Source organism: Nuphar pumila, chromosome 11 (genome assembly GCF_984573655.1).
Source record: "Nuphar pumila chromosome 11, dmNupPumi1.hap1.1, whole genome shotgun sequence".
Classification (NCBI taxonomy): Eukaryota; Viridiplantae; Streptophyta; class Magnoliopsida; order Nymphaeales; family Nymphaeaceae; genus Nuphar; species Nuphar pumila.
The window spans coordinates 16,571,535-16,715,713 of record NC_143259.1 but is presented as its reverse complement, the minus strand read 5'-3'; the positions used below and the strand labels follow the sequence as shown (position 1 = coordinate 16,715,713).

The window sequence follows — 144,179 nt, the reverse complement described above, 5'->3', positions numbered from 1 at the left end:
CTCCAAAGAGACATGTCTCTTGTATTGTGACTCTTGAAACGACCTCCAAGAGTCACTTATGGCCACACGACCTTACATCTTTCACTTGGCCATAAGTGACTTCTAGCGTTTATATGCTTGTTCACAATAGGAACCTTGCATATGCACTTTTCGAGTAATTTTTACTCTCATTGTGTTTATATACTTGTTCTCAACCGAAACCTTGCATACACACTTTATGAGTAATCTTTACTCACCCTGTGTTTATATGCTTATTCTAAATTGGAACCTTGCATACACACTTCCTGAGTAATTTTTACTCTCATTGTGTTTATATGCTTGTTCTCAACCGGAACCTTGCATACATACTTCATGAGTAATCTTTACTCATTTACCACTTAGACATATCTGAGTTTTATCTGACTTACATGTCTAGTGAAAACATCTTCAGTGACTGCCTTGGTTAACGAGTCTGCTACCATGTCACTTGAAGGAATATAGTTCATTGTTATTTCATTTTTCATAAGTATATCATGAATATATTAAAATTTAACTTCAATATGCTTACTTTTAGAGCTATCAACTCCTGTTTGTATTAGTTTTATAGCAATTTTATTGTCATAATATAGTTGAACTAGATCTTTTGAAATATCCAATTTCAACTCATTTAAGAAATGATTTATCCACACACTAAATATGTCTGCCATGTTACATGCAATATACTCAATTTTCTGGGTATGTTGTGCTGCACACTCTTGTTTCTTGCATGGCCATGCAATTGCCCCACCTCCTAACATAAATACATAACCAGAGGTGGGCTTTGTTTCATCTCTATCACCAGCAAAGTTAGCATATGAGTAGCCTACAAGCTTTAAATTATCTGACTGATAGCATAGCTTAAGTTCTTTTGTTTCCTTTAGATATCAAAAAAATCTCTTCACTGCTTCCTTGTAAAAGAGCCAAAGATTACTTTGATATCTACGTACTAGATTTACAACAAAACTTAAATCAAGTCTAGTATAAAGCATTGCATACATCAGGCGTCTAATTGCCCGAGCATAGGGAATGTTCAACTTTTCTTGTCGATCTTTTAGACAATCATTCTTACTTAGCTTTTGATCTTTTACTATAGGAATACCCTTTGTCTTGGTACTTTTCATTCTAAATTTCTTTAGAATGTGATCAAGATACTTTTCTTGACTTAGACATAGCAATCTTGATTTTCTATCTCTGTGAATTATAATTCCAAGGATTTATGAAGCTTCTCACATATCTTTCATTTCAAATCGAGAACTTAACCATGATTTAGTCATATTTATCATGTCTATGTCATTTTCTGTAATTAATATATCATCAACATAGAGGGATAACACAATAAACTTACTACTATTATTTTTGGCATATACACAATGATCCAGACTATTTACCTCATAACCCAATTTGGTTATAGCATTATGAAAAGTTAAATACCATTGTCTTGGTAACTGCTTAAATTCATACAAGGATTTATTTAACTTGTATATTTTATCCTTTTGACCATTAATTTTAAAACCTTCTGGTTGCTGCATGAAAATAATTTTATTTAATTCAGCATTTAATAAAGTTATTTTCACAGTCATTTGATAAAGGTCAAGATCAAAATAAGCTATCAATGCTAAAATAATGCAAATAGATGTCGGTTTGGCTGCAGAAGAGTAAGTTTCTTCATGATCAATTTTTTCTCGTTGAGAATAACCTTTTGCTACTAATCTTGCCTTGAATCTATCAATAGATCTATCAGCTCTGAGTTTTTTTTTGAGAACCCACTTGCTACCAATTGCCCTATATCCATTAGGCAAAGTAGCTAGTTCTCAAACTCTATTTTTTTCTATAGAGTCTAACTCATCTCTTATTGCTTTCTTCTAGAATTCAGACTCATTAGAAGTAATTGCATCTTCAAAACTTAAGTTATCAAAAGTTTCATCCAAATCCATTTAATAACATAATTCCTCACTCAAGAATGTGTAATAATCATTCAAATAGGATGAAAGAGTTCTTGTTATGATATCTAGAAGGACATCATCATCTTCAGGATAAAAAATACTTTCTTGAGTTTTCAAGAATTCTACCTCTCTACTCTTTATATATCTTTTTTCAGGATTATATAGTCGATATCCCTTTGATACCTTTGGGTATCCTATGAAGATAAGTTTGATAGTTTTGTTAACTAACTTATCTCTTATTTGACTAGGAATCAACACATGAGCAAGTGACCCTCACTTTCACAAATGACTCAAGTTTGACTTCCTACCAGTCCATAATTCATGGAGAGTAAGCTCTACAGCCTTAGAAGAAACCTTATTCAGGATATACATGGCAGTGCAAATTGCTTCTCCCTAAATTTTTTGGAGAAGATTTGCATGTGCCAACATGGATCTTGTTATATCCATTAAGGTTCTATTCTTTCATTGTACTACATCATTCTGTAGTAGTGTATAAGGCATTGTTGTATAAGGAGTTATATTTCTATTAATGCAAAAGTTTTTAAACTCATCAGAGTTATATTCACCTCTCCTATCAGATCTCATAATCTGGATTTTTCTTTCTAGTAATCCTTCAACTTCAAATTTGTATGCCTTAAGCTTTTCTGGAGCTTCAGATTTTTCTATAAATTAGGTATATGTATCCATACCTAGAGCAATCATCTATAAATGTGATAAAATATGATTTTTTTTCATGTGTTTCTACAGATAAAGGTTCACAAATATATGTGTGTATCAAAACTAACAAATCACATGACCTACTTCCCTTAGGAAAAGCTTTTCTTGTCATTTTCTCTCACATGCATGGTTCACATTTTTCAAATTCTATATTTTTAAGAGAAGGTAATAATCTCATGTGAATTTTTATTTTATTTTATTGACATTTACATGCCCTAACCTTAAATACCATAAATATGCATCAACATTAAATGCACAATCAATATAACCAGAAATATTCATTGTATTACTTGTAGAAGGAGTTACATTAAGATGAAAAGGACCATGATCAGCATCATAGCGACCCCTGAGCTTAACTTTTTTATTTTTCTCAATAGTGACCTTGTCACCCCGAAAGCGGATTTCGAAGCCCATTTTAGTAAAATCTTTCACTGTTAAAAGGTTTCTTCTCATGAAAGGTATATAAAGTACATTTGTTAGTAGGAGATTGATCTCTTCTACCTGAAGCCTATAGGTCTCTATGCTGACCACATCACTATAGGTGCTATTTTTCATATACACCTTATGATCTTCAGGCTTCAACTCCTTCATTTTCATAAGTCCCGTATTTATCTTAGACACATGTTGCATTGCACCTGAATCAATACACCACCCTAGGAGATCACTATTTGTGATCAATGATTCAGATACAGTGCATACACTATAAGAAACTTGTGGATTAGCGACGACCTAAATCCGTTGCTAATCTGACGTTAATCCGTCGCTAAACTATTTAGCGATGGATTAGCATCGGATTAGCGCCAGATAACTTTCATCGCAAATTTTTCGATGCTAAGTAGTGCCAGAACTTATCCGCTGCTAGTTTCGTCGCTAATTTGCGACGGACATGATCCATCGCGAGTCTTTCGCTATTTTAAATTAGCGATGGATAATATCCGTTGCTAATCCATCATTAAATTTAAAAAAAAATTGCTCACTGTCGACGCGTTCTCCGGTAGGGAGCAATTTTTTTTCACAGAACCGACGTGTTCCGGCGTCGGGACGCTCTTCCGCAGCGAGCCAGTCACGGCGGTAGAAGGGGTCGTAGTGGAGACGGGATCCAACGATGGAGAGGCGGGACAGGTGGTGGAGACTGGCGAGGGGCACCGCCGGGAGGAGCGGTCAAGGCAGGCGGCGTAGCCAGTGTTGACGAGGGAGAACTTGCAGGAGGCGTCGGGATGGATGACGACACGGAGGATGGAGGTGTCGTTGGTGCCCGAGCAGGAGGAGACGGGGACAGAGGGATCGCTGTAGAGAGGCACGCAATCTGAGACAGAGCAGGGCCCACCGGAGTCGGTAAGGATGCTGGCATTAACGGCGATGATGTAGGCCATGGTGAGGAACGTGGTCGTCCCCACTTTGATCTCGATGGTGAAGCTGGACCTGCAATCCTCGAGCTTGAAATAGCGGCCCACCCTGCTCCTGCCCACGTCATGGTTCAGCCGACTCAACGCCCTCTTCCAACTGCCCTCTGTGGTGCGAGAGGCCGTTGCGCGTTGTCAGAGGAAGGGCAAGGCTTCTAGCGTCCTGAGAAGCGCCTCAGGTGGGGACGGTTTAAATCGAACGAGGGGAGGAAAAAATGGAGGGAGGGAAAATTTCGCGCTTCAGGTGAGACGGTTTAAATCGAAAACTAGTGATGAAATTAGTGAGGGAATTTTTTCGTCCCTAATCCGTCGCTAATTAGCGACAGAAAAATTCTCACGCTAATTCTGTCGCTAATTAGCATTTGTTTGTAGTGTTTTGGTGACGAAAAAATGTTGTCGTTAATCTATTGCTAATTAGCGATGGAGATATTTTCACCGCTAATTTTGCAAATATTTCAAATGTTAGTGACAAATAGTTTTCTCTCACTAATCCGTCACAAATTTGCGATGAAAAAAATCCGTCACAAATTTTTGTCGCTAATTAGCATTTTTCTTGTAGTGATACTAACCAGAACTAATACTTTCTGTGAATGTTTGTATGTATATTTCATACTTTTTTTCATTGCATTTATAGACATGAAGGGTTCAAGTTTTGGGACACAACCTTGAGAGAAATCCTTTCACATCCCCAAAGAGACATGTCTCTTATATTGTGACCATTGGAATGCCCTTACAATAATTGATATATATTTAGTTTTATCATATAATACCAAATAGACCCTATTGATTTTCTGACATCCTCCAATGGACATCACATATTGAACTTGTTATCTCCATCACCTGTTTAGTAAAGACATGAATCAGATTATGATATTTTTCATATTTAAGTAGCTCTTCTCATTCACAACGAAAATTCAATATCACCAAAATTGATAATAAAGAATCCATTGGCTAACACACTTCATATAGAAAGTAAGAGTAGCTGCCTGGTCCGATATGTGCCTACCAGGAATTTATTGGACTTATGAAGGGTTTTTTCTTTCATGTTTTTCTAAATCCAGATGTATTCTACAAGCTTGATGCTAAACTTGTTTTCTACTAAATCATGCTTATAGATCATATAATTTTAAAATCTAAGGGCACATTAGAAAGCGAGAAGAAATATGTAGAAAAAAGTGATGCAAAATAAAAAATCCCTACTGATTTTTTATCCCTTCCAAACCAGAGAGACTTTTTTGAAAGATTTTTCTAAAAAGTACACTTTTTGCCAGAAAACATTTCTCTATGAGGGGGGAGGTGGAGGAATATTTCCTACTAAGAGAAAATTTATTTTTACACTCTCCACCACCCCCATCGCACCACATCTCACCATCACCACCACCACCCACCCTCTCACCATCACCACCACCACCACCACCCACCCTCTCACCATCACCACCACCATCCATTTCACCTCAGGCAAATTTTTTCACTTGTTTTTCTCATGCTATACAAACAAGTGATTTTTTTTAGAAAATTTCTCATATGTAAAACTTTTTTTTTTCTATGAGAGTTTTTTTTGGCTTCCAAACATGCTCTAAAGCTTTTATTAGGTGTTTCGGGAGCACCCTATAGGTTAGTCTATCATTAAATCAGTTAGGTTTAATGTTAGACACATTCAACTCATAGAAATCACTAAACAACCTAAAGGTGGTGACATTTTTTGAAAATTAAGTGATGGCTTAATCCTTTCAACAGTTAAAGCACATTTTCAAGCTACTTCTTGGGGCTGAAACTAAATATATTGGTTCATTTGTTGGGGCTTTCCAAAATACATCTTGCCCGTTTCCTTTGGTGTAGAGAGAGAGAGAGGCATTGAAATCAAAACATGAGTTTACATGGTTTGTTAACTAGAACACTTGTTTTTGGTCATAAAATCACAATTTCAAAAAATCAAAAGCTCACAACGTATTGAAATTTTATAATTAAAAAAAATATAGTTTTTGGGTGTGAAAATTTTATTTTAAGGTGCGGATATTATGCTTGCACAATCGAATTGTTCAAGATATATGTACCAGAATCAAATATTCTCTAAAAAATAACTATAAAAATGCAAAAAAAACTAATAAAAAAGTGCATAATTGCACAGTCGAATTGTTCTATTTCTACAACATGTCGTGTCGCGTCCCTTAAACACGGGAACCCCCAATCAATGTCTCCCCGAGATTTTGAACATTAATTTTAATTGATTTGGACCAGCCAACCAACCACCCTACACCCCAGATCAACACCACTAAAAGGGAGGAGGAGGCAGGCGTCAACCACCACCACTCTCATGAACAGTGGAATGTCGAAAAGTCTGCCGGAGGAAGGATTCGACCAGAGGAGGGAAGGGATGTCAAGTGGCGGGACACAACAGAGGAAGGCCCTCAAGGACTCCACCACCATCAGCATCACCAAGGTCAACAACCACTTTGCGGTTTTGGGTCTCTGATGCCATGGACATGAGGATCCCTTTTGAACCCCACACAAATCGGCACCCTAGCACACCTATGAAACTAGAAAACTATGAAAAAGAGAAAAATTAACATAAAATTAAAGAAAAATCACAAAAAACACTCATAATCCATTCATCTCTGTTCTTCTGTACAATAAATATTTATAATAAAAAAGAAAAAACCCTACTCATACTACGGACATGAGTTAGGTCTGAAGATCCAAAATATAATCCTAAACTAAAATTTAAACTAAATAAATACAAAAAAAAATCCAAATAATGAGAGTAGATCCAAATAGACCTTATAGCCCCGATGGCAACTGGTTTTTGCTCCTGCATCAGTCTCTCTCTCTCTGACTACCCAATCCTTCTGGATCACATATGCAAGCTTAATTTCCTTTGAAACAGCCACAGAAAAAAAAAAACACTCAATTGACGTCACCACGACGTCATGCCACGCAAGCCCTACGATGACTCCGTGCCGTGTGCGTGCCACTTATAAATGTCGTCGGGGGGGGGGGGGGGCACTCTGCTGCTATCGTACGGACGAAGACGGGGCGGGAAAATATATGACGATGTGGGGCCCACCACGTGCGGGTCGTGCCTAAAAACTTTCTGCTCACGTGCCCAACGTGTATGCTGCATTCCCGTCTTCCTCCTGGGCCGTGGATCTCGAAAATCCAACCGCGCTCCCTATTCACATCGTTTTCCGTGGGTCCGGATTATGGTACGTGTCTTTACTCCAACGTAGCTACCATTTGCAGTTCCGGGTCCTGGTCATTTTGGAACAGGGGACACGGCCTCCAAAATTCGGCAGGCGACCGAGGAATCTGGTCGACCGGTTCAGAGTGTGATCCAGTTCCTGTGTGACGTTTTTGGATGGATCCAGGGCCGGGACGACTGAATTGGGGCCCATGGTGACAATTTACGGAAACAGATAGAATCAAATGAGTTCAAGTCCTGCACGGGTCCACTGTCCTTCATGTTAATCCGAATCCTTGAAAAGTTTTTTTTTTTAATCTCAATATTTTCAATGTTGACGCGTTTGTAAAAATATCGTGATTTTGTAAACTTTGCTGGATTTTGAAAGTACGCGATAAAATAGTGTTACTCAATTTATTTTGAACAACATGATTCATAGTTTATTTCAAAAAATAAATGTTTGAGTTATTTTGAAAACATAAATATTTGTGAAGATGAATCAAATAAGCTGATTAGCCTTGGTTAGGCTGACCCCTACCAGTTATACAACCAATGAGAATCTAACTTGCAACGTCCCAACACAAGGTGACGTGCACTAACAGCTTCTGCCAGACAAGGGGAGCCCCCTGTTGGTAATTGTTTTTTTAAAGGCAAGCTGGGGTTAGGCGGACCCCTACCAGAACAACAACCGCCCCATGTGACAGAGGGATTCGATCCTGGGCCTTCAGCTTGACATAAGACCCCGCTTACCACATGGGATACCACCTCGGCAGTGCCCCTGTTGATAATTACTCTAAATTGAAACTGCCTAAACTTGACAAGTCAACCAAAGTAAATGGATAGTCCATCTAACTGTTGCTAGCGACATAGACCTAGCCATTTCCCAACTAGTGGTTGGCTGGAAAATAACCGGCTATACCATGAAAATAGCAAATCGTTAAAAAAAATTTTATTGTTCGACCATTTTTCAGCTAGTAGTAGATGAAAAAATGGCCCATTGGTGTTATCCTAGTTGAGTGGCACCAGTCCAGCCATTTTCTTGTCACAAATGGTCAGATGAAAATGTGAGGTTGAGGGTGCATAACATTGAAAGGGAGAAAGGTAACAGGCACCTCCCCTTGGGAACCTTGTTCCTTAAACAATAGTGATTAATCAGATGGAAAATCAGTCTACCTCAACTGGCCCGCCTTTTGCCAAATCATGATTAATTGATTGTATCACTGATAATTCTTCATTTAAACCTAGATCATGATTTTGAAAACTTCAAGAAATAATGTAATGCTCCCAAATTTAACTCAATTTTTTTAGAGAATCTTTTTTATATATAACAGCTGAAATAACCATTTTATTGGGTTAAGCATTCAGGCGCATTACAGGAGTGATCAAGCAACAACATTTAATTTATTCTAAAATCAAATAAATAATAACATCAGATTTTCAATGACATGAACTAATATAAAAATAGGGAATTAATCTATCCCAAGAACCGTAAATCAAATCTCGATCAAAGCCTCATCCTGCAGTCGCTCATAAACTCTATTCTTCACCTGAAAAATGATAAATTTATAGGAATTAGACTACAACTGTTTAAGTAGGAAATATTGTAATTTTTTTTACACTTATATCATGTGTCAAGTATGTGATATGGGTGTCGTGTGTGATTTCCAATATATACAAGAATAAGTAAAGGATCTACACTACGACCGCAACAGTTTATAAAAACTAACTAACAGGTCAAAGCATTAGCAGAATTTAAATATCTCAGAGCCACATATTCTATTGCATGCTAAAAATAAATGACCATATTTCAAAAGTAATTGTTTATGTATAGAATTGCAAACCTGTCACTAATTATTCAAATGTAATACCTAAGATGTTCTAATTTAAATATTTTTCTTTAATTATCCTGTGGGTACACGCGGGCCAAGGCAACCGTAATAGAAAAGAACATTTGAGGGTTTATTATTCATGGGTGTTTTATTAACCCGCACGTTCTAACTGAAACTGTAAATCTTAAGAGAGTGGTCAGTAACCGAGAGAACCTCCTAAAGGCCCAAACAACACAGGATGCATTCCTAACTTTTGTAGAAGAACGTGGAACTACTGCTCAGGATAAATTTGGTAGTCCGGGTCCCCTAACTCCGAGAACTGGGGACCAATGAGTCATTGCCGCTTGAAGCAATAAACATGTCCCCAAAGTTTTGTACCACCTACCCTCTCCAAAGTAAGCCTGAATCTGAGTGGGTTGCTCTCTTATTAATTTATATTTTCTGATGTGTTTGGATTTTTCCTGAACTGCACCCAGTTGTTCAATACACAGAAGTTCCCCAAAAAATTTGATTCCTACTACTGTAGTAGTAGGTCCCTAAAATTTATACTTTATAATGGTGCAATAACCCAAAATTTATTCATTTAATTGTGTACACCCACTCAGAGTGTCCCGGTACCTTTAAACCAATCAGGCACGGTTGCCCCGGTACCTTTAAACCAATCAGACATCACAAAAGTTAAATTTAAGTTTCTCATCATTGTCATTGATATTGCGCATAAGTTTAACACCCCAAGTACCCGCATTGGGTATCCATTTAGTTATACAAACCCAATTGATTCATTTAGGGATCACGCCATATAATCTCAAGAGTGTTATAACCAAATCAATGATTTGTGATTCATTAACCTCGATTATCTAGGTAAAAAAAATCAGAAAGAATGAGCAGAACTCAAGCATGGTCTATACTTTGAAAATTGCATCGAATGAGAATACTGGATTTAAGCATGCCTCTACATTTATCAATCTGTTAACAAAATGTTACAAAGCATGTACAGCTGCCATTATGTCATTTCTATGTTGCCATTAAAATTTAACCAACATTTACCAATACTAGTATGATGCACTTGTCAAGATTGTTCTACAAGTGTTCTATGGATGATTCACATCTTACCCATGGAAATGGATGCAACCATGTCCATGTGTGATGCATACAAACGTTATTGGTATTAGACATTTGGTGTGTGTAATTAACTATCAACTCTTACCAAGACAAGTGAAGTCTCAATTTGTTCATTTAGAGAGCACATAGTGCAGGCTCAGAGATTCAGGATTGCAACAATGTATACACTTTTCTCCAACACATTAGCATTTAACAATTCAGAAAGTATGCAGCTTAATCAACACATATTAACATTGAATTAACCCACTGTATACCCTGTACATGCTTATACCCTAACATGTGCAAACCACAAAAACAAATTTTGTATACGCTATAACCTGAGTATTAACAATTCAGAACACGTGGTAATTTAACCATGGATTCATCCCCTGACCAAGTCATAACTTGAGCATTCCTATACGAGAAATCCATTATAGTTTAACAAAGAAAAATTAATCAGAACATACTTAATGCTTTATATGCAGTCAATCTAAGTATCAAAACTCTGGAACATGCGAACGGGTTTATAGGACAACTGTTCACACATTTTTTTTTGAATCAAATGGTCTTTAAGAAACACCCTACCTGTTAAACCTCATACAAACCATGAGTACCAACATAGCAGGCATTGTTTATATGCGTGAGAAGTAAACAGAATTTGTGAACTAAGTACACAAGTATTACAGACTGTATATTATAAAGAAACTACTAGATGTACATATGCAGTTCGTGGTTAACATAAACAAAAGAAACATTTATTTTGACTAGTACATATTTCATAGTAGCCTGGATTCAACAAATAATTCCAACACACAGACTGATGCAGGTTGAATTGAAATGTATATGCACGTATCTTAAATCACTTAATATCATGGATAAAAAAAATGACATACCAATGAAACACAAGGGAAAAATGAATGGAACCATAATCTGCTCCCAAACTCAAAATGGGGTTTGAGTAAACACGCAGGGTAAATCATAGCAGCTTAACTGGTTAAAACTCATCATACAATGCAACTAGCATGCTAATGAGAGGCTTGTAAAATTTCTATCATCCCACGTTTGGACTGACCACAAGGTGACATGAAATTCTCATGCTAAAATAGGAAAACTTTTGGTTAAACAAACATATCTAAGATTGGTTGAGAAACACACACTGCTCACATGTCAACAAACAAAATTAGAATATATTTGGGGTTTTCGGTAGTATAGGCCCTTTGACAAAAATCTGAAAACTCCCTGTAATCCGAAACCAAAATCCCTTTATTTTTTTCTTGGTTCTTGACAGTCGGAATCCCCAAACCAATCAATTTGGGTTTTTCCGACAACCCTCATACCTCCCCCCCCCTCCCCCCCCCCCCTTCTAAATAAAAACCTGAAACCTCCAAATCAAAGATTTGGGGTTTTCGGTTTAGGGTTAACAGTGATCCCCTACTGTCACAAAACCTCCTGAATTGGGGATTTTCAGCTACCCGCAACTCACACTCGACCCATGGAATACACAATAGAAAAATCACAGGAGAACCCACCTCGATTGAGCTTTTCCCTTGATTTTTTAAGCCTTGCCGAACCACCATCGTTTCCCCTTCATGTCGCACGCGAGAGAGAGAGAGGGATAGAGAGAAAGAGAATGGGAGAGATTTGGGGAAACAAAGAGATAGAGAGAGAACGAGAGTGGGAGGAAGAGGTTCGAGAGAGCCCCTTTTTGTAGGAGGGTGTCCCCTCGAAAGGGAGGAGGTCGTTACCCTCACCTCCCGGCAGTTACGCACCCAAACTCGCACAACGTTATGATTTTGAACCCTAACGCCCTCTCCCATCTCGCTCCTTATCGTGTTCATCCCTATAGCGGCTGAACCCCTAATATTTTTTTTTCAGTAATGCGGGGCGCAGCCCGAGTCCGAGACACGCGAACCTGCCACGATCTAGATCAACGGGTCCTTTGCTTATTAGGGTCCGCGATTTGGGTCTATAGGTCTCCAGCGGTGTGGATCTGCAATAACTTTGCAGAGTAGATCTGAAGGTCGGATCCAAATAGATCCAATTGTGGATCGACGCGTTATGTTTATTTTATTATATATATACATACTATTATACGTGTATATATATGGTTCCTTTGTGGATCCTTACTCGACTTATCTGGATCCGTTCATGGATCCGGATCTCTTTCTTAGGAGTTAAAGTATTATATTCTTAATACATTTGGTTTATTCTTCGATGTGATCTTGTGGGTCTTTCATAGGTTAATATGGATCCCAGATCCAATTTGAATTTTAATTGGATCCTTACCATACTTAAATCTCTAATGTTCAGGATCCATGTGAAGTAATATGGATTCCAAACATCGCATAGGCTGTTACGAATTCCAAATAAAGTGTTATAGATCCGATATAGAAATTTTTTCTTTATTACTATTATGTGAAACTATGGATCCAAATAAATGTACTTTGACCCTTACATTTCCGATTCAAGAATCTACATAAATATTGAAGTTCTGATGTCTAAGATCCAAATAAAGTAATTTGGATCTAGACCTTTCGACCATATGGTTTAGGATTCAATATCAGAGATCCGATCCATTTGCCTAAAGTCCCTTATTGGTTATCCAATTAAAATGTTCATGATCCAATATCTAAGATTCGAATGGAATATTGAAAATTCGAACAAGATACTAAGAATCCAACATTGAAGATCCAAATAGGATATCCGAGATTCAAGTACAAATAAACAATTAAAATAATAAAATAACCTTGTAACAACCTAAGGACGTAAATTTTAAGTTTATTTATCTGATAAAAATCACGGGTATTACAAATAATGTATAAATTCAAATAATTTCTTACACATTTAAGGTGTGTTTGTTTCCCTCGATTCTCTAAAAAAAATGTGGATTGAGTCATGGAACCCAAGCCTTGATCCAACCTCCATCCAAACGGAGGATCGCGAAACTGAGGTTTTGAAATCCTTGTTTTAGGTCAAAACCCAACACCCCTTGAAAAAACAAAGGGAAAGAGGGTGGGGGTGGAGAGGGAGACTATTCACATATAATAATATGAGAGAAAAATTAGGAAAGCAGTGATCACATGAAGACTTTGAGAGAGAGAGAGAGAGAGAGAGAGATTAGGAAGGCTTGGGTAAGGAACTACCTAATGAAAAACTGTTATATTTCTTTTTTCCTTTTTTAACTTTTTTTGTACATCTGACTATCCAAATATGATCTACATGTTTGGTTTAGAAGGAAATGACCTTTAGAACATGTTTTTCTCATGTGTATGTGGGATTTTTGGGGGTTGAAAGATCAATAGCCTACAATGTACCAAGCTTTCAACCCTCCAATAATCATATTTGTATATCAAAAAATCTATGGGTTCATTCGTACTATTTTCAGTTTATTGAACACATCCATGAGGTTAAATTTGTTCAAAACAACATCCTCTTATGAGTTTCAATTAGGGGGTTCGAGAACCGGGTCACTTAATGGGCCTGCCTCCCTGCCAGGTAAAACTCTCTGTTGAGGACACGGCCACCCAACCTTACATGCCCCAATAGTGATAAAATGTGCTAGGAGTATTTGAACCTGGGCCTTCAGCTTGACACAGGACTGCGCTGACCACATGGGTAACCACCGATGTGGTACAAACTACATTATGTTAATTGGCATTTTCAATCTTGCCTTAATATATGAAGTGTTTCTCCATGCAGTAGAACATAGCCAACTTTGAGAAACATGAGTCTTAATTTGCCAAAGATCTGCTAAGTCAGAATAATCAAGACATATTGACCTTGTGAAACTTGTCAGCCGCAAAAAATAAAAGATTTTAGAACAAGATCCATGGCATGGGGTTTCTCCTTTGACATATAAGAGCTGCACGTTGGTTTAGATCCAGGGCAAGCAGTCAAAATCTTGTAGAGGTATCTGCCTAATTCCTAACCCAGATCAGACCAAATGCAGGCAGGGGCTGAGAATGGACTGGGTAGCTAGAACTCGGCTTCTTGATAAACAAGCATCATAAAAAAACATAATCTAGTTTGTGATATATATATATATATATATATATATATATATATATATATATATATATATATATATATATATATATATATATATATATATATATATATATATGAAAAAATATTTGCTACTAATGAAGGTAATTAGGATCTAATAAGCTTGAATCATAGGTGCAAGTTATATCGACTCAATCTAACCACGTGGAAGTGTTCAACATGGTTTGTTTGATAAAGATCACGTCATGAATCATGCTTTTCTGATGTAAAAATGTAATCTTTTGAGTTATGAAATTTTGGCACATTGTGGGCCATTGATTTTTAGATCTCTTTAAAAACCTAATTACTTGTCATAATCATATGATTCAAAATAAGTTTTCTACTAACCAAACCATCACATTTCTAACATTTGATTTACAAAAAATTAGAAATTTTTGAAGAAAAAAGTGATTTCTACTTGTTAGTTTCTTACCTTCATTAGTAGTTAGCTAATATTTACCTTTATATATATATATATATATATACTTGGTGAGAAATGTATTTGTTGCAATCTTTTGTATGTATAATCTAGTTGGGATATGGTGATGTAAGTTGTTTTGGCTAAATTTAAGATCATATATGTGTTCAACATGCTTGATATAGTGAGAATCCATCAATGGTGTTTTTTCGGTGAAAAAATATGTTTAAAATTTAAGGTATTTATATATGGTCATTGATTTTTATTGTTGAAAAAATATGCCCTAGCGTCAAATGTCGATCCCTAAGGGTATGTTTGATGGCTTGTCAAGCGTTAGACGAAATGAACAAAAAAGACAGAACAAAACATTGGTTATGTTTGTTTCAAGTCTAACGTTTGTTTGGACCGTACTCAGATGCTATGTTCCAAATGTCTGTTGTTTGATGACGATGTGCGGACAACTTGGACAGTCATGGATAATGGTCAAATTACTTCGTTTTGGATCGTATGACCCAATCCATCCACCATTTTACATGTTTTAACAAGTTTATTATGGTTTTTTGCCCGGATATAGATCCAATTACAAAATTATGTCTAAAATCATGAATTTTTGTCCTGAATATAGATTTTGAATTAGATTTTTGTCCCAAATATGGATTTTTATCTTGAATATGGATCTCAAATTGGATTTTTGCCTAGAATATGGATCTCAAATTGGATTTTTGCCCCAATTATAAATCTCAAATTGGATTTTTGCCCCGAATATTGATCTCTAATTGGATTTTGCCCCGAATATGGATTCTGCAGCAACTCCAAGTTTTTCACAAGCAGAAAATTATTCATTGAGAATCTTTTTGTCCTTAGCACTAACAAGAAACCATTCTCTTTTTTTTATCTTGCATCAATAAGCTACACATTATGGTGATCCTTGTAAATTCATATTCGCCATCCTCTTATGTTATTTTTTTAATTCATCTATTGCAATTTGTTTATCATTCTAATTTTTCTTATCTTTTATTGCAATTCATCCAATGTAATTTGTTTCACTTCTAAAATGCATGTTAGGATTTGAGGAACAAAATAACCATCAAGTGATGTTGCATTTCTTACCTTTTAGAAAGCAAAGGTTTATTTTACTTGAATAGGTGATTCTAAAATTGCAAGACTGAAATGTGAGTTTAAATTTTGCAGAGAAAATAATATGCATGAAGATATCACTAAATATTCAATTTTTATTGAGATTTCATTTATATGCGAATTTCGTGGCAATTTGAACTTCATATAGTTTTTATCAGATATTTTTTAGGGTGGCTTTATAAGCTGTGAAGGTTTTCAAGGTGGCTTTCCATATGGAGATTTTATGTGTAATTTGTTTTTTTATTAGAAATTGATGGTTATAATTTTGTTTAATAAATACAGTTATCTCACATATAATTAAGAAAATAAATTCCATACAAATAATCATCTTTTGCAAACAAATAATCAATTCACAAGTCTCACATACAAAAGATAAACTGTTGCCTTCTAAATGAAGCACCAACTTCTCATATCTCTTAATTCAATATCTCTGAGTACATGGTGAAGGGTTTTGGTAGTAGGATTCTCACTAGGGATAGCATCCTCAGCAGGTGCAATGGAAACTTGATCAGTAGCACCTTGTGACATTGTAGTGAAATGATTTTGTGGATTAAAGATCTCAGTAAGCCTTTGTCTTCGAATTGCAACAACATTAGGATCTACACCTAGAATCTCATGTACATTTGCAGGTGTTGTGGCGTGAGTTTTGGAAAATGATTTTTAAGAAGATATTTTAAGTAAAAACAAGTGTGAAAGCTAGACACCAAAATATATAAAAATTGGCTCGCACGAGTGGTGGAGTCAGGGTCCATCTCAGAGAACGGAAAAATATTTTGTATTCAAGCAAACAGTTAATTACTCTTTATTGTAAAAAATAAACAAAATTAATTAAATAAATAACTAAGAGAGTGTCGCCCTCTACAGAGGGTTGAAACTAATAAAAGAATAATGCCTTATTACAAACCCAAATTGAATTGAATAAAATAAAATAAAAGCCTAATCTAAAAAATAAGGAAAAGTCTTCAGTGCTTTGAGCTTCTTGTCCCTCTTTCTTGTTTTTTTTAACTTTTGTTTTTCTTATTTCTTGAGGGCTTTTTGAGGGGCTTTTTGAGGGCCTTTTGAGAGGACATTTAGGGACCTTAAAGGGCTCTTAAGGGGTATTTTTGAAGGTTCATCGCATGTTTGAACACTTCCTTGCAAAAATCAAAATACGAAACACAAAAACTCACAAAAATTCAAAGTTAGTTTCAGCCAAAAATCATAAAATCATGAATCTAACTAACTTCATGAGACTACTATAAACTAACTTATAACAAACTAAATTGCTAAAAAACAAAATAGCCAAACTAACTACGACAAACAAGACTAAATTGTAACAAACTAATGATTAACTAATTCAAGAAACACACTAAAATCGTGAATCTAACGGTATATGCAATAAAACAAATCACTTATTCTCATTCAACAGAACGTCAACTTAAAAAAAAAGAAAACACGACTAATTTTTAATGAACTAATGTAATCTAATTATATATAAAATGGCTAAGCTAAAATTTTAATCAACAGCAAACATGAATATAAACGAACTATGTGAACTATAAAACAAAACAAAAAATATGATTCTGAATTAACCTAAGACTAACTTAATTCTTCTAATAAAAAGCTTGAATGACCCATTATGAAATATACTAAACTAACTTTAAAGAAAAGAACACGGTAAGGTAAAATGCAAAACAAGCAATGTTAAGCTAATTAAACTATAACTAAGGTAAACAAATAACTACCGTTGAACTATTGTATGAACCAATTAATTGCTAAAGAAGCATGTGTACTAAAGCCTAACTAAATAACTATGCTGCACTAAACACATTAGGTTAACAACTAAGTACGTATCCCTACTCTACGCTAAAAACTTCTGAAGATGAACTACTCTATACACGTCAATCTATGCCAAAATAAAAAAAAATTACTCAATAACTAAATAACTATAACTCAACTGACTCCATATCGCAGCCACTACTTTGTTTATGCAGTCACAGAAAAACCGTGTCATGGCCTGCACTCAATATCACCCGAACCCAGCTAGAGTGAATGAGAGTTCACGCTGGCTGCTTCCAGACTTCACAAAAAAAAAAAAAACTGATTTAGGGAACTTTAGCCGGCGTGATCTGTGGTTCACGCAGATCACGGTGGTTCAATATTTCCTCGAACCGTATTGCATGGTGATTCAATGACGCAAAAACAAAACATATTGACAGCCTACCCTGCTGCGGTTTAAAAATAATAATTTAAGACCTAAAACTGAACAAAATTTTTTTGTCAAGCAGTCTAATGTAACGAATTAGTAGGAAATAAGAAAAGAAGGAGATTCTATAAAGAAAACTAGATTACTCTATATGCAATATGCTGAAAATGAAATACAGTGAACGTGAATCATGCTATATGCAATGTGGATGAATAAAAATTAAAAACAATGCATGTCATTATCCTAAAACTACGGAAAAAGGGAAAAAGAAGAAGCAAACTCTATGATCCGCTTCTGACAGATGGGTTGAAAAGAAGAAGATGGTCTTTTCCGCTGCAATCAAACGAATTCCGCTCTCTCTCCGACAAAGGGGATGCGAGGAACCGACGACGACAGGGTTTAGAAGAAGGATTGAAAAACATAAGAAGTAAGAAGAAAGAGGTAGGCAGCTAGTCGGTCGAAATAGGAGAAGAAAGAAAGAAAGGGAGGCAGAGAGGGGGGAGAAGGGAAAAAACATGGGCTGCTGTTGGAAAAAATTTATTTATACTAAAAAAATTAGGTTTACATGATTTTTCAGAAAACTCCTTTTAATTTTCACAAATTTCAAAACAATGCTTCTGAAAAAACGTGTTTCAAAAAAATACCTTTCCTAAACCAAATAAGATATTACTTAAACAATTCTAAGCTAATTAGAACACTAATTAAAAATTCTTAAACAAAATCAAGCATTAAAAAATGCAAGAAAGTATTTAAAATATGTAATTTTCTCAAATTTTCTATTTTAAAGCAATTTCTCTAAAGCAATGATAAAAATAGGTTTTTAATGCGATTTTTCTATGAATCATGCATAAAATAAGATGAATAAAATGTAAAATATATGCATAATCATGTTGGTTCTCCTACAACAGTTTTTTCTCTTAAAGTTTCACAAGGCATCCAATATAGCAAAGAAACGGATTGCCCATCACTCAAAATTAGTCTGATACAGGAGAGAAATCATTGCTACATGTCAACCAGTATCCGCACTAGAATGAAGAAACACAGTAAGGAGATCTAGTAAAATGGATGGGGTTAAGATTTAGATTTTCACAAACTACAACAAATGATTCTTTGCAACAATATTTTGTAAATACACTCCATGGTTCTTTGCTCGAAACTCAAATCCCATGAGTCATCTATTTAAAATAATTTTGCACAAAAACTAGGCAACAAGAGTCTTTAGAAACTGAATTTTACAAAATTGATGGTTCAAATTCTGGAATAAACCCATTACACCCAAACAAACCCAAATAACTTAAGAAGAAAATGACACGAGATTAAGACTTCTCCATACGACAAACATGAACAAAGCCACTGTAATCTTCACTATCATTCTAGTTGTCCATCTACACCAAACAAAACATAAAGAAAGTAAACATTCGTTTTCTCTCACTATTGTAAAAAAAAAAACAAATAAAAACCACAATTTAAAACTCGTCGGTTCGCATCCCAAAACCAAAACAGTGGCCACCAACATTTTCAAAAACCATTTTGGTTAAATACCCACTTCAAAAAAATATAAAAAACTCAGCTCTCTCACACAAATCTTCCTTGGACCACAACTGCTCCCCTCTGCTCTGCTACGACCCTTGTTTCTCTTCCCGTCAGACCAAGGGGAACCCCCACATCTATGTCACCATGAGCAATAGTATCGCCATCCCCTTGTGCAACAGAAGCGGTGGTGGCCGACCACCACCACCATAACTTGCACCATCTGATGGTTGAAGACAGATGGAGGAGAAGCTTTCTGGTTCCCTAACACCTGGGAAGGAGCATAACTCGCCGCTCTTCCGATCGCTTGTGGCAGTTGCCCATTGTTGAAATGAATCAGTGGAGAGAGGGATGCATCAACATGTGTGGCGTGCCCGTCGATGTAATTTTTTAATTATTCAAAACGTCGTTCACCACATTCAATGTTTGTCAAAAATTATGTTCTCGATATCTTTTTTGTCCCGTGCAATGCGCGGGATGAACCATCAAACATCGAAGCAGGTTATATGTTCCCCCCCGGAACACGCAAGTGCGTGTTCTCGGGTCTGAATGAGCGCCATGTATGTAAGCACGTGGGGCTCATTTTTCCGTGTGTGTCTGCATCACTTAGCATCGAAGTTCGGTGCATTTACAAAGACTTAAGTATCCTTTCCCTCCATTAGCGCCATGAAACGATGTTTCAAGTAATGTACCAAAATGTCTTCCAGCCAGAAAATAGAGGATAACCTTTTGTTTTTGCCCTAAGCAGTAAACACCTCTGCTTGAAGAGTCTCAACCTCGAAATATCTCACCCTCTTCGTTCTAGATCACCCTTACACCTCCATAGAAGCACCCTTTGTCGTCGTTTGTTGCTAGAGCACCTTTTACCGTCGTCTGCTGTCGGACCACCTTTTACCATCGTCTGTTGTCGGACCACCCTTTGTGGTGCAGCTGAGGATCTATCAGACATTAAATCAACAAGAGCATATTCAAAAATATACTTTGCAGCTGGTAGCTCCATGTTCTTCTGCAAAAGTTTTAACAACTCTGTATCAGGGGTCAGATCTCACATATCCTTTGCAAGCAAACAAGCTCATTCGTAATGGTTGTACATACTCATCGAAGAGAAATAATTGAAGATCTTTACAAAGAATGGGTTGACCCTGCCAAAGGAAAGGTGGTTGGAAGCATGATAAGGTATCACTCGTGAGGAGTGTAATAAATTGGAGTTTATTAACTTAGTATACAAACTTTGTAAACTTTGTAAACTTTGTAAACTCTGTAAACTTTGTTCAACATTCAATGCCATTCAGTTATTTGTAATGATCTTCGAGTTATTATTTACCATGCCAATAAAACTAACGATTTATAGTATTAGCATATTTTGACGTGATTCATACGATAAATATCATAATAATTGACACTAGCAAACACATAATATCTATTTATAACGATTCATACTTCAAATAATATGCAGTGATTTTAATAGAAATCGTTAAATGAGCAACAATTTGAACACACAAATAGATGTACATATCGCATAATATACTACAAATCGATACAACAATTCAACATAATCGCTTATTCATATTACAAATCGATACGATAAACGCAAGCATAATAGCATATAAATCGATATTAACAAACAAAACAATATCTCTTAAATCGCTAGTATATTACTACAACCGCGATTTGTGTTATACTATTCCAATATTTTCTATACAAAGGCAAATCGTTATGGCCGACATAGACGTCATTGCGTAAATCTCATAAATCGTCAACCGGAATACAGGTCTCACAAGGCATATCGATTTTTGACAATGAGCGGGATGTGAAACGATGTTTCTTTTATAAATGAATGACACATATTTTGGTAACAAAGCCAAATCGACACGATTTATGATTTATATATTTAAAGCAGTAACAATTTATATATTTAACGCAGTAGCGATTTATGATATATAAAGTTATCAAGATTTATAAGTTTGTTAAATCGTACAATGATGTTTACTGTTGAAGCCCAAATGTTACAACAATATGTACTTATGAAGGGTGTGATTTCTACATCGATTTGTAAGTTTGAAGCAACGATTTGTACATTTAAAGTAGGAACGATTTATATGTTTGATGCAATAGCGATTTATACTAACCTTAAATGAGCAACGATTTGAACACGCAAATGGCCACCTCATGTCGCTATAATTGTTATTCCTCACGCATAGGTTTCAATTACATAATACAAATATCTAACACTAAACCTAAACCCTATACCCTCACCGTAAACCCTAAACCCTAAACCCTAAACCCTAAACCCTAAACCCTAAACTCTAAACCCTAAACCCTAAACCCTAAATATCTTACTAAACCCTAACGGCAAACACTAAACCCTTAATATATTACTAAACCCTAAGCCTTAAACCCTAAACACTAAACACCAACCCTAAACCATAACCCCTAGACCTGAAACCCTAAACCCTAAACCATAAACCATAAACAATAAACCATAAACCCTAAACCCTAAACCCTAAACCCTAAACCCTAAACCCTAAATCATAAACCCTAAACCCCAATCCCTACAACATAAACTCGAAACCCGAAACCCGAAACCCGAAACCCTAAATCTGAAACTCTGAACCCTAAACCCTAAAACCCTATTCTATGTAAACCCCTAATATAGATCTGTGTAAAACCCTAATCTATTTATCCAACCCTACCCGACCCGACCCGTTGTCCATGTCTAAAACCCTAATCTATTTATCCACTTTTCTGCAGCAACGCAGCTTCTTCTTCTTCTTCTTCTTTCTCCTCTGCCTTCTTCTTCTTCTTCTTCTTCTCCCTTGTATTTTTTTTTCTTCTTTGTTCTTCTGTGTTCCTTCTACCTATGCTTGATAGATGGGTTTTGATGTTGATAACATAGTTGTTTCATGCCATGAGGAAAGATCTATATAATCTTCGATGATGATTATGGTTGTTATCTTCTGTGTATACATCGATATATTCATGACACATACGATTATGGCATATTTGTCATGAAGTATATTGAAGCTTACGTAGAATATAACGACCATAATCATCTTCAATCATTGTTGCCATACCGGAGCAAGCACAACTATTCTACATGATAGACAGGGGGTGATGTTGATGTTCATCTATTTGATCTATTCCTACTGTCGGACCCTTCATTGTTTGCAAACCATAATTCGTAGTTGAAAAAATATTTGCCTACCTTCGATATACTTCATGACAAATATACACATAGAATCGGTTCATTCTATTGGTGAGTGCCTGAGCTGAAGTTTGTGAAGCATATTGTCAAGAGTGTGCTCATTTTTTGCTGCAAAGTGATTCTATGTGTCGATCGAATATATATCTCTCTAGAGTTCTTGCTAGCTGGAATATGAACTATGTGCTAGGAGTGATAACATTGGAGGATCTCTAAAAACAAATAATATGCAGCACTCTGAAAGCAAAGAATGTTCAGCTGAGGATATTTACATGAGAAGCAAAGAATGTGTAACAGTCATATATTTTGTAATGAATGTGGTTGTAATGTATCGTTAAAGTTAACTCGGTTTATAATTTACTATGACTAAACATCATGTCGATTTATTTATTGTATTTTCCTTTCTGCCTTTTATGAATCAGTCATTGTATAAATCGTAGTAGGACATGTTGTTCACATATACAAAACTCATAAAATTAATTCACAAAAGGACAATCGGTATCAAGTAAATAGCTATATCAATTATCGTACAGTGATATCGATTTGCTACTAAGTCAGGATTTGTAGTTTACTAAGTATAAACATCGTATCGATTTATTTATTGTTTTTTTCCTTCTTTTATGAGTCAGTCAGTGTGTAAATTGCAGTAGGACATATCGTTCACATAGACATTGCTCATAAAAGCAAATCACGATTTGTTTAGTTTTCTTTTCACCATTTATAAATCAGTCATTTTGTAAATCGTGATGGAACGTATCGTTCGCTTGGACAAAACTCTTAAAGGCAAATCGTGATAGTTCATAGTCTTTATATGTACAAATAATTTATACATTTAAAGCAGCAATGATTTATATATTTAATGATTTATGATTTATACATTTAAAGCAACAATGATTTATGATTTATATAATGAGGATTGAGAATGATAAAGAAAGGGATTTACAAATTGTGTCATATCTTACTAAACCGTAACACTAAGCTCTAAACCCTAAACCTAAATCCTAAATATTATATTTAAACCCTAAACCCTAAACGAGGTGTAAATTTGAAGGCTAGATGAGACAACGATTTGTCCGTGCAATTGTATCGCGATTTGTACTCATGCCAATAGCGATTTTCATCTAGTTGTGGCAGACATAGACGTCATTGTGTAAGTCACGATATGACAATACATGGTATAACATCTTAAAAATCGATATTAGAAAATACCTAATATCTTACACATCGATATACATATCGCATAATATATTAATTATCGATATGACAATTCAACATAATATTCTTAATATCGATTTAAGATATTGTTTTGATTCGTAATATCGATTTCTATCATGATTCTGTATATCGATTTAAGATATTGTTTTGATTATTAATATCGAATTAAGATATTATTTTGATTCTAAATATCAAAGTTTAAGATATCAATACACATTTTTAAATCGATTTAAGATATTAGTCTGAATCTTAATATCGATTTCTATGTTGATTCTTAATATGGATTTAAGATATTATTTTATTCTTAATATCGATTTATAAGCTATCAACAGTAATTTTCATATCGATTTGTATGATATTTGAATATCCGATTGCGTTATACTATGACAATATTTTTGCAACAAAGGCAGATCTTTGTGGCCGACAACAACGTCATTATAAAATCTTTTATTATAAGACGTGAATCGCCAAAAATGTGAACAGACAAAAAATCTTTGGTGGGTCCCATAATCATTAAACTCCCCAGCTATAAAAGGAGTTCTTCACAATATTTCCCCCTAAACGTTCCACAAAAATTCTAATGCTTCATCTTCTTTCGTCGGAGCACCCTTTGTTGTCTTGGTAAGTTTTTGTGTTGTGCAGGTTTCCAATAGCTTATATTCTTAAGAGAAGAAACGCTTCATCGTCAGCAGATAAAACTCTTGACATAATCGTCCAAGAGTATGCTTTGTATGAGCAAGTAGAAGCGTACTACAAAATAATAAAGATTAAGAATGATAAAGAAAGAGAGCAATTACTGGTAAAGTATAGATCAGAGCCTAATCTGTCAGATATTAAAGATGATAATCCAACGATGAAAAAGAAGAAGAAGGATGACGAAGACAAGCAAAATGAAAGGAAGGAGGAGGATAATGAAAAAAAGCAAAGGAAACCAAGGCAAAGGAAGGAGGAGGTGGAGGATAGGGAAAAGCAAAGGAATAATAAGGAGAAAGAAGAAGAAAAGCGAAGGCAAAAGGAGGAGGAGAAGGAGGAGGAGAGGGAAAAGCAAAGGAAGAACAAGAAGAAGGAGGAGAAGCGAATGCAGAAGGAGGAGGAGGAGGAGAAGAGGGAAAAGCAAAGGAAGGAGAAGGAGGACGAGGAAGAGAAGGAAAGACAAAGGAAGAAGCAGGAGGAGGAGAAGGAGGTGGAGAGGGAAAGGCAGTTGAAGAAGAAGGAGAAGGAAATGAAACTGATGAAGAATTTTTTTTTTGAAAAGCAAAGGAGGATAAGGCAAATGAAGGAGGCGGAGGAGTGGGAAAAGCAAAAAAAGAATAAGGAGAGGGAATGACAATTGAAGAAGAAGGAGGAGGAGAAAGAGAAGGAAAGCCAAATGATGAAGATGGAAGATGAAAGGAAAAGGAAAAAGCATCAGGATGAGGAAGAGAAAGAAAGGCAAAGGAAGGAGAAGGAGAAGGCGGACGAGGAAGAGAAGGAAAGACAAAGAGAAGAGAAGGAGGACAAGGAAGAGAGGGAAATGCAAAGGAAGGAGAATGAGGACGAGGAAGAGAAGGAAAGACAAAGGAAGGAAAAAGAGGATGAAGAAGGGAAAGAAAGACAAATGAAGGAGAAGGAGAATGAGGAAGAGAAGGAAAAAGCATACGATGGTCGCGAAGGACAGAAGGAAGGAAGAAGTATAAAAGCAGAGGAAGGAAGGGGATGAAGAGGAGAAAAGTGTGACCAAGGTACGTTAATCGCTATTGTATGTCACAGTGTACTATTGTAGGTATTATTATGTATAGCGATTACTATCAATAGCGATTACTATGAATAGTGATTACTATGTATAGTGATTATTATGTATAGTGATTACTCTATATAGCGATTACTGCAAGAGCGATTAATACGATAGCGATTTCTTCGTATAGCGATTACTATGTATAGTGATTAACTGTGATTTGATATTTTGTGTTACAGGTAGGTCAGAAGAGAAGCAGAGCAGCAAGTGAAAAGCTGAGAGGGCGGTGTCAGTGGCCTATAGTTCTGTCGTGGTTCAGAAAGCTGAGTGAATATCAGAATGACCGATTATGAAAGATGCACTTTGGCGGCCTTCTGGACCAACATTATTTTAAAAATTGTTGGAACACCATGACCCACCTGGTCAATAAGTGAAACCATAAGATGAACACATTCCAGTTTAAGGTTTTTGAGATGACCATGACTCTAGAAGATATGGCACGAATTACGGGTCTTAAGTGTCATAGAAGTGTTGTCCTAACACGGGATTCAAACTATAACCCAAGGGACAATCGCACGGCCCTTCTAGGAATGTTGATGGAGGAATAGCGTGAGTGTATTTCTGGTGGAGGCAATTCATCATCGATGAAAGTTCATTTTTTCTGTAATAAATGGGAAGGTTGGTCCGCTATATATGCATCTGAAGCAATTAACAAAGAGTTGCACGGCTTCCTTCTTTATTTTTTTGGACTTACTTTATTTTCTAATTGTTCTGGTTCGAGAATAAGTTACTTGTGGCTGTAGTTCCTTGAAGACTTAGATGAAGTCGACAACTGGGCATGGGGTGTTGCTATGCTCGCACACTTGAACAGTCAACTTTACCGTGCGAGTAGGGGTACGAAAACCGTCGAGAGGTTTTGGTCATTTGTTCAGGTATTCGTTTATTACATATTTAGTGCTTGTGGATTAAGCTCGTTGAAGGTTGTAGTCTTACTAATATATTGTTTTTGTAGGCCTGAACTTGGGAGTATATTGTCGCCTTGCGTCCTTAATGTGGCCCTACGGTTTGTGGTTTTCCTATGATCGGCGAGTGGGCTTCAATAAATGTCAAGTGCGAAAATGCTCAATTCATTTTAGATGGGCTGCAATTAAATGAGGTAAATGGTTTAAAATTATTGTAATGTTTAGCATTCTTAAGTAATCATCGCTTTATGATTTTGTCTTCCTTAGTACAAATCGTTATCTTCTTTGCATCTAACTTTCATTAGCATAAAACGTTATATGGTTTAGCATTCTTAAGTAATCACTGCTTTAGGATTTTGTCTTCCTTATTAAAAATCGTTATCGCATTTGCATCTAACTTTCATTAGCGTAAATCGTTGTAATGTTTTCATTACCGTAAATCGTTGTAACGTTTAGCATTCTCAAGTAATTATCGCATTCAGCATTTCATTTTCCTTAGTACAAATCGTCATTGCATTTGTATCTAACTTTCATTACTGTAAATCATTGTAATGTTTAGCATTCTCAAGTAATCATCGCATTCAACATTTCATTTTCTTTAGTACAAATCATTATCGCATTTGCATCTAACTTTCATTACCGTAAATTGTTGTAATGTTTAGCATTCTTAAGTAATCATCGCTTTCTGATTTTGTTTTCCTTAGTACAAATCGTTATCGCCTTTGCATCTAATTTTCATTACCATGAATCATTGTAATGTTTAGCATTCTCAAGTAATCATCGCATTCGGCATTTCATTTTCTTTAGTACAAATCGTTATTGCATTTGCATCTAACTTTCATTACCGTAAATCGTTGTAATATTTTTTATTCTTAAGTAATCATCACTTTAGGATTTTGTCTTCCTTAGTACAAATCGTTATTGTCGTTGCATCTAATTTTCATTATCGTAAATCGTTGTAATGTTTAGCATTCTCAAGTAATCATTGCATTCGATATTTCATTTTTTTTAGTACAAATCGTTATCGCATTTGCATCTAACTTTCATTACCGTAAATCGTTATAATGTTTGGCATTCTTAAGTAATCATCGCATTCGGCATTTCATTTTCTTTAGTATAAATCATTATCGCATTTGCATCTAACTTTCATTACCATAAATTGTTACAATGTTTAGCATTCTCAAGTAATCATCGCATTCTACATTTCATTTTTTTTAGTACAAGTCATTATTGCATTTGCATCTAACTTTCATTACAATAAATCGTTGTAATGTTTAGCATTCTTAAGTAATCATTGCATTCAAAATTTCATTTTCTTTAGTACAAATCATTATCTCATTTGCATCTAACTTTCATTACCATAAATCGTTGTAATGTTTAGCATTCTTAAGTAATCATTGCATTCGGCATTTTATCTTTTTTTGTATAAATCGTTATCGCATTCAGCATTTGGCATGAATAATTATGTCTATATCTAAACCACAATCTTGATTGTACAAGTTGTGTGGAGACTTTAAGGGAATGAGGAGGACGAGGACGATGAGGTTGTTGTTGAGGCTGCGAGACTATCTATATGCGATATTTGGCTCTTTGGCAAACGCACACTCGATAGGAGTCGAACCTGTGACAAAAATGTCAGTACCATCTTAACAGTTCGGCTGCCACTCGAGCATTTCTGGCAATTCCAATGTATATTCACTAAATTTGCCATATAGACTACATCTATAAGGTCATAGTTGATTAAAACCACTTGCATAAATAATATCCCGAGATGGGTATGACTAGGGATGCACAACGACCCAAGATAGCTCAGGCTTGACTCGTTTATCCTCGGCTCAAACTCGTTCGAAAATATAAATAAGCCAAGCTTGAACAAGGGTTCAGTTTCGGTACACATAAACGAGTAGAGTTTGAACACGCAGTTCAGCTCGGTAAGACTGATTAAGCTCGGATCACATAGTCATATAAAGAAATTAAATTTTATATATGTATATATTTTATATATGTAGAAACAGCAAGCTAGCTTTATAATACAAATTTGACAATTAAACAGATATATAGATCTGGATGCGTACTCACGCCATACAAAACAAAATGGTCATTACTTCAGAGTGATGTCAAAGCAGCAAGTTAATAAATCCTTTTAATTAATCATGGACGAAACTTGGTTCAGAATTTAAATTAGAGTGTTGTTTTCTTTTTTTAATATGATAGAGAAAAACCACCAATATGGTTCGAATGTCTCTTTAGGATTGGGATGCAAATGGATTGGACTCAGATAAGCTAAATACATAGAAAAGTCGTTCTGGATTGGGTCGGGACAGCCAAAAATCATAAAATGTTGATACTGGATCCCGTCCGTTTGCATCCCTACTTTACGGGCTGCGCGGTGCCACATTGACTGTTGCCTTGTTATAGTGTTTGCGATGTCAAACTCCATGAGTGGTCTCCTCCTGCACACTCAAGACAGTTTTCCAATGGCTTTTCCAACCTTGGACACCCTAGGTGGGTCCAACTCATGACATCCTTCTACTTGAATGCCTTAAGCCAACTCACTTAGCTAGGTGTATGCGCGTCCTTGTGGGCAATGTAGAGGGGGTTAACACGAGTCCGGATCAGGTGCCATCACATGGCACATTTTTTGTGCATTAGGCACCTGATAGCCCTCCATCAGGTCATGGCCCCCACACCTGACAGGCCCTATCACCAAGATGGATGGAGGGTGATGTGATCAGGTGCGTAAGACAAAAAAAAATTGTGCCATGTGATGGCACCTGATCCTGACTCGGTTGACACCGAGAGATAGAATGAAAGAAATGCATATACACCCTACCCTTGAAAACACCCCTCCCTACCCTTGAAAATCAAGGTTTTCAACCGTTTTATTTTAAAAATCTCGTCTATCGATACCCACATACAGGTTCTTTCTTGTATGAAAAAACTGGATAACATTCCAAATGCTGTTTAAAGCAGTGTTTAGCGCATCATCCAAGCAGCTCCTTAGTGTTGATGAGGTTCCTGGTTAATTACTGTATCTTCTTATCTCAGATGCTGCATAGAAATGTTTGAGAGAGAGAGAGAGTATGTGTGTGTGCTTGATCGAACGCCCAATGCATCAAACAGTGGTCAAGATGTGTGTCGTGCAACGTGCATCTGCCTGATGTAGTTAAAAACAAAAATCTTTACCGACACAAAAAAGCATCAATAAAGGTCCATGACCTTCACTGACAATTTTGTGTGTTGCTAAAGGCCTTTGCTGATGCAGATAACCGCCAGTAAAGGTCTTTTTTTTGCAGGAAACATGCACATGCAAAGGGTGTTCGATGTTACAACCTTCTCTCTCTTTATATATATTATATATATGTACCCAGATCCACAAGGGAATTAGACATGATTTAAATAAGTTATTTAATTATAATTTTATTAAAGAGAAACGGTAACTTGGAGTGTTGGTGACAAGCTCAATATTGGATCTGAAGCTCATGAACCCACCAATAGCAAAAGTGTGGTCTAGGTTAAATTTAAACCAATTTATTGTAAAACCTACTCGATTTCCTATGGTACCTGTGAGTCACTAATGCTTAGCATGGTGCATATTCGAGGCGTTAGGATCCAGTCATCCCTAACATCATACTCTATTGTTGTGCCACCACTGAGATCTCGTTGCGAGTTGTTTTGATCAAATCTGCCTTCGTTGATGCATCCAGCATGGTTGATTTGGTAAATATTGAATTGACCTTGAATCGTGTTTTTGTGACAAAAAATGATCTTTAAATCACATAATTTCGGGTTTTTCCAACCATATATTTTTGAATAACCAACAAAATCCTGCACAAAATTTGAATTCTAGCATTTCAAATGCTGATCTTCAGTAAACGACGGAGTATATCACATCTACATGGTCATATTTGATTAAAAAGACTTAGCAACAATGAGATCCCAAGAGTGGCATGATTTTAGTGATGAAAGAAATAGGAAAGTAATCAAATTCTAAAACCATGGATGAGCATGTGGTCACAGGCACTGCAACCATAGAGCATCAACTATCCTAAATCAACCTTACAATAATATATCATGCAACATCTGTATTAAAGATTTCTAGAGCTTGGTTCACTACAAGCTCTAGCATGTTTGCTATGTAGGGCTGAGAAACCTACCCATGGTTCAGTCAGTTAGGTTCGTCATAAACTCGTTTATGTTCAGTACGTATTGCTTAAATGAGTTGAGCACGAACAGTGCGTATTCGGTCAGCTCTGCTCGGCTTAGTGAGTTCATGTAGATAAACACAAAGTGGTCTTAGTGCAATGCATGTCAATATGTAATATGTAACAACTGGTTAGAGTAGATGCCTCTCAAAATGGAGGTTTCATATTCATCTTTTGAAATATATGCACCATTTTACACAAACTAGCTTGTGATCAGCTCGTCTATCTTGAGGTCAAGCTCCAGCTTGGTTCGGCTCCACTCATCTCGTCTAGACACTGGCATAGTAGAGTCGAACACATTTCAATGGTAAAGATGTCGAGCATGAATACCTTTTGTTTGGTTCTTTTGACTCATTTACCAGCCTTACATAAATTCTAGGTAGAATGATCTGTCAGGTCCAGAGAAATGATGGTATATATTGAAGATGGTCTTAAAACTGGTTGGTGGGTTTCAAAATCTTTGATTTGGGATGCACCCAGTGGTGCAGCCACATACTGGCCAGGGTGGGCAAGTGTCCACCCTGACAGACCTGAATGTTGTGTCTCCCCAAAACACACCTCTTGTTGGAATTATTAGCTAGACTCTTCGTATTCCTCCCTCATTTTTGAGAAACTCATTTTACTTTAAGGCTTGTTGGAATTATAAGCTAGACTCTTCGTATTCCTCCCTCATTTTGGGAACTCGTTTTACATTAAGGCTATTTGCAGCTTTCTATGCAACTATTTGGGTTCCCCTCTCATTTAATTTTTCTCCTTGAAAATGTAATAGTCTTTTAGTTTTCCTATGGTAGAAATTTACTATGTAATTAAATTCTGGTTGAGCTTGAATGCTATATATATAGCAGCCATGTATCATCATTTGGACAAGTCATTGGAATGTATTGAAGCCTTTTGTAGCCTTCTCCTTCTCTTGCACCATTTCTGTGTGTTTTTCATTCTAGAGAACAATCTTCTTCTCTAGTTTATTGTTTTATTTCCAACATAGTGGCATCAGAGCTAGGATGACTTCCAACAATATGGTGCAACCACAAGTTCCTTGCTTTGCTGGGAAAAATTACAACAAGTGGAGTATTCAAATGAAGGCATTCTTTGGTTCTCAAGATCTATGGAACATTGTTGAAAGTGGCTTCGATGAGATGGACAATGTGGAGGGCATCACTCAACGACAACAAATTGAGTTGAAAGAAAACCGGAAGAAGAACAATAAGTCTTTGTTTTATATTTATCAAGTTGTTGATGAAGCCATTTTCGAAAGGATATCCTCGGCAGAGTCGACAAAGGTAGCATGGGATACTCTCTATACAACATACAAAGGAGAAGACAAGGTAAAAATGGTGAGACTACAAACTCTAAGAAGTGAATTTGATTCTTTAAGAATGAAGGAATCTGAAACGATTGAAGCTTTTTTCAATCGAGTTTTCTCCATTGTTAATCAAATGCGAGTAAATGGTGAAAAACTTGAAGATCAAAGAGTTGTTGAAAAAATATTGAGGAGCTTAACTCGCAAGTTTGAACATATTGTTGTTGCTATAGAAGAATCCAAAGACTTATCCACCTTGTCCATTGATAGTTTAATGGGATCACTTCAATCTCATGAACTTCGTATAAAGCAATTTGATTATCCTCCAATCGAACAAGCTTTTCAGACACAACTCTCTATTCGTGGTGGTGCTCGAGGACGAAGAGGAAGAGGATATGGAGGTGGTATAAATCAAGAAACGAAAGAAGATGATTGTGATTGATCTTATTCTGTGCGAGGAAGAGGTCGAGGTCGTGGTCGCTCTCTCACAAGTTCAATGCTTTTATTGTCAGAAGTATGGTCACACCATAAAGTTTTGTAGAAAGCGATTGGCAGAAGAAAACCAAAAGGAGGTAACTTTCATGCATGAGAAAAATGAAATTCTTGATGATGATATTCTCTTTCTTGCTTGTGATACCAAAGAAAAAATACATGATGAAGTATAGTATATTGATAGTGGTTGTAGTAACCACATGACTAGAAACAAAAATTTATTTGTGGACATAAATGAAATGGTCCAAACTGAAGTTAGAACATGTGATGATAATAGGCTTGCCTCAAACACAATCTTTTGAGTGTTGGACAACTTATTCTAAAAGGATATGATCTTCATTTCAAAGGAGAAATATGTGAAATTAAGGACAAGAAGAATGCTCTCATAGCCGAGGTGAAAATGACTCAAAACAAAATGTTTCCATTTATATTTCAAAATGTTGTTCTTCTTTGCTTCAATACTATTATTAAAGATCCATCATGGTTGTGCCATCTTCGATATGGACATTTGAACTTCAGTTCTTTATCTCTTATGTGCAAAAAACATATGGTCAGAGGCATGCCTAACATTCATCAGCAAGACAAAATTTGTGAAGGTTGTGTTCTTGGAAAACATCACAGAGACTCTTTTCCTGGTGGCAAATCTTGGCGAGCATCAAAACCACTTGAGTTGGTTCATTCTGATCTATGTGGCCCTATGCGCACCACATCTATTGAAGGTAATCGTTACTTTTTAACATTCATTGATGACTTCAGTCGGAAGACGGGGGTTTATTTTCTAAAAGAAAAATCTGAGGTGTTTAAATATTTTAAGCAATTTATGACATTTATTGAAAAGCAAAGTGATCTTTCTATTAAAACCTTGCGTACTGATCGTGGGGCTGAATATATGCCCAATGAGTTTGAGGAATTCTTGAAAAAGAAGGGCATTCGTCATCAATTGACTACTCGGTACACACTTCAACAAAACGGCGTTGCGGAAAGGAAGAATCGCACGATCATGGAAATGGCAAGAAGTATGTTGAAATCTAAAGGTATGCCTAACATATTCTGGGCTGAATCAATGGCATGTGCTATCTATCTTCTTAATCGTGCCCCCACTAAAAGTGTTCAAGACCTAACTCCTCATGAAGCTTGGAGTGGGCAAAAACCATGTGTTGCTCATTTGAAAGTATTTGGCGGCATATGTTATTCTCATATTCCCGATGAACGAAGGAGCAAGCTTGAAGATAAATCTGAAAAATGTATCCTTGTTGGGTACAGTGAATGCTCAAAGGCTTATAAGCTTTACAATCCAATCACCAAGAAAATTATCATAAGTAGAGATGTAAAATTCATTGAAGAGGAATGGCGAGAATGAAAATAAAAATTCATATTTCATTAATAAGGAGGAGAGTCATGAACCAAGTGGTGATGGAGATACTTCACTCTCCTCTCCATCTACACATTTATCACCATCTTCCTCATCTTCAAGGAGTTCTGAATCTCCTCCTATGAAGACAAGAAGTCTTCAAGAAATTTATGAAACAGCAAGAAGAAATCTTGAGGAAGACTTGGTGAATTTTGCTTTATTTGCGGACGCCGATCCAATTACTTATGAAGAAGCATCTCAAGAAGAGAAGTGGAGAATTGCTATGAATCAAGAAATGGACTCCATTGAAAGAAATCATACTTGGGAGTTGACTGAGCTCCCAAATGGACACAAATCTATTGGCGTCAAGTGGGTATATAAAACAAAATTCAACTCAAATGGAGAAGTTGAAAAATGCAAAGCTCGGCTGGTGGTAAAAGGTTACAAGCAAAGGTATGGCATTGATTTTAATAAAGTTTTTGCTTCTGTGGCTCGCCTTGAAACAATTCGCATGGTGTTAGCTTTGGCTGCTCAAAGAAAATGGAAGGTCTTTCAAATGGATGTAAAATCGGCATTCTTGAATGGTCTCTTTGAAGAAGTGTATATTGATCAACCTTCGAGTTATGTAAAGAAGGGTGAAGAAAACAAAGTGTGTCGATTAAAGAAGGCTTTATATGGGCTAAAACAAGCGCCAAGGGCTTGGTATAGTCGCATTGATGGATACTTCTTGAGGAATGGATTCAAACGGTGTCCTTTTGAGCATACTCTATTCATCAAAGAAGGCAATCAAGGGGAATTCTTAGTCATATGCTTATATGTTGATGATTTAATAATTATTGGTACTAGTGCAAGCATGTGTGAAAATTTCAAGAAGGATATGATGCACGAATTCGAAATGACTGACATGGGGCTTCTCCATTTTTTTCTGAGCATTAAAGTAAAGCAAGCCGAAGATGGAATATTCATATCTCAAAAAAGGTATGCTGAAAATATATTAAAGAAGTTCAGAATGGAGGGTGTTACACCTCTTAATACTCCTATGGAAGTTAGACTGAAACTTAGCAAAAATGATGGTGAGAGAAAGATCAATGCAACTCTCTATAGAAGCCTTGTTGGTAGTCTTATGTACTTGACTGCTACAAGACCTGATCTTATGTTTGCTGTCAGCATGATTAGCAGATTCATGGAATCTCCTTCTAATACTCATTGGGACATAGGCAAAAGAATTTTGAGATATGTGTGTGGCACTATCAATTATGGAATTCATTATAAATGTGTCGAAGATTCAAAATTGGTGGGTTTTTGTGATAGTGATTGGGGTGAAAATAGAGATGATAGTAAAAGCACTTCAAGTTTCGTTTTTCACATTGGCTCAGGTGCAATCTCGTGGGCATCGAAGAAGCAAGTTGTTGTTGCTCTCTCCACAATCGAAGCTGAGTATATTTCATTGGCTCTTTCTAGTTGTCAAGCTCTTTGGCTAAGGTGGATTCTTCATGAGCTGAAGCATCCTCAATGGGAAAACACTCCTTTGTTTTGTGACAATAGTTCAGCCATAGCACTCACCAAAAATCCAGTTTTTCATGGCAAAAGCAAGCATATTCGAATCAAGTATCATTTCATTAGAGACTTGATCAAAGATGGAGATGTCAATGTCAAGTTTTGCAAGACCCAAGACCAAGTGGCTGATATCTTTACAAAAGCATTGAAGAATGAAACTTTCAATAAATTGAGAGAGAAATTAGGTGTCGTTATAGTCTAGCTTAAGAGGGGTTGTTGGGATTATAAGCTAGACTCTTCGTATTCCTATTTTTGGGAAACTCATTTTACTTTAAGGCTTGTTGGAATTATAAGCTAGACTCTTCGTATTCGTCCCTCATTTTGGGAACTTGTTTTACATTAAGGCTATTTGCAGCTTTCTATGCAACTCTTTGGGTTCCCCTCTCATTTAATTTTTCTCCTTGAAAATGTAATAGTCTTTTAGTTTTCCTATGATAGAAATTTACTATGTAATTAAATTCTGGTTGAGCTTGAATGCTATATATATAGCAGTCATGTATCATCATTTGGACAAGTCATTGGAATGTATTGAAGCTTTTTGTAGTCTTCTTCTTCTCTTGCACCATTTCTGTGTATTTTTCATTCTAGAGAACAATCTTCTTCTCTAGTTTGCTGCTTTATTTCCAACACCTTTCTCTGCGTTCTGGCTTGGCCTCTATGTGCATCTTAGATAGTTTCCACTCCATTTTTGTTGGAAGGAGATTGAGTAGCTTTGCTTTTTTTTTAATCATATTGGGAAAGTTCATCCACAACCTAACTAGTGTTGTCAAGTGAAACCTTTGTAACTTTACTCCACATGGCTTAGTACTTCAGTTCTCTTTTCTACCATCTTTTTCCTATAGGTAAGCATAGTAGATGGAACTTGACGGCCTAATGACGACTTCTGGATATTCCTCAATGTCTTGGCTATTCACAAAACGCGAAAAATCAGATGAACAGAACTTGTGCTTATTGACACAAATCACATGACATTTTCATTTCCGAATAAATGGTATCCATATTCCACAGAATTGAGGAAAGGTAATAACCTTAGGTAATATTTTCCCCAATTTTGTAGAATGTGGATGACAAACTGTGATTGAGACATGGAAAATGGTGGATCCCTTTGCATATCATCACAAACCTTCACCACCCTTCCCACTACTGCTCAATTAAGACTGCACACAAGCTGAATTCTAGCTAGTTCAGGTTTGTTAAGTTTAAACATGGCTCGAGCTCGCCAAGCCACGTTTGATCAGCGTTCGGATTCGGTTCCAGCTTGAATAGCCAAGCTCAAGTTTAAGAATTATTTTTACAATAATGAAAAAAGATAAAATTGAGATATGAAATACTAAAACAACCCTGTGCTTGAGGAGTAGTGATCCTTTTCATATGCTTATAATCCTATTCACACAACATAGAAGCATGGTATCAAGTTCTATGATTCAGCGCTGCCAGTTGTAGGAAGAAGGGGTGCTTGCCGGTTATTTGGGGAGAAAATGACTTTGTAGGTGGCAGCAAAGGATTAAAGGGCTTATTTTTCAAACTCACTTCGCATTAAGATATCATTTTCCTCGTGAAAACATGATCGTTCAATAAGCTGTTTCCCTATTGTCAGCAACGGCCGCTGCTAAGCTTGGAGGGAGAAAACTCCACGTTTGGGATGATTAGTTTGGAAAGGAATTCTGAGTCATGCCTCAAAGAGGTAAGAAATTGCATTGGGGCATGTTTGGATTTATTTATGGATCACGTGGAGGTTTTTTATCCTGCGGATCCATTCCGCATGGTTGATTTACGTTCTTCTATACGTAAAATTTAGATCCTGCAAGTGTAGGAGACCAAATTGGACTCGATGGTTGTTAGCCCTCACCCAAGTCCGGTTCTTGCTAGATCCAATCAGGCAAGATCTCGGATATTTCCCAGATCCTATCCATACCGGTGTCTGCCCTGGAACCGCTTCCGTCTGCCTCCTACAAATTTTGGTAACCTTTTCCCCTTCACTTGTGAAGACCAACTGATAAAACCCGGCGATATTTTCAAAATATCAGGAATTGTCTTGAAATTTCACAAACAACAAAATCTTAAAAAAATGGTGATATTCTAAAAATCTCAATCCTGCTTGAATATACATTTTGGATCTTATTTAAATATCCACATCGAAAATAAAGTGTCTGATCAAATCCGATCCAGTTGGACGCCTAAATGAATAGGACAGCCCATCTTAATTAATTTTGGCATTCTTTTCTTTTTTTATGACACAGCTAGGGCTGTCAACGGGCCTGGTTTACCTTGACCTGACCCGAACCAAACCCTATAGGGTCTGGGTATGGTGATTAATAAGAATACCTGATTAAGACCTGGTCCGGACCCGAAGGTCCAATTAATACATGGATCCGGGTATAGTTTGTGAAATTTTATACCAGACCCAGATCCGACCCGAGATCTGATTAAGACCCACAATTTTTCAATGTAAAAATGATAAAAAATATGGTTTTACAGTGTATGGTCCAGGTTTGGTTCATGTAGTTCTTATCAGGTCCGGGTATAGTTTTTCTTATAGTGGACCTGATTAGACAGGGGTCTGGACCCAATACCATACCCGAAAGTCTAGTTCTACCTGGGTCCGAACCAAACCCGACCCATTGACACCCCAAGACACAGCCCATCTTAATTACCAGCCAAAGTTATACCAATGTGCAATGGTTGATGGGGTTTTCTCTTGGCCTTGACCAAAAAAAAAAGCTATTCAGACCTAGATTGTCATTACTCAGGGCCGGGCCTTTTCTTGTGGAAAAAAGTTTATTTTCCTATGAGATGTGAAACAAAACCTAGGAAAGTGGTTGGTCGTTGGCTCACTTAACCTGTGGTGGGATGGGATCCATGTGGGCGACCCACGTTTTCTTGGGAGCTGGTATCTTTTTGTGTGAAAAAGCTTCCCAGGCCCCTCCTAAAGAAGTATTTTCCCGCGGGGAAACATAATCCCCATGGAACGAGATGGTTTCTGTATGGGAAGTGTCTCTCCCCATCCTGTGAAATGAACACGGGCAAAACCGCCCTGAAGTTCACTGCACCTACAGGGATAGTTACGAAAGTTCACAATGTTGTTTAAAATATCTGGGTCTTATCGCGTTGTTTTTCAAAACAATAAAGTCTTGATAAAATAGGTATATATTTTCAAAGCATCTCCCTATTTGAAAATATCTTTATTTTATTGCGAACTAACAGGTTTCTTTTTTACTTTTTTTTTTCACATAGGAACGGAAAAACCACCCTATAGGGGTGTAAACCCAGCGCGACCCTCCGGTTTTGGCTCACTCAAGGAGAATAACGCCCACAGGAATCGAACCCTGACTACCCGTCTAACAGTCGGGCCCGTTCCAACTACGCTACCCCTCGGCCTAGGTTTCTTTTTTACTTACAAAAAACATCTTCATACGATCTTCGTATGTTTTCGCGAACTTTTCTAAATCTCATATGACCCCACATTTCACGCGAAAAAACGTTAAAAAACGTGGAAATTTCAGATTTATCGTGGCCTTGCCCTTTCCGAGAAATTCACGATAACGATATCTGTGACATTTCAACAAAAAGAGGGGTAGTTACATAATTTCGTTGAGAAACCGAGATCTTCTGCATCTATTAAGATCCCGTTTCTGAACCAAGCGAGTTCTGCTCATTTCTCGAACCAAAGAAAGGAAAAGGAAGGAACTCCAAACTCTCTCTCTCTCTCTCTCTCTCTCCTGCCGTGATCTTGCTCGTTCTCCGCCGATCATGGCAACGACGGAGAACTACAACGACAAGAACGCCGTCTTCCGCAAACTCAAATCCAGATTGGAGAACAAGGTACCTCTCTCTCTCTCTCTCTCTCTCTCTCCTTTTTTCCCCTTTCTTTCGGTTAAATTCGTAGATCTAGATGAAAACCCTATTTGGGTCGGTGTGAAAATATGGCGATTTTTTTTGTGGTGTAGATGTGCTTCGATTGCAACACGAAGAACCCGACTTGGGCGTCGGTAACGTACGGGGTCTTCCTCTGCATCGATTGCTCGGCTGTTCATCGGAGCCTCGGCGTGCACATCAGCTTCGTCAGGTACCTTGTGTTGTGTTCCGGTGGCAGATCGATGAATGTGAAGAGAGTTTCGATCGTTTCACCGTCCGTTCCTTGCGAATTCTCCGATTTTTTAGTTTCTTTGATGTATTCTTTTCTTTTTTCGGATTAATGATAAGTGAATTTAGTCTCATGTTGTTTGTGGATTTGTTGGGATTTTTGGTGCGTTTTCTTGATCCGTTTGAATTGATTGTGGATGAATTGATGCATGTGGAGTGTAAGAAACGAGCCTTTTGAATTTCTGGATTTGTTGAATCGAGGGGCTTTGAAGAATTAGATGGAGAGATTTTGTGTTATTGGCCTATTTGAATTTTGTGTCGTATCTGAAATTCTTTTATTTAGGATCTTGAATTGTTTTAAATGTGTCGTTGGAGCTAGCTCTCCCTCTCTCTTATGTGCATAAATAGGGGTAACTCCCCTCTCATTGTAATAATGTTTTTTAAGCATTTTTATGTGAATGAAATAAATTTATTATTTTTCTTCTTGAGTTCTCTCATTTGTGCCCTTTTGTGGGTTATGATTAAGGTGTCTTTAATAGACGCTTGTTGTGAGCATTTGTGCTTTTGTGAAAGATGTACATTTCATTACATGGTATCAGAGCTTAGAAGCTTCTAGATCTTGAAAAGTTGCTATCTCATTTTTAGTACCATTTTTACAAGAAGTTGATTTGTCCCCTTGTTCGTGATTCAATAATTTTTTGTGCTTACATAGTTGAAGAAAGAAGTGGTTCTAAAGATCGTTGAATCGTGATTGTGTTTTTGCTTTCTCTTTTCTCTCATATTTTTCTCTTCTTTCTTTTTCTCTTTCATCTCCTTGCTCTCTCTTTCACCCTTGTAAGAATGGATGACAATGATAAAGTTACCATCATGTCCGTAAAACTAAATAATACCTATTATGTGTGGGCTTCAATTATGAAGCACCACATTTGGGGGAAGGGGTTGTGGGGGTTAGTAGATGGTTCTAATTCAAAACCAAAACTAATTCTCACAAATATTGAAAATGAGAAAGTGATACCTCTCATGGAAGAGAGAAAACCAAGCTAGTAGCTACATATGGGAAAAAATGGAAAGAATGAAGGATTGGGCATGCCAAAATCATGTTTTGGCTAATTAATAGCGTTGATATCAAGAAATGCTCTAGTCTTGTAAACTTTCAGCATGCTAATAAAGCTTGGGAATACCTTAGAAATATGTATTCTCTTAAAGATGGTGCATATGTGTGCAATTTACAAGACAATGTGCGAATTATGACCCAAAGGGACAAAAGTATTACACAATACTATAATTAATTGTTCGAACTTTGGAAAGAGTTGACTCTTCTTGAGCCAAAGTGGCATTGTCCCGAAGATATCGAACTTCGCCAAAAACAACTCAATATGAAACATTTTTACCAATTTATAAATAGTTTAAGGCCAAAATTTGAAACCACCAAATCAGCCACTCTACTGTATGGATTTTTTTGAAATTACCCAAGAATATTTTTTTTATAATGTTCAGAAATTGGACTTGGATGACTTGGTCATCCTCGGATATCCAAAATCCAATATTTCCCAAGTTTAGGAAATTTTTATAATTTAAAAAATTTTGCTTGTAAAAATTGTATTCTTGGTAAAATGAAGTGATTATCATTTCATGATAGAATTTTTGTTTCATCTAGGCCACTTGAGTTAATATATTCAAATGTTTGGCGTCGCGCATTAGTTATATCAAAAGGTGGATACACATATTATGTTTTTTTTTTACGATTTCTCTAGGCATACTTGGATCTGCTTCCTTAAACATAAATCAGAGGTCTTTTTGCATTTTCAAACATTTCACAAAATGGTTAAAAATAAATTTTAAAATGATATTTCCATTTTCTGCACCGACTCAAAGGGAGAATTTTTGTCAAAAGAATTTAAGAATTATTTACCTGGCATCACATATCAAAGATTTTGCCCTCACACACCACAACAAAATGGTTTGGCCGAATGAAAACACAGACACATTATAGAAACTATTAGGATCTTATTGATAGTAAACTAAATACCAAAAGAATTTTGGGCTAAAGCAGCCCTAACCGTTGCCTATCTCATTAACCGAATGCCATCTTCTTCTTTGAAAAATATAACTTCAATTGAAATTTTTGTTAAATTGACTTTTGATTTGTAAAACCCATGTTTTTCAAAAAAAAAATTTTATTTTATCGGACCCGGGCCGGGTTGGGTCCGGACCCGACCCGGGCCCGCCTGCGATAGGGTTTTAATAACTCGACTCAGGAAGAGGATTTTAAATCCTCTTCCCGAGCGCCGCCCCCCTTCCACCTTCGTTTTCGGAAGATTAGGGAAACCCATCGGGGTTTCCCCATTCGTCGCCCCCCTGAGGCTTTTAAAAGCACTGCAGGGGGCGGGGGAAGGCACACAGCCCTTCGGCCCCCCTGTGCGTCTCCTCCTTCCCTGCGCACGCCGTCGATCGCCAGCCACTTCGCCTCCCAGGTACGCCCTCTATCTCAGTCTCCTCCTCCCTCTTCTCCCCCTCCCATCTCCCTCTCTGACACCTCGTCGGGATGTCGGCAGGTGGCGCACGGCCCCTGCCGCGCCCTCCCACCTTCCTCCTTGCCTTTGGAGACCCGACAGGGGGCCTACAGGGCCCCTGTCGTCCCCTTCCCTCTTTTGGGGGTTCGCCGGAGTGCCGGCAGGGGGCCAAGGGCCCCTGCAACACCCCTTCGCCCCGATCTCTCTCTCTCTCTCTCTTCGGCAGGGGTTTGTTCCCCTGCCATTGTCCTTTCGCCGGACGGCAGGGGCTCGGCCCCTACCGATTCGCTGTCGTCGGCAGGGGTGCGACCCCTTGCCGTCTCTGTGTTGTCGGCACGGGAGCGACCCCTGCCGATTCGTGGTTGTCGGCAGGGGCTAGCCCCCTGCCGATTCGTAGTGGTCGGCAGGGGTGCGACCCCCTGCCGTTTCAGTGTGGTCGGCAGGGGAGCGACCCCTGCCGATTCATTTCTGTCAGCAGGGGCTAGCCCCCTGCCGATTCGCAGTCGTCGGCAGGGGTGCGACCCCCTGCCGTCTCTGTGTTGTCGGCAGTGGAGCGACCCCTGCCGATTCGTGGTTGTCGGCAGGGGCTAGCCCCCTGCCGATTCGTAGTCGTCGGCAGGGGTGCGACCCCCTGCCGTTTCAGTGTGGTCGGCAGGGGAGCGACCCCTGCCGATTCATTTCTGTCAGCAGGGGCTAGCCCCCTGCCGATTCGCTGCTGTCGGCAGGGGTGCGACCCCCTGCCGTTTCAGTGTGGTCGGCAGGGGAGCGACCCCTGCCGATTCGTTGCTGTCGGCAGGGGCTAGCCGTTTCAGTGTGGTCGGCAGGGGAGCGACCCCTGCCGATTCGTTGCTGTCGGCAGGGGCTAGCCCCCTGCCTCTTCGCTGCCGTCGGCAGGGGTGCGACCCCTGCCGCTTTAGTATGGTCGGTAGGGGCTAGCCCCCCTGCCGATTCGTTGTTGTCGGCAGTGGCTAGCCCCTGCCACTTCAGTGCTGTCTGCAGGGGCTGACCCCCTGCCGCCTCGCTATTTTTTTGACAGTGGCTCATTCCCTGTCGCTCCGTTGTCGTCGGTGCCGCCATTGCCTAATTCTACCCTTGCCCCGTTGCACCATTAATTATATTAACATAATTGAATATTTAACACTCTTGCCTATTTACGCAACAGGTTTCGATCGTGCTCAACCCTCGTATTATCCTCTCGCGTAGGCGTACGCAGCTGCACGACATCCCAAGGTAGGGTAAAGTCGCACAAGGGGCAATAAGATCTAATTAAGTTGGAATAATTAAAATGTCTATGCTAGTTGTACTTAGATTTATACTGCTGTTGCGTGACTAATTATTCTTGTCTCCATGATTATGAGTCGAGGTACGGTTTTACTCTTCGAGTATTAATTTGTGTATTTGCTTACGTGTTGAAGGTGGTTTCGCACTTTTTGCAATACTTATGCCCTAAATTGCTTGCATGTATACTTGCTCGTACCTTTCTATGGGTGGATGTACAATTTCATTATTCGATTATTATTTTGCGTAGTGTTTATGAATTTGAGGTGTGGTTTCGTATTTCTTGAAATACATATGCCCTTGTTTGCTTGCATCCATTTTTGCCTGCACGTTTCCTTTGAGTGAGGTACGACCTTGTGTCTCGTGTATTACTTATGACCTTATGTGTTTGCCTGTCTAAGTGGTCAATGTATGGTGTTGGTACCTCATGTATTACTTATGTGCTTTTCCCTCGATGTGCGGCATCGCAAGTCGAGAGTTGTTTGTTGACATGTTATAACCTGCATATGCTCACACTCATGGTAAATATGTACTTACATAAATGTAGTCTTGTGCCTATCCTGTTATCACCTGTTTTCAAAACACCAGAAGTTGCACTTGTGCACTATAGTTCTTTTAAAGAGGATCTCCTTCTGCAAACCCAGGGCTCTTCAAAATGCACAACTTTTGCAAAGTATGATTAAGTCTTGCAGGATTACGAAGTCACATTTGGCCCCTCCCAAGTCCACACACTTGGGAGAAATGTTTTATAACCTTGACTCAAGTTGCGGCTCATTTTGAATAACCCTGATCATGGGCATGAGCATATGAATGAGTGGGGTTCTGTTGAAGGACCCATTCCTTATGTATCAATCTAGTGTAACATGTCGATACTAAGATAAATTTTGGATGTAAGATTGATAGTGTTGTGTCTTGTGTGAATGACTTAATGTGGCATTATGGCTTTTAAGGATGAATCGTGCCAAATGAGCACTCCTATATTCTTTGAATTGTTTTGAAGTTGGGTGTTGGGTATTCCTTTTGAGAAGCCCACAGACCTCCCTGGTTCAGTATGGCGTACTTTTAGACATGCACAACATGTTAAGTACTTTGTTGATCGGACGAGAGATCCGAGATGACCTTGCATCATGAAATATGAAAAATGTTGTTGAAGTGAATTCAAGATTTATCTTGCCAGGCTGTGTTGTATTAATTCTTTTGCAGATAACATCTGTTGGGGTTTCTTTTGTGGAACCATATCCCTTTCATCGTAGTCGTACTTATGATATGTACGACCGTACTTTTTGACAAGTACGTCTTCTTACGTTGCGGTGATTGGATGAGTAGGTTGTGGCAACCTCGATGAGCGCAAATAACAAAATGTTGTGATCACTTAAATAAGTGATGTTTTCGCCTTCACCGGCAAGATACTCGAGTGGGTCGAAAGACCAGAGTATGTAGAATGAGTCTTCAGTTAACTACCCCTGATGTACTCATTCGAATCGCTGACTCCTGTCAGGAGAGAGGACAGGAAGGTACAAAACTTCGATGGACAGGCCATTAATGGCAGTTACGAGCAAAAGACTCGGCTTCCCCAGTCATCGGAGTTAGGGGAATGAGACTACCATAATTATCCTAGGTGGTAGCTCTCCATGTTTGGGATGCATCCATTGTTTATGCTGCTTTGGGGATTTCTCTCTTGGTCACCGACCGTCCCCTTAGGTGCGGACTCAGTCAGCTATCCGGGTTATCATAAAATACATAGCATAATAAACCCCCGGATCAGTCTAGGCTGTTTCTAGAGTCGTGCCTTGTGCGTACCCGCTTGGCCAGTTAATATCGAAACATAAGTTAAATCTGATCGCAATGTGTTCAGTTATGCACGTATGAAAGTTATAGGGTACAACAGGTTCAATACTTATGGAATTGTGTGTATGGTTGATGAAGCATTGTATTTTGCTAGTTAACTTTCTTGTGCAGTGCTTTGCTTGTAATAGTTAGCCTACTGGTGCCAGTAAAATGCGTGTAATAATTTTAACATTGTGTTCATGATAGTTGCTCTGTGAATCTGTTGAAATTAAATTGCTATATAATTGTCTGTCTACTTGACATATTAAATTATTCTGCTTAATTATGTTCAATATTGTCATGTCTGTGCACCTACCAGTTTTTAGTGAAACTGACCCATTTTATGGGCAGGTTTTGGATAGGTAATACAGTCTGCGATGGCACGATGGCGTGATGAGAGCAAGATAGAGCTTTTTCCCTGACGTTCCGCTCCTGAGGACATGTTGGTAAATTGGGTATGAAGGGTATTCCAAAATTTCTCTTTTTATTAAACCTTGAGTTACTAAAGCTGTTTTAGTAAACTTCTTTTCGGTTTCAACAAACAAATTCTCCATCATTGAAATTGCATTTCAAAACCATTTGATTTCAATAGTTGTGCCAGATTTGACAAAGGAAAGTTTACACTGTAATGCGCTCAAGGTCCATTGACTTGTGGTTTTAAAAATATTATTTTCCGCTGAAGTATTATTTAAACTCTGATAATTGTATGATTTCAAAGCTTTCTAAACTATTCTAAAAGTTACAAGTCCTGGATTTTTGGGGCGTTACAACTTGGTATCAGAGCGACAGGGAAAATAGTGATTCTTGACCATCCGACATCTGCATCGCACAGTAAGTACTATTGATTTTGTTGTTTTGTACTTAATGTGATTAAAATATGTTGCTTTGATTTAGATGTCATATAATGAGATAAGCGAGGCAATAAATGTCTTGACTGGAGCCGTTATGCATCTCCAATCTATGGTTCAGAACTTGAGTCATAGTGTGACTGGCGAAAACACCTTCAAGGGTCAGTGCGATAAACAGATGGATAACCATCAAGTTACCCCTAATCTATTGTACCCCCGAAATTCTATTGTTTGCTCTTTCTGTGGTAACGTGGACCATTCAGGGAAAGAATGCTGCCATAAGCGAAAGTACGATAGGTGGCATTTGGCCACACAAGGCTTGGAGCAACGTAAGTAAGTTAAAGATATTCAGAACAATAAGTCAGTTGGTAGTAAGGAAGTTAGCAAATGCCGACTTGCCAATGATAGAATGCAGGGATCCCCACCTAAGAAACAAAAGCAAGGCAAAGGAATCAAACTACATCGATCGTCTAGTCGTAAATGCTCGAAGTGTAATTATGGTCATCCGGGACAACTATGCCCTCGAGACACTGGAGGCTCTTTCTATTGCGGAAAGATGGGGCATTTCGCCAGAGTTTGTCGCAAGAAGGAAGCAGATCTGAAGAAGCGAACCGCGAAGGAAAGCCAGCAACAACCCAAGCTGCCTCACTAGTAGCAATGAAAGTAGAGAACCATATTTATTTTTGTCATGGGTTAGGTAGAGAATTAGCAAACAGACACTTTAATAAGTTCGAGTAAGACTTTTTATTTTCCAGTACGGATCTTGTAGTAAAAGTTTATTAATGAAATTATGTATGAATTTTTGTCTGGCCTTTACCCTTATGATTATGATGCTTATGCAGGTAAATGACATGTTACGCCTACAACTGATTAGTTTTTGAGTAGTTAACTTGTTACGCCTACAAATGATTAACTTTTAGGTTGTTGACTTATACGCCTACAAATCATTAGTTAGACTATTTAGAGGATTGACACCTCACGACTACAAACACTTAATTTTTATGATATATCACGCCTACGTAGCGGTGTTGCAGGGAGTTGCATTATGATTGTTTGTGAAAATATATCATACCTGTATAGCATGGCTGATGGATATCATATTGGACTAAAATGTCTTGTAGATCTGTGCGTGTGTTTCACACTGATATGGTCGAATGCGGTGTGCTTTGAGGTAAAAATATGTATGTATATGATGGTGCCATGATTTGGATGTCTTAGATGTATATAAAATTTGAATTCTATGTGCATAACTCGAACTACGTAGAAGTTACGTATCTTGAAGTTTAGTGGATCCTTGTTATATACATGATCACATTGTATAGAACTCATGCTTTGAGGTTAGATTTGGATAATGAAATGCTCCTGGTGGCAATGATATAATGCATAGGATAATATGCTTTTGCATGATATGATTGAAATACATGTGATCTAAAATTTTGAAAGTATGCGTTATATGTTTAAGTGAGCTATGGTTCATGGAACCTTATTGGTGAAATGAGTAATTTTATGAATTGAATACCATATGAGATGAAGTGATGATGCATATTGATGATATATATATACTTTTGCCCATTATTGGTGGCTATCGACCCTGAGAGTCATCGTTTGTTTTGATGCATTTATCATTGATTTTGGTACATGTTGAGGACCTTGTCCGCAAAGGATTCTCGGTGAAGGGTATGTATGATCAAGATCAGGTAATCCGACTAGAGTGGTGAATCTCTGTGGGGAAGTACACTGTCCAAGATCGGGTAGCCGCAAAGACGGCGAATTCCTGTGAGGAAGTATATTGTCCAAGACCAAGTAAACCTTCTAGGGCGGTAATTCCTTGTGAGGTCGTACATTTCCCAGACCAGGTGATCCAGCGTGGGACTTGTACATTTTGATTTCGTAGAGAATTATGATGTGTTTCGATGCTCTTCTGAGAGCATTTGTTATAGTCGGTTATGAATCTTTAAATTTGGCTTTATGTTGTAGCATGATTATATACGAGTTTTAGATTAGAGAATCGGATCCTTGTTGATTCTAGATCTTGATGCGAGGTTATGTTTTTGTCTTCTATGAAAGTTAGGGTCATTCTACGAATGATAACTTAAGCGAAGATAGGACAACTGGCCATATAAGGCCTTGGGTTATGGGGATAAGTTGAGGCTATTCCGGACATAGAGTCTGTTAGAAATAGTAAGGGTAACGAACGACAACCGTATTAAGATAAAGTACAGAAACCTCCGTTCAAGGAACGTAAACAAAGTAGTGCAATGTCTTGTTGTGTCTCTTCATTCGTATCGAATCTAGTAGAAGGTGACGAATAAACATTCTTACAGTCTTCTGCCAAACCCTTTTTGTGACTCCGTTTAAACTCTTGCGAAGACATAAATTATTAACAATATTGCTCACATTTTGTTCGATCGAGTTGTTGGCTTCGAACCTTTCTCAAGAATTTATTATGTGCTATCCTGATTACTTTAATAGCATACGTGTTTCAAGATCACTCACACATATAGTGTATCCTCACTAACAACGATTAACTAAGAACCAAATTGTTGCAGATAATCTTTTAATAAATATTTCGCGGACGAAATTCTTTTAAGAGGGGTAGGATGTAAAACCCACGTTTTTCAAAAAAAAAAATTTATTTTATCGGATCCGGGCCGGGTCGGGTCCGGACCCGACCCGGGCCCGCCTACGATAGGGTTTTAATAACCCGAATCAGGAAGAGGATTTTAAATCCTCTTCCCGAGCGCCGCCCCCCTTCCACCTTCGTTTTCGGAAGATTAGGGAAACCCATCGGGGTTTCCCCATTCGTCGCCCCCCTGAGGCTTTTAAAAGCACTGCAGGGGGCGGGGGAAGGCACACAACCCTTCGGCCCCCCTGCGCGTCTCCTCCTTCCCTGCGCACGCCGTCGATCGCCAGCCACCTCGCCTCCCAGGTACGCCCTCTATCTCAGTCTCCTCCTCCCTCTTCTCCCCCTCCCATCTCCCTCTCTGACACCTCGTCGGGATGCCGGCAGGCGGCGCACGGCCCCTGCCGCGCCCTCCCACCTTCCTCCTTGCCTTTGGAGACCCGACAGGGGGCCTAAAGGGCCCCTGTCGTCCCCTTCCCTCTTTTGGGGGTTCGCCGGAGTGCCGGCAGGGGGCCAAGGGCCCCTGCGACACCCCTTCGCCCCGATCTCTCTCTCTCTCTCTCTCTCTCTCTCTTCGGCAGGGGTTTGTTCCCCTGCCATTGTCCTTTCGCCGGACGGCAGAGGCTCGGCCCCTGCCGATTCGCTGTCGTCGGCAGGGGTGCGACCCCCTACCGTCTCTGTGTTGTCGGCAGGGGAGCGACCCCTGCTGATTCGTGGTTGTCGGCAGGGGCTAGCCCCCTGCCGATTCGTAGTCGTCGGCAGGGGTGCGACCCCCTGCCGTTTCAGTGTGGTCGGCAGGGGAGCGACCCCTGCCGATTCATTTCTGTCAGCAGGGGCTAGCCCCCTGCCGATTCGCAGTCGTCGGCAGGGGTGCGACCCCCTGCCGTTTCAGTGTGGTCGGCAGGGGAGCGACCCCTACCGATTCGTTGCTGTCGGCAGGGGCTAGCCGTTTCAGTGTGGTCGGCAGGGGAGCGACCCCTGCCGATTCGTTGCTGTCGGCAGGGGCTAGCCCCCTGCCGCTTCGCTGTCGTCGGCAGGGGTGCGACCCTTGCCGCTTTAGTATGGTCGGTAGGGGCTAGCCCCCCTGCCGATTCGTTGTTGTCGGCAGTGGCTAGCCCCTGCCACTTCAGTGCTGTCTGCAGAGGCTGACCCCCTGCCGCCTCGCTGTTTTTTTGACAGTGGCTCATTCCCTGTCGCTCCGTTGTCGTCGGTGCCGCCATTGCCTAATTCTACCCTTGCCCCGTTGCACCATTAATTATATTAACATAATTGAATATTTAACACTCTTGCCTATTTACGCAACAGGTTCCGATCGTGCTCCACGGCTCAACCCTCGTATTATCCTCTCGCGTAGGCGTACGCAGCTGCACGACATCCCAAGGTAGGGTAAAGTCGCACAAGGGGCAATAAGATCTAATTAAGTTGGAATAATTAAAATGTCTATGCTAGTTGTACTTAGATTTATACTGCTGTTGCGTGACTAATTATTCTTGTCTCCATGATTATGAGTCGAGGTACGGTTTTACTCTTCGAGTATTAATTTGTGTATTTGCTTACGTGTTGAAGGTGGTTTCGCACTTTTTGCAATACTTATGCCCTAAATTGCTTGCATGTATACTTGCTCGTATGTACAATTTCATTATTCGATTATTATTTTGCGTAGTGTTTATGAATTTGAGGTGTGGTTTCGTATTTCTTGAAATACATATGCCCTTGTTTGCTTGCATCCATTTTTGCCTGCACGTTTCCTTTGAGTGAGGTACGACCTTGTGTCTCGTGTATTACTTATGACCTTATGTGTTTGCCTGTCTAAGTGGTCAATGTATGGTGTTGGTACCTCATGTATTACTTATGTGCTTTTCCCTCGATGTGCGGCATCGCAAGTCGAGAGTTGTTTGTTGACATGTTATAACCTGCATATGCTCACACTCATGGTAAATATGTACTTACATAAATGTAGTCTTGTGCCTATCCTGTTATCACCTGTTTTCAAAACACCAGAAGTTGCACTTGTGCACTATAGTTCTTTTAAAGAGGATTTCCTTCTGCAAACCCAGGGCTCTTCAAAATGCACAACTTTTGCAAAGTATGATTAAGTCTTGCAGGATTGCGAAGTCACATTTGGCCCCTCCCAAGTCCACATACTTGGGAGAAATGTTTTATAACCTTGACTCAAGTTGCGGCTCATTTTGAATAACCCTGATCATGGGCATGAGCATATGAATGAGTGGGGTTCTGTTGAAGGACCCATTCCTTATGTATCAATCTAGTGTAACATGTCGATACTAAGATAAATTTTGGATGTAAGATTGATAGTGTTGTGTCTTGTGTGAATGACTTAATGTGGCATTATGGCTTTTAAGGATGAATCGTGCCAAATGAGCACTCCTATATTCTTTGAATTGTTTTGAAGTTGGGTGTTGGGTATTCCTTTTGAGAAGCCCACAGACCTCCCTGGTTCAGTATGGCGTACTTTTAGACATGCACAACATGTTAAGTACTTTGTTGATCGGACGAGAGATCCGAGATGACCTTGCATCATGAAATATGAAAAATGTTGTTGAAGTGAATTCAAGATTTATCTTGCCAGGCTGTGTTGTATTAATTCTTTTGCAGATAACATCTGTTGGGGTTTCTTTTGTGGAACCATATCCCTTTCATCGTAGTCGTACTTATGATATGTACGACCGTACTTTTTGACAAGTACGTCTTCTTACGTTGCGGTGATTGGATGAGTAGGTTGTGGCAACCTCGATGAGCACAAATAACAAAATGTTGTGATCACTTAAATAAGTGATGTTTTCGCCTTCACCGGCAAGATACTCGAGTGGGTCGAAAGACCAGAGTATGTAGAATGAGTCTTCAGTTAACTACCCCTGATGTACTCATTCGAATCGCTGACTCCTGTCAGGAGAGAGGACAGGAAGGTACAAAACTTCGATGGACAGGCCATTAATGGCAGTTACGAGCAAAAGACTCGGCTTCCCCAGTCATCGGAGTTAGGGGAATGAGACTACCATAATTATCCTAGGTGGTAGCTCTCCATGTTTGGGATGCATCCATTGTTTATGCTGCTTTGGGGATTTCTCTCTTGGTCACCGACCGTCCCCTTAGGTGCGGACTCAGTCAGCTATCCGGGTTATCATAAAATACATAGCATAATAAACCCCTGGATCAGTCTAGGCTGTTTCTAGAGTCGTGCCTTGTGCGTACCCGCTTGGCCAGTTAATATCGAAACATAAGTTAAATCTGATCGCAATGTGTTCAGTTATGCACGTATGAAAGTTATAGGGTACAACAGGTTCAATACTTATGGAATTGTGTGTATGGTTGATGAAGCATTGTATTTTGCTAGTTAACTTTCTTGTGCAGTGCTTTGCTTGTAATAGTTAGCCTACTGGTGCCAGTAAAATGCGTGTAATAATTTTAACATTGTGTTCATGATAGTTGCTCTGTGAATCTGTTGAAATTAAATTGCTATATAATTGTCTGTCTACTTGACATATTAAATTATTCTGCTTAATTATGTTCAATATTGTCATGTCTGTGCACCTACCAGTTTTTAGTGAAACTGACCCATTTTATGGGCAGGTTTTGGATAGGTAATACAGTCTGCGATGGCACGATGGCGTGATGAGAGCAAGATAGAGCTTTTTCCCTGACGTTCCGCTCCTGAGGACATGTTGGTAAATTGGGTATGAAGGGTATTCCAAAATTTCTCTTTTTATTAAACCTTGAGTTACTAAAGCTGTTTTAGTAAACTTCTTTTCGGTTTCAACAAACAAATTCTCCATCATTGAAATTGCATTTCAAAACCATTTGATTTCAATAGTTGTGCCAGATTTGACAAAGGAAAGTTTACACTGTAATGCGCTCAAGGTCCATTGACTTGTGGTTTTAAAAATATTATTTTCCGCTGAAGTATTATTTAAACTCTGATAATTGTATGATTTCAAAGCTTTCTAAACTATTCTAAAAGTTACAAGTCCTGGATTTTTGGGGCGTTACATGATTACTCTAGATTAAGAATTTTTCGATGCAAATATTTTGTCTTCAGTAACAAGAATGATAAACTCTCTTCCTGTGTCATTCCTTGTGCTTTTCTAGGTTGTGCAGATAACCAAAAAGGCTATAGGTGTTTTTATATTAAAAATAGAAAATTGTATGTGTTAAGGAATGTATCTTTGGAAAAGAAAAGTTTTTTTATTTTGAAAAGGCCAATGAAGTAACCGAGTATTCCTTTATGATAGATTTGACTTTAAAGTCTGATAGTTGTGACTATGAATGTGACCTTGATGTTGGTCAAGATATTATAAATACCGAACAAAATGTAATTAATGAAGAGCAAACCCATAGGGACACCAATTGTTTGTAATATTCAAGACGTAGGGAATCCAATCTTCCATGTGTACTAGAAAAATATTCAGAAGTACAAAACAGAAGGTCATCTAGAGTCTCTAAACTTCCTGATAAATTTGTGTCCTACGAAGGCATCCATTACATTAATACACTTGTATATAGAACCTTTATCCTATGCTCAAGTCAAAGGATATATTAAATGGGTAGAAGCCGTGAGGGTAGAATTAGAAGCCTTAGAAAAAACTAACACTTGGACTATTCAAGATATTTCACAAGAAAAAAAATCTATAGGTTGTAGGTGAGTTTATAAGATTAAAATCAAGATGGAACTCTTGAAAGATATATGGTCAGATTAGTGGCCAAGGGATATTCCCAAAAGTATAAAATAGATTACGAAGAAAATTTTGTTCCAGTTGCCAAGATGACCACAGTTAGGACCTTGACCTTAATAGCATTGGCTTCTATTAGAAAATGACTTATATTTCAAATGGATGTGAAAAATATTATTCTCAATGGAAACCTAGTTGAAGAAGTATATATGGAGTCACCACAGAGGCGGAGCTGGGGGGGGGGGCAGGACAGGGCTGTAGCCCAGTCCTGCCTCCCGAAACAGTTAAATTTTTTTTTTTTAAAGCCCAGTCTTAGCCCAGCCCTGATTCCATATGAAATATATTTTTATCCATTTTTTTTAGCCCAATCCTGATTCCATATGAAATAGATTTTTATTCATTTTTTTAGCCCAGCCCTGACTGCAGCAAATAGTTTGATTTGTCCATATGAAATAGATTTTTATTAATATTTGTAGCCATTTTTTATCTTATCTCAAAAAAAAAATCGGGGGCACTGCCCCCGAACCCTTGACTATCACACAATTTTTTTTTTCTACACCCCTGTTTGCCCCCCCCCCCCTCCCTCACATGAGTCCTAGCTACACCATTGATCGCCACCCTGTATAAATATTTCTAAGGGTAAAGCTCTTTATGGTCTTAAACAAGCACCAAAAGCCTGGTATGACGGGTTTAGTCATGTTATGCTCGATATTGGATTTAAAATTTCTTTGTTTGTTAAGATTTCTGATGCAGGGATTATTATTCATCTTCTTTATATGGATGACATGATCATCACCGGAGGAGACAAACAAGGAGTTGAAAACATTAAAAAGCTTCTTAAAAATTATTTTGAAATGACTGATTTAAGTTTATTAAGATATTTTTTAGGAATTGAAGTTGCTTATTCTCCTCGAGGTTACTTTAGTATTTCAATCTAAGTTTGCTTTTGATATTATTTCTAGGTTCAGAATCACAGATGATAAGAGAGTTGATACTCCAAAGGTTGTCAACACCAAAATGTGAATTGATGATAGAGAACCTCTTGAAGATCTCACTCTTTACATACCCTATCTCTCAATTACTAGACTTGATATAGCACATGTTGTACATACAACTTGTTAATTTCAGCACGCTCTCACTTTTGTTCACATGAGAGAAATTTTACGTATTATTAGATACATTAAGTCCTTTCTTTTTTAAGGTCTCTTCTTGTCTGCTTCATCTTCATTAGATTTGATTGCTTATATTAATGTTGACTGAGGAGGTGATCTCAATAACTGGAACTCAACCACTGACTTTTGTGTTTTCTTAGGTGAATCATTGATTTTGTGACGGTGCAAGAAGCAGAGTTACCGAAAGCGCTAGGTAACTGGGGAAGCGCGCTTCAGAAGCGCGAAACGTCGCGCTTCCGAAACGCATGGGGAAGCACACCTTTTAAATGGGAAGCATGCTTCCCATCACGCTTCCCCCGCGCTTCCCCCTTTTTTCATTTTTATTTTTATTTGTTTCGCTTCCTAGGTCGCTTCCGGTTCGCTTCCAAGATGATTCCCGACTCGCTCCTAAGTGGTCCCATGCTTCCCACTTCCTAAAATTTTGAAAGTACCTCGCTTCCCGCTCTCGCTTCTCCAACTGGCAACCATGGCAAGAAGCAACAAAAGGTTTATCTTTCATCAACCGAAGTTGAATACCGAACCATGGCCACCACAACGATTGAGGTAGTCTGGCTTAGAAGACTGTTGGGTGACATAGGAGTTGAAGTGACCAAAGTCTCACGCATGTGCTGTATCGACAAGAGTGCAATCTACATTGCCAGCAACTGAACATTTCATGAACGCACCAAACATATTGAAATGGATTGTCATTATGTCAGAGAGGAGTATCTATATGGAACTATTGATCTGCCTTATGTTACATCAGAATATCAATTAGCAAATTTCTTCACCAAACCTCTCGTCGCTCCTAGATTTCATTTTCTCTTAAACTTTTGCTCATTGGACCGTAAGTTTAAGGGGCAGTGTTAAAAAGTGCATATACATAAATGTATAAGTATATATAATTTATATACAATACATATATATTTATATATTATTTATATATTTATATATTTATATATTTATATATTTATATATTTTCAATATTTTTTATTTTTATTTTATTTATTTATTTGTCTTTTTAGGATGTTTAGTTCTTTTTAAACTAGACTCAAACTAGTCAATATTTTCATGTTGACTAGTTTGAAGAGCCGTTGGAGCTAGTCCAACAGCTACAAATAGAGCTGCTGGACTAGCTCCAACGACTCCTTTAGAGCCTCAAAGGTATTTCTCTTCCTCTCTCTTAAATAGGGGTAACTCCCCTCATTGTAACAATGCTTTCTAAGCATTTTATGTGAATGAAATAAATTTATTATTTTTCTTCTTGAGTTCTCTCATTTGTGCCCTTTTGTGGGTTATGATTACTTGTTAGCATTTGTTATTTTGTGGAAGATCTTCATTCATTACAGTTCCCATGTTCAGCAAGTGTATCTGACTGTGTTCTTGGAAGAAGATTGTTCTTTATAAACATCTGGAACTTCGAGATATTGAATGTGTTTCATGCATATGCAGAGTTTGTGTATTTATTAAATCTGACTAGGCATTTGAATCAGATTCTTGAGAACAGGAAGTAAAAGTGGAAAGCATTTCAGGAATCAGAAGCAGAAAGTGCCAATTTTGAGAAGGTTCAAGAAGTGACTAGTGGAAACTGGAAAGAAATCAATATAGTGAATCACGTGGGAAGCAAGGTAGGAAGTGTGCGTGAAGCAAGGGAAGTAAGAAAGCAAAAAGTCTTAACCGATCAAGATCATAATCCCTAAGATAGTATCAATATCGTAATTCATAAGACGTTCCTAAATCGGTTTCTTAAAGAAACATTAAAATATCATGCAATATTGAAATCAATAATTTTATATGCTAATATTTGAGAGAAGAATGCATTTATAAATTGTAAGCTTACTGTTTAAATCAGGGTATTTAAAATAATATGAAAGATTGATTCAATGATGGGTACATATTTTTAATTATCACATTTAATTTAACATGAAGAGATATGGATAATACATTTTATTAAATAAATATCTATGAATTTACCTATCAATATTTTAGAAACTCTGATTCCATAATCATAGAAAAAACAATCTTTGAATACGGAAAATCACCATGTCCAATTACAGGAATTGGGATTCTTGACTACTTCCTACTTGTTTTGGAAGCAAACCACATTCTTCTCTCAAATCAAGCTACTCACCATGCCTAGGTGCCTTTTGTAACCATGATGTGAATCCGTTTGCACCAACGGAAGATTTATTTGAGTGAAAGGCTAGAAGTCAAAATTTGTTCAATTTGTTGCTTGGAGCATCCCTTCATAAGCGACAGCCTTCACTTCCTTTTTTTTGGTTTAAGTTTTTAAGGCTTGATAGAGATGTTCACATCAGTGAGAAGAGTGAAATCTATAAAATCTGGTAGGAAATAATCATTCGACCTTTTGGAATTGAGTGGCATCTTAGGCACACATTCAAACGGAGATGTTACTTATCCCTTGCCAAGTTTTAAGTCTATGTTCTTCCTGGGTTTGTGCTCCACAAGATCATCTTTTGCTATTTTTGTTTTATAGTCGTGAATTGGATCTTATGAGGTGATGATATGATTTCATGGCTTCAAATCCAAAAAACTTCAAGAATCCTTGGAGTTGGTTGCTTCTAGCCATATAATGACCCCCATCAAAATTTTATGGTTTGAGTTCTATATGGATTCCATGTGAATGACAATGAGAACACTTAAATTCTTAAAATAGTAGTGGAAGTTGAAGTGAGGTGATCCTTGTTTTATTACAAATGTTGTTTTCATTATTTTTATTGGTTGGACCTGAAATGACAAATGCTCTTGTTATTTAGGGTGTTCTTGCTTCTAGTCTCAATCCTATAGTTCAGGATTGGATTTCTGGCTTGATGACTACCTAAAGGAGATGAGGCTGTGCTCATGAAAGTCGCTTATATAGGCATTGTGAGATATTCTTCTGCAAGTTATAACACAGTAAGGGTATGGTGTCCAGCTGTAATGTTACTTTTAAAGGCATGGTTCAAAAACTGCAGTAGAAAAAGCCATGTGCACATACAGTTATGTGATTACTCATCAAATTTCACAATGTTTTTGACCATTCCGTAATTGTGATATATCTTCTTGATATATTTATTTCATCCTAGAATTAAAATCCCAGTCCAAACAATTTGTATTTTACCATGAAAACTATTTTTATAATCATGTATGCATGTTTCTATGAAGCATCCTTGTGATTAACTAGGAAAATTGCCAAAACAATGATGGAATAACCTTGCATGTTCCATTAAACAGCCTCAGCCTGGTGTTGGATATTGGTTTTGTCCATGTAGACAGCCATTTTGATGCATGTGCATGAAAATCTTCTATTCAGAAGAGACTGCATGAGCTGTAGTGGTTTACACATTTTCAGACAGTTTGAGAAGTTCTTTTCATCTTTTATGTTCTTCCAGACCAGAGTTACCAGTCGAGGAAGCGGGAGCGGGAAGCGATACGAGAAGCGGGAGCGGGAAGCGGGGAAGCGGGGGACCACTTAGAAGAAAATTCCGAACCGTCTCGGAAACGACCTAGGAAGCGAACCGGAAGCGACCTAGGAAGCGAACCGGAAGCGAGGGGGAAACGAAAAAAATGAAAAAATGGGGAAGCGAGGGAGAAGCGAGGGGGAAGCGTGGGGGAAGCGCGCTTCCCATTTATGGGAAGCGCGTTTCCCATAAAAGGGGGACGCGCTTCCCATAAAAGGGAAGGCGCTTCCCAAAAAAGGGGGACGCTTCCCCTCACGCTTCGGAAGCGCGACGTTTCGCGCTTCCGAAGCGCGCTTCGGGGAAGCGCGCTTCCCCTTTTGCCTAGGCGCTTCCGGTAACTCTGTTCCAGACTTCACTTTATCTAGCATGCTTTGGGTTTTCATATGTCTTGGTTTGAAGCTATTGCTTGCATGCTATGCTTCAATAATTTACCTGTAGTCAGTTCAGATAAGTCTTGGGTCAGGTTAGCTGGGAATTAGCAGTAACTTCAGTTGTACAAGTCAATACCACATGGGCGCGATTTGTGCCTATGCTTGCTTATGAAGTTTGAACCTGGCTAATTAAGTATTTTGTGTTGCTTCTGAGATCAACCTTGCTTCTGCGTTTGCATGTCTTGCTAGCTCTTGATTTCGACTTTGGCTAGGTGAAGTAATCCGAGTCATGTTTCAAACTATTGATTTATCCATTGTATGGAATGAGAACAATGTCTTCAGAACCGTTGAAGCTTATGCCATGTTATTTGACAAACAGGTCGACAAATCTAGATTCATGGACTCCAGAGCAGTTAAAGATGATGAGTTTTGGAGGAAATAATCGTGCTCTTGTTTTCTTTAAACAACATGGATGGACTGATGGCAGTAAAATCGAGGCAAAATACACATCAAGAGCTGCTGAGTTATACAGGCAATTGCTCTCAAAAGAAGTTGCAAAGAGCCTCACGGAGGACAATGCATCAAATTCTCCTCGATCTCCTGTTGCTTCCCAGTCTGCAAATGCCACTAATGAGCTTCCTGATGTGAAGGTTGTGGATACCATAAAAGAAACTTCAGTTGACAAGCATGAGACAGCTGAAAAGCCTGCTTCACCTAAAGCTCTTTCATACCCTGTAAAAAAGCCTCTTGGTGCAAAGAAGACAGGAAGTAGGACAGGAGGGCTCGGTGTTAGGAAACTCACTACAAAGGTATATCCAGTTCAAGAAGTTGAAAAATATACACAAATAAATTATTTTTCTGAATGAAAAATCCCTTTGAAAGTTTCATTGTTGTGAAGATGGAACTCATCAATATAAAAACTTAGCAAATGATTCTTTCGCTTGCAGACCAGTGAAAGTCTGTATGATCAGAAACCCGAAGAACCAGCACCTGTGGTCAGTTCCTCAGCTACTTCCACCACCACACTGGCTTCAGCTTTTCCTTCTCGTTTTGAATATGTGGAGACTATGAGTTCTGATAACAGACACGTTTCACCACCTAAGTCTACAAGCTTCTTTGCGGAGTATGGAATGGATACTGGGGCTCAGAAAAAAAACTCCAGTTACTCTAAAGTGCAGGTATCATTCTCAACTGCCGGACCTTGTCTGCAGGCCCCCAAAATGTGTCTCCTGTCGTGAATTTTGGATTATTCCTAGTCACTGTACGTATCTATATGGTTCCCAAGAGGATAATTTCATTGTTCACTTTGGCTCCTGAAGCCCACGATCTATAAATCTCAGAGAGAGAAATAATTTCCATTATATATTAGACTTTTTGTATTAACTGAACAAGAATTCCTATCTCTGGAGAAATAGATGCCTTTTTGCTCATTCAAAAATAAATGCTGCATCTGGCTTGTCCCTGTTTCTTCCCTGTAGCAGTTAATTATTTATGGTCTAACTGTCTAAGTAATGCCACTAAAAAGAAGAAAATGGTGCTGCTCTTTTCTGTTCTCATTTTTTACAAGGTTAAACTTTCTTTGTTTCCCTTTTTAAGAGAGAGTTGATTTTCTGTTAGTTCTGGTATCCACTAGGGTTCTTCTGGAGTTAGGAAAATGTGTAAGCAATTTAACAAATTTTCTACCTGAACATCCGGTATCCTATGTCACAGGGACTCGGCCAACTAGGTGCCGCACCCGCGTCGGGTGCGGGTGTGTTACCCGGTGTGGTCAACCTGACCCTGGGTGTGGTCAACGCACCCAGGGTCATTTATGTCCAACTTTTGGACTTTATATATATATATATATATATATATATAATTTTTTATATTTTTGCCGCACCCCCGCACCCAAGTTTTTTTAAAGTGCCGCACCCCCGCACCCGCACCCATATGACATAGCCGGTATCTGTTCAGGAATGAGCACCTAGTTCATATTACCATTTCGGTATTTGTAGATGATTCATAATCCTTGTGTACAACCATAAAATCTCATCTTAAGGGTTTCTGTTTCTTAAATTTGAAAACAGCGTTGTTGCTGAAATTAACTCATATTCTGCAACATGCTATCTTATGGACTCATCAACAAATGCACTCATTCTTCATTGATTAGAACTTTTTATAGAAGATGTATCCCAGTGTTAGTGTTGCTGTTACTTTCTTGCTGCTATGTTTATCTACTGCAGATTGAGGAGACAAGCGAAGCTAGGCAGAAGTTCTCTAATGCAAAATCTATTTCTTCAGCTCAGTTTTTTGGTGACCAAAATAAGGCTAGTGATGCAGAGACCCAAATCTCCCTGCAAAAATTCTCGGTATATTTTTCTTGTGCTGAATATTATCCTATTTTTGTGTAGATTGCCTCCTGAAGTTTATGGCTACTGCTATTGTTTTTTGTTCATGGTTGATTGCACTGAGATTCAGCTGGTGCATATATATATATATATATATATATATATATATATATAGAGAGAGAGAGAGAGAGAGAGAGAATGGGGATTGTGCTGCCACCTTTTTCGTTAGGTCACTGTTAGGAACCCTCCAAAAACCATAGTTTTAGGTGTTTTATTCTAGATCTGAACCATTAGATGTGTTTATCATTGTTTATTCAATAATAAACATTTTTTATTAAGCATCTATGTGCTCTGGTGTGTATTTTAAAGAGGTCAAAAAATCAATGGTTGATATTGCACTAAATTTTGATGATAAAATAACCACATTTTTACATCAAATGAATTTGGAACTATGTCACATAGGTGCGGGTGCGGGTGCGGGGGTGTTGGAGGGTATATATAATTTTTAACAGTTAACAGTAACACTAATAAAATAAAAACAATTATCATATCACCAATTTATCATGCATGCAATAAATCAAATTAACAATCTATAATTGTTATTCTTCATCAATAAAAACTAACACCACAATTAAATCAACCTAAATATATTACGACGGCGCTGAGTGAATTAAGAAAACAGAAAACAATCAAACAAGTAGAAAAAAAGTAAATTATACTAATAAAAGAAGCAAACGATGTATAATTACATACCAAAAGTATATTCTACACAATGTATATGACAATGAGGTAATGATCCCAATAATTTTTTGCTTCATCATCAAATTCATCTTAAGAAGGAGAGTAGGAACAGATAAATTCATAAATTCATGTTTATAATGTTGAAATCATGCTCCCCCTCTAAGTCACACTCTTCTAGGTTTACTTCCTAAAATTTGGATGATCATTGACTACATTAGAATTAAAATTTAAAAATGTTAAATGCTTACGTATTTAACTGAAGAAACTAAGAAATAGTAATAACTAAGAGAGCAATTAGTACTTGTATTCTTCATTGGTTCACGAAAGTAATCGATGATTGTAATGAACAAAAACTAAATCCTCATCACGCTTGCTGGTGAGTTTGTTTCTCTTTATGTTGTGGATTTGAGCATATGTGCTTCAATTTCTTTTACAACAAGATGAACTAGTAAGTTGGGATAGAAATCTCAGTGCAAGACGTTGGAGAAGCGGTGTTTTCGATCCATATGTTGACCACCATGTGTTAGAATCTATATCCTCCTCTCTCGCTATTAATGTCCGTTCATATAACCTTGAAGAGAAAAAAATTTCAAACTCTTATGTGACTTGCTTTATAATAAGTGATTCTCGATAAAATCGTGTCATACACATATTTCAATGTCTTGATAACTCTGGGTCTACATTTGAAAGAATACGACCAACACAACCTTCTTGCCTATGTCACATGGGTGTGGGTGCGGGTGCAGCGCAATTTTAAAAATTTTGGACATGGGGTCTCAGCTATATATATATATATCCTGTGTGCATATATGTGGATATTGTCCTCTAAAGTTTGGCACCAGCATTAGTGTTTTTATAAACTTTGCAAATTGTACTTTTGCCCTTGCAGAAAGGGGGGTCCGGGGGCTCCCCCCAGCGCGGGTCCTTAAAAAAAAATTGAGAATTTTTTTTTTCTGGGGCTTATTTTTGAGGCTTCGTTGCAAAAAATGTGCATACTGTCAAGAAAAGGAAAAGATAGAAATGTCAAAATTTCTCAAAAAATTTGTTTGCACATAATTATGATGGTTATTTGTAGTGAACCATCCTTGACATGCATGGGCAGGGATCTCGCACCCAATTTGACAAGACAAGAAATCACATAATGAAGACTTTCATTTCTAGAAATCCCACCATAACAAAATCTTAACACAAAGTCCTTAATTTAACAGAGCTACTAAAAGGACCAACAGAGACTCCAATTATTCTAGCAACATTTAACAAAAAATGAGAGTAGCTTAAGAAAACCCAGTTCAACCAGAATAAGCGGTGACTCAGAAGCCCTAGAAATGATTTTTTTTGTTTTTTACCTTAAAATGGACAATTTTTGGACTCGGTCAACGTTGACCAAGTCCAAAAAAGGACGGACTCAGCCTCGACTCGTTGATCGAGTCTGACTCGGCATTGACCGAGTCCGGGCCGATTTCGTGTCCGCACCCATGTCGGGGTGTGTCGACTAAGGTGCGGTGCCTCCCTAGCTGAGTCCGTGTGACATAGCTTCTTGCCACTTCTTTGCATAATATTTGTGATTAAGAGAATGTGTCATCTTCTAACTAAAATTGAATGTATATGATTAAAAAAAATTGAATCATCCACTATTTGATTTTTTCCTTCGTGCTTAAAAACTACAACTTTAATTTTTTCAATCATATTATCCCACATTTCATAAACTTTGTGAAGCATAGGCTCTTCCTTGTCAACTTCTCTCAGTATTTTCCAAATAGGTTGTGTAAACTCAAGGAAGTACACGACTTTATCTCAAAACTCATCATCAATAATAAATTTCTTAATTTATTGAGCCTTGACAAAATCATCAGCACGATAGAATATCCAATTATCATCAGTCACCATGCTAACCAAAGCATTCTTGGCTTCCTTAATTCTTTTCACCCTCACAATGATGGATGCAAAACGTGTTTCAGCAACCTTCAACAATTTTATATCATAATGTCTCTTAAATATGGGATTAGCATTATGGTGATTGACAACAAAATTCCTAATGTTTTTGACATTTTTTTCTAATTCCTTAATTCATAAACATAGAGCATATGCTGGTGAATTTTCTTCTTCTTTTGGGTTATAGATGCTCTTGAGGGTCAGATTTAAGCTATGTGTTATACAGAGAGTCCAAAAAATGCGAGGATACTCACTCTCCAAACTCAATGTTGCACTTTTACAAACTGGAGTATTGTTTGTGATGATTTGCACCACTATAAACAACCCTTTTAAATACTCAACATTTTTATATTGCCCAAGATACATCAACTACTTTCAAAAATACTGGGCTACTAAGCAAAGAAACAATGAAATTAATTAGTGGACGCCTTTGAATATTTGTTCACCTATCAAAAATAATAAAAACTATATTTTGTTTTCATGAAAATTTCTTAATCTCTAGCAATCTCTCAACATTTGCCCTCTCTTCTACAAGAATTGTCGTTAATAGTTTTTTTAAGCTTTGAGGTATAACTTGTCAGGAAAGTAATTAAATTCTTCCAATAAGGATTTCTAACTGCATTAAATAGAAGTGAACTAGAATAAAAATACTTCCTTACTTTTCTATCAATCTCCTCCCTTCTATATGTATTGAATGATGCCTGTATTGTTCATATTCATTTACCTCCTACATATGCTTTTCTTTTATTTTAGCATCTTCTTGGTGGCTTAAAAAAGGTACATTAATTACATAAGAATCACTCATTGTCTTCTTCTCATATTCACCGCATTGTTTCGTCAACTCTTTTGCATCTTGAAATGCCATGTCCTGATATCTTCAACAAATGAGTCTTGACTCTTGCAAAGCTTGCATCAAAATCTCTTATTTCCACCACCTCCTCCAGCTTTTTTTAAGATTATCCACATGTGCACATAGTGGCCCTCCATCATCACATGATGCAGCCAATGAACGAGAATCAACATTATCATTATCACTACCAGCAACACTTGCAGCAGAACTTATATATGGAGATAAGGATGATGCATTTTTTTTTAGTCATTTTCCTTTATCCGTCATTTTTGTCCTTAAAACAAAAAAAAATATTAAAATAAAATTTATATGAGGTTCTACATAACCAAATAAAATAAAAATCATGAGCACTGGGTTCAGCTTCATCGAACCTAACCCTTCTTGGTTTAACTCTACTAAACCCAGTGGCTCTGCTTTCAGCTCACCAGGGCTCAACCCAACAATTCTAGGTTTGGCTCTGTTGAACCCAGCCCAACCCAGGGGTTCGGCTCTGCTGAGTCCAACCCAGGGGTTCAGCAGAGCCAACCCCAGCAAGCCTGAGTTCGGTAGAGGCGAACCCCTAGGTTCAACATTGCCAAACCTAGTAGGGTTGAGTTCGACCAGCCCTGAGCTACCAAACCCAGCCCAGAAGAAGAAGAAGAAGAAAGAGGAGGAGGAAGAAGAGAGAGAGAGAGAGAGAGAGAGAGAGAGAGAGAGAGAGAGAGAGAGAGAGAGAGACATACCTTGCAGTCGCCGGAGGAAGGGTCGGGGAGTGTTGTCGAGGAAGAGAAGGGGGAGGGAGATTTGCCATAATTCCCCACCCAGCCCCCCTTTCGTTGTTTTTTTCTTTGGTCCAAAATGGACTCAATAAAAATTGACAGAGTCCATTTTGGACAGTTATGACCTTGGGTGCGGTTGACCACACTGGGTACCGCACCCGAGTCACGTCGTGTCGACACGGTGCGGCACCCTGTTGGGAGAATCCCTATGACAGATTTGGAACAAAGCTTGTTTCTTGATAACTAAGCAATGATAAACACATCTAACGGTTCAGATCTGGCATAAAACACCTAAAACTATGATTTTTGGAGGGTTCTAATGGTGACCTAATGAAAAAGAGGGCAGCATTATCCCCATTATATATATATATATATATATATATATATATATATATATATATATATATATATATATATATATATATATATATACGGGTTCATGTTAATTTTATGATATTTTTTGTTGCCATACACTTTTTGCTTTGACTGCCTACTCACAATTCATCTGTTCTGCTATAGGGTTCAACAGCTATATCAAGTGCCGATCTCTTTGGGAATAGCAATAATGATTCTCAACCTGATTTAACAGCAAGTGATCTCATTAACCGTATCTCTTTTCAGGTACTTGTGAATTATTTTTTTCAAAATTTGGCTTTACATTGGCATAGTTGACCGGGCAAACTAGTTAATTATCAGAGCCAGCTTGAATGCTGTCTTTGCATTTCAGATAATCATTCTGATCTTAATTGTAGGCCGCTTGACTTTTAGGTTGGCTTGTTATATAGCACCATTTCAGATTAAGTCACATTTTGGGCATTCAGTGTGTAGAATAAAAATAGCCTATATGATTCATAGAAACTGCTGCTATGATTCCTGGATGTTGTAAGTTCATTCTGTAAGTCTGCTTGAATATGTTGTATTCTTTTGAAAATAGCCTATATGATTCATAAGATCTGTTTGTGCATAACTTATAATGCTCAATAGCCTCTGCTTGGACTTTTCATGGTTCTAGTGGGTGGGATCTGAAGACCCAACATTACTTTGGTTGAATCAATCTTGGTTTTGTTCTCTTGCTTTTTTTTCCCCTTCTCCAAAACCCCCCTCCTGTGAGGACAAAAATTTTCTTCCTATTAACAAAATTGGTGGAACAATTATTTGCCAAAATAAATCCAATATCTTGAACTGAAAAGTAGTTCATTGATCTTGCAAAACATCTGGATGTCTGTAAATCCAACTTTATTTCGAGTTCCCCCCTCCCCCCCCCCCTTCGGATATCTTTCTATTTTGTTAACTCTTCTTTTTTCAGGCATCGCAAGACATTTCTTCATTGAAGAACATTGCAGGGGAGACTGGGAAGAAGCTCACATGTTTGGCTTCCAGCTTTTTAACAGATATGCAGGATAGAATTCTTTGAGTACCAGTTGCCTGTGGCCTTTGTAGACTTATTCGTAGTCTGGCTCGGACTGGATAAGTTCCTAATTTTTCCATATGTTATTTAAAAGGTGCTTGTTTTTCTTTCCCCTGGTGCTTCTTGTAATTCTTTGGGAAATCTTAATTCAAGCATCCCTTATCATAGCATATATGCAGTATCTTTCATTGTATGCAACAGAACTATTTCAAATGGACATGGCAATTCAGAGTCTTGTTCACTTGCTGCTTTTATTCGACATTTGCTTAATGCTTCAGTTAATAGTCCAAGACTTGGTTTATGCTATGTTACAGCTTACATGCTTTTCTTGATTCATGGTCTGTGTGTGTAAGAGAGAGAGAACGTTCTTCCTGCATCACTGGCTAGGTGTTGATTGGTGCTCGAAAGTATTGGTTGTCTGTAGCATCTGCATGCAATGGCAAGTTGGCCTACCACATGTAGTAGTGAAGGTGGTTGCTATCCCTAATCGGCCCAATCTCTCAGGTATAAGGGTGGCCAATTGAAGCAACAAGCCCAAACACATTTACTTGGATTCAAATTAGTTAAATAAACTGTAAGATTCAGTTTTAGGTTTTCTTCCAAATGTCTTTCATGGAAGTGTTTCAAATTTACCCTGGTATGACGATTTTCAATCTGGCATCCAGATCCAATTAAGAAAGCATTTGACCCAAATCCAACATGTTTGAATCCCTGCTAAGGTGCCATAACGTGTGGTCATAACGATACTAAAAAGTAGAAGCGTGTGAAATCTACTGGTTATGCGTGCAAAAAAGGAGTCGGTTAGATCCAATACTGATCTCGACCCAAACCTGTTTATTAGCTTCTTGCCCAAAACTGACTATGCCATATTTATTGAGTCCGATCTGAACTCGAATGTATAATGCCCAAATCCAACAGTATTGGCCTCATCCATTTAAGCTAGTATGAGAACCCTGTCTTAGCATACCTCCAGTGATTCTTACATGCTTCGAGGGGTTAATGTTTGCTACAGTAAAGAAACTGTAATATTTTAAATTGTTTTATGCTTTTTACGCATCTGACCTTCCAGATATGTACACGTTTATGTTGGTAGAAATCAGTGCTTAAATCATGTTATTCCAACGTGCGTAAAAGTTGAAAAATAATGTTTCAAAATCGTATTTTTATGCAAGAGTCGATTCATACTATTTTGACTGTGCTGAACACATCTGAGGTTAGATTTAGTCAAAACAACCTCCCACTACGGGTTTCAATAAGGATTTCCTTAGCCACCAGGTTACCAAATACTGTTTGTTTCAAGTGCTTAGCATTAAACCCTTTCAACCAATAGGTCAAAACACTAGGATGGAAAATTGGATCACCCCGAGTCTCATTCGCTCTCTGCACTTTATATAGGACACATCCAATGCCACATGGTCCAGGATTTTTAAGGGCGCTAGAATCACCAAGTCTGTCTCAATCTTGGTAAAGAACTTTCATTGAAATAAAGCACAAATGTCCAGAAGGCCAAAACTGATCCCCTTAGAAAATCTCGAATCACAGGCATGCCGCAAGGATGAACTAATATCATAAACTTCAGTCGGAACTTTGATTCCAGTGATCCTCAACCTACATTTACTTGAACAGCCGTGAAACAAGAATGACCAGTAATCTCTAAAGATGGCATGAATAGATCCACCTTTATGAGATTCTGGAGCAACAAGTTCATGATCTCTGAAAGACTCGACAATGTGGCCTGGGCAAAAACTATCTCGAGACAATCAGCATTATATTGAATATGTTGCCAGATCCAGACATTGCTGCACATTTAAACAATCCAATGGACACGCTCACCCACATTTCTAATGCTGTTGAGAATGAGAAGATTAACCTCACATGCACCTTATCAGTGACCACTTTCTTCTGTCAAAGTGGAGTCATGTGTACCTCCATATGCTTCCTGCGAGTCCAGTGCTTTAACTCCTGCTAAAATTGATTCAACACAGCCTTGCTGAGGAATATCATCAAAGAAAATGAAATGACTGGTAACACCAAGCGCATTGGCAATGCTAAAGATCGCAGATTGCACACTTTGATTAGCTGGCAGGACAGACTCCAGCAAAGGAGGCACGCACTCAGGGACAAATTCCTTCCGGTTGAATCCTGGGGCATAGAGAGACAAGACCGCTCGGCAAAATATGAACCTGAGAAGGAAAGCCACATCATCAGCATTGCATCATTTGTACCACAAAAATTTGATGAAAAAGTAAAAAGGAACAGATAGCTAGTGTAAGAACATAAGGCTCTCTGTGAGCCAGTGTCGAGAGGAAGATGAGAGGGTGATGGGAGGGGATTTGTCAACAACATAGCGAGGATGCAGCTAGCTTTGCAAGATGGGAGACCAAATCCCCTCACATCTCCCAAATGTGGGGACCCCAAACAGCAGGAGTGTAGGGGATTCAATGAATGCCCATCATCAAAGAGTTTTCACATTCAATTTTTAACTTGTGGCCAAACTCTTCCATCATTAACATCAAGTTTCATATTGAAGCTAAATCGCCATAGAAGGATTCCAGCCTACAACTGTTGCCAATGATCAAGAGAAACATTGAACAAAAGGAACCTTATTCAGTGTTTGAATTCCTGACCACCAATCATCAGATACCATGACTCAGAAAACATCAAAATGGTTGTATTAGTAGTGGCCAACTAGGATGAACATCCACTGGAGGACCTAAATCTCTTGCCCACATATTCACACTTCAGAAAGAAAAGCACTTCCCTCGTAGCAGAGTGACTGTCAAACTGTCACATGGATACTGATGCGGAATGGGACATGATGCGTATGCGCTTCGGACGATACAATAATTTTCAAAAATTAGGATACGGCGACACGGCTGTACACACACAGATGGATATACGCGTATAAAAAAACATTCTTAAATCACTATAGCTAGGAACATCGAACAATGAAACTACGTTGAAGTTGGAATGTGAATTCAAGACAAATTTTAAAAGAAAAAGAACTCAGGCAAATACAAAATAAGTAAATAAGATCATAAAATGAAATAGAGAAAGTGAATGAAACTGTCACAGGCATAGAATTTTTCGCAAACCCGTGATGTGCCAAACTGTCCAGCCTAACGGCCAAAGGCCGTGCGTGCGCCAACACTTTTTCGTGTGCCAAATCATTTCATTGGTCCTGCGCACCACCTCGTGCACAACTACCTAGTGGAAGCTGATCAAACGCATCTCCAAAAGTGTATTCTACCTGGTCCATGCCATTGGCTTCACGTATCATTCCTTAGCGCATCACCATCGTGCTCGATGAATAACCAAAGGGGTCGTCGTCCAAGTTCCAAGGAAGGGGTGACGCTCACACCCAACCGAACAACCAACAAATCCAAACGGCAACGCCGCACCTCTGAGGCTGCAGTGCGACCTCCTGATAGTGTCACCCAAGAAGGCCTTGTGGATCTATAACAGACAGGGGAAGATTAAACCGTCCAGCCTTTCGGGTAGTTGATAGTTATGTCATAGCAAGCAACACTACCCAAATTGCTCACTGACGCCTAGGTATTCACTCGCCTAGCCCGGAGTCACCATACTCGATTGGAACCACTTAAGGTGATCCCCAGGAGAATTAGCCCTAACCCACACTCACCCCCGTGAGTTCAAATGCTACGTGTGGGATACCCATCCAAGTCGAGAGGTCCTTAACCAAATCCCCAAAAGCAACATCTTCTGATCTGCTGGCACGGCTTAACCAAACAACACTTCATATATGTGCCGCCACACACCATCACACCAACGACGATACCGTTGTCTATCGCATATCATGCTACCACCACACGTCACCGATCAAACCAACGCATACCGCATATTCCTCCACGATGCATTTTCCAGTCAATAGAGCTATGCACTGCACATGCCTCATTCTAAAGACTCGGTGCAGGACATTCTCTCACATTTATACCATTGTCATCCCCAACAATGTCAATGTAGGTAAGGACATGTCACTTTCCCTTTGCACTTATATTTGATCTTCTTTTCTTCACCATATTCAACTTGTTCTGGTTTTCATCCGCCATTGCCGCTACCTTTAGCACGTCAAGTCTCATTCCTCAACATGCTTCAAATCACTTAGACAACGATCTTCCGCTTCATTAACATCAAGCATTTTTCGCTCGTGGGACTCAAGTGTAGTCTCATACACAAGCAGGTCATCCTCGCCCACACGACAAACTTGTCTTCACGCTCATCGCTAGGGCGGCTTCCAACCCTAGCAAGGGCACTTCCAAGCCCTTTATGATTCTTTCAGAGAAAAGCGAACACCGTGTATGACAGGGATATCAACTCCCTTAAAGCACCAACTTGTGATTTTCCAATGGTTCAAACTAGTCCTCAAGTGGGGGACGCCTACTTGCATATCACCTCAAAGCGGTCCTTCAAAGTGTCTTCCTGATCACACGTCCACATAAGGGAAAACTCACGGCCTAACGCTATAACTCACATCCAGAACTAGCACGCTACAACTCTCATCTGAAACCAATAAATACATTCCCGCAGGAACCAAACCGATGAGCTACGAATGACTTTTTCGCACATACAATCCACAAAGGAATTGTCAAACTCAAGGGAGCAAAACAACGGGCATTTTGCTCAAGATGGGTACTCTGCTAACCCACAATCTCGATATAGAACATAAACGTACAATTGAGTCTCCCATACTCAAAAGTGTAAATTCATCTAACCGAATCCAACATGCATTCTCTGCATGCACAAAGCAAACACCACGCTCCACCTACGAGCTTAACACATAACTGATAGGAATCTTTGGCTTATCCATGTTTCCTTAGCCAACTGAACAACCGTATACTTCTTTTTACTATCGACAAGATGACTCATACCACTTTGCCAACAACTTGCTTATGCGCTCATTCAACTACACTTCAGCTGTACAAATTCACGTAAACGGGACAAACCATCTCATGTTGGTTTTCAATTTGAACAAACGATCACTGCCCTCTTCAGTGTCGTACTCACCGAACAACAAGATCTTTATGAATCTTTCTGCTCTAATGCCAATTTGTCACGGGCATAGAATTTTTCGCAAACTCGCAACGGGCCAGACTGCCCAGTCTAACCAGCCTAACGGTCAAAGTCGCACCGCCAACACTTTTCATGTGTCAAATCATTTCATTGGCCCTGCCCGCCACCTCGTGCACAACTATCTAGCGGAAGCTGATCAAGCGCATCTTCAAATGTGTATTCAACTTGGTCCATGCCACCGGCTCTGCGCATCATTCCTTAGCGCATTGCCATCGTGCTTGATGAATAATCAAAGGAGTCGTCGTCTAAATTTCAAGGAAGTGGTGACGCTCACATCCAACCGAACAACCAACTAATCCAAACAGTGATATTATACATCTAAGGCTGCATCGCAACCTCCTGATAGCATTACTCAAGAAGGACTTGTGGGTCTGTAACGGACGGGGGAAGATTAATCCCAAGACCGCCCATCATTTCCGTCAGTTGATAGTTGTTACGTCATAGCAAGCAACACTATTCAAATTGTTCACCGACACCTAGGCGTTCACTCGCCTAGCCCCGAGTGACTATACTCGGTTGGAACCACCTAAGGTGATCCCTGTGGGAATTAACCCTAACTCACATGCACTCCCGTGCATCCAAACGCTGCGAGTGAGATACTGTTGCCTATCGCATGACATGCTACCACTGCACGTCATCGATCAAGTCAACACATACCGCACATTCCTACACTGCATTTTCCACTCAGTAGAGCTCCGCACTGCACATGCCCATTCTGAAGGCTCGGTTCGGGACATAAACAATGTTGACTGTATATGAAACTAATTTAACTGTGTTCATGAGGTGCTCGAGACTCGTGTCATGTTGATATAGGATACGCATGGTAAATGAAGTGTCTGTGTGACATAGTTGTCAAATGAGGTCCACAAATGAAATTCCGTGGACTCTTCCCCAATAAACTTTCACTCGAACAAAATCCACCAAAACTCTCGAGTCACTTCCATCCAATCAAAACCCCAAAACTTGTGACATTTGAAGGTCTTGGTAGACATCAATCTCAACTGTATAACCTCAACAAGGAGATACAATTGTTCTTATCTTGGAAGCTCTAATGAAAAGAAAAAGGGCAGATGGTGAATTATGACAGAGCATGGGTGTAGTTCTCTTTTTTCTCCAAAGAAACCTTTCTGGGATATGAATGCACTAAAAGAATTCAGAATATAAAAAAAAAAACATATGAAATGCCTCTTTCTGGAAAATGGATATTCTGTCTCAACTAAGTTGCCTTGTCACTGCATGAAAGCAAGCAGCAGGGGCCACCTAAGATTGAACCACATAGATAAAATTTATGTAGAATCCCAATTTGCAATCTGATTTTATTAGGAATCTAGTAATTAAACAAAATTGGAGGTCAAACTCGTGAATCTAATTGTCCTCTTCAGAAAATAGGGATACAAAGGATCGCAAAGTAGGCCAAGCTTTTGTCTAGACAGGTAACATTAAGAGCCCCTCACATTTTTTTAAGAATGAAATGAAGCACAGGAACTTCAAAGTCATGAAATTGAAAACCTAACCAGAGATGATGGGAATAAACATATTTATTCACATAGGGAATTTCATATGACACACCACCATGAACTACGAAAACAACAAGCTACAAAATTTATTGCAATAACAAGTATCCATATGAAACATCCTAGTCATTTGTAACTTCTGTAAATTGGAGCACAAATAGATAAAAATTACCAAGAGAAATGACAAGTGCATCTGGGAGAAAGATTTTTGAGTTCACAACTGTTGGATGCACCATGTACTGCATCCATGTCATTGGACCCTACAAAGCACTGTGTCCACAATATTTTCCACCCAACAATCATGGACGAAATACATGACTACAGCATGATGTACATCACATACATGCCATCCCTCATTTCCAATATTTCCACATCCTCACATATCAATTACAGGAAACTAAGTTTTGCCCAACTTTGGGCAGCACAAAACGAAGAAGACAGACCATTCCAGCCACCTCTAAGAAGCAAATTGAGCATAAAATAAAGGCGCATTCTACACAGAAAACTACTGATTATTCACAAAAATCAATATTTCTCCTCTTAGAAAGAAAAGAATGCTAACATGAAATGACCTGAGTATAAGCCGCCTCAAAAAAGGATCACCAAAGACCCTCATCCAAACTGGATCAAGTAAACCAGATGTTGCTAAAATACCTCCCCATTCCACTAAATATGCTGAAAGCAACTTGTCAGCCTCATGGTACATATTCTGAATTCAACAAGATAATGTCAACCAAGATGCAGTACATCAAAGGCAAATCCACAGCATTAAGCAGCATACCATATCAACTTTGGAGCCTGATAGACCAACTAAATAGCAGAAGGCCTGTAAAGGAGCTGTGAGGAACATGGTAAACTGGCTACCACTAGAGCAGCGAGCTGTATCTGTGGCAGTAGCAGCAGGAAATGGGGATACCGGGGAAAGGAGTAAAGCAGCTCCCTCGCCCTTTTCTGCACCACTAATGTCCTGCAAGTTTTCAAAACATACAATACTAAATGCATGGCAAATTCTTATGTTACAAAAGCTAGTGACAGTTTTCTTCCAATAAAAGGACAAGTGTGTAGACATAAAAATTCCTGTTCAAGTTTCCATGAGTTCAGCATTTTTTTCTTATAACAATCATGTGAAGTGATCCAAATAAAATCTTCACATAAAAAAATAGATCCAACAAGCCCATTATTCATGTACATTCACAAACACAGCATCCCTGGAACAAGCTCACATGTAAACATTTATGAAATCCCTTAGACATCAAGAGTCAGAGCAATATTCTCACATCAACCAGTTCACAAGAAAAAGTGATAATATAACCCCTCTAGAAACGAAACAACTTTTATCATTGTCCCAATCTTTAGTGCAGAAGGTATGAGATTTTTGAAGTTAACATGATTCTGCAGCCTCACCTAACCACATTCCTACAGGAAGGAAACAAATAATTGATTCCATTGTGCAATTAAAACCTTAACCTATCCATTTTCTCTGGAACCAATTGTGTATCCAGAGCTTCAGCGTCTTAGGAAGTTAGTGTCCTTGGATATTTAACTTGAGTGTTTAACTTCAGTCAACCATCCTTGTGAACCCAAAAGGTCATAATTTTCATCGGTTAACATGTAAACACCAACCAGCCATGCTGCCCTTCCACCTGCCTCAATACTAGACCAGCCTTCCGCAGCCTTCTTTCAAGGCCATATTAGTACATCCATATTTACAAGGCACCCAATGATTTCCATTATGCTTCCATACAGCACAAGGCATAAAACTTATGAAAGCCCTCAACCTGCCTCACAATGCTATTTTTCTTCCAAGTCATTACATACAGGGTCTCCATCAGAACACATAAAGCATAAGCATTTGCTCATCCACACCTCATCACCAGGCCATTATTGGCAGCAGGAGGTAGACTCACTCCTCACTAATCGGTCTACAAAAATCCATTATAGACATCAAAACAGCCAATAAGCTTCCCTCCTGTTCTAGAAATGTGTCCTCTCTCTCTCTCTCATATATATATATATATATATATATATATATATATATATATATATATATATATATATAAATGCACTCACACTCTAGCTCACATATTTCCAGTTAACGTATCTTGGTATCCATATATATATATATATATATATATATATATATATATATATATATATATATATATAGAGAGAGAGAGAGAGAGAGAGAGAGAGAGAGTCACTAGAACATGAGAACTAGAAATACAAGAACTACCGTGTGAAGTAGCCATTTCCAACGCTTTTTTTGCAAATTCAACCATGTAGATGTGTTCGGCATGGTGAATTTGCTAGGAATCGGCTATCAGATCATGTATTTTCGATGAAAAAATACGATATTTAGATGATTGAATATTTATGAAGATTATGAACCGTTGATTTTAAAGTCTTAAAAAATCTTTTATGCATCCTAATAGGATAATTCAAGAGCTAGTCCTCTTATAAAACCAAGCATGTAGATCACCTCCATACAGTTAGATTCAAGAGAAAATAACAAAAAATCCATGAAAATCGCAGTTCACATGGTAGTTCTCATATTCTATATATATAGGAAAGGGGACCATCCAACCAAAGGAAGGTGCAAAATCTACAACCAACAATGACTGGACGGCATTCCTTCTCTAACGATAGAGTTTTTTATCAATTGGACTCTACATAATGGGCTTTTATCATTTATTTAGTAACATGTAGATCAAGAATTTTGATATGTAGATGCATTTTTTGAAGTGCTAAAAATCAACGGCCCACAATACTTTGTATCATAAAATTTTAAATGCATTGTGAGCCGTTGATTTCTTCACATTTTGAAAAACACGCTTAGATGCAAAATCTTTGTGTAAAGCATATTTATTACCAAATAAATTATAAAGAGCAAATATATAGGTCGAATCGATGGAACGCTCAAACATTGAAGGAGTCATTTGATCATCATTGGTTGTAGATTTTGGACTTTCCATTGGTTGGATGGTCCTCCTTCCCTATGTATATAGAGCAGTGTTGTGAAAAGCGTTGAGGTGTAGCGAGGCACTCCACCAAAAACCGAGGCGAGGCACAAGCCACGAGGCATAAAGCGTAAGTCTCAAAAAAAATTTGAAAACTTTAAAAAAATTATTAAAAAATATCTAAAAATATAAATAAATAAAGAAATGCTTTATTGATGAAATAACGACCAATAAGAAATAGAAAATCTCAAATAAGTACTAAAAAATATGAGATTAACATATAAAAGTAACTAAAAACTGATTATATAACTGGAAAATATATGAGATTAACCAAAAAAAATAAAATTTACTAAGAAACTGATTACATAACTGAAATAACTGGAAAATATATGAGATTATTCTAAAAATATGAGATTAACATATAAAAGTAACTAAAAAATGATTACATAACTGGAAAATATATGAGATTAACCAACAGAAGATAAAATATACTAAGAAACCGATTACATAACTGGAAAATATATGAGATTAACCAACAAAAGTTAAAATATATGAGATTATTCTAAAAAATATGAGATTAACATATAAAAGTAACTAAAAAACTGATTACATAACTGGAAAATATATGAGATTAACAAAAAAAAAGTTAAAATATAATAAGAAACTGATTACATAACTGAAATAACTGAAAAATATATAAGATTAACCTACAAAAGTTAAAATATATGAGATTATTCTAAAAAATGTGATATTAACATATAAAAGTAACTAAAAACTGATTACATAACTGGAAAATATATGAGATTAACCAACAAAAGTTAAAATATACTATGAAACTGATTACATAACTGAAATAACTGGAAAATATGAGATTAACCTACAAAAGTTAAAATATATGAGATTATTCTAAAAAATATGAGATTAACATATAAAATTAACTAAAAAACTGATTACATAACTGAAAAATATATGAGATTAACCAACAAAAGTTAAAATATATTAAGAAACTAATTACATGACTGAAATAACTAAAAAATATACGAGATTAACCAACAAAAGTTAAAATATAGTAATATACTAATAAACTTATTACATAACTAAAATAACTGGAAAATATATGAGATTAACCTACAAAAACTTTGTTGATTATGTCTCTGAAATATTTTTGTAAAAAAAAAAAAAAATTTTTGCGCCTTGAGGCGCATTTTTTATAACACTGATATAGAGTAATGAGTGCCTATTCCCACATACTAGAAATCATAGGTGTAGGTTGCATCTTCTCAATCAGACCTTATAGATCTATTCAACATAGTTTATTTGATAGGAATCATGCTTTGGATCATGTTTTTTGGACATAAAAATAGGATTTTTTAAGTCATGAAATTTTGATACATTGTAAGCCATTGATTTTTAAAGGTCTTAAAGAAACCTAGATGTGTGCTATAATCACATGATCTAAAACTTGTTTTCTACGAAATAATGTTTGTAGATCATATCTATAGGGTCTGATCAACAAAAAAAAGATAAAGAAATTTGAAAATCTAAAGCTTCTATTAGGTGGGGATAGGTACTCCGTGAGCACCTTATCATTACTAATATATATAATATTAAAATATGAATGTTTCTTTTTTTTGTGTATTTATACACTAATACATGGACTTATGTATGTGTATATATGTGCCTTATATGTATATACATGTTGTCCATATGTATATACATATTTTTTAAATGTATTTAGGTTTCTTTTATTATTTCTTTTTTTGTATTTTTGGCCCTTAGGAAGGGCATTTTTGTCTTTAGCATCAAGCCGTTGGGAGCTCCCAATGGCTAGTTACGGTCTCTCTCTCATCTATTTAAATGGGCATCTTGCCCATCTATTGAGTTGTTCTTGAACTTATTAATAAAAATTATTATTTAATTTTATTGGTTGTCTCTCTCTATATCTCTCTTATTGTGCCTTAGTGCTTGTATTGCCCTTAGCTCTGTCACATAGACATGCCATATTGGCAGCCGTACCCATGTCGACATGGCTCAACACAGGTGCAGGTACCGGATGCAGCACGGGTACGTGCAGGTTCGGGTCGGGTCCAACCCTGACCCAACTCAACTTTTTCTTTTTCTTTTTTTTGTTTCTCAAGCGAAAGACAGGGAGGAAGAAAAAGAGGAGGAGAAGGGAAGGAAGAAAAAGAAGAAGAAGACAAGGAAGAGGAGGAGGAGGAAGAAGAAGCAAGAGAAGAAAGAAGAAAAATGAGGAAGAAACAGAAAGAGAGGAAGACTCAAAACCCTCTCATTCCCACCCTCAGCAAAGAGAGAGAGAGAGAGAGAACCTACCTCTGCTCCCCGTGGGCAAGAGAGAGAGAGAGAAGGGCTACGCCCTTCTCCTTTTATAAGGTAGGTATGGATATGAATCTTAATATAGATCCATATCCAAACCCTCTCTCTCTTTATATATATAGTTGTGTCCTCGTACCCTCATTTTTTTAAATTGTCGTGTCGTACCCATACCCATACATGTGCCCATACACATACCCATACCCATACCCATGTGACATAGGCCCTTAGTGGTTGTGTATCGCCCTTATTGGCTTGTATATTGGCCTAGTGTCTATTGATCTCCATTGTATTATCCTCTTTTCGCTCTTGATCCTTGGTGACTTGGAGATAATGGTGCTCGTGTATCCGTGATCGTTGACTTCAAGGTTGTGCAGGAACTTTAAGTGACTCTTCCCTCTTCTCACCATGGAAAATGACTCTGTCTTCATCATGACAAGTTGATGGATCAAACTCTTACTTGGGTCCTATGACGGAGAATCATATTTTATCCAAAGGCTTATCAAATACATCATTGCTCGAAGCCTCAACTCATTCACTAAAATGGTAGATGAGAACATCAAATTCCTCAAAGAACAAGAAAAGGTTGCCGCCACTCTTGAGCATAAGAGAAGGCACATGGAATAGCAGATAGACAATGCAAAGATTCTATCAGGGATCGTGAGTAGTGTAGACACATCCATTCTTGATAGAGTGGTAAGATTCAAAATAGCAAAAGAAGCATGGATGTTCTTGAGGGATATGTACACTATGAAGAATATCGCTCATTGATGGAGTATCCACAAAAGAATGATGACTTTGAAGCAAGGCGATAAGACTAAGCAGGATTGCTACAACAAGATGGCTCTCTTATGAAAAGAACTTGTTGTCTTAGAGCTGAAGTGGGAGACTCCTAGAGACCTTTGCCTTAAACAAGAGAAATTCAAAAAGAAACAATTTTTTATGTTCCTTATGGTCTAAGGCCTGAGTTTGAGGGGTGAAGATGATGCTTCTTCATAAATCCTCTATCCCTGCCCTTCATAAAACTCTCACGGAGTCAAGTATGGAGGAAGGTAAATTGAAAGAGTATAAGAAAGACAGTCAACGACACCGTTCTTGCTGCCTCCAAACCTGGTGTCTCTACCAAGGCCTATAGGCCTCCACACTTCAACAAGTATCATAATGGAGGCCCTCATAAAGTCATGTGTCATAATTGTAGGGAAAATGGTCATATTAGACCGGAATGCCCCAAACTTAAAAGAGGAAAATTTATAGCCGGTACGAGCCAAGATCAAAACAAGAAAACCATTGGAGAATGGGGCATGACCAAATTAACTGAAGCTATCCACCAAGTAATGAAGGAATCCTTAAATGTCCTGGGAGCGGTTGCAACATCTCCAACCCTTCTAGATATGGATAAATGGCTTCTTGATTCAGGTGCCTCCTTTCACGTGATATCAAACTCTACTTATCTAAGTGTTAATCAACTTTAAACACTTCTTTTGTTTTCACTGCAAATGAGACCATTCTAAATATTAAAGAAATAAGAAATTTTGAAGAAGATTTTAAAAATACCAAAAAAAAATTATTCTAAATATTAGATTCATTATTTGTATCTCAAATTTGTGATCATGGGTATAATATCTCCTTCTTATCCAAGTTTTATTGTGTGCAAGATCATCAGTCAGGGAAGCTTATTGGGGAAGGGCATAAGAAGAAGGATTATACTATATGGATTTCTTAAACATTCTCTAAAAGGTTACATGTATTTTTGAAAAAAAACTTGTATTTATGACACAAAAGACTTGGCCATCCATCTGTATCCAAAATGGAATACATTCCTCTTTGTGAAAAAATTTGTAATTTGAAAGAATTTTATTGTAATGAATGCACTCTTGGAAAAATGAAATCCTTGCATTTTGATAATAGAACATTTTCCTTCCCAACCTTTTGAATTTATTCACTCAGATGTGTAGGGTCCTTCTTCAATTGTGTCAAAAGGAGGATTTGCATATTATATTATTTATGTTGATGATTTCATTAGATTTACTTGGATATATTTTCTTAAACATAAACATGAAGTGTTTACTACATTTAAAAAATCTCACCCTCTTGTTAGAACTAAGTTTTACTCCAAAATCATGACTCTTATAACCGATTCGAGAGGAGTACATTTCTAATGAGTTTGAATCTTATCTTAAGATGCATACTCATCAAAAAGCATGCCCTTACACTCCTCAATAAAATGGCTTATTTGAAAGAAAATATAGACACAAATTTGAGACTACTAAAGTTCTCCTCATCTCTAGTTCTTTACCCAAAATATTTTGAGCAGAAGTTGCTCTAACTTTCGTACATAGATTACCTTCAAAATCTTTGGAAAATATTTCTCCCGTTGAAAAATTGTTCAAAACTCCTCCAAATTATGCTAGGCTGAGAATTTTTTGTTGCAAATGTTTTGTTCTTTTAAACAAAGGTGACAAACTTTCTCCCAAAACTACTCAATATGTGTTTTAGGGATATGCAAAAAACCAAAAAAAAAATTAAATGTTATGACCCAACTTTAGACAAATTATATATTTCTAGAAATGATAACTTTGTTGAAAAAGAACTATATTTTGAAAAAGATCATCAAATTAAAGAAAATGAAAATTCTTGTTTGATCTTGTTCGTGATGCTAAGCATGATTATGAGATTTTTCAATCTGATGTTCCTACTAATGATGATGATATTTGCAATAACAATGTTTTGGATATCATTGGGGAAAGTGAAGAACCTATTCTCCAATACACTAGAAGAACTAAACCTAACCCTCCTAGTGCTTTAGAAAAATATCAACTTAATAGAACTGTAGAAGATAATGAACCACTCACCCAGTCTCTAGAAAACCAACTTGTTGAAGCTACTAATCAAGAAGTTAAATGATCTAGTAGGGTATCTAGACCACCAGATAGGTTTGTATCCTATGACACTTTTTCCTCCAAAGATAGAGTTTGTCTTTTGTCCATACATCATGAACCCACTTTTAATCCTAAGTATAGAATTTGTTTTTTGTCCAAACATTTATTCCATGAACCCTCTACTTATAAGGAAGCCAAAACCAACCCTAAATGGATTGGTGACATGCAAAAGGAACTAGATGCCCTACATAAAACAAATACTTAAAAACTCCAAACTTTACCTGAAGGAAAGAAGACCACAGGGTGTAGATGGATCTATAAAGTCAAAATAAAAGTGATGGGTACTTGGAAAGATATAAAGTCAAAATAGTTGTTAAAGGATACTCTCAAGAACATAGAATTAACTATGATGAAACCTTTACCCAATTTGCTACTTGCTAGAATAACTCATTTAGAACCCTTATAGCAGTAGCCTCTATCAAGAATGAAAATTTTACCAAATTGATGTAAAAAATATTTTCCTTAATGGTAATTTGATCAAAGAAGTCGATATGGATCCTCCACCTAGATTAGTTGATATTGTAGGAAAGATTCTTCACTTGCGGACAGCCTTATATGGGCTCAAGCAAGCCCCCAAGGCTTAGTATGATAAGTTTAGTAGTGTTATGGTTGATCTTAGATTCACTTCATGCCAATACTAACGCCGCTTTGTTAGAAATTCCTTTGCTGAAAAAATTGTTCGCTTGTTGTATGTTGATGACATGATAATCACAAGAGAAGATAGAGTGGGGATTGAAAAGATTAAAGACATTCTTAAAAGCAAATTTGAAATGTCGGACTTGGGACAATTATGTGACTTTCTAGGTATAGAAGTTGTTTATTCTCCAAGAGGATACTTATCCCAAATTAAATTCGTTGCAGATATTATTAAGAGATCTTACATCACTGATGACAAGAAAGTGGACACTCCGAAAATAATTAATGCAAAGCTGAAAGCAAATGATGGAGTTATGTTGCATGATCCTACACCATATCGTCAACTCATCGGTGGCTTGACATATCTTACCATTACTAGACCGGATATAGCACATATTATGCATGTTATTAGAATAGTCCAATATATAATGTGTATTGTTATGACAATAGTTTGATATATCAAGAGCTCTACTACTAAAGGATTATTCTTATCCTCTACCTCCTCTTTAGATTTAATTGCTTACACTGATTCTAATTGAGGTAGAGATGCTAATGATATACACTCCACAACTGGTTTTTGTATTTTTCTAGAGGATTCTTTAATTTCCTAAAAATGCAAGAAACAACAAAAAGTATATGTTATCCACGAAAGTTGAATACAGGGTTGTGGCTACCACCAATACTGAAGTCATTTGGCTACGAAGACTACTTGAAGACATGGGAATTCACATGAAAGAGCCTTCAAAGCTTTGTTGCCATAACAAAAGTGTCATATACATTGATAGCAATTACATGTTGCACGAGTGCACTAAACACATAGAGATGGATTGTCACTATGTCAGAGAATAATTTTTTAAGAAAACTATCATGCTTCTATATGTCACATCAAAATATCAACGGGCAAACTTCTTTACTAAATCCCTTTCTTTCCCACAAACTTTCCGTAATTACACTGTAAGTTTGAGGGGGCGTGTTAAATTATAAATGTAATTTTTTGTTTATTTATATATATATATATATATATATATATATAACTTGTGTAGGTGTATATATACCTTATATGTATATACATATTGTCTATATGTATATACATATTTTTTAGAATGCATTTAGGTTTGTTTTATTTTTTGTTTTTTTGTGTGTTTATTTTGTTATTGTTTTGGATTTTTTGCACTTTAGAAGGGCATTTTTGTCTTTGGCATCTAGCCATTGGGAACTCCCAACGGCTAATTATGGTCTCTCGTTCTCTTGTCTCTCATCTATTTAAATGGGCATCTAGATTGCCAGACTAGGAAGCGGAAATGGGAAACGATACGAGAAGTGATGCATTTTAAAATGTATAGGAAGCGGGAAGCGAGGAATAAAAAAACGATATAAGAATTGAATGAAAATAAAAATGAAACTCAAATAAAAAATAAAATAAAAGTGAATATTATTAAATTTCATGATTTTTTAGTGTTAGCACTAAATTTTTCACAAAATCAACATCATGGAAGTGAGTGAGAGATGTAAGAGGAAACACGTAAAAAATATGAAAAGTAGAGTGAGAACATTTAAGAAGAATAGATGAACTATGTGAAAAGTATAGGAGAAGCGTGAGAGAATTGAGATTCTCATCAAGTTTCGGAAGCGAGTATCGCGCTTCCAAAGCGAGTTTCCGGGAAGTGGGCTTCCCATCTATCTAAGAAGCTTCCGGTAACTCTTTTTGCCCCATCTATTGAGTTCTCCTTCAACTTATTAATAAAAAATATTGTTTAATTTTATTGGCTGCTCTCTCTCTCTCTCTCATTATGCCTTCGTGCTTGTATTGCCCTTAGTGGTTGTGTATTGCCTATAGTGGCTTGTATATTGGCCTAGTGCCTATTGATCTCCATTGTAATTAGGGGTGGCAATCAGGTCGGGTTGGCGGGTCGTGTCGGCGGGTCAGCATACCTCAACACGAACCCGACCCGTTTATTAAACGGGTCGGTTGTGGCAAACACGAACCCGACCCATTTATTAAACGGGTTGAGTCGACACGACCCGCTTACACGACACGGCGACCCGTTTATTAAACGGGTTGACCCGATAACATAGACACGATAACCGACCCGACACAAAAAAAATACATATTATACATAAAATAAAATAAAAAAACAATAAAATTTCTGATAAATTCTTAACACAAAAATTCAATAAAAAAAACTTATTCGCACAACAATAACCCATAGAATGAAACAATCCGCGAGGAAAACCAGGACTGTGGCTACAAAAATCACTTTTGATCCGAAGAAATTAAAAGAAACATCCAGAAATAAGATCAAATCTTTTGTTGTCAATAATAGGGAAACTACAAAATCTGAGTCATCTGACCCTAACTAAGATAGAAACTGACGATCTTAACGCATTCACAAGGGAAAAATAAAATGAAATCACAAGAAAACCTAATTTCTCGCCGGAAGAACCATCATATCAACGCATTCGGAGACGTAAAAAAAAACATGGAAACCAAAATGGATCGTTTCGTCAACAAAAAGATCGAAAAAATACCATATGAAGCTGATGAGAACGCCCTCTGAGAACCCTCAAACTCGGATTTCAGGAGGAACTCTTAAGAACCACAATCAGCAAGAGAACGAAAAGCGAACGAACGCCAAAGGGGGGAGAGGAAGGGCCTTTTAAAGCTTTTGCCTTTTCTTAAAGGAGAAGAAGATTTTGGAGACGCGGACGCCAAACTACCTTCAAATCCCGTTGATTGTGTTTATGGCGCCGGACCCAAACCCCATTTCGTGTAAACGGGTTGACCCGCCCGCCTAACCCGTTTATTAAACGGGTCATCCGGGTTGGCGGGTTGGCATACCCCTAACACGAACCCGACCCGTTTAATAAACGGGTTAGGCGGGTCGACCCGTTTATTAAACGGGTTAGTTTAAGCCAAACCCGAACCCGCCTAAGAGGCGGGTTGGCGGGTCGTGTCAGGTTTTGCCACCCCTAATTTAATATCCTCTTTTGATTTCATTGCAATATATATAGGGTTAATATTTGGTGTTATTGAAGACATAGATCTATTGAGCTAAAAATCATATGTTGAAGCTCTATCAACTCAATCTGACCACACAGATGTATGGTTTGTTTGCTAAGGATCAAACCTTGGATTGTGTTATTTCAATCTCAAAATATGACTTTTTGCATCATGACATTTTATTGCATTGTAGATAGTTGATTTTTGAAGCCCTTAAAAAACCTATTTACATGTCATAATCACATGATTCAAAACTCATTTTCTATTATACAAACCTTATACATCATATCCATACAGTCTGATCTACAAAAAAAATCCAGAAAATATGAAAGGTGATTTGAACTCAATAGTTTTGTGCCCTCAATAGTTAACCAATATATATATATATATATATATATATATATATATATATATATATATAAGAAAAGTGGTAGCTGCCTACCACTTTTCTGGCCTACCACCAGCCCACCACAAGTGAACAGGTGTTTTCAGATTGTTTTCGGAAATGTGTTCGGCATGGTCGATTTGTTAGGAAACAATACTTGGATTATGTTTTTTCAATAGAAAACATAATTTTTTAAGCCTTGAATATTTATGAAAATTTTATACTATCAAATTTTAAATCTTATAAAAACCTACATGCATGTCGGAATCGGACTATCCAAGAGTCGATTTCTATAAAATCAAGCACGTGGAACAGATCTGTAAGGTCAGATTTAAGGGAAACATGGAAAAACCCATTCAAAAGCTCAATAGGCTGGCAGTAGGCCAGAAAAGTGGTAGGCAACTACCACCTCTCTCTCTCCTTACCCATTCGTTAAGGGTAACCCATTAACCTGTAGTCTGACCCAATCCAACCTGAGATTTTGTCAAGTCAGATTTAAGCCTGCTTCGGGTTAGGCTTTATTCCAAAAACAAGGCCCAAGCCCGACCCATTCGGGTCAGGCCACAAGCCACCCGGCCCATTGTTCAGCCCTAATTACTTGTAGGGAGAGGTTGTTTTGACCATAGTTGGCAAACTCGTGACTCGGGCTCAGATCGGACCCCTACTGGGTCACCGAGTTAGCGGGTTGACTCGGTGACTCGGACGAGTCAAGACTCTAATTTTATAGTGTAAGCACATGAATAAGACATGAAAATAACTAAACTTCAAGCTAACATGTCAATAGATAAGTTACAAAAACATATAATTATACATGATTATTAACTTTTTTCATTGAAAAATATTAGATTCTTCATAAAAAGTGACTTTAATATAAGAATTATGCATTAAAATAATAAAATACATGATAAAAAATATATTTAATGAGTTGGATCGGCACAACTGAATTGTGACACGGTTAGGGTCTGATCCGGGTCGACTCGGGTGATTCCCGAGTTGACTCGCCGGGTTTGCCAACCATGGTTTTGACAAAATCTGACCACATGAATGTGTTTAACATGGTCAAAATATTATGAATCATCCCTTGGATCATAGTTTTTTATGTAAAAATGTTTTTCTGAGGTTTGAAAATCTATTACATTATAGGTTGTTTTTTTACCCTCATAAAATTTGACATACATGTTAGAAAAACATGATCCAAAGGTCAGTTTCTACTAAACTTAATATGTAAATCACATCTAGAGGGTCAAATGTGCAAAAAACTAAAAAAAATAAAAATATTACATTTTTTAGTAGGGGGTTCCTTACCCACTAGGGTAGCAAACATTATATATATATATATATAGAGAGAGAGAGAGAGATAGTGATGAAAACATGCTAAATGGGTTGTTTGGGGTCTTCTGCTATGTCACGGGGATTCGGCTAGCAGGGTGCCGCACCCGTGTCGACGCGGGTGCGGGTGCGGGTGCGGCACCGGGTGCGGTCAACCCGATCCTGGGTGCGTTGACCACACCCAGAGTCATTTCGGTCCATTTTTGTTTGGATTTTTAAAAAAAAAAAACCTTTTTGCCCTGCGAAATGGGCTGCAGAATTTAAAAAAAAACTGAACAGCTACTGCTCTTGTTTTATAAAGGGGCACTTGTGTCCACAACATCTGACGAGCTTTGTTGGCATCCCATGCTATTCCTGCCTCCAAACAATTAATTCACAACGTTGGAAAACATATTGTTAACTTGGAAATGATGATCCATCTTCCTCAAAAATTAAAACCAAAATTCAAGAGCCTTTTGAAGTCTTTATGCTTCAACCAACCAGATCCTTTTACGTCAAGGATTTTCTCTCTCCATAATAAATGATAATGGTGGTGGTAGAGCCTTGGTGGCTATTAGTATTCACTTTTCTCCTGACGAGATGGGTGCTCTAGCCGTAGCCTTGTGTAGACCTCTCTTTTCCACATGTCAAATCCAATAAATTTCTTTTAGCTGTCATTTGTGTGCAACTATATATAAAATGAAATTTGAAGAACCCTAGGCAGTGGCGTCGTAGGCAAACCACGTCAAACCTTTCGCTTATATTTTTTTTCGTGAAGACCAGGGAGTTTCAGACATGATTGAATCATGACAGTCAGCAGAACGCAACAGGCTGGGTCAATCAGATTGTCAATCCTTTCGGTTCATCAATTTTGTCCCGTTGAGCTAAAGTACACAACAAGCAGAACGTGGGTAACAAGTCTTCAAACAAACACACCAGCAAAAAAAACTGAACCCCGACCCGCGTCGGGGGAACCCCCGACCCCCTTCTATATATATATATATATATATATATATATATATATATATATATATATATATATATATATATACATTTTTTCCCCTGCCGCACCCCCGCACCCGGGTTTTTTGGAAGTGCCGAGTCCCCGCACCCGCACCCATGTGACATAGGTCTTCTGTTGTTTTTTAGGCACTTTTAACCCCATAGATGTTTTCAGCATGGTGGATTTACTTGGAATCAACAACCAAATCATGCTTTTTCGATGAAAAAACGATATTTGTGTTAAATTGTACATATATATACATTTATACATATGGTGTATATATATAAAATATGTGTATTTACATATGTACATACGAATGTATGTAAATGTGTTATATACATATGTGTATATATATTATATACGTATATATATGTGTATATTTATTTTTCTTCTTTAGTTTTCCATTTTTATCTAGTTCATTTTGAACTAAATATCCAACTAGTCAACTTTTAGTTGACTAGTTTTGGAGCCATTGGAGCTAGTCCCCAACGGCTACAAATAGAGTTCTTTCCCTCTCCTCGCTTGTATATAAATAAGGGTTATCCCCTCTCCTATGTAACAATGTTGCTTGCATTTTGATGAATAAATTAATTATTTATTTTTAGAGCCTTCTTGTGGATACCCTTGTGTGGGTTTTGGTAGTGTGCCTTTACTGGACACTTGTTGTACGTTTCCACTTGAATCTTCGGTGGACACATTGTCCTTGATTAAAGACTCTTGTTTCCTTACATGGTATCAGAGTCTCGTTATTCTTGAATCTTTGAAGATTGCTTGCCTCGTTTTCCATGCTTGTGGGAGCAAGAAGAAATCTCTTGTTCTTTGGTGATTCAAGTGTTTGTGTGATTGTGCATTTGAAGAGAAGTGTGGTTCATTGGCTCATGTAACTCCACTCAAAGTTCGTGTTGTGGTGCTTGTGCTATTTCTCCTTTTTCTTTTTTCATCTTATCTCTTTTCTCACCCTCTCTTTATCTCTCTCACCCCCTTATAAGAATGGATGACAATGAAAAAGTCACCCTCATGCCCGAGAAACTTAACGATACTAATTTTATAATGTGGTTTTCAATCATGAAGCACCACATTTGGAAAAAGGGATTGTGAGGACTAGTGGATGGTTCCGATTCGGAACCCAAACTAGTTCTCACAAATGTAGAGCACGAAAAAGAAGTAAATCTTACGGATGGTGAAAAGGCTAAGGCATTAACCACTTATGAGAAAAAATGGAAAGGCTTGAGAATGGGGCATGCCAAGATTATGTCTTGGCTAATCAATACCGTGGATATTAAGAAATGCTCTAGTCTCGCAAAATTTGAGTATGCAAATAAGGCTTGGGAATACCTTAAGAATATGTATTCCCTTAAAGATATTGCACATGTGTGCAATTTGCAAAACAAAGTTCGGACTATGACTCAAAAAGACAAAAGTATTAGAGAATACTATAATGAATTGTCCGAACTTTGAGAAAAGTTGTCTCTTCTTGAGCCTAAATGACATTGTCCCAAAGATATAGAGTTTCGCCAAAAACAATTTGATACAGAGCACTTTTATCAATTCATAAATGGTTTGAGGTCGGAGTTTGAAAGTACTAAATTGGCCTTCCTCTATAGAGAGAAAATTCCCTCTATTGTTGACACTATTAAAGAGTTAAGTATGGAGGAGAATAGGCTAAAAGGGCACATTTTGAAGAATGAAGATGATTTTGTTCTAGTCATCTCTAGACCAGGAAACTACATGGACCCTTACAAACCACCTCATTGGAAACAAGTGAATGAGTATGATAACAAGCCTTATTGGAAACAAGGCATCGATTACGACAAGAAAACATTTATTTGCTATAATTGTCATAAACTGGGACACATTAAACCTCAATGTCTAAAGTTTAGAAGAAGGGAAGAAAAGAAGGTGGCTTCGGTTGGCTCTCCACAAGAGTCAAATGACATAAACAAATCTCATGATGTACCTATATCCATATCTCCACTGATGAAAATTCTCCAACCTCTTCTTAGAGGGGCATCTTCTTTAAATTGAGCATCGACTAGAGCCGCAGTTTCATCCTTCTCCGATCCTGATAAAACTCCTTAGCTTCTTAATTCTGGTACTTCTTTTCATGTGACCGCAATAGTAAACTTTTATCTAAATCTTATACCAACTCAAGTGTGTCCAAGGTTGTTTGTACGACATGATACGTATCGTTACGTTTTGGTCTAACAATATGATACCTATATCAGGTGTATTGAGCGATACATCCATGTATCGACCCATATCGTACGATATAATACACCTTATATCGTACGATACAGGTCTGGCGCACTTAAAAAGACCTGAAAGCAGGTCTTTTTCGTTTTAGGTTTAAAATCCCTCTTAAGGGCCGACTTCTATATATGTGTAGAGGCTCTTGGAAGAAAACCCACGCACCCTAGGTTTTGTGAGATCGATTTGAGGGCCGATTCATGCGCAAGGGAGAAGGCTTTTGCGATTTTCTCAAAGACTGCATTTTCACCCATTTTTTCACACAAGTGGATTAAGGTAAAAAATCTCTATTCTTTTTTTGTTATTGAATGTTTTTTGGAGAAGGCATCAGAAAATTCGGCATGGCAATAGTGCACTCAAATAATGAGTGAAAATCGATTAGGAATCAAATGCAACTATTGCCAAAATGGTTTTTCGGGTGGTATCTCTCGGTTTAAGCATCATTTAGCCGAGACGCATCATAATGTTGTCGCATGCACGTCAAGAAAATTATCGGATGCCGTAAAATAGCAATGTCAACAATTACTTGATGATCTGAGATAAAAAAGACAAGAAAGATAGATGAATGAGACATAAATGGGGTATGCAGAGCCCTAGGAGGTTGTGTATTATGAAGATGAGCTTACTACTTTTGATTTTACAACCCATAACATAGAATCATAAGTAGGAGATTCTGCAGCGAAGGGAAAAGATGTGGTCGGTGTCAGTAGTAATGTCGCATGCACAAAAAGAAGAGCAGGAGGGAGTTCTTCGAGAGCAGGACCAGGAGGTAGAGCTAGAGGCTCTATTAGGAGTTTTTTCCCTTCTAGAACTGCCCTTAGGGTGCGGCCTGATATTCGTACTGCTATGACTCCTTAGCATTTAGTTGAGCAGGTGGATGTCATGGTTGGGATATGGTTCTATGATGCATGCATTCCTTTCAATACGAAAAATTCCCTTCATTTTCAGGCCATGGCAAATGTCATAATCAATATCGAGTCTGGATACAAGATGCCTTTATATCATGCTTTAAGAGGAAATATTTTAAATGCTAATGTGAATGAAGTGAAGGCTTATTACAATGAGATAAGGCAGTCATGCAGAGAGACTGGGTGTAGCATCATGGCAGATGGGTGGACAGATAGAAAGTCGACTTTGATAAATTTTCTTGTTTATTGTCCCAAAGGAACCATGTGTTTGAAATCAATTGATTTGTCTGATACGCCCAAGATAACAGATGTATTGTTGAGGGTTTTTGAGTTGTAGAAGAAGTCTAGCCTCAAAACATTGTACAGTTCATTACTGATAATGCAGCAAATTATAGAGCAGCAAGTAAAGAATTCACAAAAAAATTGGGTCATTCTTTTGGACCTCGCATGCTTCATAGAACTCATCCTTGAGAACATTGGCAATATGAATGAGGTACATCAGACAGTTGAATGCTGCCAAGAAATTAGTAAGTTTATTTATAATCATGCATGGGTTTTGAGCCTAATGAAAAAGTACACTAGTAGTATTGAGTTTATTTGTAGTGCAGTTACTAGATTTGCTACGAATTTTTTAACAGTGCAAAATTTGGTAAAGAATAAAGTTGCACTAAGAAATATTTTCATCAAATGAGTGGAATGCATATCCCCATGCACAAAAAAAAGGCCAGAAAATTATAGATAATGCATTCAGAAGTAAATTTTGAATAATTATACCTTTGGTGAAGGTGATTTGATTGGTTGACAGTGAAGACAGACCAGCTATGGATTATTTGTATAAAGTCATGGATAAGGCAAAAGAGGTCATTAGAGATAATCTGAAGAAGAGAAAATTTTACATACCTATATGGAATATCATTGATCATACGTGGACTAGACAACTTTATCAACATCTTCATGCTGCAACATACTATTTAAATCTTGCATTTAGATACTCCCTTTTAAAATAGACAAAGAAGTTAACAAGAGACTTTTGGATTGCATCAAAAGGTTGAACCCTGATTATAGCATTCAAGATCAAATTCATAAGGAAATGGAAACTTATGATAATGCATTGTATGATATAGGGAGACCTACAACACCGTAAAATTGTGTCACAATGTGTTCACGTAATTTATTTTATCTATTTCAATTTTAATTTCAAATTATTATTTAGTTATAATGTTTTGTATGATTGTATATCTGTTATTGTTTTAAAATTGATTTCTCATTTTCTTGTTTTTTTCAGACATACAGTGGGCAGGTTTGGAAGTGATGTTCCAAATCTGAGAGTCTTTGTCATTTGCATTCTAAGCCAAACATGTAGTGCAAGTGGATGCGAGAGAAACAGGAGTGTCTTCGAGCAAATCCATACAAAAAAAAAACAAATTGAAGCATAAAAGGCTCAATGACCTCGTCTACGTTCGCAACACCTTATGACCGAGGCAGAGGTATATAAAATTGTAAAATTTATTTGTCATTTTCATTTAAAACTCAACTAATTTTAATTTTTTCATGTCTAGGCAAATCGAAAAGTTATCAGCAAGAAGGCACAAAGAGCAATTTGATCTCATTAGTTTGGAACATTTTGATGAATCATATGCATCAGTTAAAAAATATAAGCTCTTTTGAATGAAGAGGACATTCAATGGATTAACATAAAAAGAGCACAAGAGGTAGATGATGAAAACCCTACGTATCGTGTGGACGATGTGGATGTCGAAGAAGAAGAAGATAATGAAGATGATTATGATTATTGATGTATTATGTATTCATGTTTTATTAAAAAACTTGTTGTGAGATGTTTTTGTTTATATAATATAAAAGTATGACTCATGTGGTATGTAATAGAGACATAAAAGCTTTATAATGTGATTTTATGTATGTAGTTTGTGCAATTCATTATTATTTCATGTGATATGATTTTTTAGAATTATTATTGAATTTTTATAATTTTTCTTGATTTTTTAGGATTTTTTTGAATTTTTTAATTAAATTTTATGATACATTTACGATACGATACGGTGTTACTATTGGGCCGACCGGTACGGGTAACGATACACTACTTACAACCTTGATCATGTCAAATGTTTTTACGACCGATGGTACATCTCTTGAAAATAAAAGTAGAAAAATTTATAAAAAAAATCAAAACTTCAAAAAGTTTACTATTTCAAAAGTTAGATATTCCTAAGTTAAATTTAAATTTTTTATCTAATTCACAAATATCTGACCATGGATGTAATGTCTCCTCTTCTGATGGTTGTTGGGTGTAGGATCGTCAATCAGGAAAGCTAATTGGGGAAAGCCATAGAAAAGGACACCTCTTCTACATGAATTTTTTTGAAATACCTAAGGATACTTTTTTTTTTAATGTTCAGAAATTGAATTTGGACTTGTGGCACAAATGACTTGGTCATCCTAATGTATCCAAAATCCAACACTTTTCAAGTTTGAAAAAAAATTGTAATTCTAAAAACTTTACATGTAAAGACTATATTCTTGGTAAAATGAAGAATTATCATTCCTTGAAAGAACTTTTGTTTCTTCTAGACCACTTGAGTTAATACATTTGGATATCTGGTGGCTAGCACCAATTATATCAAAGGGTGGATATGCATAGTATGTGATTTTTGTTGATGATTTCTCTGGGCATACTTAATCTACTTTCTTAAACATAAATATGAAGTCTTTTTACATTTTCAAATTTTTCACAACTTAGTCAAAAATAAGTTTGAAAACGATATTTTTATTTTCCGTACCGATTCAATGGGAGAATTTTTATCAAATGAATTTAAAGATTATCTAAATTTATAAGGCATCACACATCAAAGATCTTGTCCTCACGCATCATAACAAAATGGTTTGGCCGAACGAAAACACAAACACATTATGAAAACAATCAAAACCTTACTAATAGCAAACTAAGTACCAAAAGAATTTTGGGCTAAAACGGCTTTAACTACGATATATCTCATTAACAGACTGGCATCTTCTTCTTTGTAAAATATAAAACTAATTGAGAAAGTCTTTAAATTAATTCTTGATTATTCTAAACTAAGAATTTTTGGGTGAAAATGCTTTGTTTTTACTAATAAGAATGATAAACTTTCTCCTCGAGCCATTCCTTGTGCTTTTTTAGGTTATAAATATAACCAAAAAGGCTACAGGTGCTTTGATTTTAAAAATATAAAATTATATGTTTCAAAAAATATTTCTTATAGAAGGAAAGTTCCTTTGATTTTCAAAAAGGTAAGAAAGTAACTAAGTCTTCCTTTTTATTTGATTTAATTTTAATTTATGATAACTATGATTATGAATGTGATATATGATAGATAAATGTAACATTGATAATGGTCATGATAATATGATTAATGAAGAGTAACCCCGTAGGGACAAGAACTATTTGCAGTATTCTAGGTGTAGGGAGCCTAATCACCCATGTCTTGATATGATAGATAAACGTAACATTGATAATGGTCATGATGATATGATTAATGAAGAGTAACCCCATGGGAACAAGAACTATTTGCAGTATTCTAGGTGTAGGGATCCCAATCACCCATGTGCATCGGAAAAATATTCCGAACATGAAGTACAAACCAGAAGGTCGTCTAGGATTTTTAAACCACCTAAGAAATTTGTACCCTATGATTCATTTTCTCCAAAATGCAAGGTATTCATTGCATTAATTCATTTGTATGTAGAACCTTCAACCTATACTCAAGTTGAGTGGTGAAACTCTTGAAAAATATAAAGGTAGATTAATTACAAAGAGATATTCTCAAGAATATGGCATAGATTATGAAGAAACATTTGCATTGTTAGGGCCCTAGTATCCTTAGCCTCTGTTATAAAAATGGCTTATATTCTAAATAGATGTCAAAAATGTCTTTCTTAATGGAACCTTAGTTGAAAAGGTTTATATGGAGGCACCACCTGGTATAAATATTTTAAAGGGTAAAACTCTTTGTCTGGATAAAGCTTTTTATGGTCTTAAAGAAGCACCAAAGTCTTGGTATGACAGGTTTAGTCAAGTTATGCTTGATATTGGTTTCAAAACTTGTTTAGCTGACACTATCTTGTTTGTTAAGGTTTCTAATTCAGGTATTATTATTCTTCTTCTCTACGTGGATGACATGATATCACTAAAAGAGATAAACAGGGAGTTAAAAATATTAAAAAACTTCTCAAAAAATATTTTGACATGACTGACTTAGGTTTATTAAAATATTTCTTAGGAATTAAAGTTGCTTACTCTCCTAGACAGTACTTATTGTCTCAGTCTAAATTTGTCTTTGACATTGTCTCCAGGTCTGGAATCACAAATGATAAGAGAGTTGATACCCCTAAGATTATCAACACCAAGACGAGACTTGATGATGGAGAACCGCTTGAGGATCCTACACTTTACAGACACACTTTACAAACAGCTTATTGGAACACTCTCTTACCTTTCAATTACTAGACTTGATATAGTGCACGATGTATATAGTACACGATGTAAACACAGCTAGCCAATTTCAGCAAGCTTTGACTTTTGTTCACATAGAAGCAGTTTTGTATATTATTAGACATCTTAAGACTTCTCTTTCTCAGGGCCTTTTTTTGTCATATTCATCTTTATTATACTTAATTGCTCATATTGATGTTGAATGTGGAGGTGTTTTCAATAACACTCAACCACGGGTTTTTGCATTTTTAGGTGACTCTGATTTCGTGAGCATGCAAGAAGCACCTTAAGGTCTCACTTTTGTCAATTGAGGTTGAATATCAAGCCATGGAAACAATGATGGAGGTAGTCTGGCTCAGAATATTGTTCATTGATATGCGAGTTCAAGTGACTGGCGAGGCGCATCTATTGTGACAATAAGAGTACAATCTACAATGCCAGCAATCGTACTTTTCATGAACGTACTAAACATATTGACATGGATTATCACTACGTTCGAGAGGAGTATCTTCATGAGACTATTGATCTGCCTTACGTTACATCAAAATATTAGTTAGCAGATTTCTTCACCAAACCTCTCACTGCTCCCATATATCATTTTCTTTTAGACAAACTTTTGGTTATTGTACCGTAAGTTTGAGGGAGAGTGTTAAATTGTACATTTATACATATGGTGCATATTGTCACGAAATGATTCGGATTCCAATGCACTCCATGATAATCTCTAAGACTCAAAACATTATACATTTGAACAACAAACTTGAGAATTAAAGGATACACATCAAAATATAAATAAATAATTTTATTCATAATGGATATAAAAAAAATACAAAATGATATTACATTCAAGCCTCGCTATAATACTTCAAAGAATAATAATAAATAACCCTAATATCACTCTCTCAACCTTAACATACACACACCCTTTATTTATAGAGGAGAAAGGGAGGAAGAAATAAAGGAGAGGAAGAGAGGAAGTCATCTTAATAGCCAAAAAAGGAGAAGCCTCCCAACAGCTAAAATTTTAGCCGTATATATAATATATACATATTGTATGTATATAAATATATATACGTATACATGTGAATATACACACATATACTATACTATATACATAAGTATGTATATATACAAATAACAATATACATATATACATACGTATATACATATATAAACAAAAAAATACATTTAATCTTAACACCCCGCCCCCTTCAAACTTCCAGTGACTCACTATAAGTTTGCAAATTCAGATAAGCAACCCATTATATAAAATATCATTTGTCTTCATCAATTTCTTTCATTCGTTGCTTCCTTCAGGAGGTGCTCTATCATATGCTCCATTACACAGAGGATCTTTAATTATCATCAATCCTTGACATCCTCTAAATAGAGCTAACAAAACACCCAACTATACAAAAATATATTTTAAAAATATTTCAAAGGATAATTATATTAGCTACATATTATGGAGAGAGGATGGCCAAGCACACAATATAAAAACTATTTAATTTAACATCATTTAAAGAGAACAAAACATTAATTTCAAATAAGATAAACTTTTGTCATTTTAATCATACATGAAAACATGCATTATTTAAAGTGAATATACATATATTTATCACATAAAAGACATGATTATTAAAGAAATAATTCACAAAAGAGTTAAAATCACAAGACAGTTTACATAGCAGAAGACATAAAAGACAAGTGTTAAAGAAGCATTAATTTTTCAAAAGATAATACCAAGTGTCAAATACACACAATAGCCACTATAGGCATACACATAAGATATTTCACTAATGAAATGCTTAGAAAAGCATGTAATGAAAGATCAAAAACAAAGCGCAAAAGCACACATAAGTCTAAGTATGGACAACACAAACACACGAAGGCACAATACAAGCACAAAAGTGCATAAGCACAAGTCCACTATGGGACAATACAAAGAGCCAACAAAGCAACACAAGTAAAAAATATATATATTTGTTTATTGCTTGAAAAAACATAACCTTATGTAAATTATGAAAAACAATTAATCATGGAATAACTCATGCAACTACAGCATATACAATGCAAAATGCATGAAAATATTTCAACAACCATTTCTCATAAAAGAGAAAATGAGTTTAGAAAAATTACAAAGAAATTTTAAAAAAATCTCATACATCACAATAAATAAATTTTGTAAATTAAAATATTAGTTTAACCATCACAAGCAATCACCTTCTAGGCCTCCAAACCTCAAACATCAAGTGTATCAGCGACTAGAACAAAGAGCATAATCATCATGCCACTAAAGGGCCAAAGACACACGCGAAGGTGTGTATAAACATCCATTCTTTACGTATAATGACACTTAAAACAAGTGTATCAACGACTAGAACAAGAGCATAATATTAACAAAGGTAAAATCACACGCGAAGGTGTGAATAAACATCTCTCGTCTACATATAATGACACTAAAAAATCAAGAGTATAATGCCAACAATGGGCTAAAATCACACACGGTGTAAATAAATATCTCTTGTCTACATATAATGAAACTAAAAAATTAAGTGTATTAGCGACTAGATCAAGAGTATAATCTCAATGTCAACAAATGACTAAAACATACACGAAAATGTGAAAAAACATCTTTTGTCTACACATAATGACACTTAGATAAAAGGCTTAAAAAGGAGAAGACACTCGAGGTAAGAAAGCTTGTAATAGAAAGTTGCTAATGTTATCAATAAGAATATAAATTTTAACCATCTTTTGAAACATCATGGTTTCAAAAATAGATAGTCATCACAGATAAACAGAGTTATAAGCATCCATAATAATAATGGTTATACAACAAATGAGTGAAATATCACACTCAAATCTAGAGATCAAACAACTGTCAGTTAGAGCCAAACCATAAGTTGACATAAAACAAGATGCACACAACTCACCCCAACAAACATCTTTGAATCAACAAAAGCATATATGGATTCAGAGGTCAATCAACTATCAATCAGATCAAAGACTGGTGTCAACACGACACACATAAACTTTGATAATTGTAGATTGATAAGATGATTTGAGGTGCACACATAACGCACCTCAACGGCTAACTCAAAATACCAACAATAATGAGTTCAGAGGCCAATCAACCATCAATCAGACCAAAGACAAGTGACATCACGTCAATTATAACCTTTAGAAATCTAGATTGATAAGATGACATTAGGTGCACACACAACTCACGTCAACGGCTAACCAAGACCCAACAACAAGGCCAAGAGAGATGATGCATTATATAAAATTTTGTGAAGAACAAATAAAAATGTCATAAAAAGGCAATACATAATCATATAATTCAATTTTCAAATAGGTGAGTTCATATCAAATATTCGATTTGAAAAAACAAGTTTCAAATCAAATTCAATATAAGTTAGGTAAAAACCTTAGCATAAAAAAAAAACTTAGTGCAATCATAATCACAACAATATGTTAATGGATGCAATTATATGCAATACATGATGTCTTATGACAATTTTTACAAACTTGAATAAGCAAATACCGAGTCATGCCTAATATAAGCACTCGTCGTAGAAGTAACGAAATTATGAAGTTTGAGAATCTTTCAAAAGATCATAAATCCATTAATGAGAAACAAGTACACTAAGCACATCATATACAAAAGATCAATAAATCTCATTAAAAAGACAACACATATGACAAGAAGTTAGAGCTAAACCATAAGTCTACCATGAAGCAATTGAACATAATCAAATGGAGATTCTCAAGAGTTATATAAAAAAAAAACTTAAGTGCACTAGTGCACAAGCACACAAATAAAAAAAACACTAGTGGACGAAATACAATCCTCACAAAGAGAAACAAGAGACATAAAAAGAGTCATCTAAGGGCTACATACAATCCTCACAAAGAGGAACAAGAGACATAAAAACAATATAGATGTTTTTTTTAAATACTCCCTAAGAGCCATAAAGATCCACATATATATGATCACACTAAACAAGAGATTTTTTTTCATAATGTAACATTCTTCAATAAGCATGATGTAGAATATACGCAATGGAGAAATCACAAAAGATAAACTTTTTTTTTATACGACACCAAGTCATGCTTATGCCATCAAATAAAGTCTTCTTTAGGCATATACCGAAAAGAAAACACATGTCATTTGAAAATAATCTTTACTTAATAGAGCAATATTGCTCAATATATATGAAATAACATATTCAAAAATAAATCACAATAAAAGATCATTCTTGATCATATCATAATATATTAAAATTTTCAAAGATAGAACATACATATGTTAAGAAATATGAATTTTAGTATTTTGCAAAAACACATAATATTTTTAAAAGCCATATATTCAACTTGAATGAATAACTACAATGGTGTTCTCTAAGAAACACACTCACAATACCCATAAAGGAAATCAAAAAGAGGTATTCTATAAGAACACAATCACAAATCCCACAAAGGGAATACACAATAAGACACAATATAAAAATATATTTTGCAAAATATAGTTTTTTACTATACATATCCATAATCTAAGACATATCAAAACACAACAATTTTCACATACTTCAAATATATATATATATATATATATATATATTTATTTATTTATTTATTTATTTATTTATTTATTTATTTTTAACATAACTCCTTTTAAAACTTACCATACATAGAAAACACAAGAAGCCAAAGATACATACCAGAATGTGAAATCCTTTCCAAGACCCCGATGCCTCGCTCTGATACCATGTCACGAAATGGAGCGGATTCCAATGCATTCCATGATAATCTCCATGACTCAAAACATTATATATTTGAACAACAAACTTGAGAATTAAAGGATACAAATCAAAATGTAAATAAATAATTTTATTCATAATGGACATGAAAAGAAATACAAAATAAAATTACATTCAAGCCTCACTACAATACTTCAAAGAATAATAATAAACAACCCTAATACTACCCATCACTCTCTCAACCTTACACACACACCCTTTATTTATAGAGGAGAAAGGGAAGAAGTAAATGAGAGAAAGAGAAGACGTCCTCTCAATAGCCAGAAAAGGAGAAGCCTCCCAACGGCTAGAATTTCTAGTCATTGGTCCCCAATATATATATTGTAAATATATATGTATATTACAATAAATATATATAATATATACATATTGTATGTATATAAATATATATATATATACATATACATGTGAACATATATGTATGTACTATAATATATACATATGTATATGTACAAATAACAATATACATATAGACATATGTATATACGTATATATACAAAAGGATACATTTAATCTTAACATATATATATATGTGTGTGTGTGTGTGTGTGTGTGTGTGCGTGTATTTCATATGTACATTCGAATATATGTAAATGTGTTATATATATATATATGTTTCTTTTTCTTTAGTTTTCCTTTTTTATCTAGTTCATTTTGAACTAGATATCCAACTAGTCAACTTTTAGTTGACTAGTTTTAGAGGGAAGCAGATCAGGCCATGCTGAACATGACCTTTTTTGCTCATGCCAACATTGTGGCCGTCCGTTTTGTATTTTGAAAAGTTAAAAGGTCAACAGAGCAGTTATATGCTCTGTGGCATCCAAAATGCAAACAGACAGCCACGATGTTGGCATGAGCAAAAAGCTCATGTTCAACATGACCTGATCTGCTTCCGTTTTAGAGCCTTTAGAGCTAGTCCAACGGCTACAAATAGAGTCGTTGGACTAACTCCAATGACTCTATTGAGTCCTCCTTTCCCTCTCCTCTCTTGCATATAGATAGGGGCCATCCCCCTCTCATATGTAAACAATACTTCTTGCATTTTGATGAATACATTAATTAATTATTTTTAGAGCCTTCTTGTAGATACACCTTGTGTGGGTTTTGGTCGTGCGAACACTTGTGCTTGTCCACTTGAATCTTCGGTGGACACATTGTGCTTGATTGAAGGCTCTTGTTTTCTTACAATTTGGAGCCTCAAAAATTTGCAAAGATTTTGAGCCATTGATTTTTCAAACCTAATAAAAACCTACCTATAAGTCGAATTGACCGCTCCAAGAGCCAATCCCTATAAAATCAAGCGTGTAGGTCACATTCGTATGGACAAATTTTAAAAATGAAACAAAAAAGGCAGAAACCCATTTATGATATTTCATTTAGCATATATATATATATATATATATATATATATATATATGGGAAAATATGGGCTACTAATGAAGGTAAGGAACTAATGAGTAGAAATTACTCTTTTCTTCAAAAAAATTCAATTTTTCAATTTTTTCTAGATCAAATGTTACAAATGAGATATACATGGTTTGTTTAGTAGGAAACTTGTTTTGAATCATGTGATTATGACACATAATTAGGTTTTTAAAGGGGTTCAAAAATCAACGGCCCACAATGTGCCAAAATTTCATAACTCAAAAAGATCATGTTTTTACATCAAAAATGCAATATGCAAGGCTTGATCCTTAGCAAACAATCCATGCTAAACACATCTATGTGGCTAGATTGAGTTGATACAACTTGCTCAAATGATTTTTTGCTCATTAATTATTTACCTTCATTGGTATTTTCCCTATATATATATATATATATATATATATATATATATATATATATAGAGAGAGAGAGAGAGAGAGAGCTTCTATCATGGTACTAAGCCACCATAACTTATGGTTGTTTGTACCAAGGTTACTAGACTAGGAAGTGAAAGTGGGAAACGAAACGAGAAGCTTAAGCGAGAAGTGAGGAATCATTTTAAAAGCAAAAAGAGGAATAAAAAAGGAAGTGACATGAGACTGAATGGAAAGTGAAATACTAATTGAAAGGAAAGGACATAAAAATGATGATTCTTAAATTTCATGATTTTGCAGTGTAAGAATTAAATTCTTCTCAAAATCTAAAAATAATGATTGCCAAGTTAGAAAAAGTACATCAGAATGGTTGGGTGGGAAGAGTGAAAGGAAATACATGGAAAACATGAAAAGAAACGTGACAAACACACATAGGAAGCACGTAGGGAAGCAAGAAAAAATTGTGAGAAGCATAGGAGAAGCATGGGAGAATCGAGATTCCCATCATATTTAGGAAGCGAGGAGTTTTGTGCTTCCGAAGCGAGTTTCTGAGAAGCATGTTTTCCACCTATCTATGAAGCTTCCAGTCGCTATGGTTTGTACACTTGATTTACATAGATCCAATCTCCAAAAGCAAGATCTAACCTTTAGATCATGTTTACCATGTTCTACTTTTTCATGTGTTAAAGTTGACTCCAACATGATGTTTTATAGCATCTTTGAACCACCCTTATTTTTATGAATTGTGAGCAGTTGATTTTTTACCATCTTAAAAATGAATCTTGTGGTGTATTAGACATATTAAAAGTATAAAACCTCCTAATATAGCAAATAAACTCCATTAAACACATTGGATCTAACATCTTGTGGCAAAATCCATACAAAACACCATATGGTATCATGGTACAGAACCACCTCAAGTACATATATATGTGTGTGTGCACGCATGTGCATGTGAAATCAATTGCCTATCTCATGCCACAGGTTGTTCAAATATTTCAGTCAGACGGAATAAAGAGTTAACAAACCTGCCTTAAATGAATGGCTGCAGTTGCTGTCAATAATCAGAAAAAGGGGCCTCCTTGTGAAAGGAATCAAATCACAAGGGTAAAGGCTGCTTGCACCTGAAATAGAACAAAGAGCACTGAACAATTAAAAGAAACTAACATCCTAGGGGCTGAAACTTCCACCATCTCTAAACATTTAATAGGCAACCATACCTAGCCAACTTAAAAATAGCAACAAATTACTGATAGGCACTTGGTAAAGATGATAGTGATACTGCTTATTCAGATTATGGTTTCAAAGGAACTGAAACAAACTAAGAAACACTAAACTGCAGAAGTTTACACAGGTTTTAGCACTAATAAACATAGGATGCCAGTGGAATCCTTGCACCTTCATGAGAGCCCAGCCACAAGCAGCCCCCACAACTGAGAGGACGATCCACCATAGCTGTAGATGCAGTTGGGCTGCCATTTGGAGAAATGATAGGAGAAGAAGTGGTCTCATCATACATCAGGTCATGTGCTCGTAGATCCCCTAAACTCTGTCCAGTAGCATCCAATGCAGTACCAGATACAGACAACTGAGAAGCAGTTCGTTTGCCCTTTCCTGCAGCCATTTGATACACATAAGTCCCCTGGAAGCGCACTTTGACTGTGTAAGAAACACCACCAAACAGTAAATTAAAAAAATTATATATACCAGATAGATATATGAGCAAAATCCCATCAAAAGACAGCTCTTCACATAGAGTGGCTAGCACCTGCATGCAACCAAATGCATAAAACTAGAGCAACTCAAGGCACAAATCTATAAGCTTGCAATAATACTGACAAAACCATCAGGGTTCATCAGATCCAGATTAACTACAAGAAAGTGATACAAAACAATTGTTATGCCTTCGATGAAAATTCGCATCTCCCCATTTACACTAGAAAATTGAAAGATCAGAGACCATTTAGATAGTACGCCATTTACATGATGACCCCATCTATAAGCTTTTCTTGTTTTCCTTTTTCTTCTTTCTTTCAACTGTTCCTCCTTTTCCAGAGAATAATCCAGGCTATCCCTATGCTTTCAATTTGACCAAACTAAAGGCAATTCCAAGTTCCAGTTATCTAACCAAACCCATTTATGCAGCACGCTACCCAAATGAATTTGGGAAATCAAAATGCATATACATAAAGCACATTAAAGACAATCAGGCACTTTGAAAATTAACCTTCAAACACTTTCAATGAAAGGACAACTGCTAGAGCAATCCTATCCAAACTATTGTGCACTTGAATGAATTAAAAATCATACTTCTACACATGGTTTAAAAATCCAGTGAATTGACCTGGTAACCTGTCCAACCCAGTTGGTTGAGTCAGCTCGATTAGTCTACCTTTTTCTTCTTGACTTGTTTTTATGAACTAAGAAGACAAGATTTCTGTTTGTTCTACCTATGGAAGAACTTGTTCTCATGTTATCTGTTAGCTAAGATATGTAATTCATTCTTTGCTTTAATTACAATTATTTAGTACTTTATATTTGCCATATTGTTCACAATTTAAGATCTTCATTACTCTATTAATGTCACATGTTAAAAACCGAGTTTCCATTTCATATAGCTGATTAGATAGCTTGCACAAGATAGTTAGTTGACTATGTATGCTAAATACACTAGTTTAGTAACTAAAAAATGTCATGAATTTGTGTTCAATACTAATGTATTTGAATACTTAAGACACTCGCTAAAACACTAAATGTTTCATTAATTGTTAACTATATTATTTATGACGAATAAATATTTCTGCCATTATGTATGAATTTGGTATATGTACATATATACATAGAAGTATTTTCGTACACTATTATTCATCGAAAGAAATAAAAGTCAACAATACCCAGCTGTCACAGAATTGATATGATTTAAGTCCTCATCCAAGACAATGAGAAGTCAGCAAAGATTCATGAGTCACTAGATTCTCAAACTGTGACATGAAGTTTAGGGAGGGAAACAATCAACTTTGTGAAATTCAATGTGGAACTCACAAATGATGCTTCTCTATTCATAAATGTATGTTTGAACGACATGCACTATATAAGATAATTTGCAAAGCCAAGATTTGGGGAAAAAAAAGAGTAAAAAGGAGATGTTCTCCATATTCTTTTTCTTGATAAAGGAAAAGGGAGAATATAAGACCAGCCAAAAAAGGCAAAGCACTGCCAATTAGGGATGTCAATTGGTCGGATATCTATGTCACACGGACTCGGCTAGGGAGGCGCCGCACCTGAGTCGACACGCCCCAACACGGGTGCAGCTTAGGACACGGCCCGGACTCGGTCAACGACGAGTCAGACTCGGTCAACGAATCGAGGCCGAGTCCGTCCTCGTTTATCTTACGGATTCTGGGTCGGAGTCCGATTCGGATTTGGTGAAACAGATTTTACGTCCGGCTCTAAATCTGAACCTGAATCAGATTAAACAGAATCTGATTCCTTGGATTTGGTATGACCTAAATCCAAACTGAATTGGACCAGTTTACTTCCCTACTGCCACTGCTTGAATTCTTTAGACATAACAAAGCAAGATAAAATCTAACACCCATGTCAGATAGCATGTTGCAGCAGGAGATATGATGTCAAACTTGCTTCCCCATATAATAATGTGTGGCTCCTTCAACATTTTAACTAATTAATAAAAGATAAATAACAAACAAATCCATTCTGTTAAGATATCTCTTAGACAAGTAAAAATCATATTGCCATCCTGATACTAAGATAGATGACATATTTTCATATTCCCTGCCTTCTAGTAAGTAGAAAGTTAAAAAGAAATCTTCATTTTCTTTTCACAATAATATATTGAATAAAAGCAAATACAAATCAAGAAAAAAAATGTTAATGGGTTTATGGTTTGTATTATAACTTGTAGCATGTCCTATCTTCCTCTAATAGCAACACAAGGTTAAAGATCATGTCACATTTTCGATTTTATTAAGAAAAAAGAGTTTTTGAGCATACTCAACAATATCAGTCTCACAAATGCAACAATTTAAATATAAGTAGCATCTCTTGAAAATTTTGGTGATCCTTATAAATAACAATAAAAACAAAAAAACAACATAACCTAATTCTCAAAAATATTGTGATAATAATACAATAATATGCCAACATCAGTGTGTATATTCATTTAACAGGTTCCAATTTATAGCAATATTTTGGATTTGTTATTGTTCCTAAACTTAGAAACAAAATCAATTCAAAATATCGTGATAATTCATCACTATGTTCTACAATGTTCGGCTGGAATATTGAAGCAACAAGATTGTGTTACAACAACAACAACAACTACGCCTTCATCCCAAAACAATTGGGGTCGGCGATATGAACCAAAAAAGAAAATCATTTTGGGTCTTCCACATGAATCCTTCTCCTCCAATCATTTCTATCCAATGCCATGTCCTCAGTGAGGTTCAAAGCATTCATATCCTTTCCTATCACCTCCATCCATGTCATCCTAGGCCTACCCCGACCTCTTTTAACTAATATATTTTCCCATTTCTCCATCCTTCTAACTGGAGCATCATTAGGCCTTCGCCGAATATGTCCAAACCACCGTAAACGATTCTCTCTCATCTTATTTTCAATGGGTGCAACGCCTACCTTCTTACGTATCTCCTCGTTCTGAATCTTATCTTTTATTGTATTTTCACACATCCATCTCAGCATACGCATCTCAGCTACACTCATTTTTTGAATATAATGTCTCTTGGCAGCCCAACATTCTGTACCATATAGTAAAGTGGGCCTAATAGTCGTCCTATAAAACTTTCCCTTCAACCGCAATGGCATTCTACGATCGCACAACACTCCAGTTGCACTTTTTCATTTCATCCACCCAACCTTTATCCTATGATTTACATCTCCATCAATTTCTCCATACTTTTAAATGATAGATCCCAAATATTTGAAACAATCATCCACCGGTATTTCTTGCTCACCAAGCTTCACTACACTCTCATCACTACTTCGTTGCTTACTAAACTGACATTCCATGTATTCTGTCTTACTCTTACTCAACTTAAAACCTCTTGCTTCCAATGTCTGTCTCCATAAGTCTAACTTAGCATTAACCCCAGCTCTAGACTCATCAATCAAAACAATATCATCAGCAAACAACATACACCACGGCACATTTTCTTGAATTGATCTCGTAAGCTCATCCATCACTATAGCAAATAGGAAAGGGCTTAAAGCAGATCCTTGATGTAACCCAACTGTTATAGGAAAATTGGTTGTTACCCCTCCACAAGTGCGGACATTGGTTACTACTCCTTCATACATATCTTTAATTATACTAATGTACTTAAGAGAAACACCTTTCTTCATCATTGTCCACCAGAGAACGACCCTAGGTACTCTATTGTATGCATTCTGCAAATCAATAAAAACCATATGCAAATCTTTGTTCCTCTCTTTATTTCTCTCAATAAGTTGTCTAAGAAGATGTATAGCTTCCATAGTTGATCTTCCAGGCATAAAACCAAATTGATTTTCCGATATCATGACAACCTTCCTCAACCTAGACTCAATCACCCTCTCCCAAAGTTTCATAGTATGACTCATGAGTTTTATACCACGATAGTTTGTGCAATCTTATATATCACCTTTATTCTTATATAGAGGCACCAAAGTACTCTTCCTCCACTCATTAGGCATCTTATTTGTCCGCCAAATCTTGTTAAAAAGATTTGTCAACCATTCTAAACCTTTCTCTCCCAAGCATTTCCAAGCCTCGATAGGTATACCATCTGGGCCAACTGTCCTTCTTGATTTCATTTTCTTCAAAGCCTCTGCAATTTCTTTCTTTTGAATCTTGCGCATGAAGTCACGATTCATCTTATGAAAAGGAATGGACAAGTCTCCAAGATCCTGAGCATGCCTTTCATTAAATAGCCTATCAAAATAATCTTTTCATCTCTCCTTAATCTCCTCATCTTTGACTAAAACCCTTTGCGTTTCATCTTTGATACATCTAACCATACTCAGATCCCTCGATTTCCTATCTCTCATCTTTGCAAGCCTATAAATATCCTTCTCGCCCTCTTTGGTATCCAACTTATCATAAACCTCCTTATATACCTTATACCTCGCGTTCCGAACTACTTTTTTAGCTTCCTTCTTTGCTATCACATACTTCTCCAAATTCTCATTATCACGACTCTTACTTAGATTTCTATAACACTCTCTTTTAACCTTAATAGCTAATTTGACATCCTCGTTCCACCACGATGTATCCTTACCTAGCGGTGCACCGCCTTTAGACTCACCTAATACCTCCTTAGCCACCTTTCTCATGCCACCCGCTATCTTATTCCAAATTGATTCTGAATTCTCCTCGAGACACCAATCAACTTCCTTAACTACCTGCTCTACAAACATTCCTTGTTTAGCTTCTTTCAGTGCCCACCACTTAATTCTAGGATCTATCATATGTCTATCCCTTTTGCGGCATTGTCTAATTCTAAGATCTAAAATTAAGACTCTATGTTGTGTAGTTACACTTTCTTCAGGTATAACCTTACAATCGATGCAACAACCCCTATCTCTCTTTCTAAGTAGGAAAAAATCTATCTGGCTCGTATTAACCCCACTTTTAAATGTTACTAAGTGAGACTCCCTCTTCCTAAACCAAGTGTTTGCTAAGATCATATCATAGGACAAACCAAAATCTAAAATCCTTTCTCCACTTTTGTTTCTTTCTCCTATACCATAACCTCCATGGATACTCTCAAATCCATCCCTACTAATGCATACATGCCCATTAAGGTCACCGTCGATGAAAAGCCTTTCTCCATAAGATATCCCTTGTACTACTTCATCTAAATCTTCCCAAAATTAACGCTTAATGGAATCATCTAAACCTACTTGAGGTGCATAAACACTAATAATATTAATAATATCCGTACCTAATACTAATTTAATAAGTAAAATCCTATCACCCTTCCTACGGACCTCAACTACATTATCTATAAACTCACGATTCATAACAATCCCTACTCCATTCCTATTCCTATTTATTCTTGTATACCAAATCTTATATCCCCAAGGTTCTATCACTTTTGCTTTCTCACCTACCCATTTGGTCTCTTGTAGATATAAAATATCAATCTTTCTCCTACACGTAACATCTACTAACTCTACCAACTTACCAGTTAAAGACCCTATGTTCCAAGTGGCTAACCTAATTTTATGGTCTTGGACTAACTTCTTTACCCCCACCCGTCCAACAAAGTGAGGGAACCCTTGCCTATTTGACACCATACCCGGGCACCCGTCCAGCAACAAGATTGTGTTAAGTCAAATATAAATTGGCATACCTGTTTTTAAAGCAAGCAACAGCTCCAGGAATATCATAGCCCCTATGGCATCATAGACAGGTATTTATAAAAGGCAGGTTCACATTAATGAGATAAGATGCTGCATTATCTAATGGTTCACCCAGCAAAGTCAAATCATTGATATACTTAATTCATGTTCTAAGCATTAGTCACCAATATCGTTCTCAGCAATTTCTCATGAAGGTTTTTCTCGGGAGTTTTTTCAAAAAGTCATTTTTTTCAGGAGAATATTGGGAAAATATCAGAAGTTCTAATATTTGAAAAAATACATAAAGAATAATAAAAATTAAGAAATAATAGGTTTTATAGTATTTTTATTGCAAAATATAAAGAAACAATCAGAAAAGTTTTTTAAATGTAAAAAGAAACAAATACTTAAAATATATAAAAATGATGTTTTTTAATCTCAGGAAAAATTGTGATATTTTATGTTATGGCGATATTTTGGCAATATTGCGAAAAAACATCTAGAAAATATCGGATGACCTTGAAGGACTAATAATATCGCGATATTTTAAAAAGATCAATGATTATGGTTCTAAGTAATATGACAAACCAAAGGAGATTTCATGTTTAATTATTCACACTTCTAACAGATCAGAACAGTACTGCATGCTGACAACCAAGATTTCTCTCAAAATCAACATCTTAATGCATTAAAGAATGCAATACAGCAGGCAAACATGAAATATTTACAATCGAAAATATTCACAGAACCAAAGGCTCAAATGCAAGAGCATCTCTCACCGCAAGAAAATGTGTAGCAGATGGATGATACAAAATGGTCTTTTGAGGGTTTGGTGGCAATGAAGGATCCGTAATATCTTCCAGATGCATAGTACGAGTGCTGGCAGTCGCTCCAGCTAGACCTTCTTCCTTACCATTCTTACTCACTTCAGAATCCCTCGCACGGTAAAAAGAACCACTAGGTTCCCATTCTAAACATTGAAGCATTCTAAAAGTATCAAGAGTAAGTTCTGTGAACTTAACCTGGAGAAAGGACCAACAGGGCAGAATATGAAATTATTGTAGCAAAGAAGAATAAGTCAAATAATCAAGGAAAAACATGAATGGGTACAATCCTGCATCAAAACATATGTTCACTGTTACAGGCACAAACTGCTTTCTAACCTCATTGTGATGATAACTGCTCAAGATTGCATCTCTTAAATGCAAGGCTCTCTTCTCCTCAAAAGAAACATGTGGAACAGATTCAAGATGGGCATCAAGGACCAAACTGTATCGCAAAGGTCTGATATTCATGAAATCTGAATCAACTCTAAGGAACCTAACCATCTCATGCACAACATGCTTCCATTCTTTAAAATCAGTTTCCTGGACAAGGACAAGAAGCAAAGTTTCTTCAAGTGAAAGAACAATAATTCAAAAAAAAATGAATGGAAAAAACCCTGTACAAGTCTCGGACAAAATCAACTAAATTTCTAAACAACACAACTGTTTCACTTTCCATCCGAAACATTCATCTCACAGGACCAGCCTTTATTTAATATGAAAACCACTTGACAGCCATTCATGTACAATACAAGCACAGTTTATAAAATGTACACGAACAACTCATTATAAAGAGCCAACTTGACTCAAACAGTCATAGAAGAGTGAGGATTTCCTATGCAGAAAAGTATAGTCAAAATCATGGAAACCTATAGTTTTGAGAGTGAATCCCACCCCAAAACACACCAAGTTATCCATCCACAGCTCATGGAGATTAGTAAGAAGCGTATGATAGGAAGGAAGAACAAGTGAGAAGTAACTAAATAGTAGCAAGGCCTAGAAGATGCAGATATATAGCAATCTAAGAGAATGAGATGGCTCAATCAATGTACTCTGAAACGAAACCAAAATGTCGATGCAATAACTGTATTCTTCTGAATAAACCTTGCTGGCAAGATAAACAACATTCTTTTTATCAAAATCAAGCACCAATGGAAAAGGCAGCAATTCTGCTACTTTTCTGTCCCTAGTTCTGGCATGAGGCAGGACACAAAGGGACGGAAACAAATTAGGGGGAAAAACTGAGAAGGTAGAGCTGTAATAATTGAAAAAGGTGCAAAAGATCCGACCCGATCCATGTAAAGACCATGTAACCCTTTTTGCATTTATCGGGTCTGGATACACCAGACCCGGACCCATACAGTAATGTAAACTTAAATACACAAGTTTAGGTCACGATTTTACTTTACTGAAATCGTGACAGCCGCAATCGATCTCTCTCTCTCCCTCTCCCTCTCCCTCTCCCTCTCTCTCTTCTCTTTCTCAACACAGGTGCAGAGGAAAACTTTCATGGTATCAGAGCGTAGATCCATCTAGGGGTTGAAGAGGATTCCAAAGGTGCAACGGATCAAAGGTTTGAGGATTCGTTCATCTCCCATCTTCTTTTCTCCTTCAGATTTCTTCTTTCTCTACCTCCATTCCCAATCTCCATCTCTCGTTTCTCCCTTTTATGTTTTTTTTTCAGTCTTTTCTTTTCTTTTTTAGTGGATTCACGTCTCACGTGAATCCCTAAGCTGTTCACGAAGAGTTCACGTGAATCCTGGTTCACGATAACCCTGTACATCAAAGAAAGGGAAAAGCTCGTTTCACGTGAATGCCATGTTCCACGTGAAACACTAAGATCAAATTATAACCCATTCAAATTTTTTTTCTACGTATCCCTTCTTCTACTGGGCTGGATATCCAGGTCTGATCGTGCATTTCGGGCAGACCTGCAACATCAAATATGGGATTCTAAACCTTTTTTATGTCCAGCCTGTTGTGTGACATCCTCTTTTTTATTAGACTCTCATTCCTTTTGCTCTCTTTTGTCCTTTCTCGTATCATATTTCTTTTGACTGTTACGAGTGGGATCCACATTGAAAATACAGTCTGAATTTTTTTTTTCTCATTGCTTCCACATTGAAAATACAGTATGAAATTTTTTTTCCATTGCTTAGATATCCGACCTTACAGAAGGTAGAAGAGAAAACTCAGTCCTTCTTCTGACAGCCTCTGGTCGCCAATCTTTGAGTTTCTCAATCGTAAAAAAAAAAAAGGAAGACGATCAGCAAACCTCTCTGGCTGCAGACTGAGCACTCTGTGGATACTCTAGTAACAAAAAAAAAGGTTCCTTTTTCTTGTTAAAACTCTTTTCTTCATGGATCTTCATTCCTCTTCATCCAATCTTTCTTCAAGTTTTCTCACTCAACTCGTTTCTGAAAAGTTAACTACCTCAAACTTCTTGATTTGGAAGAGACAAATCATTCCTTTTATAAGGAGTCAAGGTCTCTTAGGTCACCTTGATGGAACCACTCCCGCTCCACTCGAATTTGTTACGAGAGAGGAAAAAGACGACAAAGGAGTAAGTTCAATTGTGTATGTCAAGAATGTAGAGTACCTCAACTGGGAAAGGAAAGATCAGTCGGTGGTTGCATATATCACTTCCACCTTGTCCCAAGAGGTCCGAGCTCTGCAACTTTGGGAAAAATTGGTTCAAACATATTCACAAGTTTCGCAGGCACGAATGGTTTTTCTCAAGAGGGGATTTCAAATGCTGAGAAAAGATTCCATGACCATCATGGAATATCTGAACAAGATGAAGACTATCACAAACCAAGACTATCACAAACCAACTTGCAGTTATAGGATGCGCGGTGAGTAACAGTGATATGGTACAACAGACTCTGAGTGGATTGGGATCCGACTACAATATGATCGTCACTTCACTATTGTGTCTCCCTGCCCTTCCTACCTTTGATGAGTTGCGAGCAAAATTGATTCAATATGAGATGACTCTGAAAGGGTTCTCTGACGAATCTCACATTCACACAAATTCTCAGGAAGTTTTTGCCACAGGAGTGACTTATGGTAGAGGACGAGGACGAGGAGGACAAGGGCGAAGTGGACACGGAGGGCGTGGTCTGCTTCCCACTCCAAATACGTTAGCTCATACGCAGGGATCAAGATCCATTCCTACTTGCTTCCTTTGTAACAAAAAGGGGCATATCAAGGCGAATTGTTGGCATAATCCAGAGAATAAAGGAAAGGGTCCACAGACAGAAAACAAAAGGAAGTTCTCAAATAGTGGAGAGATTAAAAATTTGCTGATATCTGCCTTGTCAGAGTTGAAATTGAAGCAGAGTGATGAAGGCACTTGGTTTGTCGACTCAGGGGCAGCGACTCATGTGACAGGTGATGCAGGTAAGATTTCTAATCTCATTCTTTATTTTGAAAAAAGTAAGATTGTCACTGGAGATGGATCCCACCATCCTGTTTCTCATGTTGGAAAAACGGTCATTCCCATGTCATATTCCACTCTTACTCTTTCTGACGTTCTTCATGCTCCTGACATTAAGAAAAATATTGTCTATGTTTCCAAACTTATTGATGATAATAATGCTTCAGTTGAATTCACTCCCTTCTCTGTGCAGGTCAAGGACCTACGCACGAGGGAAACATTCGTTGAAGGAAAGAGACGAGGCAATATGTATGTCTTTGAAGAAGCTCCTTGTCATGTTGTTCGCCCTGTCCACCTGAATTCAAAGCCCTCATTAGAGTCGTGTTCATCCTCTTCTGCTAATGTTTTTAGTATTTCTGAATGTAATAAGTCATTCTTATGGCATAGTCGGTTAGCACATTGTGGGAGTCATTTTATTGAGAAACTTGTATCTAATAATCTCATTCCAAAAGAAAGTCTCAATAGGGATGAGAACAGTCACAAATGTCCCAGTTGTCTTTCCTGCAAGAGTCGTGTATTGCCTTTTCATTCCATTAATAAGAGAGCTTCAAAACCTTTTAAGATAATCTGTTCTGATGTATGGGGACCCGCCCCAATTACCTCTGGATCTGGAAGCAAATACTATCTAATATTTGTTGACAACTATTCTCGATACACTTGGATATATTTCATAAAAAATAAGTCGGAAGTCTTTTCTTTGTTTCAAAATTTTCTTTCCCTTGTCAAAAATCAATTTTCTGAGTCCATTCAATTTTTCCAATGTGATGGAGGTGGAGAATTCTCATCACGTGATTTTATTTCTTTTCTTCAAAATAACGAAATAGGAAGAAGGGTGTCATGTCCTCACACCCCTCAACAAAATGGAATTGTTGAACGAAAACACAGCTATATCGTTGAAAGTGCCATGAGTATGCTTCATGACAGCAATCTTCCCATCAACCTATGGACAGAAGCTTTTCATTCTGTTGTGCATGTGATAAATAGACTGCCTATGGTTGTTCTGGAAAATAAGTCTCCTTATCATTGTCTTTTTTGAACTCATCCTAGTTATTATGATCTGCGTGTTTTTTGATGTGTCTGCTATGTGCATATCGATCAGTCCCTGAGAAACAAGTTTCAAGACAAGGCCCAAAAGTGCATATTTGTGGGATATGCAGATGACTACAAAGGATATATGTGTTATGATCCCACCAACAAACGCATCAGAACCTCAAGAAATGTTGTCTTTGATGAACAAAATTTTGATCACGGAGCTGATACAACGAATATGCCAACTGAAATTTACTATCCTTGGCTGAGCTCAGAACTTTTTGTTGGCTCCAATGAAACATGTTCCTCAAATTGTGTGCAACAAGAAGAAGAGGTGTTTGAGAACACTGGGACGTCAGGGTCACAGAATGCAGAGAAAGTACCGAGCAGATACAAAGGCATTGTCTATTCTAGACAAAGACCGACAACATCAAGCCATTCAGATCATGTCTCAGTCGCCAATCCTGCTCCTCATACTCTTGCAGCCAGAAAATCAAACTGCATACGACATCCTATTGACAGGTGGGTTAGTTATAACAACTTCTCCTTGGATCTTCAACTGTTTTTAACTGTCATCAATAAGGAAGAAGAGCCCATCATGTATTATCAGGCAGCCGCTTCTATGAAATGGGTAGAAGCCATGAATGATGAAATGCAAGCCTTGCATGAATGTGGAAGATGGGAAGTTGTTCCAAGACCACCTGACAAAAATGTTGTCGGATGCAAATGGGTCTACAAAATCAAGTACAAGCCAGATAGAACCATTGAACGATATAAGGCAAGGTTTGTAGCAAAAGGATTCACTCAAGAAGCAGGGCAAGACTATGATGAGACTTTTAGTCCAGTTGTAAGAATGGAAACAATTCGAATTATCATTTCCCTGGCTGTTGAACATGGATGGAAGTTGAGTCAGCTTGATGTAAAAAATGCATTCTTACATGGGAATTTGAAGAAGGAAGTATAAATGGAACAACCCCTTGGATATCAAAAATAAAATTGTAAAACCCATGTATGCAAGCTAAAAAGAGTCATCTACGGCCTGAAGCAAGCATCTCGCTCTTGGTTTGATAGCTTCTCGCTAGAGATTCAGAAACATGGATTTTCACGTTCCATGCTGGACCACTCATTATTTATTTTTAAAAGCCCGCCTGTGACCACTCTATTATTAATTTATGTCGATGATATTATCATCACAGGAAACTCTGCGGACCACATCCAAGAAATAAAAGACTTATTAGGTCAAAGGTTCAAAATGAAAGATCTTAGAGTTATACGTTATTTCCTTGGTGTAGAAGTTGATAACCAGGCTCATGGCTTGACACTCACTCAACACAAGTACACCGTAGATGTTCTCAGCAAGGCAGGCATGAAAGACTGCAAACCTCTGGGAACTCCGAGTGTACTTCATCAAAAACTTAGCGCTCATGATGGAGATCTATGTGATGACCCCGCCAGGTATCGCAGCATAATAGGAATGTTACAATACCTCACATTCACTAGACTTGATATTGTTTATTCAGTCAATCAAGTGTCTCAATTTATGCATGTGCCTCGTACTGGACATATGGAAGCAGTCAAGAGGATCCTTAGATATCTGAAATGGACTATTGGGGATGGATTGATATATTTACCACAGTCATATGGCCAAGACGAACACGAAATTACTGTATATTGTGATGCAGACTGGGCAGGAGATCCTGACGAACGAAGATCTATATCAGGATATTGTGCCTTCATTTGAAGAAATTTAGTCTCTTGGAGCAGTAGAAAACAAAAAGCCATCGCTAGATCAAGCACTGAGGCTGAATATAGATCCATGGTTGCTGCCACTGCCGAAGTCACATGGATCAGGCATCTTCTAACTGAAGTAGGAGAAAAGATCTCTCACACTACCTTGCTCTGTGACAATCAAAGTGCTATCAACATGTCATTCAATCCAGTACATCACAGTCGTGCCAAGCACATTGAGATCGACCAACACTTTGTGAGACAGAAGGTTGAAGAAAAAGAGATTGAGCCTGAGTTTGTCAGCACTGAAAGACAGGTTGCAGACATATTTACCAAAGGGTTAACCAAGGACCGCTTTTGGATGCTTAAAAGCAAGTTGTTCATGGTCCAAAACCATGATCAACTTGAGGAGGGGTGTAAAAGGTGCAAAGGATCTGACCCGATCCATGTAACCGATCCATGTAAAGACCATGTAACCCTTTTTGCATTTATCGGGTCTGGGTCTGGATACACCAGACCCGGACCCATACTGTAATGTAAACTTAAATACACAAGTTTAGGTCACGATTTTACTTTACTGAAATAGTGACAGCCGCAATTGATCTCTCTCTCTTCTCTTTCTCAACACAGGTGCGAGGAAAACTTTCAATAATCACATGGAAGAAAATCTGATGACAACATTATGCAAAAAACAACTAATTCTCAAGCAGTCCGCAAATGTACCAAAATAAGGTAGAGCTAACTATTAGGAAACTAAATCAAAATTATATACTTCCAGTCTCATAAAATATATATGAACAAGTTGGCAACATAGAAAATGTGAAACCTTAGGCTCAATATGAGGACGCCAATTTTCTTCTTCTTGAAAGAATGCTTGATAAGATTCAAAACATGGTCTTGTCAACTATCTGAAGCCGCAACATCAATGTTCAAATCATAGCAATCATATTGCATCTTCCAAACCATCAACAAAAAGATAGATGAAGGATGAAGGGAAATGTCATTTCCATTAAGTCCATTCATGTGCAAATGCATGCTTTATGAACCATATTTCTGTAAATATCAACCTCAACAGAGATGAACTTATAGCACTTGTTTTCAATATAAAACTTGGACACAATAAGCATAAAGCAAGAATCAAGATGCATGGAATAAACAAGTGACACAAAACGAACTGAAACAGTGTCTCCCATCATTAGTCCTATTCTTGCATGAAATTAAAAGCTTCCATGTCAAATTGGTAAATCCTATTCTTGTGAATTTTTTGTCCACTGAATCTTGTGCCAAGAAAAAGCTCATTTCGCAAATTTCAGGTCAATCATCAATCTACTTCATTCAAACGAAACTTTCTTAATACACCATCTGAACTAACAGCCGATAAAGATCTTTAAAAGGAGAAATACTAGAAAACAAAGGAGTGAAAGAATGACCTGAAACATCCTCCGAGATTCCTCAAGTAGCATCTTGAATTGATTCATGAGCTGCTGAACCTTCTCCCGCCAATTCGACACCAGGCACACGACCAAGAACCGCCCAAGGCAACGCAGCTGCTTGTTCACGAGCCCCAGATTCTGCGGGCTCTCCTTGAAATACTCTCTATCGAAGATCGCTTCGTAGAAGATATACGACTCGGTCAGATAACTCAATTCGCTCGTCCTCATATACTGGCTGTAGTAGAGCTGCGCGATCCGATACGCGATCTCTCCGATCTCCCACCGCTTGAGCCCCGCCTCCACCAGCTTCTGCCGATTCTCCTGCTGGAACTTCCACAACTGAGTGTAGACCTTGAACACCTTGTGGAAATACGAATCGTACCTGTTCTTGCCATAAGAAGGCAACTCCCTAACCCTAACGAACTTCTTATCCGCCTTATCCACCAGAGACCAGTAAACCTCGCTTACCGGAATATTACTCGCCATCGAAAACACCCAAAATCCCCTCGAATCCTCCGAAAACGCTCCTCGAACTCTGGCTGAAATATCACGACTCAGTCGCCCGAGCGATCGCCCACCAATTCCGTCCTCAAGACGCAGAATCCCTAAATAGAGGACCTCTCTTGAGCATAAACAAGTAGATTTTCACCGACCGCTCCATCAGAACCCTAAATCTCTCGTTTCTCCGTCATTTCACCAAGAAGTCTCGTCGGCTTTCCGGCAGAGATCCTCCGATTACCGATCCGCTACGCAAAACCCTGCAATCGGACGGCCGAAGCAATGCGATCAGGGATCGAGAGGCCGGAGAACGCAACAGCCAGGGGAGGAACGCCCGGGTTTTCACTTTTTCACCCCGGCCTCTGCAGATTCCGGCAATGGTTTATATAGGGGTTTTGTTTTCGCGGGTGAAATCCGGGGATGGACTTGAAACCCGCGGTTAAATATAGGGCTCTGAACGGGTCGGACCTGCACCGCTTCAGATCGGGTCTAGATGTAAATCCGTTTATTCTGGTGATTATTCCGGATCCTGTCCAAGTAAGACCGGACCTAATACAAACAGAACCAAACCACAGTTTGAATGTAGATAACGTAAAACAGGCCATATAAAATTCTCGGAAGCTCGTTTGATGATACGCCCGCTTTTATATATATATTTATATTAGCCACCCTCGTGAGTAAATAACCCTCTAGTGAAAATTTATAATATTTTTATTTTTTCAGTTTTTTTTTTTTGCACATCTCACCCTCTATACGTGATCTACATATTAAGTTTAGTAGAGACTAACGTTTGATTCATGTTTTTCTAACAGCCCTAAAGGGGTTAGCATAGTTAGAGCGGGTCTTGCCTATTAAACAGGTAGTTGGGGTTCGATTCTCGCAAGTGCTACCCTCTTGCATAAGTCGAAGCCTAGCCTAGCATAGGCCTTAGGGGTGGTGGTCTTAGCCATGAAGTTTTATCCCTTTGGGGGTAGATTGAAGACCTACCTCCTATTAGGACTTAGGTTTCTCCATGTAATAAATAAAACAAAATTCCTGTTTTTCTTACGTACATGTTAGATTTTATGAGCATTAAATATCAATGGCTTGGAATATACCAAATTTTTAAACCTTAAAAAGACATTTTTATATTTGAAAACTACAATTCAAAGGGTTGTTTCTATTGTTTTAACCATGTTGAATACATCCATGAGGTCAGATTTAGTCAAAATAGCTTCTCCCTATGAATCCCAATTTGGGGGTTCCTTATACACAAGGATAGCAAATGTTATCCTATATATATATATATATATATATATATATATATAGAGAGAGAGAGAGAGAGAGAGAGAATGGTCGAGTGGTCTCATTTTCGTTAGGCCCTAAGTTAGGTCCCAAAAAAAGCATGGCCACATGTGATTTTTGCTTTATTTATCATAGTTTATTTAGTATAACATGTATTCAGTTGGATTTTTTTTGCACATAGAGGTTTTTAAAACGGAAAATAGTTGTATTGTATGGTTAAAAATGACATGTATTTTGAAATGCCCCACAATTTTCAAAATTCGTCCCATGTTCAAATTTGCAAATGCTTAACTTCTTTAATTATGACTTTTTTACCCTTCGCATGCGCGAACCTCCTGAGGTTTGTGTGATATATAAGAACACTCTCGATATCACAAACTCTCATTAAAATATAGATTCACACATTTTTTTTGTGGACCTCACAAAGTTCGCATAACTAAATTTACCTACGTAACTTTAGATGCTAGAGGTGGTTGCCCTATCTGACATGAATTAAGATATCCAGTATAAATTAAGTTTAAGATTGTGCACATGAAAATTTATATTTTGTATACGTAAATATAAGTATGCAAAGTTCTTCAATTGATACTTTATCAAATTCAAATAAAGGATATGTCAATTTGTCAGTCTCTAAGTATCCACGAGCTACATCTTGTATTTATTTAGTAATCATTTATTGTGAATAATTAATATTTGTCAGTTAGCTGTTATTAGTCAGTAGAAAAGTAATAGAAACTTTGTTTTTAAGATTCACATAGAAATATGAGGTAAGGTAAATGGTCATTGGTAGTTTTGCTCATGTTGTTATGTCGTTGTTGTGGGATGCGTGAAGTCTTTATATGAATATTGTGATACATTCGTGTTAGATTCAAATGATATTAATCATCTTTTCAATATAAAAAAAGAGTTGGCTAAATGATCAATATAAAAAAAGAGTTGGTCGAGTACTTTGTTAGACCTTAATGCTTATATGAGATAACTGTAAACTATAATATCTCTTTATATTTGTCAAAAATAGTGAATTCTTCATTCACATGCTCAAGAAATCAAACCCATGATTCCTTCAACTTCTTACTTACAACTACAAATGCTATCGAAAACATCGCATCACAAAAATCAATACTATAGGCCAACAGTAGTATACTCATGTAGTTCCATTTATGAATGTATCATCTACTATAAGAATTAGAAGACAACTTTTAAAAAAATCATCAATACATGGCAGAAGGATAGGAACTCGTACTTAAATTGATCTTTTTTATCAGTCTAAATATTCTCTAGCAATCCTTTGTTAGCCTTTACAAATAATCCAAATAAGCGAAAAGCATTATGAAGGACTATTTGAATGAACTATATAGCACATCCCTCATATATTCCTGTCCATGCCATGCTTGTTTGTAACTAACCTTTACACCTTCCTCGAGACTAATGTCATTCATGATTTCTCTTGAAGTTATCTTTGGGTTATTGTGCATATGTTTGTGAATAATACCTTAAATTCATTTACAGGTATTTTTCTATTAAAAGGTTACTCAGTGATCTGTTATATGTGCATTCGCTTTTATACTTCTTCACTTGAAAGAATGTTGTTTTATGCACTTTTGTGCAATGGATCTTCCAAAGGTAATCAACTATAGTATTCAGGTTCTTTCTCGTATATATGATAACGATTATTTTATCACAACTCTTCATAAATTTTGATTTATAGTTATTCTTGATCACATGATATTTTAGTTGCTCACAACAGTACTAAAGATTATCAAACCTTTTGTCGAAAACAATTTCTCGATTGTCTAAGCATGTTGTTAGCCACTAAAAATGTTCACAATTATTAAGTTTTTTGTTATGCAACTCGTCATATAATTGAAATTTATTTACTTTAATGATTTTTAATTATTCTTAATTGTATGAGAATTCATTGAACGAAAACCTATTCAACCATATCTCATTAGTGTAAAAATATAAAATAATTATATTGCCTAATAAATGCTCCTATAGCTTATACAACATACCAAGGGTTCAACTTGTCAATTATCATTTGTATAACATATTCATCCTCAATTATTTGTCTAATGTCATTAGTGTCTTGGTCCTCTTTTAGCATTTTTGAATTCAACTCATCAGACATGATATAGTCATCATCATCGATATCATTTAATTATTCATTTTCTACATCATTGTTGCGCCTACTAATTAATTGTTTTATATCATAAATTGAATCAAAATTCATTGTATCTAGCATTTTATTTTCTTTCATGAATGCAACATTCTTGCATTTTCAACTTTCAATATTAACCATAAAAATATCGCATTCATCATCACACCTACTTTTCAAGCATAAATTATAAAGTTAAACAAATTGTACCTAGCTTTGTCATCTATCCTAGAAGGCTGGATAATATCCATATTATTGTGATGAAAATCACTGACACTAGTTTGCCCACATGGTTTTACATCCTCTGTAGTGATCCTGTGATCATGTACAATATTAATTATTCATAAAAGTTCTTCATTGCTTACACGCCAATCATCTATATCCCTAATCAGTTTGAGCAACTACATGCCCTCTGTGTGCTTGAGCTCAATGTTTAGGACATCAATATCGTTTACTGTTTGGGACAATTGGATGTTTACCAAAGAACTAAACTCAATAGATGGTACTTGAGATATATGTGCATTCTTCATAAGCTTCTCATAATTTCATTCATCCATGTTTTTTATATATCACTTCCAACTGCTTATTGTTTAACTTCTTAAGCAAAAATTTATTTTTTAGCTTTGCAAACAATTAGGTAAATATCACTATTAAATAACATTGATTCTACATCATCATTGTTGAACACGTCTATCCATATTTGCTGGCAATCTACGTTCCATGAACAACTATACCAGCATATTATTGACTCTTTCACATATCCAGTTTTACAAGACATCAAAGCTATAAATTCTTTATAGCTACTATTTTTGGAGACCTCTACAGATCTTTAAGTAGGGTGATCAGTGTTACAGTAATATATTTTAACATTTTCAGATATTATCATTAACTGTGTATACCAACCACACAACATAACATTCATCTAATGAAAAAAACATGTGAGAAAATGTCATCCATATACACTTCATACATTCAATTAACATAACTACCTACAATAACTACTCTTAAAACCAACTACCCACAATAACCACCTAACCTTTATTCAATGTTTGTGCATAGTAAACCATAACCCATTATATCAATAAAAAATATTAAATATTAACTAAAGGAAAAGCAAGCAAACATAAAGTATCTATAACACAAACAATATATATATATATATATATATATATATATATATATATATATATATATATAAACATTAAACATACTAAACCTCAAATGGTAAATTCAATAACAAATATTAAATAAAACATAGAGAAACATATAAAAAAACACCGACAACAACAACCAAATACAAATACAATGGGGCTATCAAATGTTCATATATATACAAAAAAAAAGAAAAAGTTTAGAATGAAAAAACATGCATGTATATTATCTATATGGAGCTTACCTTTTGATTTGATCAGTGAAGTCGATGAGAAGGATATTGCAACCTCGTTGAAATGCAGCAAAAAAATTCACAAAAATCACCACAAGGGAAGAGGAAAAATGTTGAGGGTTCTAAAGGGAAAAGTACAACAACTGCAAAATTGTTTTTGTTGTTAAACTAGGGTTAAAATCAGTTTCATATTCACGTCAAATTCATGAGTCTAAGTTGGTTAAGCAATATTTTAGACTCAAATCAAGTTCCATGAGAGGCTCACAGGGGTCACACTCAGCCTAGTAGAGGTGTCAGGCACAGTCAGTGTAGCCCACAGGGGTTCAGGGGTGACTCAGGGGTATTTTGGATTTTGGATGAGTTAAGTTTGGATCCAAACCTCAATTTGGATCCATTGTGAATTTGGATCTTATGTTAATTACGAATCTTTAAAAAAAAATGGATTTGTATTTCTTTGTTTAGTTTCTAGATCCAACCCAAATGGGGATTGGATTTAGATTAGACTTTTGGATCCAGATTGGGTTTTGGATTTGGATTAGAGTGATTTTGGATCTGGACCCAAGTGAGATCCACTCCAGACTTTAGAGACCTCATTAGGAGGGTCTTTAAAACTATAGAAGAATCTAGAGATGGTGGGATGCACCTTTTAGTGGACCCCCTCAACTAATTAAATTAATTAGTTAGTATTAGTGGTTAATTAAATTAATTAATTATTTAATTAAGTGGTCAGTTAGTAAAATTCTAGAATAGGACTCTTAGGGATGAGATTAGGTTAGTTTTGGAAGGGTTTGGACTCTAATGAGGGGACACCTCCCTTTTTGTGGACTTTCTAATAAAAAAAGAGAAGACTCTATCCTGATTTTATTCTTTATTCCTGTTTTCACTTGTTTAAAAAAAAAAAACTTCTCATCTGACTTTTAAAAAGGCCAAAATCTTAGAGTTTCAGTCGAACTAGAACTCTGTCCTAGAGTTTCAGTCAAATTAGGACTCCACTTTTTATCTCTATTTTTTTACCTATTTTTAATACAATCTTTCAAAATAAACCAAAATTCTAGTGTTTCAGTCAAACTGGGACTCTATCTTAGAGTTTTAGTCAGATCAGGACACTATCTTTTACCTGTTCTCATGAAAATCTTTCAAAATCTTTAGAAAGAAGTCAAAATTTTAGAATTTTAGTCAGATCAAGACTCTGTTCTAGAGTTTCAGTTGATTTAGGACTCTAATCTAGAGTCCTAGTTGATTAGGACTCTAACCCTGATTTTGTCTTTCTGTTCATTTTCACTAATCTCTGAGAAAATCTTGCAAAAACCTCTTGATTTTCCCTTTAAAAACCAAAATTTAAAAGTTTCAAAATTTCATGACTCTTTTCTAGAGTTTTGGTTGATTTAGGACTCTAATCACAACTATATTTTTCAACTCATTTTTATCAGTTTTGGAAAAATCTTTCAAAAAACTTTTCGTTTTGTCTTTCAAAAGCCCAAATTTTAGAGTCTTAGTTGGTTTCGGATTTTGGTCTAGAATTTTAGTTAGTTTAGGACTCTGTTTTTAAAACTTTTGATTCTCATATGTGAAAGTGCACTAGGATCGAGGCAACGAGCACTAGAGGGGGGTGAATAGTGCTTTTAAAACTTTTCTGCGGAATATTGAATGATTTTGCAAATCTCAAAGCAAACACACAAAGAACACAAGATTTTATCCTAGTTCGGTCAAACACGACCTACATCCAGTCCCCAAGCAAAACCCGCTTGAGATTTTCCACTATCAACCTTGTAAACTACAAGATCACACAGACCATAACCGGTCTCACTTTCAGTAACAACCCAACTGAAAGCAAACAACTCTTTTACACCAAGGAGTCCTTCTTTTTACAAAAAAAAATAAGAACTTACAATACAACCTATGAGCCTTCCTTTTGAATGCAAATGTGATGCAATTGGCTTTTGAGGTTGTTGAAACACTCTACTCACGAATTCACTATCTCTCAAAGTGATTTGAGTGAAAAACTGAAGTGAAAATATCACGTGAGTGAGAAAACAAATACTTGAATGAATAGGAGTGAAAAGCAAGATTCAAATCGATTGAATTGATATTTTTGAGTGTAAAATGCACTCATATTTATAGTTAAAAGATTCCATACGTTGAGAGTATGAAAGGGTGTCAAAACCGTCCATTTTGAACGATCAAAACGTTTGAAAAATGAAAAGACACACCTTTTTGAAGTTTCAGGAAAACGACAAAATTAGTCGACTGAAACATCAGTTAGTCGACTAATAGTTAGTTATTAGTAGACTGACAGTTATCATCGGTCGACTGATCTGTTAATCGAGTCGTTTGAAAATCTGAACTTTTGAAACTTAGTCGACTTAAGAAAAGTTAATCGACTGATAATATCATCAGTAGACTGAAAAACCTTTTAATCGACTGCTGCTAAAAACTTCTGAAAAACAAACATTTTGTTTGGTCGACTGATAAAAAGCATTAGTCGACTGCTGCTAAATTTTTTCAGAAAACACATGTTCTGTTCAGTCGACTGAAAAACCATTAGTCGACTACTGCTAATTTTTCAGAAAACGGACATTCTGTCCAGTCGACTGATAAAACCTTCGGTCGACTAATTTGACAAAAATGACTTTTTAGAAAATATGGCGCAAAAGGATTAGTCGACTGATAAATCAATTGGTCGACTAATAAACATGAAAATTTAAGAAAAGAGTTTTCTAAAAAGATTTTCAAAAGAGTTTCTTTTAGAAAAGTTTTTCTAAAGACTTTTAAGGTGAAATGCAACCTAAATATGCACTCTAAGTAAGGCTCTTACAAGAATCTAAGACTTTTAATGAATTAAACATTTGCACACTAGTCTTCAAGGATTCTTCACTGAATTCTTCAATTTCTTCATAGCCTTAGCTGAAATGCAGTTGATTCCACTTGCTCATCATCAAAACCTTGTACTTGAAATATCATGTATGGCTTCATTGTCGTAACAATCTCCCCCTTTTTGATGATGACAAACTTAATCAAAGATGAAGCATTTAGATGCATAGATGGAGATTTTACTCCCCCTATCAATATGCTGCAAAACATTAAAAGTTAGCACATTTAAAGCACATATATCACATATTGATTGGTTTGCATTTTCATTCATCATGCATTCATGTATTTAGAAATACATTCATTCAAAGCTTTTTTTTCTCTTAATTTTGCATTTCTTATGCAAGATCTCTCCTGTAATGTAATTGCTATCATCTTTTTCTCAAGATCTCCTTGCAATTTCAAAGTAATGCTATCTTTATCTTTTTCTCCCCCTTTGTCAGAATAAAAAAAGAGTAAGGGCAAAAATAGCATAAGCAGAAATAGAGATAGGTTTAAAATATTACAACCCATAAAGTATGTTTTTCAAAGATCAAAGATCAAATATCAGAAAAGAGAGTTTAGCAAATCCTTAATGGCAGTTACATCCTTCTGAATTGAAGCAAGTTGTTGAGTCAGGTTGTTGAATATAGTTGTTGAAGATGTGACTCATTCTAAAAATATCATCAGTCGACTAGAAATATATCGGTCGACTAATATGGTGCGATACATTCCAAAATATAAAACATCAGTCGACTAGAATTTTATCGGTCGACTAATATAGTGCGATTTTGAGATTTTGTTCAAAAATCAGCATTTTTATAAATCCAAAAATGAGCAAATACCTAGTTCTCTCCTAATTCTCATAAAATCTTCATTTTTAAGAGGTTTAGTGAAGATATCGGCATGTTGTTCTTTAGTGGAAATAAGATTTAACGAAATATCTCATTTTAATACATGATCTCTTAAAAAATGATGTCTAACTTCAATATGCTTAGTTCTTGACTGTTGAATAGGATTTTTCGAAAGATTTATAGCACTAGTGTTATCACAATAAATAGTTGTTGTGGAGTAGTTCAAACCAAAATCTTTTAAGGTCTGTTTCATCCAAAGTACTTGTGAACATGCTAAACTAGCCGCTATATATTCAGCTTCAGTTGTTGAGAGTGATACTGAATTTTGCTTTTTACTAAACCAAGAGACTAAGGAATTTCCCAAGAAATGACAAGTTCCACTAGTACTCTTGCGATCAGATTTACTTCCTGCAAAATCTGCATCACTATATGAAACTAAATCAAAGGAAGATGATTTTGGGTAAAACAAACCAAAATCTGAAGTATCTTTCAAATAACGAAGAATTTGTTTTACTGCAGTTAAATGAGATTCCTTTGGATTAGCTTGAAATCTTGCACACATACAAACACTAAACATAATATCAGGTCGACTAGCAGTTAAGTATAATAGAGATCCGATCATGCCTCTGTAGAGCTTAGTATCTACACTTTTACCATTTTCATCTTTATCAAGAGAAGTAGTTGTACTCATAGGATTCCTTCTTGATTTCGATGAGTCCATCCCAAATCTCTTGAGAAGTTCTTTTGTATACTTACCCTGATTGATGAAGATTCCTTCTTCAGTTTGCTTTATTTGAAGTCCAAGGAAGTAGTTTAATTCGCCCATCAAGCTCATTTCAAACTCTTCCTGCATAGCCTTAGCAAATTCTTTACAAAGAGAATCATTAGTAGAACCAAATATTATGTCATCAACATAAATTTGCACAATAATAATATCGGAATTAAAATGTTTAATAAATAATGTGGAGTCTACCCGACCAATGGAAAAACCAGATTGTTCTAGAAAATTTCGTAGTCTTTCATACCACGCTCTTGGTGCTTGTTTGAGTCCATACAAAGCTCTTTTCAATTTGTAGACCTTTTCTGGATATTTCTCATTTTTAAAGCCTGGAGATTGCTCTACATAAACTTCTTCATTGATGTGTCCATTTAAAAATGCACTCTTAACATCAATTTGATATAACTTGAAGTTCATGTAACTAGCAAAAGCAAGCATCATACGAATTGACTCTAATCGAGCCACTGGTGCATAGGTTTCATCAAAATCTATGCCTTCTTCTTGATTATAGCCTTGTGCCACAAGCCTTGCTTTGTTACGAATGACTTCACCATTTTCATCCAGCTTATTTCGAAAGACCCATCTTGTTCCAATTACTAGATGATCCTTTGGTCTATCAACTAGATCCCAAACATCATTCCTAGTAAATTGGTTAAGTTCTTCAGACATGGCTAAAAGCCAAAATTCATCATCACATGCCTCATTGATATTCTTTGGTTCTAATTTAGATATGAAAGCAACATTTGCAATATATTTTTCTAACTGCCTTCTAGTTTGGACACCACTCTTTATTTCACCAATAACTTGTTCATGTGGATGATTAGGAACTTCTTTCCAAACCGGCTGAAGAGGAATATTTTCTTGAGAAGTACTCTCTATCAAGGGTTCTTCTTGAAGTATTGCTTCTTCTTCTTCGCTTAAAGGAATAACCTGCTCACAATTTTCATCAAATGCAACATGTAGAGATTCTTCAATACAAGATGTTCTTTTATTGAAAATACGATATGCTTTACTTCTAGAAGAATATCCAAGAAATATTGATTCATCTGATTTTGAATCAAACTTATCAAGATTATCTTTGGTATTTAACAAGAAACATTTACTACCAAAAATTTTGAAATATGAGATCTTTGGTATACGATCATAATACAATTCAAAACATGTTTTATGTAAAATTGGTCGAATAAGAACACGATTTAAGACATAACATGCTGTATTAATTGCTTCAGCCCAAAAATATTTTGGTAAATTTTTATATTGAAGCATGGTTCTAGCACATTCTTGCAAAGTTCTATTCTTTCTTTCAACAACTCCATTTTGTAAAGCCGCTCTAGGAAAAGCAAAGTTGTGAGATATACCATGTAAATCACAAAACTTTAGAAAAGATTCATTTTCAAATTCACCACCATGATCACTACGAATTTTAATAATAGATGTAGATTTTTCATTTGTAATTCTTCTACAAAGTTTAGAAAATTCTGAAAAAGCATTATTTTTGCTTTTTAGAAAAATCACCCATGTAAATCGAGAATAATCATCTACTATAACAAAAGCATATTTGCTACCATTCAAACTTTGAATTCTAGATGGTCCAAATAGATCTAAATGTAAAAGTTCAAGAGGACGTTTTGTTGAAACTATATCTTTTGCTTTAAAAGAACTCTTGATTTGTTTACCCCTTTGACAAACATTACATAAGTGATCCATTTTATATGGTATTCTAGGTAGGCCTCTTACAAGATTATTCTTGGATAATTTTGAAATAATTTTAAAATTAACATGTCCAAGTCTCTTGTGCCATAACCATTGAATTTCATTTGAAACAATAAGACATTTTTCATTAAAAGAGGGTAATTCATCTAGATATAGTTCATACACATTGTTTCTTCTTTTACCTTTAAAAATAACCTTTTTAGATTTAAAATCAGAAATTAAGCATAAATCATTTTCAAAAGAAACATGAAAACCTTTATCACATAATTGACTAATAGATATTAAATTATGCATTAAACCATCCACTAAAAGAATATTTTCTATCAAGGGAAATTTTGGATTACCAATATTACCAATACCTATCACTTTTCCCTTGTTATTGTCACCAAAGGTAACGATTCCTCCATCCTTATTTTGGAGGGTGGAAAATAACTCCGGCCTTCCAGTCATATGTTTGGAACAGCCGCTGTCCAATATCCATTTGCTCCTTATGTTGTGTACCTACAACAAAATCAGAAAACAGAGCATTTGACCCCTTTCTATTTTCGGGTCCATGAGAGTTAGTCTTAGGAACCCATATCCATTTGGATTTTGGTTTCCTTTGATAATAAGTATTCTTTCTATAAACATGTCTAGAACAATCATATCTAGATGCATTTCTATTAGAACTAGAAAGTTTAGTTCTATGAACAAAAGATTGAGAATAATGTCTTTGATTTTTCACCACAAGGTTTGGTCTATTTTGAGTATCAAAGAAGCTATATCCCAATCCGGTTTTATTTACCGAGCATCTTTGAGAACCAAGAAGTTTTTCTAGATTCTCTTGACCATTTGTAAATTTGGTCACTATAGAAAGAAGATCATTTGACTTTTCTTTAAGACTAAATATTTCTTTTTGTAAGAGATTGGTTCTAACTCCAATTTCTTTTATCTCAATTGCCTGGCAAGAATTTTCCTTCTTGAGATCTTCTATTTCTTGAAGTAACACTTTATTTTGAGAGTCAAGAGTTAAATTTTCAGTTTTTAACTCTTTATTTTTAGAACTAAGACTCTTAAATTTAGCATACAAATCATTAAATGCTTCAAATAACTCATCATAGTCAAATTGACTTACCGATTCTTCTTGTGCTACAAAACACATGTTGGCGACTTCTTCATTTGATTCTTCATCGGAAGAGGAGTCACTATCATCCCAACAGGCTTGAAATGCCTTTTTCTTCTTGAATTGATCCTTGGGCTTGAATTTGAGAAGAGGACAATCTTTCTTGATATGTCATGCCTTTTTGCAGTTAAAGCACTTTACTTCATTGGGAATGGAAGAATCTGCTTTCTTTGCCTTTCTTTGAAATCTTCCCCTTTTGATGAATCTTCTGAATTGCCTTGTGATGAGGGCAATATCTTCATCTTCATCTTCTTCAGAATCTTCTGAGTCAGAAGTAGCCTTAAAAGCAAGAGACTTCTTTTTAGGCTCTTCTTCTTGTCTGTCTTGAAGTTGGACCTCATATTCCATTAGGTTACCAACTAAGTCTTCAAGAGTGAGAGTATTGAGATCATTTGCTTCTTCAATAGCAGTGGTTTTTCTCTCCCATTCAGGAGTTAAACACCTTAGAATCTTTCTGACTAAATCCACTTGTGAATATTCTTTTCCAAGGGATTTCAAAGTGTTAGTTATATCGGTCATTCTAGTTACCATGTCCGATATAGATTCATTTTGCTTCATTTTGAACAATTCAAATTTATGAACTAAAGAAGCAATTTTAGATTCCTTTACCTTTGACGTACCTTCGTGTGTTACGAGAAGAGTATGCCAGATTTCATTAGCTGTAGAGCATTGAGAGATGCGATTGAACTCTACCTTATCAACGCCACAGTACAATGCATTCATGGCTTTCGCATTCAGTGAAGCAGTCTTCTTTTCATCATCGGTCCATCGACTGAAATCAGTTGATGGAGTTTGGTACTTTTCTGAAACAACTCTCCAGATATCGAGATCCATGGATTGCAGAAATATTGTCATTCTTACTTTCCAGTATCCATAGTTTGTTCCGTCGAAGAGAGAAGGACGAACAGAGGAGCTTCCTTCTTTGTGCTGAGATGTTGTAGTTGCCATGCTAGATGATGGTCAAATCAAAGTAATAGCAAACCTGTGCTCTGATACCAAATGAAAGTGCACTAGGATCGAGACAACGAGCACTAGAGGGGGGGGTGAATAGTGCTTTTAAAACTTTTCTGCGGAATATTGAATGATTTTGCAAATCTCAAAGCAAACACACAAAGAACACAAGATTTTATCCTAGTTTGGTCAAACCCGACCTACATCCAGTCCCCAAGCAAAACCCGCTTGAGATTTTCCACTATCAACCTTGTAAACTACAAGATCACACAGACCATAACCGGTCCCACTTTCAGTAACAACCCAACTGAAAGCAAACAACTCCTTTACACCAAGGAGTCCTTCTTTTTACAAAAAAGAAATAAGAACTTACAATACAACCTATGAGCCTTCCTTTTGAATGCAAATGAGATGCAATTGGCTTTTGAGGTTGTTGAAACACTCTACTCACGAATTCACTATCTCTCAAAGTGATTTGAGTGAAAAACTGAAGTGAAAATATCACGTGAGTGAGAAAACAAATACTTGAATGAATATGAGTGAAAAGCAAGATTCAAATCGATTGAATTGATATTTTTGAGTGTAAAATGCACTCATATTTATAGTTAAAAGATTCCATACGTTGAGAGTATGAAAAAGTGTCAAAACGGTCCATTTTGAATGATCAAAACGTTTGAAAAATGAAAAGACACACCTTTTTGAAGTTTTAGGAAAACGACAAAATTAGTCGACTGAAACATCAGTTAGTCGACTAATAGTTAGTTATTAGTAGACTGACAGTTATCGTCGGTCGTCTGATCTGTTAATCGAGCCGTTTGAAAATTTGAACTTTTGAAACTTAGTCGACTTAAGAAAAGTTAGTCGACTGATAATATCATCAGTAGACTGAAAAACCTTTTAGTCGACTACTGCTAAAAACTTCTGAAAAACAAACATTTTGTTCGGTCGACTGATAAAAAGCATTAGTCGACTGTTGCTAAATTTTTTCAGAAAACACATGTTCTGTTCAGTCGACTGAAAAACCATTAGTCGACTGCTGCTAATTTTCCAGAAAACAGACATTCTGTCCAGTTGACTGATAAAACCTTCGGTCGACTAATTTGACAAAAATGACTTTTTAGAAAATATGGCGCGAAAAGATTAGTCGACTGATAAATCGATTGGTCGACTAATAAACATGAAAATTTAAGAAAAGAGTTTTCTAAAAAGATTTTCAAAAGAGTTTCTTTTAGAAAAGTTTTTCTAAAGACTTTTAAGGTGAAATGCAACCTAAATATGCACTCTAAGTAAGGCTCTTACAAGAATCTAAGACTTTTAATGAATTAAACATTTGCACACTAGTCTTCAAGGATTTTTCACTGAATTCTTCAATTTCTTCATAGCCTTAGCTGAAATGCAGTTGATTCCACTTGCTCATCATCAAAACCTTGTACTTGAAATATCATGTATGGCTTCATTGTCGTAACAATCTGGTGATTCCAACTCTGTTTCAAAACCCTTTTCAGTCTTTAATTCAACTTTTTCAAAACCCTGGTGTGGGGCCTACACAGTTGTCGCCACATCTGGAAGAGTTTCAATCCATTTAGGACTCCAGTTGATTTAGAACTTCGGTTTTATTTTTAAACTTTCTTTCCAAAACTTTCCTTCTTAAAACCCTTTATTTCAAAAACTTGATTCTCAAATCAGTTTTCATCTTTCTTCAAGCAGGGCCGACTTTGTTGGGGTGCAAAATCCTAATTTTTAATTTTATTTCATTTTATATCTTTTATATTTCAAAAATACAAAAATATATTAGTTAGTTTAGATGTTCTTTTGAAGTTTCTGAAAAAAATCGCTTTAACCTCTTTATTTTCAAAGTTTAAAAATCGTTTTCTGAAAAACCAAGTGAGGCCCACTTAAGTGGTGCCACATTTGAAGGTATTTTGGTTACCTTAGGATTAATCAATATCTTAATTAGGTTAGAAGTTTACAAGAGTCAAAATTGTTTTTTAAAAAAAGTTCATTTTCACTTTAATGTTTTAAATCTCGTTTTTAACTTTTAAAATATAGGGTTTTAAAAATCAAATGTGGGCCCACACATGTGGCACCACATTTGAGACTCTTTAAAGTCAATTAGTCTAATTATCTAGTGTTGGATTAGGTTAGGATTCTTCAAAAAAATTGCCCCCCATGTAGTTTATCCAAACCAATTAAGGAAAGTTTTAAACCAACCAAAATTCTTTCTAAATTAGTATTTTGAAAAACTATAAATAGGGCACCTAGGGGTTGACCCCCTCATCTCTCTCTCTCTCTCTCTCTTTGTTTTCTTGCTCCTTCCTCCAAGCATCCCCTCCTTCCTCCATTAGAGAAGCAGCCCAAGGTAAGATCCCCTTCCATTTTCATTAGTTTAGTTAGTTTTATAATTTTATTCCATGTTTTAGCCATTGCCGCCCCTTTGGTATTGGATTCGAGCATGCCATTCGTTCAAGAATTGTGAAGACAATTCAAGAAGATGATCTAATGTTGTGTGAAGAGGATTTTCACGTTTTCAATCCGTTGAAATGGTTTAGATTATCATTTTTTATGTTTATGCCAAATAAAAGATGAGATTCGATCCCTCTATGGATCAAATCCCTCTTTCGAAGGCTAAATCAAATTCCAACTATACTTTTTATATATTATTATTATTATTTTATCATGCTTATGTTTGTTTTATTCATTCAAGCATCAAATCCAAATTTGTTATATTATTTATAGTTTTTTCTTTATTATTTTTCATGTTTAGATTAGATTTATTCATGCTTTATCGATAATCTGTAAATCTCGATTTCGGGCACATGGGAATAATGTTATTTCATGTGAATTTTTCGATAAAAAAATATGATTTTTTTAGAGTAGATTCATACGTGTATTAGTGACCTTTCATAAAAAACCTGGATTATTTCAAGTTCTGTAACCCTGCTGAAAAAAGCAGAAACTGAACTGTGATTCTTGAACCGTGAAAATGCTATAGGGAATCAAGAGCGACTTCTCGAGGTGATATCTCCCTCATCAAAAGTCTAATCGATGATTCGTAAAAAAGCAGTAGGTTTTTTATGATGTCTAGTATATCTTGTAAAATTTTCAGATTTTTTTATAGTTGATTGATATTTTTCCTGTCATAAATCTGAATCTAATTTTTACAAAGCTCGTTATACATTGCCTAAACCCTAGATCAACTTGTGCATATCGTATCTCCCTAACCGAAGATCTCATTGATGATCCGTAAAAAGAAGTATTTTCATATGTGTGTTTACTATTATTTGCAAAAATATTATAATTTTTAAACACAGTTTGCTATATTTTCCTTAACCAAAAACCAGATCTATTTATTTTAACTTGTTACATATAAGCCTAAATCAAACATATATTGTCGAAACAATATCTCCCTAACCAAAGATGATTTTTCTGATCTGTAAAAAGATAAATTTTTGTTAATTTGTCTAGTATCTCTTTGTAATTTTTTATAAATTTCTATGGTGGTTTGATACCTTATTTGGGTCTGACACTGTGACAGATATGTGGCCATGGACAAAATTGTATATTTTAGGTATTTATTTAATTTTCATACCAAAATAATACCAAATATATATATATATATTTTATTATACTTTTATTTTAGGGTTATCATAAACATCCATGTCGATTTTTATGAATTTTTGAATTCATTTGATATATTATTTGATTAAACCATGAAAATAGGATGCCCGTAGAGTCCCGATTCAACTAAAACATGGGCAAAAATTGATATTTTTATGATATTTTGTTTTTTTTAAGGAAAAGTTTTATATTTTTAGGGTTTTATCATGTTTATAATTATGCTAGGGTGCTCCACACCTGATTTGGTGTTGATTTGAGATCTCTCAATTAAAAGTTTTACAAAATTCTTTTCTGAAAACCCTGATTTCAAGGCCATAATCTTGTTTTCAGAGGCATTTTGGTTATTTTTTCTAAAATTCCTAATTTTAAAGTTATTTATTTTTATGATTTATTTAATTTTGCATCATCTTTTATTATGTTTATCTCAAGGAAATATGAGAAAATGCTTATATCTGGATAAATCTAGTAATTTCCAGATGTTGCTGGATAAATCTTGAAAAGCTGACATATCTCCATTAACAAGTTTGCTAGTTTTTTACGGATACTCAAGACTATATTTTCTTTATTTTCCTTTTATTTATTTTAATTTATTATTGATGTAAATTGTAATTGTAAACTTTAGAATAAGAATTTATTTCTACTTAGAATAGGTTTGTATTGCATATAATTTACTTTTTTTTATATATCTGTCAATGTGTGATGGATGATGATTCATGCATATTCAAGCTCACAATGGTCTACACGAATGACACATGCACTAGCTTCTAAAGAGTTGATAAACTCGATGGGTTTTGTATTTGTGGTCATAGTCAAAATACGAACAAAACTCAGATTTATCACCTTTTTCTAAGTTACAAAACAACCTACACTCTTAGGCTATCTTCAGAAATCATTGCATATTTTAAAGTTTTTCTAAGTATTTTCTCTTTTTATAACTAAATGAGATATAATTCAATGCATATTCATGGCCATAGTCAGTGATATGTGTTGAATCTATTTCATTTAAGTTCTATAAGGCACAAAAACTCCTTTTATCAATGATTTGTCATAAATTCTTTAGAAAATATTTTTGCAAATTGCATTCATTCATTTATTCAGGTTAGATTGCATCATAAATAGTTTTTCATAGGATTATACGCCCATCCTTTTGATTAATTCAAAAATCCTATCTCAGAAAAATTGATTTTCTCAAAGTCACCTGAGTTCTTCTTCAAAATCAATTTTCTCAAAACATCAAAATTTCTTCAGAAATCAATTTCCCTTTTCTTCAAAATACTTTTTCAATGTGATTCACGATTTTCCAAGCATCCATTTTTCCAAGTATTTTTCAAGTATTTCAAGCAAACATCATATTTTCAGTCAAATTTTTTCTAAGTCATAGCACATGCCTGATTCTTTGTGCATTTAAGAAATAGAACATCGATTTAGACAAGTTGAGTAAAATAAATTAGATAATTTTTCCTTAGTTCGATTACCCTTGGTTATGGTGTTAGGAACAGTTGAATCTCGTATCGACAGGTGAGTCTCATTCTTCGAAATTATCTTGCATTTTAAAACGAAGACGAGTTATTTTCAAAATCTTTTTCAAAGGTTAGTTTGACTTGCAAAAGTAAATTTTTATAATGATAACATTACCCCTATTCAAAGTATCCACCCTATTTTTCCTTTTTGCAGATTTTTCCTTCTTTCTCTTTTTTTTGTCAAATTATTTCTCCTTATTTCCTAAATCTTATAAATTTTACATGCCATATTACATAGTTATATTTTATGATATAATCTCATTAGCTATATGATGTACATTATATAGTCAAATAAACACATGGGATTCCATCAGCATGTACGTCCCCTTTGTATTTTGCTTTCTTACCAATTTCTCAAGGTAATCCTAAGTCACTTACTAAATTGGTAAGTTTGACTTCTAATTTGTTTTTTCTTTCTTCATCTTTCCTTATATTTATTTATTTTTTCTCTTGCTTGACAGTCCCACCTAGAAGATTCCCCCCCCCCCCCTACACCTTGACTTAGTTCCCCTAATTTAACTTTTGGTAAGTTTTAAAATCAATTGTCATAAATTTTTTTTAAAACTTTAAAAATGACAATTTGAACTTCCTGTACCACCTAGGATGAGGTTCCACATAGGATGATCACCATAGGGGGATTCACATCCTATGGACCTCTACCATTTTATTGAATTTAATTAATTAACAATTTTTATTCCATAAAAAATAATTTATTAATCATGTTTTTTTTTTGTAATTTGCATTTCAAACTTATAAAACCAAATTTAAATTTATTGAAATTACATTACATACATATCAAATTGTCCTAAATTTGTCTGAAATCATATTCAATTTTATTTCAATGAAGTTTACCAATTATTTTATTAGATTCCATCTTTTTTCATAAATCTAATTCTGAATGCAAATTTTACTAAAATCAATTTCAATCAACTTTAATTTTTTATGAGGTATTTCTTATAATTTATCTTAGGCTACTTTATATTTTTACACCATTTTCTTGTAAAATTCATCATTAATATTGTTTTATTTATTGAAAATACCCTAAAAATTATAGATATTACATCTAAATTCAATTTGAATTCCAAGTTCAATTTTAAAAAAGATTTAAATTATTATATAATTCAAACTTGAATTGACATTCAATTAAATCTTAATTTAGATTCAAATCAAATCCAAATTCAATTATAATATTCAAGACATATTTATTAAATTTGAATTAAATCAAAATCTGATTTAAATTCAAATTCCCAAATCGAAATCCAAATTCTATAAAACTCTAGAAATTGAAATCAAAATTCAATGAGACTTCAAATTCAAATGCATACTCAATTTGAATCCTGACTAATACTGAAACTCAAATAAAATTCTAATTAAGTTCAACTTAAATCTAGATTAAATCTGATTAAAAATCAAAACTCAATTAAAAAAAATTCCTAGTTCAGGATTTATTCCAAATCCAATCAAAGCTTGAATTGCAATTAAATCTCATCTCAAGTTCAAATGATATTTTAGCATTAAATTCACCTTTATTTCTCATAAAATATAAAAAAATCATGGGTTGTACACGGGTCATATATATGTTATATGAATAAGATCCAGTTTATAACCAACAAAATAATATTGTTATAATATTGAATTTTTTTATCCTAATCCGAACTCATGTTAGGCCCGAATACGATTCAAAATTTTGCAAACCATACCCGACACTAAGAATGGCAGTGGATCAGGGCAGGGGCAGGGGACAAGGTCTCCACCCTTGCCCAGTCTCAAAATTTTTCCTCTATCCTAGCCTTTATCCCTGCACAGGTTTTTATTTTAACTAGAGATGATAGTGGATCAAAAGCAAATGGTCCCCCACCCCACCCCATCCCGTTTGGGCTTGGTATGAAGGATATGAGATGGGGATAGAGGTTAAAATCAAAACCGGTGTGGGGATGGACTTATGCTTTCCTCTGCCTCGCCTATTAGTAAACCTTACTCTCCTTCTTTAGGGATGACATTGAACCAAGGGTAAACATGGCCCCACCTCGCCTGACCCTGTTTGGATCGGAGATGGAGGACATAAAATGAGATGAAGGCGGGGATGGAGGTTAAAATCAAAACTCATGTAGGGATGGAGGTTAAAATCAAAACTCATGCGAGGATGGAGGTTAAAATCAAAACCCATGAGGGGATGGAGGCAGAGATGAAGGGCAAAATTTTGAGATAGCCCCGCCTCGGTCCACTGCCATCCCTAATTTTAACCCCCATCCCCGGTCCATTCTCCATTTCATGTCCTCCATTCTCAGTCCAAACAAGGTGAGGCGAGGCCCCATTTCCCCGGTCCTTCCACCGCTACCGCCTTCCACCGTTAGAAGAAGGAGATGAGAGAATTGGAAGCTTGTGTGGCTCTTTATGGGAAGGAGAGGAAAGATAGATGAAAGATTCAATAAAGAGTTTTATGTTAGGGTTAGGAATATATATATATATATAATTTTATAATATATATAAGGGTATAATAATAATTTCCTTAATGGAGATAAGGGACGGGGCGGGGCAAGAGTAAGTACATCCCCACCTTCATCCTTGCACGAGTTTTGATTTTAACTTCTATCCCCGATCCATTCCCCCATTTCATGTCCTCCATCCCCGGTCTAAATGAGGTGAGGTGGGCAGGGCCCCATTCCCCCCCCCAGTCCACTGCTATCCTTACCCGACACCATACACTAATCAAACTCCTTGGGTCTGATCTAGATTCTAATTGAGTCTCCTTCTTTATCACCAAACCTTGATCCTATTGGGTATGGTACAGGTCAGGTTCGGGTCAATCCCAACCCATTGACAACCCTAGTACTAATGATAGAAAGAGAGAAAACATAAAAAGAAAGCTTTAAAATAAAATAAAATCATGATTATGATGATCGATTTCCATGATAGTAGCACGCTGAAGATGATGTTTATAATGTAAAGACAAAAATTATAGCACTGAAATGGTGATAATTGTTAGTGCCCAACAAGATTCTGATTATAGAAATTACAGTCAGATTCAAGAATTAAAAATAGGCTCACAACATCAAGAAGGCAATGACGACTATCAATGAATAGGAATTCAAGAGATTGGGGATCTTGTAGAAATAAAAGGCATGATCAGGTAGAGCGAATATAATAAGAGAGTAGATTACAACAAAATTGAGAGGATGGATAGATTGCTAAATGTTGAGAATGAATGAGAATATTGACAAGAATTTTATCAACGAAAGGTGAAAAAATCCTTGTGATGGTGGATGTAGGCTTCTAAGTAGTGTTGCAAATGGGTTGGATCTGAGTTTGACCTAGAGAAAATCATTACTAGGTCCCATTTACCAACCATGCCTCCTAAACCTCTCCTTTCTCATTTTACATTTCAAACCCTGTAGTTGACGTCTTTGAGTAGCAGATCTGGTCAGTTGGGTCGGATGTGGTTCCAACATTTTTTTATACGGGCTCAATCTAGATCCAATCCAATATGTTTTTAAAAAGGAATGAACTCACATGGTCTGCAGTATGATCTTCAAAATTGGATCAAGATCTAACCTGGGAACCAAACTTATCTAAATTTGCTTTCTTTCTTTCTTTTCTTTTATGAGATAAAAGTAAACTTTATTAAGAGAAAGGTGATAAGCAATCACCAAAGATAGAGAAAATCAAATAACCCATAATAGGTAAAGGAGATACAAACAAGCACGATAAAAAAAGTGTTGGAACAAAGTTGCTAAAAACAAGATTATGGAAATTTGAGATCTCAAGCCTAGAGACACGTCGTTCTTAAGATTGCTATCTTTAGAACTTCAATCACCCTAGTTTGAGATTTTTGAAGATGCGAACTGAGAATTAGTGTGACTGAGTTCTTCAAATACAACTAAGCTTGGACATCAGGAGAGTAATTGCTTTGCAAGACCATGCGACATCTTTCACACACAAACTTGCAAGCCAAAAGTATGAAAATAGAGAAAAACTTCAGAATCTAAAAATTCGATGATCAACAGGACAATAATAGAGTTTTTATGTACTTAAGAAGATAAAATGATTTTCAGTGATAAATGATTTTAAATGGCCATAAATCCAATAATTTAAAATTTAAACAAAAATGACCTTGAACAAACACTTGCCTTTGACGAATGGTCAAGGACCTTAAAAACCACCCAAGAGTCACAAAGGCTTATGAAACCCCTTTAATGGTCACAAACGGTTTGAATGCAGCTTCAAAATCGAAAAACAAAGTAGTCAAGGTTGGTTCGATCAAAATAGCAAATGTGTGCTTGATTTGATCAAAAGACCCAACATACCTTTGAATGTGATTCATGCCGCTACGAGCACGCAAAGTACAAAGTGTGCCATCAAAGCACCACATTGTGCCCAAACATGCACATGAGAGGCAAAGCATTCAAGGTTGGTTCGATCAAAATAGCCAAGATAGGCTTGGTTCAGTCAAAACAAACCCATACACTTTTGAATATGCATCACGTTGTTGTGAGCGTGTAAAGTACAAAGTGCATCATCAAAGCTCCACATTATGCCTCAACTGCCCTTGCACCCAAACATGTACATTTGTTTCAGCACATGGTGCAACAACGTTTGCAAGCCACTCTAAATACACGAGTCTTCAAAGTATAAAAATAGATAAAAGACTCTATTTAAACCACCAAAAATTTCTCTCTTAGATATAGGACTAAAAAAATTTCAAAGAAATTTTGGAGGAAACAAAAGTAAGGGAATCATCAACTTATTAAAATTCTAAACACTTTCCCAACATAAAAAAACTGTTTTGAATCTTTTTTCAACAATCCTCACTAGTTTTAAACTATTGTTTGACTTGTCTAGAAAACCAATGCATTAGTGAGTGTCTTATATACTTGAATCCCCATTTAGTGAAAGAAAATCTAAATTAACTAAGGTACTGAGTAGACTTACCTTGAACTTATCTCCTTATATTGTTAATTGGATGTTTCATCACAGATAGGTTATTAAAGTTCTATTGTGTGGATTTCATGTTAACACATTTAAATCCTTATGCTCCCTGAATTCATGAGTGCTTTCCATAATTGCCAATTCTCATAAGAAGCAACTCACACTTCTCCCCTCACATAAGTGATTTAACACACCCTAGCCTTAAGGAATATAAACTCATTAAGAGTTATTAGCTCAACCATCATATTTGTTGTAGCTCATGAGCATACATCAAGAATGAGTTCACATAAAAGTGCTCAAAACTTGTCATTCATTAATTCATTTTCCATTGAACTTAGGCATCTGGGATCTCCAATGCTCTAGGTTGGGTATCTTTGGATGATGACTTAATTGGCTTAATTCTTGCTCCTCTCGATGTTTTGATGATGACATCTCTCAAATGCCTTTTATTAATATACTTGACAAATTTTGATACAACCTTAAAAATTTCAAAAATATAACATTGTCATCAATCGTTTATCGGTTAAAACTGTATCTTAGACTAATATGTTTAAACTATCTATTATATTTTAGATTATTTGTTTTACATATAACTAATTGACTATTACAAAATATTGAAATAACAAGTATTGGCTTCTCACCTAGTTGGGTGTTCACTAGCATATTTCTAAGTCACACATCTTCTCTACAAGCATATGTCAAAGCAATATAGAATGAGTTATATAGGTTTGTTTCTTAGACCCTCATGTAGCTGCTCTACCGCCAAGGGTGAAAACCTAGACATTAGTGGATTTGAAATCTTCAAATTCAATATTCCAACTTACATTGTTATATCTTTCAATTATAGTAGAAAACTTGGTATAGTGAATTATGTAATTTAAAGCATGCTCAAAATATCTAAAAATCTTGTGCATAATATTTCAATATTAATGCCTATAGTAAATTGTATATCTACACACTTTACTCATTGTATAGGCTATATCAGACCTTGTACAATTCATTGCATATATGAGACTACCTATCACACTGGCATATTTCAATTGTTGAATACGTATACCATCATTATGAACCAATTTCATGTTTGAATCATATGAAAAATATGCAAGTGAACGATTAAAATATTTGTATATTCTATAATTTTTCTCAATGTAACTTAATTGACATAATACAATGCCATTGCTATTTCTCATAATTTTGATTCTTAAAATAATATATGCAACACTCAAATCTTTCATACAAAGTATAAAAGATATAAAACCTTTTGTTTGATTTATGCATTCAAGATTAATACCCAATATAAGCATGTTGTGCACATATAAATAAATTATATTGATAGAATTACAATATACTTTACAGTAGCATTTTGAATTTTGAAATCATAATTTATCAAATCACTCATGCCATTACTTAGGGGCTTGCTTTAATCCATACAAGGATTTTTCAAGCTTACAAACTTTTCTTTCTTGCTTTTGTACTTCAAAGCCTTCAGGTTGTTCCATATATATCTTTTTAGATTTATGCTTTATCAAATAAACATAATAAAGTTTAAAGTAATCATTTATAAAAGTCATAAAGTATACATATTTACCACAACTTAGAACATTATCCATGTCACACATATCATCTGAATGCACTAATTTAAGTAATTCATAATTTTTTTCTACGCTAAGAAATGTAAGTCTAGTTAGCCTAGTTTTAGTGCATGTGCATGTATCACACTTATGATTATGTTTTATTTTAATATGATAAAAAATAATCCAAAATTATTCATATTATAAAATGAGAATTAATGTATCCTAATCATAAGTGCCTAAAAACATAAGAGTCAACCATTAAAAAAAAAACAGATTCATTGACACTCATCTTAAACATACCACTAGTGCCAAAACCTTTGCCTACAAAGAGTTTTCATTTGCTTACAATTATAATCCTAGACCCAATCATAATTTTGAAATCATTTCAAGACAACAGATCTGCAGAGATTAAGTTCTTATGAACTTTTAAAATATAGTGGACATTATCAAGTGTTAGGAGTTTCTTGGGGGTAAACTAAATTTCTAAAGTCCCTTTGCCTAATAATTTGGTTGAGGAAGAGTTTCTTATAAAGCGATTACATCCATCCCTAACTATTTCATACGACTTAAACAACTTCATGTTGTTTTCCACATGCACCGTGCTTACAGTATTCAAGTGCCAATCCCTATCAATAGCTATCAAGATGGTTTTAGCGATTACAACAACATACTTTTCCTTTGGCTCATTTGGCTTAGACCAATTTCATTCCGATCTCGACATACTCTTGCATAGTGATGTGTCTTGCAACATACATAGCATATGATTTTCTTTTTATCAGTTCACTTTTTCTCTGACACAATTTTTTTTTGTTTTTTTAGGATTTTATTATTTTGCCACCATTGTTACTTATCATATTCATTTTAGGCAAAACCTCTTTAGGACTAGAATTTTTTTTCTTAAAGACGAGTTTTTTCTTTAATTCAAATGTCCTTTATAAAACTATCTAAAGTAAAATTTTCATTTTTATGTTGCAAGCAATTCCTATATTTTTTTTTCCAGGAATCAAGTAGTTTATCAATGATGATTGCAACTTGAAAATCAACACCATGATACAAACATTTTTCCTTCGATCTTATAAGCCAATTTTTGTATTCTATGATTTTAAGAAAGTATAGGCTTATCATCAATAGTAAGAAAATTAACATATTGATATACTACAAACCTTTTGCTGCCAACATCTTCTTTGTTATACTTGATCTTCAGAGCATTCTATAACTCTTTAACCAACTCTAAAGGATAATATAGGCCAAAGAGTGAATAAAACTAAGTATTCAAAATGTGTCCTTTTAAATCGATAGTCGTTTGTAT

At 36.3% G+C, this 144,179-nt stretch overlaps 2 protein-coding genes across 3 annotated transcripts; one reads left to right on the top strand and one right to left on the bottom strand.

Annotated features, from left to right (window-relative positions):
• Nucleotides 1-39,150: 39,150 nt before the first annotated feature.
• Nucleotides 39,151-66,601, top strand: LOC149822105 (putative ADP-ribosylation factor GTPase-activating protein AGD8). Of its 2 annotated transcripts, none has more exons than XM_089981644.1 (7): nt 39,151-39,323; nt 39,449-39,567; nt 58,724-59,153; nt 59,292-59,522; nt 60,567-60,692; nt 65,472-65,573; nt 66,259-66,601. In XM_089981644.1, the coding sequence occupies exons 1-7, from the start codon at nt 39,252-39,254 to the stop codon at nt 66,364-66,366; spliced, it is 1,188 nt and encodes a 395-aa protein (XP_089837770.1). In that variant the 5' UTR covers nt 39,151-39,251; the 3' UTR covers nt 66,367-66,601. The 2 variants fall into 2 exon arrangements, with proteins under 2 accessions (XP_089837770.1, XP_089837771.1); XM_089981645.1 differs by lacking the exon at nt 39,151-39,323 and adding an exon at nt 57,290-57,434 and having other exon boundaries at nt 39,447-39,567.
• Nucleotides 66,602-67,821: 1,220 nt separating this feature from the next.
• Nucleotides 67,822-118,520, bottom strand: LOC149822104 (signal transducer, putative (DUF3550/UPF0682)). Its single transcript, XM_089981643.1, has 9 exons — nt 117,604-118,520; nt 110,317-110,520; nt 109,933-110,175; nt 103,499-103,559; nt 103,190-103,405; nt 102,824-102,915; nt 73,747-73,932; nt 73,538-73,674; nt 67,822-68,543 (listed from the first exon to the last, which is right to left on the bottom strand). Exons 1-9 carry the CDS (start codon nt 118,090-118,092, stop codon nt 68,246-68,248), a joined length of 1,926 nt encoding a protein of 641 aa, XP_089837769.1. The 5' UTR covers nt 118,093-118,520; the 3' UTR covers nt 67,822-68,245.
• Nucleotides 118,521-144,179: the final 25,659 nt, after the last annotated feature.

Bases quoted from the DNA above. Each gene is read 5' to 3' on its own strand.
- LOC149822105 (XM_089981644.1), top strand. From the start codon at position 39,252: ATGGCAACGACGGAGAACTACAACGACAAGAACGCCGTCTTCCGCAAA. The intron at 39,568-58,723 runs GTACCTTGTGTT...TTTGACAAACAG, and splicing joins GTGCACATCAGCTTCGTCAG to GTCGACAAATCTAGATTCAT. The intron at 59,154-59,291 runs GTATATCCAGTT...TTTCGCTTGCAG, and splicing joins TTAGGAAACTCACTACAAAG to ACCAGTGAAAGTCTGTATGA.
- LOC149822104 (XM_089981643.1), bottom strand. From the start codon at position 118,092: ATGGCGAGTAATATTCCGGTAAGCGAGGTTTACTGGTCTCTGGTGGAT. The intron at 110,176-110,316 runs GTTAGAAAGCAG...TCCTTTCTCCAG, and splicing joins GCAGTTATCATCACAATGAG to GTTAAGTTCACAGAACTTAC. The intron at 103,560-109,932 runs GTGAGAGATGCT...GGTTGCATGCAG, and splicing joins CTGCTACACATTTTCTTGCG to GTGCTAGCCACTCTATGTGA.